Genomic DNA, 144,179 nt, shown 5'->3' on the forward strand with positions numbered 1-144,179 from the left:
AGCGCTGTTTTACTATGCATTCTGTATTCAGAATGCTATTATTTTCCCTTATAACCATGTTATAAGGGAAAATAATAATGATCGGGTCTCCATCCCGATCGTCTCCTAGCAACCGTGCGTGAAAATCGCACCGCATCCGCACTTGCTTGCGGATGCTTGCGATTTTCACGCAACCCCATTCACTTCTATGGGGCCTGCGTTGTGTGAAAAACGCAGAATATAGAGCATGCTGCGATTTTCATGCAACGCATAAGTGATGCATGAAAATCACCGCTCATGTGAACAGCCCCATAGAAATGAATGGGTCGGTATTCAGTGCGGGTGCAATGCGTTCACCTCACGCATCGCATCCGCGCGGAATACTCGCCCGTGTGAAAGGGGCCTATCTGTGTACCAGGAACAATTAAATACTTTAGTTAAGTCGGGTCTATTAGAGCACTAAAATTCTCATAAACCTCACCCGAAATATAATGCTTGATACAATGCCATAAACTCCTCTTAGATGTAGAAGAAGATAATTATCTAAACCTACATTTTGGTGCAATTTACTGATAAAGACGCCCTAAATTAGGGCATTTAAGATACACTCTGGTGTTCCAAATCAATGTACCCCCCCCCCAGGGGTTAATATCCACGCGTGGCTGAGAGACTAGACGCTGACACATAGATGGTCAATGCAATCTCTAACTTTTATTACATGGGGGAAGCGTATATACATCTTCAGAAGAGGGCAGTCCTCACTGAGGCTTAAACATTGTTTCATTGGTCAAAAAGGAAGAAGAGATAAGAGAGAGAAGATAATACACCTGCATCTGCGCACTGGGCCCTACTTTGGAATGTGAACTAATGTAAACATCTGGTTACCATCGCCATTTTGTAATGGCTTCTATTCTAACAATAATACTGCATACGTCATATGTGACACTTCAAAGAGGTGCTTCTCTATAGGCAGTGGATAATATATACATATCATCAAGCCATATGATTGGCTTATGCACTCCTTCACTCTCTATATAGCTCCCTTGTTTGGACGCCTGTACAAGGATGAGAAATCAGACACCTCTCACAGCACAGCTCTTTGCCCCCCCCCCCTTCTCCAGTCTTGAAACAAAGAGGGGGTGGGTGGGCACTTGGAGAAGAAAAAGTTAACTCATTACTGTCCTAGAGATACAAAATATAGAATAAAATTCACACATCTTTAACATTACTCTAGAATCTAGGTGCACTCACATTAGTAAAAGTGACCTTCTAGGTGCTCATTCCCCAACATCCACTTAGGTCATTTTATTTTTATTGCAAGCCTAATGACCTGTTTTTGGAAGAAACCAGAGGAATCACACACAGAACATGCAGAATCCATAGACATGCAAGGCAGAAATGCGAACCACTGAGACACCATTATGCCTTTGCCTTTTGTAATAAATCGTGTATTGTGCTAAAAAATAAGTCAATGAGAGATACAGTATGAAGCATAGCCACTTGTACAGACAAGTCCCTGTCTGGATAAACAAGGGGCACTTCATCAGGTTGTACTTTAGCACAAAATAATTCTACCAATCCCTCATTAAAGGATATAACAATCTCATAAAATGGTGGTAAATCGATAGGGTAGGTTGCTTATTTCAAGGGAAAAAGAAGGTTTCAGACATTAGATGGTCTACGGATCTGATGAAAATCTGCAGTATCCTCATTCCTCCAAGAAAAAAAAGAAATGCCTATAGGTACTTTCACACTTGCGGCAGGACGGATTCGACATGCTGTTCACCTCGTCGGATCCGTCCCTCCGCTATTTCGCCGTGCCGCCGGACCGCCGCTCCGTCCCCATTGACTATAATGGGGACGGGGGCGGAGCTCCGGCGGGGCACGGCGAAAGCCGCTGGACTAAAAAGTCCTGCATTTCCGACTTTTTAGTCCGGCGGCTTTCGCCGTGCACCGCCGTGCTGCGCCGGAGCTCCACCCCCGTCCCCATTATAGTCAATGTGTGTGATTCCTCTGGCCTAAAGTATACAAGTTTAATTTCTCTTCCCACAGCTTCTGTTTGGATGATTTATGTTGTTTTTTTGGACTCCAGGAAGACACGCCATTGCTCTATGTAAACACAGCACAGAGGAATAGTTGGCGATGCTTTGAAAACATGGTATTGTAGGAAGCCGACAAGTATGAGCAAGCTTTAAAAGGTTCAGGTGAATCTGCAAGGAAGCTCCAGACGTCATTCAGCTCCGAAATAGGAGGCAACTCCCAACCACACACACAGCCAGCACCCCCTCCTTGGCATGCCACTGTATATTACGAAAAACTATTTTTATGCTAAATTATATTACCCAAATGAGGAAACAAAAATACAACCTAACGATATACTGGTTGTGGACAGATCACCAGCGCCAAAAACAAAACAATCTGAAGGGTGAAAATGCGCAATAAAACAACAACAACAAAAAAATCAATAGATATACTCATAACAAAAAAAAAGAAAAAAGACAGAGATAAATCCGATTAGCCTCAAAACAGTCCTCCTCTTAAATACTAGAGGACCTCATAATTTTCACTGGTCACTACACTGCATTATATCATAGGGTGCATTCCAATCACCGTTCACCATTTAAACACCCTGTTTAGACTTTATTATAACGGATCATCAGGGGATAAGCTACAGCAGGCATCCTCAAACTGCGGCCCCCCAGCTGTTGCAAAACTACAACTCCCAGCATGCCCGAACAGCCTACAGGTATCAGCCTACAGCAGGGCATTGTGGGAGTTGTAGTTTTACAACAGCTGGAGGGCCGCAGTTTGAGGATGCCTGAGCTACAGTGTACCCTCAAGATAAATATCTGGCTGAAACAAAGCAGCTTCTCCCCACTAGGGCTAAACTGAGACAAAATCACCAGCATAGCGGCAAGCTAATGTTCAGTAATGCTACAGTGGCAGATAATGCTAACATAATTGCTCCATAAATACCGTGCTCATGTCTCCCAGGTCCCAGAGACGCTGATGTTATCACCCCTAGCAATTTAGCCCCTGTGTGGAGCAGCTGCTTTGTTTCAGCCAACTAATTTATCCTGACAACCCCATACACTCTAGCTTGTCCCCTAATGATCAGTTGAGTGAAACATGGCATGTTGGGACTTAGAATAGGGTTTAAACAGGGGGTTTGATGTTGGGGGCAGGTTCTGGATGGGTTTGCCCTTATCAGGGTGGTTACTCTGTGTACAGGTATCAGGGACAGAGTGGCCACCTGATAAATACTTCTAGGGAGTTTTTAGGACATGCCGATTTACAACACGTCTTGTCCATTCCCTAGGCACCTGAAGGATCCCAGAATCATCACGAGACACCCTACCATAACTTCAGAGGTGTTGAGATCACCATGGTTAATTTGTTTCTTGCTGTCTGGTTGGATGTCGCCATGTATCCTATTGTTGTCACTGGACTAAGATACAATGCAGTGTATACCTGGCAGCGCGACCACCTTTTGTATAAAAACAATGCAGTGTAGTGACCAGTGGGTGTTGTGTGGTCCTCTGGTATTTAAAGGGGTTGTCCAGGGTTTTACTATTGATGACCTATCCTCACGATAGGTCATCAATATCATATCAGCGTGGGTCCAACACCCAGCACCCCCACCGATCAGCTGTATGAGGAGCCGATGCGCGCAGTGCGCAATTGCCGTCTCACTTCTCTCTTCCTGTCTGCTGCTGCTGTTTATGGCAAAGACCATAGACACACTCATCTCCAGAATGGGGCCACGAAGTGAATGGAAAGTAAGCCATGCATGTGCGGCCAACCTCCATTCACTGCTATGGCACTTCTGAAAATAGCCAATCGGTGGCTCGGCTATTTAGGGAATCGCATTGTGGTGAACAGAGGTGTGGCTGCACTTGCATGGCTTTCTCTCCAATCACTGCTATGGCACCATGTTCACTTCGGGTCCAAGTTCTGGAGATAGTAGCGGGTCCCAGAGGTGGAGTCTGCATCTCTGACATTTATGGTATGTCCTAGCAATATGCCAGGAATGTCCCAGATGGGACAACCCATTTCAGTCTGAAAAGCTTGCTGAGGTGTATTCTTTTCTCAGACTTGGTGTTAATACCCAACTTCATGCCAGTGGTATACAGTATGTGGTCGATATTAATAGCAAAAGCAACAAAACATGTTCACCGTTGTAATTTACATAGCACACAACCTTACATTACATTTCAAAATGCCTGATGACACATTCCGAGAATGCTTGATGCCACAGTTGTCATTAACCCCTGCTACCTTGGGTTATCAATATCTGGGTCAAACACTAATTTGTGTAAACATGAATACAAAAACCACAAAGAGCATTACTGTATATATTAATAGAATATTTTTATTAGCAATATATTTTCTTAGGTTTGGCAACTACCGCCTTTTTGCGCTTCATAAGACGCACTTTTCCCCCTAAAAGTGGGGGTAAAACGTCAGTGTGTCTTATAAAGCAAATATTATGCCATTATGGAAGTGCTCACTAGTATGCATTTGGTGCAGGGAGCTGGTAAAGAACTGTGAGCGCTTCCTGTACTCACCGTCACTTGTCTTCTCTGGGGCTGCACTGCACTGCAGGTCCTGACCGTGTACAGCGTCAGGATGTAGTGTGCACACTATGACCCGATGCTGCACCAGTCAGGTGACAGTGCAATGCAGGCCAGAGAAGACAAAAGAGTGCGACTGGAGGAGTGATCGCTGGACCTGAAGAGGAGCGGCGGAGCAGAAGAGGTAAGTGCAGTTCTTTATTTTATCTTTGATGGGGGTCTGGCATGGAAGCCTGATCTGAGGTCTGATAGGGATCTGACATGGAGGTCTGATGTAAGTTCCTGATATGGGGGTCCAAACTGAGTTCCTGATTTGGGGGTCTGATGTCAGGATCTGATATGAGGCTCTTATTTTCCTCCTCTAAAACCTGGGGTGCGTCTTATCATCAGGTGCATCTTATAAAGTGAAGAATACAGTAATTCTATTCTTACACTTGCCACTGGAAAAGCAAACGCTATATGTAGCAGCACATGTGCAAAGACACATGCAAACACTGTAAACATGAATTATTCTAAATTGCATTACTTCTATATGTTAAAAGTTGAAGCTGGGGAGGGGCGTGGCTAGCCACAACTATGAGCAGACATGTGTGAGTGAGCTCCGCCAGAAAGACCCTCAACATCCTGAACTTACACAGCCGCCAAAATTCCCCCACCTGGAAGAAGGTCAGGTAACGGGGACGGAGCATGGCTTGCAATAAGGAGCTAACAGAGGCTGAGAGGCTCAGAGAGTTTGCTCAGTCGGAATCCCAAAATGGCAGCGGCTCCCTTACACAGCAGCGCCCAGAGAGGAGGATGACCAGGACTCTGAGACAGAACCCACGCTGAAGCAGGTCACGGCTCAGAAGAGAAGAAAGTAGAAATGATGAAAGGTGGAGAGACTGGTAGTAGACCCAGAGAGCCGCTATATCTTTGTAGCTGCTTACATCAATTGCGCCCCGTATGTTATCATTGGGATGTACAGTACAGACCAAAAGTTTGGACACACCTTCTTATTCAAAGAGTTTTCTTTATTTTTATGACTATGAAGGCATCAAAACTATAAATTAACACATGTGGAATTATATACATAACAAACAAGTGTGAAACAACTGAAAATATGTCATATTCTAGGTTCTTCAAAGTAGCCACCTTTTGCTTTGATTACTGCTTTGCACACTCTTGGCATTCTCTTGATGAGCTTTAAGAGGTAGTCCCCTGAAATGGTCTTCCAACAGTCTTGAAGGCGTTCCCAGAGATGCTTAGCACTTGTTGGCCCTTTTGCCTTCACTCTGCGGTCCAGCTCACCCCAAACCATCTCGATTGGGTTCAGGTCCGGTGACTGTGGAGGCCAGGTTATCTGGCGCAGCACCCCATCACTCTCCTTCATGGTCAAATAGCCCTTACTTTCAAAGTTTTCCCAATTTTTCGGCTGACTGACCTTTATTTCTTAAAGTAATGATGGCCACTCGTTTTTCTTTACTTAGCTGCTTTTTTCTTGCCATAATACCAATTCTAACAGTCTATTCAGTAGGACTATCAGCTGTGTATCCACCTGACTTCTCCTCAACGCAACTGATGGTCCCAACCCCATTTATAAGGCAAGAAATCCCACTTATTAAACCTGACAGGGCACACCTGTGAAGTGAAAACCATTTCAGGGGACTACCTCTTGAAGCTCATCAAGAGAATGCCAAGAGTGTGCAAAGCAGTAATCAAAGCAAAAGGTGGCTACTTTGAAGAACCTAGAATATGACATATTTTCAGTTGTTTCACACTTGTTTGTTATGTATATAATTCCACATGTGTTAATTCATAGTTTTGATGCCTTCAGTGTGAATCTACAATTTTCATAGTCATGAAAATAAAGAAAACTCTTTGAATGAGAAGGTGTGTCCAAACTTTTGGTCTGTACTGTATATACCTCCTCCACACGAAATGGTCTTATGCCTCGGAGACCGCAATACGCTACTAGATCCCTCAATGGATAAGTTCTATTCAGATGATGACCCCCAAGCACATCAACAAACATTGACTTCATTCGCTAGATTACTATTAGAACTTGGGTGGGTGGACCTGTGGAGACATAGAAACCCGAGCACTAAGTTATATTCCTGTCACTCTGCTGGTCACTACTCACTCTCGCGTGTAGACTATGCCATAGGCAACGCTGCTCTATGCTCCAATATTCAGTCAGTGACCTATGGCAACGGGGGATATTTGACCATTTTCCTGTACAGCAGAGTGTATGCACCATGAGAATACACCCCTTTTGGTTGTCCCTCTTAACTAACAATGACAGGATCCCAGATCAATTGTCGGTTTTCTTGTCTGAAAATGAGTCTACTGACAACCCGATCCTTATATGGGAAATGCTGAAAGCCTATTTGAGAGGGTGCCTAAAATCTTCCATCTCATTTATTAAGCGCACCTCTGCAAGGCAGGAATCTGAGCTGGCCTCTGAATGTGCCAGATTTGAGGCACAATATGTGGCAGACCCCATGGACTTGCATAAAGACGCCTGGTTGAATAAAGGATGTCAATATCTCACCTTCTTAAAGGAGAAAGCGCAGCGTAAGCTATTCTTCACTAAACAATCCTACTTTGAATTGGGCAACCAGTCTAGTAAGCTATTAGCGCATATCGTGCATCAAGACCAGGCGTCTCCCGTAGTCCTGAGAATACAGGCTAGTGATGGTAATATGCTCTTTGAGACCTCGGTCATCGCCTGGCGATTCCAGGAATTCTACCAGGGACTATATCAAGCGCAGTTAGAACAATCCCCTCAGGTAATGAGCAGTATCTGTCTTATTTGCAGATGCTCAGACTGTCACAAGATAATGTCCTTATACTAGACTCTCCAATCACCACGGGAGAAATATCTGAAGCTATTGCATCACTGGCCACTGGCAAGTCCCCAGGCCCAGATGGTATCTCTTTAGAGCTATATGGTAAATATTCGGAATCCCTCGTGGAGCCTTTGAAGAGAATGTATAATGCAGCCTTCACCTCAGCACACTTGCCCCCATCGTTATATGATGCCACTATAGTGCTAATCCTTAAACCAGATAAAAACCCTACAGAGTGCGGATCATATCGCCCAATCTCTCTACTGAATTTAGACTATAAAATACTAGCTAAGATACTAGCAACCAGGTTGAATAAGTGTATTCTTAGTATTATACACCCTGACCAATCAGGCTTCATATCCGGGCAAATCCACATCCAGAGGAAGAAAAAAAAACTGGGTAGTGGTGGAGCGCCAAAGTGCTGTAGAAGAGTGAGAGAAAAAGTGAACGCCTGCAGATAGTGGGGTTGGTATATAGAATATTCCACCCGGAAATAGCTATTTTATTGCTCCTGAGGAAGGGGGATTGATGTGACCCCGTAACGCGCCGAGCTTATACTCAAATAAAGTTCTTTATACCAACCTCCCTATCTGCAATCCCCATACTTCAATCTGGGCAGGAGTACAAGACAGGGGTGCCCCTTATCCCATTTGCTATTTGCTATAGCCATTGAACCACTTGCCATCCGTCTTCTTCAGGATCCAATGTACTGTGCATTAAAATCGGAGATAGAGAAGATAGAGAGGGGTTATATGCATATGACATGATGCTATTTATGTCTTGGGTGGAAGATACTCTCCCTCGAGCAATGGAGCTCATTAATGACTTTGGGAAGTATTCAGGATTATGTATCAACTGGGCTAAATCCTCACTTTTTCCTCTATATGAGGCCGATTGGCCAGACCAAATTCAAGACCTACCAATTGTTTCCCACTTTAAGTACTTAGGTATTCATATAACGACAGAGTCCAGGACTTTCCACTCTCTTAATGTCACTTCCATTCTAGACTTTTGCAGAGACAAATTCCGCACCTGGGGTACCCTTATATGTTGCGGGGCTTATAAACTTAATCAAAATGATCCTACTCCCCAAATGTCTATACATCTTGGAACATTCCCCGTATATTATACCGAAGAGATTTTCTCAACAACTAAACTCTCTACTATTTCCATTTATACGGGGATCCACTAGGCCCAAGCTATCGTTATCAATGCTGTGTCACCGTAACATGCGAGGAGGAATGTCTCTTCCTGATTTTTACTTCCATTATCTGGCTGGGCAGCTTAGATATCTGAAATCCTGGCTATCCCCACATGAGCAGCTCCCCAACTCAGAAGCTCATTTAGCATTCTATCTTGGTCTAAAGTCTCTATGGCCTGTGCTGGAAAAGCCTTCACTATTTCCCCGAGTCCTCTTGCCAATCCACAGGGTAGCTGTACAGGCCTGGTCTGCTACTAAGGAGATGCATGACTTCAGAGATGTTAGTGCTGAGACCCCTCTATGGGACAACCTCATGATCTCACCTTTGAGCTCCTCCCTAGATTCTCAATTCTGGAAATCGCATGGAGTCTGTTGTCTTGGTGATGTTTACCAGGATGGCACCATATGTACATTTGACCACCTCCAATCTAAACACTAGCTTCCTAGAACCGCATTCTACCGCTACCTACAGCTTAGGCATGCCCTAAATGCCCACTTTCATGGGACACAAGTAGCCATATACACCTACACCCTTATAGGAATATTTCGGTCCCAGGAACCCCGAGGCTTCATCTCAGCCCTACTCGACACTAAATTGAACCTTACTCACCTCAAGGTTATGGATAAATGGAGAGCCATGATCCTTGATCTATTAGATGAGGATATCTCAGACATCTTGGAATCGCCTCTTGGGGTCTCCCAAGCTATCAATAACAGATTTATTTAGCTCTGTATTGTACACAAGAGCTACCTATCTCCATCCCAATTGTATAGAATGGGATGTCTTACCCACATTAACTGGGGATCATGGTGCACCTCATCTTTGATGCAATACTCTGTACAAATTTTTATCAGTACATTGAATACCATCGCGCCCCCGCACCGCACCAGCAGGCAACGGGACCCAGCAGCCACACAGCGCCCTCACTGTGCAGCAAAATCAGTAGAAAATCTATATAAATATAATTATACTGACCCCTACAATGAACGTAACCGGTCAGTTTTACCGCATAGTGAACACTGTAAAAACAAAGAATGGAATAATGTTTGTTAGTTTACAATGTTTGTTTTCTAACTAAACATAACATTTTCAATTTGGAGGTCCATTTTGGTATTATTTCGCGAAAAAGTATTTTTTTCCTACTTGATAAGCCAAGATGCTACATGAGTATTTCCAAACACTAGCTTTTTCTTTGCTGTGCTCCTCTAAAACTATAACTGGTGGAGTTCTCATGCAGCAGTTGCTATATATGCAGTCCCCAGGGGTGGACTGGCCATAGACCCTACAGGGAATTATACCCAGTGGGCTGATGTCCAGGGGGCCCACCAAGCTCTCCTCATAGCCGCTGGCAGATACATAACGATCTGGTGCTCTCAGCCAGCAGCCACAGGAGCCTAACTGAACACAGTCGAACACTGCAGCAGTATTTTGTGCTGCACTGTGGTATTTGGTTCTGCTGGGGCGGTATTTTGTGTTGCACTACGGTGTTGGTGGCCTACCTTGTGTTGCCTCCGCATTCACCTACAACATGGGGCCACTTTTAGGTTGTTTTAATTTAAAGCCATTTAAAGTTTCCAGTCCGCTTCTGGCAGTCCCTACTATTTAGTCAATTCCTATACCACATAAGGCTACCTGCACACGTTGCGGATTACAGTTTTTCTGCTCAGATCTTTGTGCATAAAAAATGCAGAGTAATACAGTGCCAAAGTGCACACTTTTTTCTTCCATGCGAAAACTGACCTGCCGTGTGGACTTTGAAATCTGCACCGTGTCTATTGTGTGATTTTTTTTTCCCCTGCAGATTTCACCCTTTGCAATGCAAGGATGAGATCTAGTGCAAAACCGCATTAAAAGCACAACAAAAAACGCAACAGATGTGGTTTTAGAGTGTGGATTTGGTGCAGAATTGTGGAGAAATCCGTAAATCTGCACCAGTGTTCAGGTAGCCTAAGGATGTTTATGTGCACGAGAACTGATAGTCTCCTTATTGATTGCGTATTGCCGGCTGTAATGTCACCGCCAGTAAGATGAAATACACATCATGTCAGTAGTATGGGCAATGTACTATGGAGCTAATAACCTGCTAAATTGTGAACAGCTCCAATGTCCTAGTTTGGGATCAATAATTCCACCGCAAGCTCTATTTTAATGCACACACAACAAGGCTTGATCGTAATCCACGTGCTCCATATACAAGAAGCTTTGTAGATTATAGAGTATCTATTGGAAACTTCACAGTCCAGTCACAGTCCAGTCTCATGTGCATCGACATCCATAAAAATCATCTGCCATGAAGTGTCAGTGGTTCACCACATAGTGGAAAGCACATGCTGTATAACAGACAAATTTTCTACTGGTCTAGAATACGTTTAAAGGGGTCTCCGGGATTTACATACTGATGACCCCTTTAAAAAGGGTATTCCAGGAGTAGAATATGTAATCGATATTTGATTCTGGGGATCAGAACTCTCCCAAAAATGAATGGAGAGAAAGGACGCATGATCGGTCTGCCACTCCATAAAGATGGGAACTTGGGACCCCCATTGTTGGGATTGGTGAGGGGTCCCCACACTGATTAGTTAGTTATCGCCTATCCTCTGGATAGGGGATAACTTTCATACTTGGCACAATCCCTCGTGGCAGTTGCAGAGAGAGCAGAGCCTCTAGGTGTAACGGTAACGCCCCTAGTGCTCCTAGAGGCTCATTTGCATATGTTAAAACATAATTTTTCTCAGCAATGCGGGCACATATGAACATGGGACCAACACATTTGCCTTCAGCTGCCGAGCGCACATGTAACAGGTCGGCCAGTTTCATAGGTACAAACTTGCTGACAGATGCCCTTTAATATTTGTCCCTGTACATAACTAAATGATGATTGGTGAGGGTCTTTTCCCCAGGACCCTTCACTTTTTTCCCGAGGTCCTCGTGCTCTCAGAACCATATGGCCTCCTGTAATACTGTTAGTTATTTCTACATACTACAAAATGCGACACAGTTTCTGCATAAAATTGTATATATAAGGGCTCATGCCCAAGAGCATACTTGCTCAGTGCCCGTGCTGCAGACTGCAAATTGCGGTCCACAATGCATGAGCACTGGCGGTGTGTGCACTCCTCTTGCGGATGCGGACCCTTTGACTTGAATGGGTCCGCGATCCGCATCATATGGCCAAAGATAGAACATGTTCTACCTTTTTGTGGTGTGAAGGCATGGATCAGAAGCCCATGGAAGTGCTTTGTCACATTTTCCGTGGGCTTCCAATCCGTGCCTCGGCACCGCAAAAAGATAAGTGAAGCCCTGTCTTCATTCATATCCGGCAGATGTGGGCCCCTTCAAGTAAATTGTGAACCCGCCGTCTATGGTCTGCAATACGGACACCGTGAAAGTACACTCGTGGGCATGAGCCCTAACAGTGTGATAAGGTGGGATCTGACTGCTGGGATGCCCAAAGATCCTGATAAACCCAAGGTTGCAGCTAAAAGGTGCTAGGCCTCATAGTAAACTTTTTAAAGCCCCTTCTCCCACGAGCATGTACCAGATCCATACATCCAAGCATGCACTAAGGCTTTTATTAATGTGAAAGTTAATGGTCCACATTTACTAATATCAGTACACCTGGATTTGGGTGTAAACTGCACCCAAAAAGGTAGTGTAATGCCAAGTATTCGCTCCATTCACTTCTGAGACGATAGGCAGTATAATAAACAGGAAGCAGCGCTCACCTGGAGCACAGCCTCCTTGTCAAACAACTGATTGGCGGGGGTCCCGGGTGTCGCCCCCTGCCGATCAGATATTGATGACCTGATAGGTCATCAATATAAAATGCCGGACAACCCCTATAAGACTATAGGACCTCACCCCAATAAGCAGAAAATGAAGGATGGGGCTAAGGAGGCATGAAACCCTTGAATTAAATAAGAAAAAAGACCCCAGACCAGACCCCTACATTAATTCAGACCCCAGACCAGATACTAAAGATAGGGCGACTGATTTGCTGCAGAGTTGCTGTTGCCAGGAGTGGACTGGGAACGCCTGGAAAAAAAACTAAAAGTGGCCCTATTTTGTAGTATGGCCCAAATTGACAGAGGGTGGGGGTCAGCACAAGTAGGCGGGGCCAGCAATACGGTTACCATACTGCAGTACATTATACCACCCCAGCAGAGCCAAATACCACAATGCATCACAAAATACTGCCCCTGCAGGACAAATTATCTCCCCAAAAACTGCCCCTCTGTCCACCTTCAATATCACGCGGCCATTAACAATGAAGACCAGATATACAGTGAGGTCCTCATTAGTTAAATAAAAGGCACCTGCGGCCTAATTGGCTGCGATGTTTGTGACCGTGCCATGTTGCCTTATACTAAAACTATGTCAGGAGCGTGTGTCCAATTCCCCCTTGAAGGTATGGACCCTGGCCGGCAGCAGCCACTGTGGTTGCTATGGCAGCAGAAACAGTACCTACCCACTGCCTGTTCTAGGTATGGAGTTCCTTGGCTATTAAAGGGGTTGTCTCATCATGGACAATGGGGGTATACATTGTCTTATAGGTGCAGGTCCCACCACTGAGACCCGCGCCTATATCGAGAACGGAGCCCTGCAAGGTGGTGGCTGGAGGACTTCGGTTCGGCCACCACCAAGCCAGCTCCCCATGAGCCCCCGCTCCCATTCATTTCTATGTGGCTGAAGGAAATAGCCGAGCCAGCGCTCCGCTATTTTTGCCAGCCCCATAGAAAATGAATGGAGGGAGGCTGCCCATACGCAGTGCGCCCTCCTTCACTTGTGGGGCTCTGTTCCCGCACCTATAAAACAATTGGGGCATATCCTAGCGATATGCCCCCATTGTCCATGATGAGACAATTTTAATTTTAATGAAAAGTGTCAAGAACAACATGGGAAAGTATCTACTGTAGGTTCTCGCTTCCACCACATATTCACACAAGGAACTTAAGCTTCCCTCTAGGAATGTGGCACATACACATGGACCCTTCTCCAACAGGCACGAGAATCTTGGTCCTCTCTTTCTTGGGTCAGTAAGGATCCAACAGCCGCAAAATAGGGGAACCTACACTATAAAGGGGTTGCCTCCCTGACCGGTTGTCTGGTTCAAGGGATTGTTGAAGGAACATATGTATAAAGTCCTTTTACAGTCGAGCCCATATTGATAAAGAACCTTGAAAGTTGAAAATACCTATGATTGTTGGGTTTAGTTTCTGATCATGAGTAACTTTGATTGATCATGTTTTTGGTCTGGCTTTAGGAGTCACGGTATACGTTTTGTTTGTTTTTTACTGTGTTTGGAAAATTGCAGAACATTATAGAAAGGGAAATCTCAGTAACAGAGTACACTAGGTGATATAGTGAGGAAGCTCTGAGGAAACCGAGGGGCCATAGGCGTCTTAATTTTGTTACTTTCTATAGATGTTCTGGTACAGTTGAAGAGCAATGGGGAATAATTTTAGTATACCCGAAGGTTATAAGAAAGCCAAAACATTGGTGGAGGAAAGAGGTGGTAAGGAGGGTTTGAAGAATGTGGACAGAGTGTTGGAGAAGGCAGGGATGAATTATAGGAGTCTTAACCCTAGGAGTACTAGTACGGTGGCAGCGTGATTTAGGGAGGGAGCTAGGCTGGGAAAGATTCAGAAGAACACATTGTGGTTGGATAAAGGATCATGGAGGTGAAGAAGTGGTTGATACATGGATAAAAGTAGCTCGTGAGGTTGAAACTGAAGGATGGAGAGGAAAAGTTGTGCGAGGTAGATTGTTGTATACTCAGAAACAGAAAGGCAGTACCATTCCCGGTTGACACGGGGGCAGAACAGAGTTTCTTGCAGCCTCATCAGTTAAACCCTTGTTATGTACCAGCTGTGGGATTTACAGGAGAAACAGTTTTTGTCCGTGAATCTGAGCTAGTTAAAGTAAAGATAAAAGACATTACAGTTGTTACCCAATTGTTAGTTAAAGAAAACCTGCCAGAACCTCTTTTAGGGACTGATGTTTTGCAAGCTCTGGGAGCCCACATACACTTTTACCCCGATGGCACTACCCGTGTAAATTTTGGGGCCCCAGAGGAAGTATTATGTCCCTTAACAGCAAGATTGGCCCTGCCTGAGACTGAACCATCAGAATTAACCCTTGTAGACCAGGCTGTTCTTGAGGTTGTACCTAAGGATTTGTGGGCAACATCAAAAACAGACATAGGGAAACTTCCCGTGTCTCTGGTCACTGTGCATCTTAAGCCAGGATGTCAGCCCCCTCAAGTGAAGCAGTACCCCCTCAGTCATGCCCAGGAGTTAGCAGTGGCCAGTCAAATTGATGCTTTTCTCCAGGCCGGTGTATTGATAAAAACAGTATCTCCCGCTAATACCCCGCTGTTCCCAGTAAAGAAGAAACCAGTTCAGGGACAGCCTGTCAGTTACAGGATGGTTCATAATCTTAGAGAAGTTAACAAGGCAACAGTTTTACAAACTCCAATAGTGCCAAACCCACATACCTTAGGCTTCATGCACACGGCCATGCCGTTTTTTGGGGTCCGCAAACCGCGGATCCGCAAAAAACGGAAGCAGCCCGTGTTGCCTTCTGCAATTTGCGGAACGGAACGGGCGCCGGCAATATAAATGCATATTCTTGTCCATAAAGCGCGGACAAGAATAGGACATGTTATATTTTTTTTTGCGGGGCCGCCGAACAGAGCTACGGATGCGGACAGCACACGGCGGCTCGGATGCGGACCCAAACAACGGTCTTGTGCATGTAGCCTTACTGTCACAAGTTTCATCCACTGCTACGTGTTTCACAGTGATAGATCTGGCAAATGCTTTCTTTAGTGTCCCGTTGCACCAAGACTGTCAGTATCTGTTTGCCTTTACATTTAAGAGTAACCAGTATACTTGGACCGTCCTGCTTCAGGGAGCTCAGAACTCCCTGACCATGTATACACAGGCTCTGCAATCTGTGCTTACAAACTGGGCACTGCCCGGCTCAGTGGTCCTGTTACAATACGTGGATGATTTGCTCCTGTGTGCTGAAGACAACGAGACTTTCTGTGAGGCAAATATATCTTTTTTAATTTTCCTACATCAAAACGGGTGAAAAGCTACAAAACAGAAGTTGTATTGTATTTCTAGGACACTGCCTGTCCCATGGAGCTAGCCACCTAACCCCAGAAAGAAAGGAGGCTGTTGAAAGGATACAAGTGCCCAAAGGAGCACAAAGCCTAAGGGTGTTTTCGGGGCTGGTGTCGCCCCTGGATTAGACATGCCTCCATGTTAAAGGGAACCTGTCATCTACTTTATGCTGTCCATACTAACGGCAGAATAAAGTAGAGACAGGTGAGTTGATTTCAGCGGTTTGTCATTTATAAGTTAAAAGTAAGTGGTTGCCGAGAACCAACATCACAATCATTGCAGACTGGGCCTGGAAAAGAGTCCCGGCCACCTGAGAAGAGTCCTGGTTATTCATATATTCCTGCTCTCCCGCCCACCTGCTGATGACTGACAGTCTTCTACCTAGTTTTCTCCCTTTCTCTCTAGGAGAGAACTGCCAATCATCAGCAGATGGGTGAGAGAGCAGGAGATTAGGAATAACCAGGACTCTTCTCATGTAGATTTGACTCTTTCCCAGGCCTGTGCTGCAATGGTTATTACCACTTACTTTTAGCTCATGAGTAACACACCGCTGAAATCAGCATTTCTGTCACTAATTTATACTGCCTTCAGTGAGGTCAGCATAAAGTTGATGACAGGTTCCCTTTAATGCAGCCTCTGTATGATTGTCTGTCATCTCACCCATTTCACCTCACAGAAGAGGCAGTGAATAATTTCCATACATTGAAGCTGTGCATAATCTCAGCCCCAGCCTTGGTATCCCAAAATATGACAAGGAATTTCACCTGTTCTGTTCAAAAATGCAGGGTCACAGCACGGCTGTACTGACTCAGAAACATGGTAACCGCCAGAGGCCAGTGGCATACTTTTCAGCCGGATTAGATCCTGTCGCCAGAGGCGCCCCCTCCTGTGTCAGGGTGGTAGCGGCAGTGCAGTGCAGGGCTGGTTTTAGACAAAGTGTGGCCCTGGGCAAGATTTTAAATGGGGCCCCAAAAGAAATATTGCACAAACAACACATTCACACATAGCCTGCCTGCACTGATTGCGGATTACACATGGTTTTTCCATGCAGATTCTCGTGCAGAGAAACTGAAGTGTAATACAGTACCAGCAAGGTGTATAAGATTATCTTTAGGATAGGTCATCAATATCAGATCGGCCGGCGTCCTTCTCGAGGGACACCTGCCGATCAACTGTTGGGAGGCCAGTGATGTCACTGTATATCAGTCACATGGCCTAGTTGCAGTTCAGTCCCATTCAAGTGAAAGGAGATGAGCTGCAATACCAAGCATCGCTGCTGTCTAATGTACGGCGCTGTGCTTGGTAAACTATAAAGGGACCGCAGTGCTCACCGGAGCTCTGGTGAGCGCCGTGGCCTCTTCAAACAGCTGATAAGCAGGGGTGTCAGGAGTCAGATCCCCACTGATATGATACTGAGATGACCTATCCTGAGGACGATCCTTTTAACTGAAAAAAAAAGACAAGAAGCAGATTGGAAAGACAAACAAATATAGCCTTTAAAGTGTAACTCTCTAATAAAAAAAACTTTCTACATGTCATAGTGACCACATACCTCTTACATCCAGGGACATCTCCTGTCATGTAGACCTTCTCTTTCCTCTTCTTCTCCGTTTGACCCAGACCGCCATGACTAATTCTTTCAGCCGCATCTTGTCTCTACAGAGCTTGTAACACAGACACGTTAGATTTCTCAATTTTTCCATCAACCTTCCCATCCTAGTGTCCCCACAGTGTCATCCTGCTGCCACCCCCAATACTGTGCCTGTTGCGCCACCCAATACCCCAGGTACTATACTGCTGAAAAAATTGTGACACTAATAGACATAATTGGGGTCATTCATCAAACTGGTGTAAAGTAGAACTGGATTTCCAAAAGAGCTATCAAAAATGAAAGGTGAGGTCAGGGCAACTAAGCCAGTTCTACTTTACACCAGTTTGATAAATTACCCCAAATGTCCCTATAGTGTCCACAGCAGCTATAATGTCCCCTAGAGTGCCCCCAGTAATAATAACACTGTATATTGTGCTCCAGGTAATAAGCCCTGTATAGTGTCCCCAAAAATAATAGAATTGTCCCTACAGTGCCTCCCCAATAGCAACACCCCCACGCTGCCCTATATAGTAATTTCCCCCATAGTAATTTGCCCTCCCACACAGTAATTTCCCCCACACTGCCCCCATAGTAATCCTCCCATAGTAATTCCCCCCCACACACACAATAATTTCCCCCACACAGTAATTTCCACCACACTGCCCACACACAGTAGTTTACCCCACACAGTAGTTTACACCACACTGCCTCCACACAGTAGTTTATACCACACTGCCCCACACAGTAATTTACCCCACACTGCCCCCACAAAGTAGTTTACCCCACACTGCCCCACACAGTAGTTTGCCCCCACACAGTAGTTTACCCCACTGCCCCCACACAGTAATTTCCCCCACACTGTAGTTTCCCCCACACAGTAGTTTACCCCACACAGTAGTTTCCCCCCACACAGTAATTTACCCCACACTGCCCCCACACAGTAGTTTTCCCCCACACGGTAGTTTCCCCCACATTGCCCCATATAATAATTTGCCCCCACATAGCAATCCCTTCCATAATTTGCCCCCACACAGTAATACCACCATAATATTTTCCCCACATAGTAATTTGCCCCCATACTGCAATTTCCCCCCGATGTACTGTCTCTTCACATGTCCTCCTGTGTGGCCCCCAAAGTTGGCACTTAAAATAAAAAAAATATAAAACCTAAATACTCACCCTTGTCCAGGTCCACTTCACTGTGCTGCGTCCCGGGACAGGCGTGCGTGATGTCGTCATCACGCACGGCTGCGCTGGGATTTCATTACCGCATAGGCATCAGGCCTACTAGGCCTGAAGCCTATGGCGGTGATCGGCGGTGGGGCAGAGAACTATGTGGTCCCATGCCCCACCACAGTATGTGGTCATTTGGGTCGGCGTTGGGTCCCCCAGCGATGCTGGGCCCGGGGCTGCCGACCAAAACGTCATCCGCCACTGACTGGAAGGGGGGCCCCTTTGGTGACGGGGGCCCAGGGCAATTGCCCAGTTTCCCCCTTCCCCCCTAACGCCGGCTCTGAGTGCAGGCAATAATAGAAAAAGCCTCTGAAACTGTGTTAGACTACCCGGTGATTGTACAAACACCCCATGTACAGGGCATATTAACACAGGTTCAACCTAAGCATATTTCTATGGCCAGGCAACTCAGACTCCAATGTGCACTCCTCATGCCTGCTAACATTTCTTTCAAAAGATGTACTACTCTGAATCCTGCTAATTTGTTACCAATCACAAATTCAGAAATGGGGAAAGGGGGCATAGAAGGTACAGGTAGCCTCCTAAATGACATGATGGATCATGACCTCCATGACTGTGTACAATTAATGCAACAAGAAACGGCAGGATTTAATCATATACATGAAAACCCCCTTGATAACCATGATTTTGAGTATTTTGTAGATGGAAGCAGGTTTATGGGAGAGGACGGCCGGTTCCACACTGGATATGCAGTGGTCACACAGCATGAGGTAGGGATAGCTGAACCACTTTCACCTCACATGTCAGCACAAGAGGCGGAACTGAAGGCACTAACTGAGGAATGTAAATTGGCCAAGAAGAAAAAGGTGAACATCTACACGAAATCAAGGTATGCTTTTGGTATTGCACCTGACTATGGACGAATCAAATGATTAGTTTCTACCCCCTTGGTGATGTGCCAAATTTGTTTGTGATTATCTGTAGTGTTATAAAGATGTATGCTAGTATGAAATGAAGAAGAGAATTAGATTCAGCAGTGTGTCTGTGTCAGCTCTCTGAGCGCTCATAAGAACACCTCAATTGGGACCCCGTCCCCGTCAATTATAGAAAAGGGGTTTTTGCCCCAACATTATCATGTAGAGAAAGTTAATACAAGGCACTTACTAATGTATTGTGATTGTCCATATTGCCTCCTTTTTAATTCCATTATACTCTGCTCGTTTCCATAGTTACTACCACCGTGCAATCCAGCAGCGGTGGTGGTGCTGCACACTATAGAAAAAATGCCGGTCTCTCTGGTGGCCAGGACCGTGGGAATGCTCATAGGCTGGTGCTTTTTCATATAGTGTATAAGCACGACAACTGCTGATGGATTGCAGGGTGGTCGTAACCATGGAAACAAAGTGTATAATGTAATGGAAAAAACAAATGAAGCCAGCAAAGGAGGCAATATAAAGAATCATAATAAATTAGTAAGTGCCTTGTATTAACTTTATGTACATGATTAATGCCATTTGCTGAAGTGAGACAACCCTTTTAGTTTTGGGAGAGTAAGGGCTCTTTCACACTTGCGTTGTTGGGATCCGGCGTGCACTTCCGTTGCCGGAGGTGCCCGCCGGATCCGTAACACCGCAAGTGAACTGAAAGCATTTGAAGACTGATCAGTCTTCAAAATGCGTTCAGTGTTACTATGGCAGCCAGGACGCTATTAAAGTCCTGGTTGCCATGGTAGTGGTGGGGAGCAGTGTGCTTGCCGCCCGTGCGGCTCCCGGGGTGCCCCATGCGCATGGATTGCGTGATCCATGCGCGTGGGGCGCCCTGGCGTCGCTTTGGGGCGCCCCGGGGCCCCCACTACACTTTACCATGGCAGACAGGACTTTAGCGTCCTGGCAGCCATGGTAACCATTCAGAAAAAGCTGAACGTCGGATCCGGTAATGCGCCGAAACGACGTTTAGCTTAAGGCCGTATCCGGATTAATGCCTTTCAATGGGCATTAATTCCGGATCCGGCCTTGCAGCAAGTGTTCAGGATTTTTGGCCGGAGCAAAAAGCGCAGCATGCTGCAGTATTTTCTCCGGCCAAAAAACGTTCCGTTCCGGAACTGAAGACATCCTGATGCATCCTGAACGGATTTCTCTCCATTCAGAATGCATTGGGATAAAACTGATCAGGATTCTTCCGGCATAGATCCCCGATGGAAGAAAAGAACGCAAGTGTGAAAGTAGCCTAAGGGATATATTTAGTCCAGTGACAGGATTATCACCCTTGTCTGAAGCATGAACTCCAGAAGAGGCCAAGAATTGCCACTGGATGGAGTGACTGTGCACCCAGAGGCAGGGTGTCCTTGAAAGGGCATCACTCTTGCCCACCACGCACGGCAGCCCTTCCAGGTGCCCGCAGCCCCGCAGACATCACTTCTACACTGCGCTGTCAATGAGTTTATACAAGCAAGCCGTCAGGCAAAGACTGGCCGCGCCTGCGCACTGCCAAAGGAGGCGGGCGCTCAGGAGAGCCAGGAGCAGCTCTCAGACTGCGGAGACTGGGCGTGACGTCACCAGGGCGGGCGGGGCTAATTTCAAAACCAAGAGCCAAGATGGCGGAGAGAGGATCGCTGAGGAATCGGAATAGGCTGGGTTCGAACAGAAGCTGGAAAATGAATCACGTTGACGAGCCAGGTAATGGGCGTTCTTACTAGGGGGGTACGGGAGTGCTTGTCAGCGGCGGGCGCGGACACTGGCTGGAAGGCTGCGGGATAGATCACAGCTGCTGGGAACGGGGGGCACTGGACGCTTGGTGTACGGTGTGCGCGGCTGCCTGTGACGGCACTTGGCGTCCTTTGCGGCTGTGAGAGGGTTAATGGAGAGCGCGGAGGCGCTGTGCTGTCACGTGACGTGCGGCCGTCTCTACATGTAGGTATATGGGTTATCAGTAACGGTCCTCCCACGTGACCTGCGCCCCCCCCCCCCCCCCCCCCCCCCCCCCCTCTCCTCACACCTGTCACTTTCCCGTATACACCGCTGTGGCAGGGAGGAGGAGGAGGCGCGATAACCAGACGCAGTCCGCCGCCCGTCATTTCTATACAATGCCTCTCCATATGGCACTGTACACATTACACAGACCTGTACCTGTAGGTTGTGTTATGGAGAGGGGACCTGAAGTTACAGGGCTGGCGACCCCTGGGGGCCGCTGAATACCTCCAGTCATTTGGGGAGTCGCTGGAGTCGGATGAATATTCCTGTGAGGATTTAGTTATTCCACCTTTTTATTAAATAAAAATTTTGGGAACTTGAGATGGTAATGGGCTGTTTGTGCTATGTCTGTCAGGCTGGTTGCTAGGGAAATGCTGCCTAACAACCAGTTTGGTTTCAGTGGAGCAGCCGATCCTATAACCAGGCTTATTACCCTGATCAGGATGGAGCAGGGTTTGTATTTGGGGGGCGGCAAAGGGCCCACTTTTTGTAGCGTTCCCAACACCATGCTCGGGGCCCCTGTAGTAACCTGAGAGGAGGGCACGGAACTGATTGCGAAGAGCTTCACATCCATAAAGCATAATGGAGATTCAGGGGGCCCCAATTTTCATGTTCCCCAGGGCCCCAATTATCTCTAAAACCAGCTGTGCGGTGGAGCAGGTACAGCGACTTGGAAGCCCTTGTGAATGGGCCTGACCTGCAATACCAGAAGCTGCCATGGACAAGAGTGGTGCTGTTTGTAGGAAAACCTATTCTAATCTTATACAACCCCCTTTTAAAGGGGTTGTCCAGTTTTGGGCAGCCCCCCCTCTGCAGACGAAAGCATACTTGGGGTACTTTCACACTTGCGTTGTGAGGATCCGGCGGAACTACCTACCGGATCCGGAAATCTGTATGCAAACGGATATCATTTGTAGACGGATGCGGATCCGTCTGACAAATGCATTGAAATTCCGGATCCGTCTCTCTGGTGTCATCTGGGAAAAAAACGGATCCGGTATTTTATTTATTTTTCCGCATTTTTAAAGGTCTGCACATGCGCAGACCGGGAAACTGGATCCGGTTTTCTGGAACACTTGGTACCTGATCCGGCATTTAATTTATTTTAATGGGCAAGTGTTCTGGAATTTTGGCCGGAGAAAATACCGCAGCATGCTGCGGTATTTTCTCTGGCCAAATACCGTGAGAGGGACTGAACTGATGCATGCTGAACGGATTGCTCTCCATTCAGAATGCATTAGGATAAAACTGAAGCATGTTTTTCCGGTATTGAATCCCTAGGACGGAACTCAATACCGGAAAAGAATAACGCTAGTGTGAAAGTACTCTTACCTGCTCTGCGACGCTCGGGGTCGACTTCCAGAGTGGTCAGGAGCCATGTCTCTGCTTGGGGGACACGTCACCACTGAGGCCAGTCATTGGCTGCAGCAGCACTCGTGAGCCACGTCCACCCTGGAAATTGGACAAGTAAGAAACCGGAGCGCGGTGGACCGAAGGAGCCAGAACTGAGCGGTATGAGGCAGGTAAGTATGCCTCCCTCCACACTGCTGGCTGAGACTGCACAAAAGTGTTTCAAAGGTGGACAGCCCCTTTAAGCTGACTGAACACGAGGTCGCTGACAGAAGCTCGTTCGCCTGACCCGACTGCCATGAACGTTCTGACAATCCGAGAGTGCATGTGTATTTCAGTGTGGAGAGCAGGATAAGCAGTTGTCAGACACTGCTTATCCCTCGGGGTACAAGGATCAGGCATGTCGAAATCCAGTCCTTTTGATATTATTTTTCAAAATGAAAGGCAAATTTCTTCAAATAAATCCCAGCAGAAATCTGGAGTTTTCTTGCTGTTACATTTTATGCTATTATGTTGGCACAATGTAAATAATGGATTACCGCCATCCTGTGTGCGGCTCTTGTGGGCCTGTTCTGCGGAGTCCTAAATCTACTGACTTGTCAACCTGTGTGACAGCTGCAGCCAGCACCACTGCCCGGTCATCCTGGAGGAAGCAGTGAGTGCGGGGAAGGCGACCGGCAGTTTTTCCATCTGCAGTTCTTAAAGGTGTGGTTTTTTTTTCCCCCCTGCATAATTGGGATAATTGCAAGTAAAGTACAGGACGAGTTTAACGTAATACTACAAGGGCGGGTAACTTGACCGGTCTATGATGGGGTCATTACTTCAAAAGGAGAGAGCGTTTTTCTTAACAAGTAACTTTTTTTAATTTTATATTTTTATTTGATTTTCCTGTAATATCAATATAAAGGTGTGTCTACACACATGTGGGTGCACACTTGCTGTTGGACTTAAAGAGGACCTTTCACCAGAATAAAGTATCTAAACTGACTATACAGACATGTAGAGCGGCGCCCAGGGATCCCCCTGCACTTACTGTTATCCCCGGGCGCCGCTCCGTTCGCCCGTTATAGCCTTCGGTATCTTCATAGTTAGGCTCCACCCAGGGGAAGCTGCCGGCGTCTTTCTCCTATGCTGTAGCGCTGGCCAATCGCAGCGCTCAGCTCATAGCCAGGCTATGAGCTGAGCGCTGCGATTTGCCAGCGCTACAGCATAGGTGGTTAGACAGAGGAGACTCACTCTGCCACCCCATCGCTCACCATCACTGTGACACAATCACAGGGTTCTGGTGGGGCGGTCAGAAGTCTAATAAAGGGCTCCAGGCCTCCCAGCATGGCCTTAGACTGGGGCTACATGGCAATCTTAGGCCTCTTTCACACGGGCGTTGCGGGAAAATGTGCGGGTGCGTTACGGGAACACCCGCGATTTTTCCGCGCGAGTGCAAAACATTGTAATGCGTTTTGCACTCGCGGAAGAAAAATCGCGCATGTTTGGTACCCAAAGCCGAATTTCTTCACAGAAGTTCGGGCTTGGGATCGGTGTTCTGTATATTGTATTATTTCCCCTTATAACATAGTTATAAGGGAAAATAATAGCATTCTGAATACAGAATGCATAGTAAAACAGCGCTGGAAGGGATTAAAAAAATTAATTCACGTTAGTCCAGTTGATCGCGATGCCCGGCATCTCCTTCTGTCTCCTTTACTGAACAGGACCTGTGGTGAGCATTCATTACAGGTCAAGGACCTGTGGTGATGTCACTCCGGTCATCACATGATCCATTACATGATCTATTACCATGGTGATGGATCATGTGATGACCGGAGTGACGTCACCACAGGTCCTTGACCTGTAATGAATGCTCACCACAGGTCCTGTTCAGTAAAGGAGACAGAAGGAGATGCCGGGCATCGCGATCAACTGGACTAAGGTGAATTAATTTCGAATTTTTTTTTTTTAACCCCTCCAGCGCTATTTTACTATGCATTCTGTATTCAGAATGCTATTATTTTCCCTTATAACCATGTTATAAGGGTAAATAATAATAATCGGATCTCCATCCCGATCGTCTCCTAGCAACCGTGCGTGAAAATCGCAGCGCATCCGCACTTGCTTGCAGATGCTTGCGATTTTCACGCAACCCCATTCACTTCTATGGGGCCTGCGTTGCGTGAAAACCGCAGAATATAGAGCATGCTGCGATTTTCACGCAACGCACAAGTGATGCGTGAAAATCACCGCTCATGTGAACAGCCCCATAGAAATGAATGGGTCGGTATTCAGTGCGGGTGCAATGCATTCAACTCGCGCATCGCATCCGCGCGGAATACTCGCCCGTGTGAAAGGGGCCTTAAAGGGGTTCTTTGGGAATTAAGAAAATCCAAATACTTAGTTTTGCCCTAATGCATACTGAATGGAAAAGGATCCGCTCAGAATGCATCAGTTTGCCTCCGATCATTCACCATTCCGCTCTGGAGGTGGACACCAAAACGCTGCCTGCAACGTTTTGGTGTCCGCTTGACGAAACTGAGCCAAACGGCGCAATAGAAAACGGATCCGTCTCCCATTGACTTTCAGTGGAGTTCATGACTGATCTGCCTTGGCTATGTTACAGATAATACAAACGGATCCGTTCATAACGGATGCATGCGGTTGTATTATTGTAACTGATCCGTTTTTGCAGATCCATGACGGATCCGCCCAAAACGTGAGTGTGAAAGTAGCCTTACTTTACAATACTGAGGTAAAGAGCTGCCTCCTTATCCTCCTCTTCCTCTCTACTGGTCAGGGATTATGATACTGAATACAGATGATAAGAACTTTAGCTAAATCTCTGGGGAATTTAGTTCATGAGGAGACATGAAGTACAGAGGACGGACATGACAGACTGTAGTAATGGAGACTGTAAACAAGTGCTGCTGCTCATCAGCCACACCTCACCCTCCTCTCTCTACTTCATGTCTCCTCATCCTCTCCATTCCCACAGAGATTCCCCTGTATTCAGCATCATGATTCCTGACAAGCAGAGCAGAGAGGAGGATGAGGCAGCACTATGGCTCATTGTGGTGAAGTAACTTGTCCTCTTGTGTGATTGGGACAGGTTTTGTGTGTACCGATAGGACAGCGGCCATTTTATTTCTCCTAATGATTGCTCTCTAGACAAAACAAGCCATTCTAAGTAATGAAAGGTATTTGTGAATATATTTATTATACATTTTTTTTAAATTCCTAAACATGACCAGAGATCGCTGTGCAGCTCTTGAACTGTCTGGGGTCACATGGCGACTCGCAAGTTGCCACAACCCCAGAATTGCTGACAGGCAGTATTGGTTGGGCAGGACTAAATAATAAGTCAAAGTTCATGGAAAAAAAGTATTTTACAATTTAAAAAATAAAATAAAATAATTTGCCAAAGAGTAACACCTGCCTGTGAAGGCATAAAAAAAGCAGAAAATGGTGTTCCATTCCCAAAAAATAAGTTGATCAGTTATATGAAATCCCCAAAAATCCAAGCCTTTATTTTGCTTTATAGATGGAAAAATAAAGTCACTGCTCTTGAAATGTGCGGCATAAAAACTTTTTTTTTTTTTTTGCACATGAAATGTTTTTTTTTTTTCTGTGCCAAAGTAGTAAAACAAAGTCCTTTACAAATTTGATATTGCTGTAATTATATGGAACCTTAGAAGAGTACCGTAACTGGCAATTTATGCCACGTGGTTAACGGCACAGCTTTTAGAATACAAAACACAATTTTATTTGTGGTATCTGTTTAGTGGATCTGTTCTAGTATACATTTGGTACATCTAGTACTGTGAGCGTTCAGGTAAGGAGGTGCTGTATGTGTGGATCCGGCACGCACCTTGTATGAACTGTCTAGTATAATGTAGGAAGGGCGGCTCTACAACTACATTAGGATTGCTTGTGGCCCAGGAGGTATTTTCAAAGGGGTTTTCTGGGATTTTTTAACTGACCTGTCCTTAGGATAGGTCATCAGTATCTGATTGGTGGGAGTCTGATACCTGGGACCCCCACTGGTCAGCCGTTTCAGAAGGCAGAGCCTCAGCCTTCACTGTGCTAACCAAGCACAGCGCCGTACATTGTATAGTGGCTGTGCTTGGTATTGCATTCAGCCCATTCACTTCTATGGAGCTGAGCACGATACCAAGCACAGCCACTATACAATGTACGGCGCTGTGCTGAGTAAGCTGCGAAAAGGCCTCTGCGCTCACAGGGGCACTAGCGCCTTCTCAAACAGCTGATCATGGGGGTTCTGGGTGTTGGACCCGCGGATCAGATACTGATGACCTATCACAGGGGGAGGTGATGTCTGAAAGAAGCCGTCCATAAATACACACAGAGCAGATACCGGCCTCCGTGCCAAGTCAGGCCACTTGCAAGTTGAGTGTGCTTTCTCTGCTTGCTGGGCAAGCCGTCCCATAGTCCAGGGAATATACTGAGCTGACCTCACATAGGACTCTTGTAGATGAAGTAGCAGAATTACAAGCCTCACACTATCCTTTTACCACAGAATATGTCCCTGCCATATGCCTATTTGTATTTGAGTGTCTGTAACAAGAACCCTTTAGGCCTCATGCCCACGGCCATTGTTGGCATGGACGCCCATGCTGAACATGTGGCCCACCGAATGCGCCCCTGGACCAATTCACTTGAATGGGGTCCACAATCTGCATCCGACGGTCCACCCTGCAAAAAAAGTAGTGCATGTGGTGTGGAGGCACAGACAGAAAACCTACGGAAGCGCTACAGGTGAATGTATCCGTGATGTGGTGCACAAACAGCCGGTCCCCGTATATTGACCCGCTGTTTGTGGGCCGTAATACAGGCATTGGCCAACAACAGCCGTGTGCATGAGGCCATGTTTTGGAAATGTGTACTGGTCCACAACCATGGATAGTGTGATCTTCCCATGTATTAGAAGCCTGTTCTGGCTGAATTTCCCCTATAGTTGGGGTTCGGCTGCATGGAGATCTTGATCGCGTGACAGCTGTTGTGCCCAAGGATCACAGTCTAGCAGTGCTAACATAAAAATGAATGGGGTCACACCGTGACGTCCTTGTCACACTGACCCTATTAATTTCTCTGCTAGCACCGTTACACTGCGATCCTTCCCTCTGTAGTTGGCGATCGGCTGCACCGCGATCCTTCCCTCTGTAGTTGGCGATCGGCTGCACCGCGATCATTCCCTCTGTAGTTGGGGATCGGCTGCACCGCGATCCTTCCCTCTGTAGTATTAGGAATGAATAACAGAATGCCTCTAAAGGCATTCCTTCATGGAATTGCGTTATGGTCCGTGGTAACGGAATTAGAATTGTTTCGGTACCAAAATTTTAGTTTTTGATACCATAAAAAAGTATTGCGATACTCGATACCGCGTGAATTCCGCATTTTATGGAACGTCCGGCTATATCGAACAGTCCGATCCTATTTTTGGGAGGACAAGGTCACCAAAAAAATTGCGAATCGCGCAGTTTTTTTTTTTTTTTTTTTTATAGCATTCACTGCATAGGATTTTTTTACATTTTATATATTTTAATAGTTTGGAATTTTCGGACGTGGTGATATGTAATATGTTTATTTATTGTTTATATATTTTATATGTAAAATTGGGAAAGCGGGGTGATTTATACTTTGGTGTTTTTTTTAACTGTTTTTATTTATTAACTATTTCCCCCCTTAGGGGTAGAACCTGGGATCTTTTGATCCCTTGCTCTCTATTAGGGTCCATTCACATGTCCGTATGTGTTTTGCGAATCTGTGCAGCACCTGAGGGGTTAACTGCCGCTGATCGTAGCGCCCTGAATCCGGACCCATTAATTTCTATGGGGCTGTGCACATGAGCGGTGATTTTCACGCATCACTTGTTATAAGGGAAAATAATACAATCTGCACAACACCTAACCCAAACCCGAACTTCTGTGAATAAGTTTGGGTGTCGGCTATGTGATTCTCCCGCCTCCTGTATTTGTATTAGGCCTCTTTCACACGGGCGTCATGTTTTTGGCCCGGATAAGATGCGGGTGCGTCGCGGGAAAATTACATTGTAATGCGTTTTGCATGCGCGTGATAAAAATCGTCATGTTTGGTACCCAAACTTATTCACAGAAGTTCGGGTTTGGGTTAGGTGTTGTGCAGATTGTATTATTTTCCCTTATAACAAGTGATGCGTGAAAATCACCGCTCATGTGCACAGCCCCATAGAAATTAATGGGTCCGGATTCAGTGCGGGTGCTATGCGTTCACGTCACGCTTTGCACCCGTGCGGAAAACTCGCTTGTGTGCAAGGGGTCTAAGGGTGAATAGGACAAGGGTTCCAGCCCCTAAGGGGGCTAATAGTAAGTAAAAAAAAAACGCAAACACTAAGGCCTCTTTCAGACGGGCGTTGCGGGAAGAGGTGCGGGTGCGTTGCGGGAACATGCGCGATTTTTCCGTGCGAGTGCAAAACATTGTAATGCGTTTTGCACTCGCGCGAGAAAAATTGTGCATGTTTGGTACCAAAACCCGAACTTATTCACAGAAGTACGGGCTTGGGATCGGTGTTGTGTAGATTTGTATTATTTTCCCTTATAACATGGTTATAAGGGAAAATAATAGCATCCTGAATACAGAATGCTTAGTACAATAGGGCTGGAGGGGTTAAAAAAAAATAATTTAACTCTCCTTAATCCACTTGATCGCACAGCCGGCATCTCTTCTGTCTCCTTTTTTGCTGTGTGCAGCAACAGGACCTGTGGTGACGTCACTCCGGTCATCACATGGTCCATCACATGATCAATCACCATGGTAAAAGATCATGTGATGACCGGATGCCGATCTGGATGTGACTGAAAGCATTTGTGAGACGCATCCGGATGCAGATCCATCTCACAAATGCATTGCAAGAACGAATCTGTCTTGCGGACAGACGGATCCGTCTTGTATCTTTTTACACATTTATTTTGAATGCCGGATCCGGCACTAATGCATTCCTATATAGAAAAATGCCGGCATTTCGGCAAGTCTTCAGTTTTTTTCGCCGGAGATAAAACCGTAGCATGCTGCGGTTTCCTCTTTTGCCTAATCAGTCAAAACGACTGAACTGAAGACATCCTGATGCATCCTGAGCGGATTGCTCTCCATTCAGAATGCATGGGGATATAACTAATCAGTTATTATCCGGTATAGAGCCCCTAGGACAGAACTCTATGCCGGAAAAGAAAAACGCTAGTGTGAAAGTACCCTAAAATATTAAGTTTAAATCCCCCCCCCTTTCCCAATTTTACATATAAAATATATAAAATAATAAACATATTACATAGCGCAATGTCCGAAAAGTCCAAACTATTAAATTATTAAAAAATATCTCTAATGCGGTGAGCGCTGTAACAGAAATAAATAAAAACCATGTGATTCGCCATTTTTTTGTCACCCCAAAAAATAGGATAGGACTGTTCTATTATGGGCCGAACGTTTCATAAAATGCAAAATGCACTCCTTTTTTTTTTTGGTGTGTTTTTTTTTTTTTGGTATTGAGTATCGCAATACTTTTTTATGGTGACGAAAGAGAATCAAAATTTGGGTATCGAAACAACCCTACGCTTTTAATACTGGGGGGGGGGGGGGGGGCGAGAAGGTCGCACTGCACCACCAATGTTTTTTATACTGACGGGGAGGGGGCACTGCGCCACCAATGATACTGCGGCAGTTAACCCCTGTCATAGAGGAAGGGTGCCGGCTATGTGATTCTACCGCCTCCTGTATTTGTATTACAAGTTAACTTCCATTGGTGGCGCAGTGCGCCTGCCCCTCCTCCTCATTGGCGGCACAGGGGGAGGCAGAGACTGCTTCCTTCTCCCCTGTGCTGCTGAGGGAACTTGGAGCACGCTGACAGCAGTGCGCTCATGTTCTATACTAGACCGCGCAGCCCAGTATCGCAAAAATAGAAATCCCGGTATCGTATTTAAACCGGTACAAAAGTATCGATTTTGGTATTGAAATTTCGATACCCGAAACAACCCTAAACGGAATCCATAATGCAATTCAGATTATACCACAACCCGAACTCTAATTTCAAAATATAAAATTCGCTCACCCCTACTGCGTTCCTTCCTTCAGCTGCCAGCTTGATGTAAATCTAGCAATTGGCGCAATGAATGGGGGAGACCTCTGGATCCATGTGAGGTACAGGGCTGGTTCTAGCTTTGTTATGAAGAGATTGTCATGTCATATATGATGTCTGATTGTCAGTTTTTTACACTAATTATGGCATAACCCCTTTAACGGTATTTAATATGCTGTTTGTTTCAGTAGCGGAGCTGCAGTTTTGTCGGCACTGCTGTAGGGCACAGGAAAATAATATTTCCTGTGTTTTCTGCTTCCAAGGCATGCGAGGTGAGCGACTTCACATGCATCTGAGGTCCTCTGGTTTCAGCACCTCTTCTGACCTTTGGCATACTTATACTTATTTTGGGGAATCTGCTGTTCTGCTTAGTTTTTGGTTCTAAACCTTGGTTGGCACCAGGCCATATGTTCACTTGATGTTTGCTGCAGTTTTTATTTCTAGTAAAATAATTATACCTGAATAATGCGCTAAACAGCACAACAGACGTGCATTTTACCATGTTTATTATGAAGAGCCAGTCATCAGGTTGTCCTCTTACAAACCATCCCCACCAGGATCCCTTGAAGATGCCTTCCTAGTTTTTCACCATTAGCACCCAGTAACTGCGTACTTCAGAAAACAAAGCTTGGGAAAAAATCCAGCATATATGCAGATTGGGGCTTAAAGGGGTTTTTATGGGATTTTCGTATTGATGGCCTGCACCCTTGCTGATCAGCTGTTTGAGTAGGCCACAGTGCTCACCGGCGCTCCATTGAAGGCAGCAGCCTCCTCGTAGCTTACTAAGCACAGCGCCGTCCGTTTGATAGTGGCTTTGCCTGGTATTGCAGCTGAGCCCCATAAACTTGAATGGAGCCGAGCTGCTTTTAGGCCATGTGAGTGACAAACGTCACGTAACATAGACTAGAAAGAAGCCTAATGGAGCGCCGTGGCCGCTTCATACAGCAGAGTTGCTGGGAGCTTGACCCCCATCGATCCTGAGTATAGTAGGCTATCAATATGGAAAAAAAAAAAAAAAAAAAAAAATTAATTGGCGCTAAGATCTGATAGGCCTAGTTGACCCCACACGTCATCCACAGTTCACTCTGGATATTGGGTAGTTTTCATGGCATACGATTTTGCTCAGCTTATGCGCCCGTCTCAATATAAACACTGCTCATGTGCCAGTTCTCTGCTGTACTTCTTGAGGTTTAGAGTGGCCTGTGGATGATGTATGTGGTGTCGTCCACGTTAATCAAAGAGGGGCTGTCTTGGCACTGAGGCCGCAGGACACTTATAAAATCAGGATATGCCCAGCAGACACTTGAACTCTAATTTGCATTCAGTGTAGGAATTTTTCGGCCCTTTTAGGTGGGTTTTCTCCATACTTAGATATTGTTGGCCATTCCTCAGGATAGGTCTTCAATAATGGATCGCAGCAGTGTGAGAAACTATACAGGGGATGGAGCCAGAAGTATGAGGTGCCATCCACTGTGTAGTAGCTCTGCCAGGGCACTGCTTATCAGATGAATGCGAGCTGAGCTGCAGTAAGGCTGGTATTAGACCACCGGATGAGGCTGATGATCGCCTGCTGGTCGGGGGAGGAGACCTCTGCATTTACATGCAGCAGTCCCCTCCACAGTATGGGAAGAAATGATAGTGAATGCCATTGCTCGTCCCTATACAGAATCATTATTTGCCGGCAGCAGAGACAGTGATTAGGCAGCAAGATCTGCTGCCGGAAAATGGTTATTTTTTTTTGTTTTGTTTTGTTTGCTCGTTCATTGGGCAATTGCACTTTTTATGCAGGCTAACAAAAATATACCGTAGATGTTTGCCGGCATCAGATCGTAATCGACAGAACTCTTAGGGCTCTTTCACACGAGCGGATCCCGTGCGGGTAATCTGCTGCATGAAAGACAGCCAAGCCCTGCTCCGGACAGCAGAGACACGGAGCAGTAACATGATTGATAACGCTCCGTGCCTCTCTGTGATCTTTTTACTACAAAATCACAGTGAGATAAAGTTGTCACAGATCAGAGGGGCACGGCGCGTTATCAATCATGTTAATGCTCCGTGTCTCTGCTGTGCGGAACGGGGCTTGGCTGTCATTCACGCAGCGGATACCACTCACGGGATCCGCTCGTGTGAAAGAGCCCTTACACTGGCAGATCATCTCTGACCAGCAGTCCTATGAACGCTTGTTAGTGATGATCTGCCCGACTATCAGCAGGTGTAATACAGGCCAGTGCTGGAAACTGCACACTGGATGGAGCCTTCTGTCCACGGTATGGTTTCTCGCAGCTACCTGAAACGCTGTTTGGTGAGGGTGTCGGACGCCCAGTGATCTGACCTTGATGACTTGTCCTGAGGGTAGGTCATCAATATGTAAGAACCGGAAACCCCTTTTTAAGGTATGCATGGCGACTGGGGTATTTTTAAGGTATACAGCCTGGTGGGAACTATTTATAAGGGCAGGTTCCATTTAAGGGTCCATTCACATGTCCGCAAAACACGGACACCAGCCATGTGTGTGTTTTGCAGACTGTACATGGCTGGCACTATAATAGAAATGCCTTTTCTTGTCCGTGTCTGCGGACACTAATAGGACATGTTCTATTTTATTTTGCGGGGCCATGGAACGGAAGTGCGGATGCGGACAGCACCCGGTGTGCTGTCCGCATTTTTTTTGCAGCCCCATTGAAAATGAATGGGTCCGCACCCGTTCCGCAAAATTGTGGAACAGATGCAGACCCATTTTGAGCACGTGTGAGTGGTTCCTAACACCAGGTTATTGCCTCCAAATAATGGCATAAATGTCAGTCAGCAGGAACAGTAACCTGGCATGAAGTAGAAGGTTTATTAAGACAGTATGGAGATGGTATGTGCACAGCAGTGCTGAGAATTAGTCACTCATTTACTTAATTTTTTACAGTAGGTTTTTAACACAACATTTTGAGAATTGTAAAAAGTTACTGTTTTAAGGGATCACAATAGTAAAATTCTCCTCCTACCTGATGAAATTGTGTTCATTTTGGCCGGTAATATCCTGGAAGCTGCACAGACAAGCCCTGCGAGTGCCTTCCTTTTGCCGTAATATGATTCATTCTGGCTCACGTCCATTAGGTGGGGAGGATTCACACAGGATGTCTTGTGATGTTCTTGCCCCTGCCTTTATGTTGCAGCATACCTCTTCCTTGGAGGTTTGGCATCAGTATGGAGAAAACATGCCTGATGTATGCAGTATTCACTGGATATAGACATTGGTAAATGATAAAATTCTGTCCATCTGCAGCTGCCACTAGAGGGAGCTTTCTGCACATGTGAATGTAAATGCTGCTACAAGCCACTCCAAAAACGTACTGGTCGGTAGATTTGGAATCAAGTTTGTGAGACTCATTGGAGACGGGCTCAGATGCGACCGATCAGTGTCTGTAGAGCGCCGTGGCATATGTTGGCGCTATAGAAATGAATGAAATAGTATTTTACTGAGCATCACTCTGATTTACCGCAGAACAGTAGATTCTAATTTTATTGCTCATCGCTGGTTTTCCGACGTGGGCAAATGATAACTATGATTGGCCAGTGCAAATGGGCCTTCAAAGGTTGTCCCATTTTTATTTTTTATTTTTTTTGGGGGGGAATGGCATCGGTTAAAATATTTTAATGCAACCCTCCTGACCAAGACAAAAAATACCACATTAACTGGGAAATGGACAGAACACAACCAGATGCACAGTTAATTTCTTGAACCAGAGGCTTGCTTTGAGCAATTAGGGGTTGTCCAGGTTAAACTTTTTACTATTGATGGCCTATACTCGGGATAGGTCATCAAGATCAGATCGGCGGGGGTCCGACTCCTGGCCCCCCTGCCAGGCAGCTGTTTGAAGAGGAGGCGGCAGCGCTCGTACAAGCATTGCGTCCTCGCAGCGGTGGCGCAGTGTAATTACAAGTGCTTGTCCCATTAGAATGAATGGAATAAGCACTTCTAATTACACTTTGCCTCCGAGACAAAACGCAGTGTAATCTTAAAGAGGAAATTAGCGCCTGCACGGACGCCACCTCCCTTTTCATACAGCTGATCGGTGGGGATGCCAGGCGTTGGACCACTTAGTCTGATATTGATGACCTATCCTGAGCACAGGTCATCAATAGTATGGATGTTTTCAAGTTCGGCGTACAAAGTTCGGATTATCTAAGAATTCCCTTATGGATTCCGCCACCACGGACCATAACTGAGTTCTTAGATAACCCGAACCAAGACCTTGTACGCTGAACTTGAAAACACAAGTTCGCTCATCCCTAATCAATAGTATGCTCCTCCGTTATTGTAATTAAATCTAATGATTACAATGCGGATGGCACAACTGTAGTGAGAAGCGGAGATTAAAGGGGTCATCTGCCTGTTGTTCAGCCCCTTTAATGCCAACGACACAGAAGATCTTTACTGTGATGACTTCACAGGACTGATGGTTTTCCATGAAGCGTATTCTCGATCCATCCCTTCATTTACAGTAATGCTGTAATACTCCAGCAGTGTCCAGCGCTGGATGGGTCTCGTCTCTAGACGCGGAGCAGGATTCGTAAGGTGTAATGTGAGAGCACCCGCTTTGTAAGTCGCTGCCCTCTTCCTCCCTAATGTTCTACATCCAGGTTTGCGGTCACAAGGAGCGTCCTGTCCAAATGTAGTAATCCCTAAAAATGGAAAGCCGCGTGGTGAAATGAGGGAAGATGTTGCAGGCGGCGTTCACACTTGTCAGTGGAGAAATGTTCTCCTGACCTACTTCTGCAATGTACCGTCCCAGGAGACGTCACAGCTGATCTAATATTAACCAGTCTATCGCCCGGCCTTCTTGGCACATGCCTGTAACCTATTGGAAGATTTTTTTTTTTTCATCTGCTGTATGATATTGCAGTAACCCTGCTTAGAGTTGAATAAAACATTTTTTTTTTTTTTTTATACGCCTCTTGAAATAAATGAACCTTCTCCCACATCTTTTAAAATCAATTCAGTTGGTTGGTGTCCAGGCTCCTGTGGCGTAAGTGATGCCGATGCAGTCAGTGGTGTGGATGAGACCCATTCACCTGGTACATAAGAAATCCTCCGCTGAAATTGACCTGTGGTGCGGGTGATTTAAAGGGGTTGTTCCAGCTGAACATTTCATGGCCATGATGGGAATAACCACAGTAAGTGCCTGCCGAAATGGCTTAGCTTCCACTTGCTGCTATGGGAGTTGCGGAGCGCCGGCTGCTCTGCCATTTTTCGGAACGCTGCCTCCCCTTGCTGGTGCTTTCTGGTTATTCCCATCTCTGCCATAAAAGTTGGGACAACCACTTTAAATCCGCCTCAGTCATTATAGCCGCTGGGACTAATAGCCGACTGAGGTGAATATAGAACCGTGCACTTCTGCCCCCTGTATTGTACTGCCAGGGGATATGCAGCGCCCTTTGACACATTCAGACGCCCCCTTCCCCCATGCGGCTGACACATAGGCCATGTTTCCCGGAATGCATAAGCAATAAGGGGGTCATTTACTAACAGAAATACGCCACTTTTCGGCCTATATCTGTCGCCGGTTGCGGCACAAAGGTTATTTTATAGTCCTCATAAGCAGTGCTGTATTAAAGGGGTTCTCCAACTAACTGTTGACCTTTTTAGTTAGTTGGAACCCCACTGATCAGTTTTGCAGCATCGGTACTTCAGAAACGCCGTCTGATCAGTGCATTCTGCTCCCATTCTCATGAACGGGTGCTGTGCTTTAGTAAGCAGGCTCGGCCATTACACAATGGATGGAGCTAATGTTGATGACTAATGGTTAAAGGGGTATTCCCATCTTGGACATTGGGGGGCATATCACTAGGATATTCCCCCAATGTCTGATAGGTGCGGGTCCCACCTCTAGGACCTGCACCTATACTTAGAATGGAGCCTGCAAGTGCCGAAGGGCACAGCGTCTGCATGGCTACCTTCCGTTCATTCCTATGGGAGTGTCCCGAAAATAGCGGAGTGCTGGCTTGGCTACTTCCGTAAGCCCCATAGAAGTGAATGGAGTTGTGGCTGCGCTTCCATAGAAATGGATGGAGGGCGGTCACGCATGCAAAGTGCGCCCTTCGGCACTTTGCGGCCTCCATTCTAAGTATAGGTGTGGGTCCCTGAGGTGAGACGTGCCCCAGACATTGGGGGCATATCCTAGCGATCATGGATCCATATGGGGTCCGTGTGATTCTATAAGGTAACTTAGGAGTACAGTATTTAACTTCTAAACTACTGCTCAACATTCAGGAAAATGTAGTCTCGGTGTTGACCTGGGAAAAGTAGTGGAGAGCAGCGGGGAAGAGTAATGCTTATCGTCTATGTTTAAAGGGGTTGGCCTATCTTGGTTTCTCATGGCTGAAATGGGATTAACCACAATAAGCGGTGGGGTGGAATTACGGAAACATCTGAGCGGCCGGCGGTCTGCTATTTAGCTACAGAAACAGCGATTCAGTTTCTGTAGACTTGCCTGCCGTGGCCGGTGCTTACTGCGGTTTTTCCGATCTCTGCCATGAAAGATGGAGCAACTCCTTTTTGTCCTTATTTTTATTATTAAAGTGTTTTTATTTTATTTTATTTTTTTATTCTCAGTCATGGGAAAAGCCCTGCCGAGGGATGACGGGCGATAGCTGTCAGCCAAACAAACATTCTCCCGACAGGTATCTCCCCTATGACAAGCCTTAGGACAACTGCTCAGGTTCTTCATTTTAACAAAACGGCTATATTTTATGCCCATTTTTATTATGCAAGTTTGTAAATTGGATGAAAATAAATGGCTATTTGTCGTCTAGTGTGGAGGTTGGCATTGTTTCCAGTCATTAGTGTGGCAGACTGTTACGATGTCACAGATGCCACATGTACGCCCGAGCGAAGGTTGTATTATGCAACCCGTGCAGACTTATGGACTTTGAAAGCTGCTGAACATACAAGACCTTGTGCAAGTTCTTGTGACTGCTTCAGTGTGGCCGTTCTTCATTGTCCTGTGGGATTCCTATGGAAACGGTGGAGCACGTGATCTCCGACTGGAGGTTTAAATGCCTCCGCTATTGTGACATGCATTACTGATGGGTGTGCAGGTGCTCATGTTAAAGGGAACCTGTCACTGGGATTTTGTGTATAGAGCTGAGGACATGGGTTGCTAGATGGCCACTAGCACATCCGCAATACCCAGTCCCCATAGCTCTCTGTGCTTTTATGGTGTATAAAAACGGATTTGACACTTATGCAAATTACCCTGAGATGAGTCCGAGCTTGAAAATATGACTCTTCTCTGGTCACACAAGTAAGATATGACTCTTTTATGTTCATTTGCATATGTATCAAATCGTTTTTATACACAATAAAAGCACACAGAGCTATGGGGACTGGGTATTGTGGATGTGCTAGCAGCCATCTATCAACCCATGTCCTCAGCTCTATACCCAAAATCCCGATGACAGGTTCCCTTTAATACACCAGCTATTTGACAGTTCTGAAGCTCTGGCATAGATGTGAGATTGTATTCCATTCTTACAGTGACTCGTGGATCTGTAATGTGTGCTTCAATTTCTATTTGATTTACACTGCATGATTTATTTTACTAGGATTAATCTTTCTAGTGCATAGTATGGCCCCATGTACAGCCCCTGGCCGTTACTGTGGGCGTGAAGGACCTGAAGGAGCAGTGCCAAGGTCAGAGCTTCGCTGCTTTTGTCAAGGTAGATCCGTTTGGATAAGTCTCTATTGTTTGGGAGCTCTCGCTTTTAAATATGGAGCATAAAACCTGATTTATTTTTTTTGTTTCTAATCTTATCGTTTGCTATTGTTTTAGCCCTTTCCAGACCAGTGGAGCTAGGAGATGACAGCAGCTTATTCTAATGAGGGTTGGCAGGTGGAAGGGTGAACCCAAAATTCAAACTAGCAATTCAGTGCGTTAATTATTATATATATTTTTTAATTATTTTTACAATCTAAAGTATTTTAAGATTTAGTTTGGATTGGTTTAAAGGGGTTGTGCACCTTTTCTTAAGCAATGGCCCATTGTGGAAGCGCTCATCTCCATATTCGTCCTCAGGACAGCGATACAGATGAATGGTGCAGGGGAGAGGCGTCTCCCTTGCCTGTTCCTCTGATAGGCTACAGGCCTAGTGCCTGCCCTATCCTCACTGATCTCGTCCCGTTGACTTCAGTGGGAGCCGTGCTGCAGTGAGAAGCTCGGTCCACCACAATGTAGACAGAGATGTCTGGTTTCGGAGTGATTGCCGATCAGCTAGTTGTGGTCTATCCGAAGGACAGGCCATCACTTTAGTAAAAGGTGGACAGCCTCCTTCCACCTCCCGACCGCCTAACGATGCAGTCAGTGCGCGCGTTCACAGGAAATCTCGCGTCTCGCGAGATGACGCACGGATGCGCCCAGGAGGAATGAATCAACCACCTTCCGGACGCATCCGTGCGTTAGGCGGTCGGGAGGTGGAAGGAGGCTGTCCACCTTTTACTAAAGTGATGGCCTGTCCTTCACAGGATCGGACGGTAAGCGAGTGGATCTCCAGCCTGCCAGCGGCGATCGTTCGCTGGCAGGCTGGAGATGTGATTTTTTTTAACCCCTAACAGGTATATTAGACGCTGTTTTGATAACAGCGTCTAATATACCTGCTACCTGGTCCTCTGGTGGTCCCTTTTGTTTGGATCGACCACCAGAGGACACAGGCAGCTCAGTAAAGTAGCACCAAACACCACTACACTACACCCCCCCCCCCCTGTCACTTATTAACCCCTTATGAACCATTGATCACCCCCGTATGTTTTTTACGGATACATGGATCGGATCCGCAAAACACATACGGACATCTGAATGGAGCCTTATAGGGGGGTGATCACCCCATATAGACTCATTGATCACCCCCCTGTCAGGCTCCATTCAGACATTTTTTTTTTTGGCCCAAGTTAGCGGAAACTTATTTATTTTTTTCTTACAAAGTCTCATATTCCACTAACTTGTGTCAAAAAATAAAATCTCACATGAACTCACCATACCCCTCACGGAGTCCAAATGCGTAAAAATTTTTTGACATTTATATTTCAGACTTCTTCTCACGCTTTAGGGCCCCTAGAATGCCAGGGCAGTATAAATACCCCACATGTGACCCCATTTCGGAAAGAAGACACCCCAAGGTATTCCGTGAGGGGCATATTGAGTCCGTGAAAGATTGAAATTTTTGTCCCAAGTTAGCGGAAAGGGAGACTTTGTGAGGAAAAAAAAATAAAAAAAATCAATTTCCGCTAACTATTGCCAAAAAAAAAAAATTTCTATGAACTCTCCATGCCCCTCATTGAATACCTTGGGGTGTCTTCTTTCCAAAATGGGGTCATATGTGGGGTATTTATACTGCCCTGGCATTTTAGGGGCCCTAAAGCGTGAGAAGAAGTCTGGGATCCAAATGTCTAAAAATGCCCTCATAAAAGGAATGTGGGCCCCTTTGCGCATCTAGGCTGCAAAAAAGTGTCACACATCTGGTATCGCCGTACTCAGGAGAAGTTGGGCAATGTGTTTTGGGGTGTAATTTTACATATGCCCATGCTGGGTGAGAGAAATATCTTGGCAAAAGACAACTTTTCCCTTTGTTTTAAAAAAAAAAAAAAAAAAAAAAAAAGTTGGCATTTGACCGAGATATTTATCTCACCCAGCATGGGTATATGTAAAATTACACCCCAAAACACATTGCCCAACTTCTCCTGAATACGGCGATACCACATGTGTGACACTTTTTTGCAGCCTAGGTGGGCAAAGGGGCCCACATTCCAAAGAGCACCTTTAAGATTTCACAGGTCATTTACCTACTTGCCACATATTAGGGCCCCTAGAATGCCAGGGCAGTATAACTACCCCACAAGTGACCCCATTTTGGAAAGACACCCCCAGGTATTTTGTGATGGGCATAGTGAGTTCATGGAAGTTTTTATTTTTTGTCACAAGTTAGTGGAATATGGGACTTTGTAAGAAAAAATCATCATTTTCCGCTAACTTGTGACAAAAAATAAAAAGTTCTATGAACTCACTATGCCCATCAGCGAATACCTTAGGGCAGTGATTCTCAACCTTTCTAAAGCCGTGACCCCTTAATACAGTTCCTCATGTTGTGGTGACCCCCAACCATTACATTTTTTTCCTTGCTACGTCATAACTAATTTTGCTACTGTTATGATGACCCACCAAAAACACGCACAGACACCAATACACCAAATGTTAATTCAAATACACAAGTATTCATTCATAACCACAGAACTTTAGCATAAATACAAAATATTTGTAAACCAAATAAATAACTTTAAAATAAATAATAAACAACAAATACCCCCTAAAAAATAAATCAGTGGTGCGCACAGTACCCCTCAAATAAATAACTCAGTGGTGCTCACAGTACCCCCCCCCCCCCCCCTCCCAAAAAAAATAAAAAAAATTAGTGGTGCTCAGGGTACCCCTCAAATAAATAAATCAGTGGTGCTTCAAGTCCCCCCCCAAATAAATAAATCAGAAGTGCTCAGGGTCCCCCAAATAAATAAATCAGCGGGGCTTCAGGTCTCCCCCAAATAAATAAATCAGCGGTGCTCAGGGTACCCCCAAATAAATAAATCAGTGGTGCATCAGGTTTCCCCCAAATAAATAAATCAATGGTGCTCAGGGTCCCCCAAATAAATAAATCAGCGGTGCTTCATGTCCCCCCAAATAAATTAAGCCTTGCTCAGCCAAATAATTAAAATAAAATTAGCCAGGCTCAGCCAGGCTCAATTAAATCATTGGTGGCAGTGGTGCTCAGCGGCGGTTTCATTAACGAAAAAAACTCGGACCTCAGCAGACAGGCGGCCCGACTTACCCGTCCAGACGTCAGGCTCCTTCAAGCACAGGCAGTGATAGGACATCACTTCCTGTGCGCGAGGATAAGGGGCCGCTGCCGTTGTGCGGGCGACCCACAATAGGAAGCCTCAGGTGGCCCCCCCCCCCCCCCCCGGAAAGGGCCGATCGACCCCCAAAGGGGTCGCGACCCCTAGGTTGAGAACCGCTGCCTTAGGGTGTCTACTTTCCGAAATGGGGTCATTTGTGGGGTGTTTGTACTGTCTGGCCATTGTAGACCCTCAGGAAACATGACAGGTGCTCAGAAAGTCAGAGCTGCTTCAAAAAGCGGAAATTCACATTTTTGTACCATAATCTGTAAACGCTATAACTTTTACCCAAACCATTTTTTTTTTTTACCCAAACATTTTTTTTTTTATCAAAGACATGTAGAACAATAAATTTAGAGAAAAATTTATATATGGATGTCGTTTTTTTTGCAAAATTTTACAACAAAGTGAAAAATGTCATTTTTTTGCAAAAAAAATCGTTAAATTTCGATTAATAACAAAAAAAGTAAAAATGTCAGCAGCAATGAAATACCACCAAATGAAAGCTCTATTAGTGAGAAGAAAAGGAGGTAAAATTCATTTGGCTGGTAAGTTGCATGACCGAGCAATAAATGGTGAAAGTAGTGTAGGTCAGAAGTGTAAAAAGTGGCCTGGTCTTTCAGGGTGTTTAAGCCATGGGGGCTGAGGTGGTTAATATTAAAAAAAAAAAACTTTGAAATGGAAAAATGGCTGTGACCCCCTATAAAGTTTCAAATCCCCAGCTCCCCTTTTCAAATAGCTTGATTTAAATACTAAAATTCAGCTACCGATAAGAGGAGGTTCAGAACCTACAATGGTACCTGTATAAATGTGTTAAAGGGAGTCTGTCACCAGCATTTCACTTTTTTAACCCTTCCCACAGCTCCCTAGCATGCTTACAGTTAATAAAAACATTGCCTCTGGCATCAATCCTGGACTTATAGAACCCTCAAAAACGATCTTTAAAAAATATGCAAATGAGGGCTCGCAAGTGCCCAGGGCGGCGTTACTCTCTTAGGTGCCCTGCTTGCTCAGCCTTCTCATTGCGTCCCCCCGCCCCTTCCTACCCTCTGCCCGCCCATCCTTTCCCTCTGACCGCCTTTGTACTAACTTGTTATGCTGCCGATATCCCGCGCCTGCGCACTCATTCCTTTGGCCGGCGCATGCGCACTGCGATGCCCATTCCTTGTACGGCATCACAGTAACTATTGCGCATGCGCCGGCTAACGACGCAAAACCACAGCAAAGGAGGCGGTCCATTGGCGTCGTTAGCCGGCGCATGCGCAATAGTTACTGTGATGCCGTACAAGGAATGGGCATCGCAGTGCGCATGCGCCGGCCAAAGGAATGAGTGCGCCGGCGCGGGATATCGCCAGCATAACAAGTTAGTGCAAACAAAGGCGGTCAGAGGGAAAGGATGGGCGGGGGGGACGCAATGAGAAGGCTGAGCAAGCAGGGCACCTAAGAGAGTAACGCCGCCCTGGGCACTTGCGAGCCCTCATTTGCATATCTTATAAAGATCGCTTTTGAGGGTTCTATAAGTCCAGGATTGATGCCAGAGGCAATGTTTTTATTAACTGTAAGCATGCTAGGGAGCTGTGGGAAGGGTTAAAAAAGTGAAATGCTGGTGACAGACTCCCTTTAAGTAAACGCCCCTAGTGGTGACAGCAGGCATCTTGAATTTTACTGCTGGAGCTCTGACCACCGTGAAATAAATCAGCGCTGAACATTCAACCTATTACAATTAGGCCCCATTCACACGACCTTATTTTTGGACCGCATCTGATACACTTTTTTTTTTTTTTTTTTTTTGCGGATAGTATGCGGATCTATTCATTTCAGCACACCATGTGCTGTCCACATTTGTATGTCCGTAGCCCTGAAAAAAAGATAGAACATGTCCTATTCTAGTTTTGCGGACAAGGATAGGGATTGTTACAGTGGACACACAGAAAATAAAAAAAATGCAACACGGATGTCATCCCTATTTTATGCTGATCCATGTTTTGCGGACCGCAAAATACATACGGTTGTGTGAATGCACCCTTAATCAAATGAAAACTTGGTAAACACAAATGAAACTATATTCACATGACCACAATTTATATAGGGGGTCTCCAAGGCTTTAATAGTATTCTATAGGCCTACACATTACCCAACATCCCACTAGTCAGCTGAGGGACAGGGGCAGGAAGTGGTTTTTTTTTGGTCCCCCTTTAGGCACAACCTTATCACTGTACTTACCATGTATCTACCCATTGGCCAGTTTCACACAAATATGTTCAGTCCAGGAAACGCGTTGCATGTGATGGCCACATTTCCCAGGTAGAGCACTGCTCCTCGAACTCGCAGCAGCATCGTGCCAGGAGTACAGTAGACACTCAGTCAGGTGGGAACTCGCAGCCCATGAATCATTATGATGCTGTGAGCTCAGGTCAGAGGAGCAGTGTTCAACCTGGAAAATGGACCGAACATGCTTGTGTGAAACTGGCCTTCATGACTGAATGCTTGATGGACTATTTGAGGTCAGACCATGCAGCTTCAGGTTGATATGTAGGATTGCAAAGGCCGCACAGCCCAAGATGCCATATTTGACCCATAAATGTGACTGTAATATGCCTGTTAGTATTGTTATCCACTGAAACTGTGCTTCCCAGCTAGCAGTGATTAGTTTGGGCTTGTATCCAATCTAAGCACTTACTGTTCCCAATAAACGTGTAATTCTAATCTATAGCGTTACGCAAGTTTTAAAGTGAAGAAATATGGACATTACCCATTTTAATAAATAGGACCCTCTCCTGACATGTTAGTTTTAGTAAGGCCTTCCATTCCCTGTGTAAGAGTGAGTCTGGAGCATCTATTCTAAAGATTCATTTACATAAGAAGACACGCCCACTTTCAGAGAACTGGCGAGCATAGTGCAGAGCCAATAAGTCACAAATTTGTGCGCAGTTTTAGTGATTGCACAAAAATTTGCAACTTTTTCACTCCATTATTTTGACTTGAGCCAATGATAAATCTGGGCTCTAGAGTGTGTATATAATATATATATTTACATACAGTTCTTTACGGTCAGCTAGCATAGCCTACTACTCTGTAACAAGGTTATCGTGGTTGATTAGGGCAGCATGTAACCTGCTTGTTTAGTAGTTGGTCTGCTGATAATATAATCTATAGAGATTACATAACTGGATTCTTAGAGGTTGTTTAGTTTCAGGATAATGATGACCTATCCTCAGGTTTCCCACCAGATCAGCTGTTTGAAGGGGCCAGGGCACTGGTGTAAGGACTGTATTACACCAACAGATTATCTGGTCAGAAAATCTGTCAATCATTGGTCAGATGGCCAGTTATACACACCAACTATTGATCTGATTGGACAGATATTGGTCAGATAATCTGTTGGTGTAATGCAAGGCTAAGGCCTCTTTCACACGAGCGTGACGGATTAGGTCCAGATGCGTTCAGGATGCGTTCAGTGAAACTCGCACCATTTTGCAAGGAGGTTCAGTCAGTTTTGTCTGCGATTGCGTTCAGTTTTTTCCGCGCGAGTGTAATGCGTTTTGACAACATCCCCTAGTAACCATCAGTGAAAAACGCATTGCATCCGCACTTTCTTCCGGATGCAATGCGTTTTTCAATGAAGCCCCATTCACTTCTCTGGCCCCTTGCAGACGAGCGTTCCTCCCGCAGCGAGTGCGCAACGCAGCTCCCGGCCTGACTTCCCAGCGCTGCCGGGGGTCACATAGCATCATATTGATATATGATGCTATATAACCCTTACAGTTCTGGAATGTATTGGATAACACTGGCAGCATTATGCCAGTCTTATCCAATACATTCCAGAACTGTAAAGGTTACATAGCATCATATTGATTTATGATGCTATGTGAATCCCATCAGTGCTGGGAGGTCAGGCCGGGTGCTGCGATGCGGGCTTGCTGCGGGAGGAACACTATTCTGCAAGGGGCTATGGGAACACGGCAGAATATGGCCCCTTTCACATGAGCGAGTTTTTTGCGCGGGTGCAATGCGTGACATGAACTCATTGCACCCACACTGAATCCTGACCCATTTATTTCAATGGGTCTGTGTACATGAGCGTTGCTTTTAACGCATCGCTTCTGTGTTGCGTGAAAATCGCAGCATGTTCTATATTCTGTGTTTTTCACGCAGCCCTGGTCCCAGAAAAGTGAATGGGGCTGCGTGAAAAACACATTGCATCCGCAAACAAGTGCGGGTGCGATGCGTTTTTCATTGATGGTTGCTAAGAGTTTTTAATCACGCGCGTGAAAAACACATCAAAGCGCATTGCACCTGCACGGAAAAAACTGAACGCAATCGCAGACAAAACTGACTGAACCTCCTTGCAAAATGGTGCGAGTTTCACTGAACGCATCCGGACCTAATCCGTCACGCTCGTATGAAAGAGGCCTATAGAACATGCTGCGTTTTTCATGCAACGCAGAACTGATGCGTGGAAAAAAAAACCGCTCATCTACACAGACCCATTGAAATGAATGGGTCAGGATTCAGTGCGGGTGCTAAGTGTTGCACCCACTTCAATGTTCACCTGCACAACGTCTACATTGTAGCAGCTTCCTTTAGCATCCAAGTGCAGTATAGACATTGTGTTGTCCCTCATAGACGTTTAATAGGTAAAGTAAGGTCTATTGACTTGGAAAGTATAGTTTTGTATTTGGATTAAAAACTGTCTGAAGGACCGTGTCCAGAGAGTTGTGGTCAATGAGTCCTATTCAGAATGGGTGTACCCCAAGGTTCAGTGTTGGGTCCTCTATTATTTAATTTATTTATTAATGATATTGAGGACAGGATTAATAGCACCATTTCTATTTTGCAGATGACAATAAGCTGTGTAGAACTGTACGGTCTATAGAAGATGTCCACAGGCTACAAGCTGACTTGGACACTGAGTGATTGGGCATCAACTTGGCAAATGAGGTTCAATGTGGTAGTAAGAATCTCTGTGCTTCATATGTCCTAGGCAGAGGTCACACTACGTTTTTTCCAGAAGAGAAAAAAAATACTCCTCTGACCATTTTTAAGGAATATTTTTACCCGAGGAGTAGTATGAAAGTTACGGTAATTCAAATACATAATACATAGGCCCTCACTTGCTCACATCTGCGTTGGAGGCTGCGTTTGGAGCCTCTGTTTCAGATTCTGTTGGAAGACCAGACAAAAAAGCCTCATATGCAGCACGTTTTGTCTGGTAAAAAGACAGGATCCTGAACAGATCCCATCATAGTCGGCAGAGTCTGTTCAGAGGGGGAGCAGGGTCACTAGTGGGGTGACAGGAGGAGGGGGCACCAGGGTCACTACTGGGGTGACAGGAGTAGGGGGCACCAGGGTCACTACTGGGGTGACAGGAGTAGGGGGCACCAGGGTCACTACTGGGGTGACAGGAGGAGGGGGCACCAGGGTCACTACTGGGGTGACAGGAGGAGGGGGCAGCAGGGTCACTACTGGGGTGACAGGAGGAGGGGGCAGCAGGGTCACTACTGGGGTGACAGGAGGAGGGGGCAGCAGGGTCACTACTGGGGTGACAGGAGGAGGGGGCAGCAGGGTCACTACTGGGGTGACAGGAGGAGGGGGCAGCAGGGTCACTACTGGGGTGACAGGACGAGGGGGCAGCAGGGTCACTACTGGGGTGACAGGACGAGGGGGCAGCAGGGTCACTACTGGGGTGACAGGAGGAGGGGGGAGCAGGGTCACTACTGGGGTGACAGGAGGAGGGGGCAGCAGGGTCACTACTGGGGTGACAGGAGGAGGGGGCAGCAGGGTCACTAGTGGGGTGACAGGCGGAAGGGGGCAGCAGGGTCACTAGTGGGGTGACAGGCGGAAGGGGGCAGCAGGGTCACTAGTGGGGTGACAGGCGGAAGGGGGCAGCAGGGTCACTAGTGGGGTGACAGGAGGAGGGGGCAGCAGGGTCACTACTGGGGTGACAGGAGGAGGGGGCAGCAGGGTCACTACTGGGGTGACAGGAGTAGGGGGCAGCAGGGTCACTACTGGGGTGACAGGAGTAGGGGGCAGCAGGGTCACTACTGGGGTGACAGGAGGAGGGGGCAGCAGGGTCACTACTGGGGTGACAGGAGTAGGGGGCAGCAGGGTCACTACTGGGGTGACAGGAGTAGGGGGCAGCAGGGTCACTACTGGGGTGACAGGAGTAGGGGGCAGCAGGGTCACTACTGGGGTGACAGGAGTAGGGGGCAGCAGGGTCACTACTGGGGTGACAGGAGTAGGGGGCAGCAGGGTCACTACTGGGGTGACAGGAGTAGGGGGCAGCAGGGTCACTACTGGGGTGACAGGAGTAGGGGGCAGCAGGGTCACTACTGGGGTGACAGGAGGAGGGGGGGAGCAGGGTCACTAGTGGGGAGGAGCAGGGTTATTAGTTGGGTGACAGGAGGAGGGGGGGGAGAAGGGTTACTAGTGGGGTGACAGGAGAAGGGTGGTAACAGGTAGGGTTTTACCGATATCGGCCGATTATTCAGGATTTTGAACGTTATCGGTATCAGAAAACCGTCAGTATCTGGTGTGGCCACCATTTGCCTCACGCAGTGCAGCACATCTGTCGCATAGAGTTGATCAGGTTGTTGATTGTGTGCGAAGTTGCAGAATATTGGCAGGAACTGGAACACAGTCGTATACGCTGATCCAGAGCATCCCAAACATGCTCAATGGGTGACATGTCCGGGATGTTTTCAGCTTTCAGGAATTGTGTACTGATCCTTGCAATATGGGGCCGTGCATTATCATGCTGCAACATGAGGTGATGGTCGTGGATGAATGGCACAACAATGGGCCTCAGGATCTCGTCACGGTATCTCTGTGCATTCAAAATGCCATCAATAAAATGCACCTGTGTTCGTTGTCCATAAAATACGCCTGTCCATACCATGGGCCACTCGATCCACAACGTTGACGTCAGCAAACCGCTCACCCACACGACGCCACACACGTTGTATGCCATCTGCCCTGAACAGTGAAAACCAGGACTCATCTGTGAACAGAACGCCTCTCCATTTGCCCACTCAAGTCTGTTATAATGACAAACTGCAGTCAGGTCCAGACCCCGATGAGGACGACGAGCATGCAGATGAGCTTCCCTGAGACGGTTTCTGACAGTTTGTGCAGAAATTCTTTGGTTATGCAAACCGATTGTTGCTGCAGCTGTCCGGGTGGCTGATCTCAGACGATCATGGAGGTGAACATGCTGGATGTAGAGATCCTGGGCTGGTGTGGTTACACGTGGTCTGCGGTTGTGAGGCCGGTTGGATGTACTGCCAAATTCTCTGAAACGCCTTTGGAGGCAGCTTATGGTAGAGAAATGAACATTCATTGCACGGACAACTGCTCTGGTAGACATTCCTGCAGTCAGCATGCCAATTACACGCTCCCTCAAACTGCACATTTCAGAGTGGACTTTTATTGTGGGCAGTCTAAGGCACACCTGTGCAATATTCATGCTGTCTAATCAGCACCTTGATATGCCACACCTGTGTGATGGGATGGATTATCTCTACAAAGGATAAGTGCTCGCTAAGGGCTCTTTCACACCTGCGTTGTTTTCTTCCGGCATAGAGTTCCGTCGTCGGGGCTCTATGCCGGAAGAATCCTGATCAGTTTTATCCTAATGCATTCTGAATGGAGAGAAATCCGTTCAGGATGCATCAGGATGTCTTCAGTTCCGGAACGTTACGTTTTTTGGCCGGAGAAAATACCGCAGCATGCTGCACTTTTTGCTCCGGTCAAAAATCCTGAACACTTGCCGCAAGGCCGGATCCGGAATTAATGCCCATTGAAAGGCATTGATCCGGATCCGGCCTTAAGCTAAACGTTGTTTCGGCGCATTGCCGGATCCGACGTTTAGCTTTTTCAGAGTGGTTACCATGGCTGCCGGGACGCTAAAGTCCTGGCAGCCATGGTAAAGTGTAGCAGGGGAGCAGCATACTTACCGTCCGGGCGGCTCCCGGGGCGCTCCAGAGTGACGTCAGGGCGCCCCATGCGCATGGATGACGTGATCACGTGATCCATGCGCATGGGGCGCGCTGACGTCATTCTGGAGCGCCCGGGGAGCCGCACGGACTGTAAGTATACTGCTCCCCCGCTCCCCACTACTACTATGGCAGCCAGGACTTTAACAGCGTCCTGGGTGCCATAGTAACACTGAACGCATTTTGAAGACGTATCCGTCTTCAAATGCTTTCAGTTCACTTGCGTTTTTCCATATCCGGCGGGCACCTCCGGCAAATGGAGTGCACGCCGGATCCGGACAACGCAAGTGTGAAAGAGCCCTAACACAGATTTAGACAGATTGGTGAACAATATTTGAGAGTAATGGGTCTTTTGTGTATGTAGAAAATGTTTCAGATGAGTTCAGCGCATGCAAAATTGCAGCAAAACCAAAAGTGTTGCGTTTATATTTTTGATCAGTGTATAATGGGCCATAAGAAAATACTGTGAAAAACTGTTCTATGTCAAATGCCCTCAAAAGACAAGGGGGCACTGCATCCGACTGGAGAAGAAAAAGCTCAGTCTCCAGAAGCGTCAAAACTTCTTTACTGTGAGAACTGTGAATCTGTGGAATAGACTTCCTCAGGATGTGGTCACAGCAGGAACAGTGGACAGTTTTATAAAGGGTTCAGATGAATTCTTAAAAGTAAATGACATTAATGCTTAAAAAAATGTGTAGAAATCGGAGTTTCACTTCCTTCTGGTATTTGCGTCCCCACCTATCGCTTGATTGAACTTGATGGACTTATGTTTTTTTTTAGTTTTTTTTTTTTTAACCGTATTAACTATGTACTCTGATATTAATAACCTATCCTAAGGGTAGGTCATCATTATCCTGAAACTGGACATACCCTTCAAAGTGGACCTGTCATTTCAGGCGACTTTTCAGAATAAGCTTTTCGTGTGTGCGTGCACATGAGGCATAAGACTCCACCTGGCCATTATGTGCATTATCACTAGTTTTCTTCTGCAAAATTTGTCTATAATTGTTTTTTATGAGCCTACTCTTTGGAAATGAAAAGCTGTTCTGGCTCCCATATGCTGCATACATGGAGAAGATCCTGCTCCCATTGATATCACTAGTGCACCCTCAGAAGTAACAGCAGCATCATTATACAATGGTACTGAGCGGTGTAGATGTAAATTCAGCACTGGGTTGAGATAGAAAACGAACCAAATGCTGCATCAGCGTCTGTTTGTCCCTCAAGCAACTTCTCCTCCCCTCTATAGACTTCTATGGGCTGTAGGAGTAACTTTATTTTTGCAGTGAGCTGCTAACCTGTGCTCAGTGAATTAAGACAGAGATCAGTGCAGGAGGCTGGGGGTGGGCAGGAGCAGAATCTGTTAAGTGGAGAATGAGGCACTTTTCTGTAATAAGATAAACTAATACTGTATATCTTTTGGTTCTATCGATTTTATGAAAATAAAAATTGAACTGACCAATCTTTCATTTACTTGTGCCTGTTAGCAAGAAGTATGGCTTTGGGTTTATTACTTTAATAGAAGTTTTGCATAGTTATACTGTGTCGGCTATTGACACAAATAGGACACGGTTGAAGGAAAACTCTGCATTGTTCCTTTGTGTTCAAGAAGCCAGTTAATAGTGATTGATGCCCCTATAAAATTAACTGGGGCATTTATACAATATAGAAACATAATGTGTGTGTGTCTTGCTGTATTTGCGAGAACACTTTTTGCTATCAGAGGAGTATCTTCCGCCAGCTTTAGATGAATCACCATCTCTCTATTCCGTTGACTCTATAGGGAGATGAAATGCTTCCATCTAGTGCGGGACTCCTTGTACTGGAACAGCAAAATGCGCCTGCATACTTATAGCAATTAGTGATAAAATTGTAAGATTATTATAAGGTTCCGTGCACAAGTCAAGGACAGGATCAGATCTTGTCCTTATGGATGAGTAAAGACATAGGACTGGGTCCTCAAGTCTATAACTCTAATACTGAGCTGTAATGTGGCCATGTATATGAGCAGTTATTTGCAATGCAAACCGTGAAATATGTATTGGGGAGCCATCAGCCTGCAGGAGGAAAGAGGGGGAAAAAATAGAAAAATAAATATAAAATATAATCGGTGACCTCCAGAATATAGTCAACTCATCATGTTATTTATTACCCACAGTGACTGCCATAAAAAAAAAAAAAAAGTGACACTTTAGGGATTGTTTTCCTAATTTTAATGTGACTGTTAAGGGGTTATTGGTGCAATTCACACGGCCGGACCATTGGTCCATGCAGACAAATGTACAGATTGGCGCTGCTCTTGTTTGGTTTTTCCCGAGACCCATTCTTAAGTGAATGGGTCCAGAGAAAAATGGACAGCCAATAGGTGACCAGAAACTGGAACGGATTTGTGAGTCTGGCCTGTTTGGTGGGGACCTCTGCCAATCAACTGTTTGAGCAGGCAGCAGCAGCACCCGCAGTAGCGCCGTGGCCTCCTCAACACTTTCCCTAGGCCAGGGCCGACACGTTCATGTGTCACTTGGCCTAGGCGCAGCTCAGCCCCATGGAGCGCAATACCAAGCACAGCCACTATACAATGTACGGCGCTGTGCTTAGTAAGCTTGGAGAAGGCCGCAGCTGATCGGCAGGGGTCCCGGGTGACCCTGAGGAGAGGTCATCAATATTAAAATCTTGGCAAACCCTTTTAACCCTCCACGTACCTGTAGTGTAGAGACAAGCACTAGTCTCTTTTTTTCCATTATTACAGTGGGTGGTGACCTAGTGGTAGATGGGCAGAACTCCATGAAAAGTGTATTAGGATTGCCTTCATTCCAGATACTCAGAATCCGCTGCTTGATACTGGCGCTTTTGTTGTCCCGAGTCCTAATTAAATGCCGCTGCTCACTTAATTATCAATCCACTTAAATTGTGCATAGCATCCAGTGAATTACATTACGCCGGGAGATTTTTTTCTTTAATCCTTCTATCCGCATTAATCCTTGTGATTGTAATGCCTTGTGCGCCTTTTGTTCTTGCTCTTAACATCCAATTTCACATACATCCCTGTGTAAACCATCCCCACGCTTTTTTTATTTTTTTATTTTTTTCTTCTATATATAAATGGTGAAATGTTACATGCCAAGAGGTTGGTATAATGAGTGCAAGTTACTTATTTTATATACACTGAGAGCATTGTGTTGTCTGTGCCTCTCCTGCCCACTTTCGATGTTTGATAAGGGTCATGGCTTTTTTTGTTAGGGGTCTGCTTTGCTTTCAGTGTCCAGCTTTTGCACAGATTTTACAGGTAATGCCTGGTCTGGCTGATGACCTATAGGCATCACCATGTAGTAGTAACACGGATTTGAAATCTTACTATGGCCAGCCTTACACAAACTGCAAAACACATGCAGCCGCCGGCTATAGCACTCGATCCCGTCGTACATATGCCTACTTAGCCGTGCCAGGATCTGTTCTTAATAGGAAGAGGGGGGGGAAGCCTCTGCCAGACTCCCCTGGTGGTTTACCTTCCCAAGAACAAAAGGATTAGGTAACTGAAACGCAGCTTGCACCCCATCCTCATCTCCCTCAACATCTGCTGTTGGGTAGCTGGGATATTGCCCACATACTAACATTAGGCTAGTTGCACAGTGGTGATAAAATCTTCTGGCAGGCTGTTCCGGCATAGACAGGGCCAGATCCTGCCAGGCCCTATTGATTATAATGGGACCCTGCGGGGATCCAGCTGGTTTCTGGCAGGACGTTTCCCTGTCGGGTCACATTATAGTCAATGGGCTCCGGGAAGGAAAATGTAGTATTCGCTGTATCCTCTGCTGAAACAGATTCTAACACTAGTGTGAACCTAGCCTTAGAAGGTCCTCTTGTACTGCTGAAATCTGGGGTGGGGGTTCAGAGTGCTGATCTGATATTGACGACTTAGGGCTCATGCACGTGAATGTATTCTTTCCGTGTCCATTCGTTTTTTTTAAATATTCGAAAGCATTCAATTCCATGGGTCTGCAAAAAAAAGTGAAAGTTACTCTATGTGCATTCCGTTTCCGTATGTCCGTTCTGCAAAAAAAAAATAAAGTCCTATTATTGTCCGCATTACGGACAAGGATAGGACTGTTTTTATAAGGCTACATTCACACGACGTGTGTTTTACGGTCCACAAAACGGTGATCCACAAAAAATTCAGATGACTTATTTTTGGCATCCGAATTGCATCTGTGTTTTGTTTTGTCTTTTGCGGATCCTTTGTAACAATGCCTATCCTTTTCCGTAAAACGGCCAGGAATAGGATGTGCTCTATATTTTTTGCGGGGGTACTGAACTGACATACTGATGCGGACAGCACACAGTGTGCTGTACGCTATTTTTGCAGACCCATTTAATTAAATCGGTCCTCATCCAACCTGCAAAAAAAAATAAAAAATGGACACGGAAACAAAATACGCTCGTGTGAATGTAGCCTTTAGGGGCCAGCTGTCCAGTTCCGCAAAATACGGAATGCACATGGACGTCGCCCCTTTTTTTTTTTTCTTTTTTATTTTTTTTTGTGGACCACAAAACACTCGTTTGTATGAGCCCTTATCCTGAAGGCTGTATTACACTGGCCATTCTCATAAACGCTTGTTAGTGATCATCTTGCAGTGTAATACTGCCGTCGATCGCCCGATGAATGAGCACCATTGGGCAAATCCGATTTTTAACCATGCTTAAAAAAAATCAGCGCTTGCCGGCAGCAGATCGTGCAGCCACTACACATCATGGGGATGAGGAAATCTCTGCATATAATAGCGCCGGTCTCCTCCTCTAGCTAGCTTTCCACCCCACAATCTCTTGCTGATCTGCCTGTCTAAAACGGAGCAGGGAATCCTTCGGGATATATATATATATATATATATATATATATATATATATATATATATATATATATATATATATATATATATATATATATATATATATATATATATATATATATATATATATATATAATTTGCATTTTACTAATTTTGGGATTATTTTTAATTTTTTTTAATTTAATTTCACGTTTAGATATAGTTCGGAGTAGAGTTGGGGTAAGAGGTTTGAAAATGGCTAGTTAAATAGGGTTGATCCTGCTAACCGATGCCCTTTAATATCTAAATGCTAATTATTGCTGCCTCTGGACATCTTCTCATGCGTGTACTTAGTACGATTTGTATGAAATGTGTGATGCGTCCCCTCAAAGGGGTTATCTGACTCTGATGTATGGTCATCAGCATCTGATTAATGGGGGTCCGACACCCAGGACTCCCGCCTGTCAGCCCCGGTGATCCAGTAAACGCCTCTGCTTACCCTAGGCCAGTGATGTCACGTAGCCCTAGCCGATCTGCACCTAAGTCAGGCTGTGGCCGATGGTCGTGACGTTACTAGCCTAGGGTAAGCTGCAAGAAGGCCATAGCACTTACAGGAGCATTGGGCCCTTCTCAAACAGCTCATTGGCGTGTCGGACTCCCACCAATCAGATGCTGATGACCTATCCGGAGGAATAGGTCGTCGGTTTCAAAGACTCAGATAACCCCCTTTAATAGAAGTGTTCCTTTCCTTTAAAGTTGTGAAATGAAGGCTTTTATGAGTTATTACGGGGGGTTATCAGGGCACCTTATCATGCACCTCGTGTGGACTTTTACCTACTTTATTTGCCGTGCATTATTCCAGTTTAAGGCTGTTTATTAGTTTTACAAGTCAAAGCATGTGGGTCGGTGCTGCCTCCCGGACATATGGGACGGTGTCTATTTTGTGTGAATGACTCCTGGATATGATCCCTCTTCCATGGGAAATGTCTGCTCCGAGTTCCTGTATCTTGGATGTAAATACGGAGTGAGGAAAGGTAGGGGTAAGTTATCATCTGCACGCGATCTATGGGGGAACGCCTGGGATCTTCTTACTTAATGAAGTTATCAGAGTATACGCTCCATACGATCTGTCATCAGGGGTAGGGAGACGTGAATCGAGCCGGTAATAGGAGCGTAGGCCTGGACGCCCCCCTTCACACACACACGTGCACCAATGGCTACAATATTTATTACAGCCTTACAATTTCAAGATTGAGATGTGACCTCTACAGCAGTCTTCTTGTTGTCTTGAGATTTTAATGCATTTTTTTTAAGTAGTGGATGAAGTATTTAGTCCTAGTTTCCTAAATGTTCATTTATATATATATATTTTTTTAAGATGTTAGTTATTAGGCTTTAGGCAAGGAAGTACTGTGTGACGGAGGTCCCCAACCTTTTGTATCTTGTCGGCCACATTCAACTTTCAGTGATGGTCGGGAGCAACAGGCAAAATAGAGAAGAGAAATTCTGAATGTGGAGAAACAAAAAAAAAAAAGGAAATTGAAAATATTTTGGTGTGATCTTTTTAGACTAGTATTACACCATCCGAATTGGCAGTGTTTGGTGGTAAATCTAGGACAGGTCTGCAACAATGTCAACTGCCAGGATGTACAGTTATAACTCAGGGTTCCCGTGGCGAGCCACTGGTTGGGGACCACTGCTGTAAAGTATCATACCATCAGTGAGATTGTCCCTAGTCAGTCTCTGTGTGGAGAGAAAATGGACTGATCCCTACTGGTAATTGGAACTGATGTGGGTGAATGTGTTAGGAATATACTGTTATGAAATATCTATATCCACTGGGGTCCATAAACCTAAAGGGACGCCATCAGGTCACTTTACCACCCTAACCGCCGCCATACTGTTGTAGATGACTCGGTCTTTCCAAACATTCTGTTTTCGTTTTTTTTTTTCTTTCGTTTTTTTCCAGACGCAGCAAAAGCGATCAAATCCGTTTTTAATATACCTGCTCTGTATGCTGATGACCTACGAAGAGTCAAGTCGGCATGCACACTATGCAGAATGCTGTTCAGAGTCCAGCCTTGCCAGTACAGTTTTGATGGACATCCTCCCCGGTCACTATAGGCTCCTCCAAATGTGGCGCATGCGCTGTTGCCTTGGACTCCTCAGGCAAGCGTGGCGCAGGTGCTCTGCGCATGCCTGAGTACAAGGGCAGTAGGGCATTGGCAAGATATTGAGGAGCCAGAACTATTAGGGGGTAATCAAGCAAGAGAGGCAGGGTTGGGCACCAGGCAGCAGGGCTCTTCAGTACAATGTGAACGCCCATTTGACTCTTTATAAGTCATTAGCATACAGCACAGGTGTGTAAAAAAATAAAAGTATCTTTTTTTTCTGCCCGGAAAAAATAGGCATGTTTGGAAAGATTGTCCGGTCATCCGTTATCGCATGGGAGCAGGTTAGGGCAACAGAATAAACTGACGAGTGTAAAGGGCCCTTCATAGGAACGCTCGTTAGCAATTGTCTGGCTGTTTAAAGGTGCTGCCGATTACCTGATGAACGAGCAAAACGCTTTTTCGTCGGGTAATTGGATCATTTGTGTAGGCACCTAAATTGTTTGCCGGCAGATGATCGTGCTGTGTAATCCCTCTCTGCTGCTGGCAAACAACGAGTCGGTATGGGGAGGAGCGATGGCATTAGCGATCACTGATCCCCATACTGTGGAGGAGATTGCTGCTTGTAAACGCAACGGTCTCCTTCAGGCAATTCCTTCCTGACAATCGACTGCAAATTTGGCCTGTGTCAGTTTGGTCTGCGATTGCGTTCAGGTTTTTTTTTCCCCGTGCGGGTGCTGTTTTGATGCATTTTTTTTTTTTCATGCGTGTGGAAAAAAAAACCTGAAGGTTTACAAACAATATCTCCCGACAACCTTCAGTGAAAAAAACATTACATCCGGATGCAATGCGTTTTTCACTGAAGCCCCATTCACTTCTATGGGGCCAGGGCTGCGTGAAAAACACAGAATATAGAGCATGCTGCGATTCTCGCGCAACGCGGAACTGATGCTTGAAAAAGAACGCTCATATAGACAGACCCATTGAAATAAATGGGTCAGGATTCAGTGCGGGTGCAATGCGTTCACGTCACACATTTCACCTGCGTGGAAAACTCATGTGAAAGAGGCCTTAGATGCTAGCCATTGTGGAGCCTCCAATGGTATAATACAGGCATGGCTAACCTGCGGCTCTCCATCTGTTGTAAAACTACAACTCCCACCATGCCCTGCTGTAGGATGATAGCTGTAGACTGTCTGGGCATGATGGGAGTTGTAGTCATGCAACAGCTGGAGAGCCTCAGGTTGGCCATCCCTGGTATAATACCTCTTATTTTATACCCTTACCTTTATGTATGATGCTGCCCGGGTGGAGCTGCTGCTGGTAAGTGATGGCACAATGGGGTTAATACTGCTCGCACACATGAGCAGGGAAATCTGCTCTATTTTTTACTCTGTTCCTTGGTTCTTTGTCCTAATCAAATAGACAGTTTGCATATTGTCGGAGCTGCTTATCCCAGTGGATTCCGGAGTCTTCAGTGTAGCTCGCTGCTATTTCTGGCTGCTCTCTGAAGGATAGAAATAGTGCTGTGAAAGCGCTGCCGCCACTGCGCAGGAGGAGCCTGGTGCACCCATCTTCCATTTTCAGAGGCTTACATGTGGAATTCCTGAGACACTAAAACCCAGGAGAACACGTCCTCTGAAAGGGTACATCTCTATGGGCACTTCCCCGAGTCTTTACTCCAGGTACCAGCGGCACACTGCCCTAAAGTAACAGAGGTTTATGTCCCCAAATGTCCTGTATAGATTACTGGTTTATGATCTTGTATAGGGAGAGCAGGGATGTAGCTAGACTCTTAAAGGGGTTCTCTGGGGATTGATTTAAAATGGCTGCCAGCAACCTGTCCTAGAATGTAAGGAGGACTGGTTACCATCGCGTGACTTGCAGAGTTGCCTGGGTGGGGCAGGGCCTCACTACACATTGCTCTACAAGAGATGGTAATGATATGCCATCATGGCTGAGCAGCCTGACAGGAACAATATGTAGTATATGCAAGTGCTAGGCTGATGTTCCCCCAACCTGTGGCCCTCCAGCTGGGCAAAACTACAGCTCCCATTATGCCTTAACAGACTGTGGTTGTCAAGACACATTGGGAGTGAGCTACAGGTTGGAGATCACTCCAATAGGCGATGCATTTTGATGTAGCCCTATAGTGGCATATGTCTGACATAAACGTCATTAAATCCTGTACACTGAAATCACAATGTGAATGCCCCCTTAAGTTAGCTATCAGCCGAAACTACCGTTCTCGACAAGTTCGGCAGACAGTGTGTGGGATCAGAAGAAGTGAATATTTTCGCCTGATCCTTTTGTTTTCCGGGTAGATAAGCCACCGCCAGAAGTGTCTGGAAACTGCTTCCTCCATAGAATACACATACATGTTCGGCTGAGCCCGGAGGGGGGATTGGGAGTGAGCTGTTCGGCCAACAGCTCTTATATCTGTAGGGGGGCCTTAAGAGAGCATCCCTGACTTGGAGATGCAAAAATATCTGCGTGTAAATTGTCGTGCAGATTTAAATCTGCAGCCCGTCAATTCTTCCTGCAGATTTAAGCCATTACAATGCATAGGGTCCAATCTGTGGCAAAATCCACATATAAAAAGATGCAGATTTTGACAAGGAGTCACCACTGGTCTTTCTCCGACTTGTGGACATGCGCTTGAAGGATCTCCCCAGGAATGTAATGCTGTTCTGCCTAGTGCAGGGCCTGAGGGGCAGGTGCATGGACACCAAAGAGAGAGGCCAGGTTCTGCACTGGTGGTCCCCTGAGATCACTGTTTGGGGACTGAATTGTAATAGTATAATGTGTGATGCTTGGCGCTCTGTATAGAAGTCCTCAACTTGTTGTGAGCCACATTACTTAATCCTGGCTCCTCTTTCTAGCTAGCCTTTCCAGTCTATTTCTGAAGCCTGACGCTTGGATCTAGTGTTTCCAGGGTCACAGGAGTCAGTTTACTCTACATGCCTTGCTCTGCTTACTTTCCTGTCCGGGCGCTGTTCTATTTATACACCTATATACACATCTGGCTTCTTTCTCCACCGCACTGCCTGTGATGCCTGAAGTGTATGATGTTACATTGCTGAGCTCTGTTGTCCTCCCATACAAACTTGCTGTATTCTTCTTCCTACCAACAATGTTACCCGCCATTATTTTTGGAGTGTCTTACCTGAGGTCACTGGATAGTAGGTTCTTACTTTTCCCCTTGTTCCTTTTCTTGCAGAGGAAGATCATGTGGAAGACCTCCAGCTTAATTCTGAGAGTGATGCTGAGGTGGTGGACAAACCTCGCCCGATCCAGGTTGTCCTGGCCCATGAAGACGACCATAACTTTGAGCTAGATGAAAAGGCCCTGGAGAGCATTTTGATGCAGGATCACATACGGGATCTGAATGTTGTCGTTGTGTCTGTAGCTGGTGCTTTTCGGAAAGGGAAATCTTTCTTGCTTGATTTTATGCTCCGGTTTATGTACAGTCAGGTAGCGATTTCATTTTTATTACTACTAGTCATAGCTTTAATTATCAGGATTTATTGTTTTAGGACTTCAAGTTTTTTTCCGAGATATTTTCATACTGATGACATGTGATCAGTATCTGATCGGTGGGGTACAGCTGTTTGAGAAGACCATGACGCTCTCAGTAGCACCGTGGCCTTCTCTAAGCTCACAAAGTATAGCACCGTCCAGCAGCCCTTAACTTCAAAGGGGTTGAGCTGCATTTAGATCATGTGACCAATGAATGTGATGTCACATGGCCAAGGCAAAGCTGCAAGAAGGTCATGGCGTTACTGCAAGCACTGGTGTCTCCTCAAACAACTGATCGGACCCCCACGATCAAATAGTGATGAGGATAGGTCATCAGTTAAAATATCTCGGGAAAACCCTTTTTAAAAGACTGGTCTGGTAACAAGACCTTACCTCCTAGTCACTGAATAGGGGAGAACTGTTAATATTGGTGGGGATCCAACAGATTATGAGAACCGGGGTCCCATGTCTCCTGTTTGAATGGAGCATCACCACTCTGCTCGAACTCTGTGGGACTGTGGAGATAGGAGCAGTGGTGTATTCGCTCTACTATTTTCAGTTCTGACGAGGACCATAGGCGCCCCCCCCCCCCCCCCCCCCCCCATGTTTGTGATTGGTGGTGGTCAGACCTCTAACATTTATCCCCTATCTAGTGGAAAGGTGGCATCATCTTGTCACCGAAATACCCGGTCATTTACAGTGAGCAAACACTGAAAAATTGATCACACTTTTTATGTTGGTCTAAAAGGGATGGTTTATTAGCAATACATCATTTGTAATGGAAACGGCATGAGAATAGGAAAGATGAGCGATCACACATGATACCATGGTAGCCAAAAACCACACGATTGTAGCATATAAATGCAAGTATTGTGAACGTTAACTATTTGCATATATATCTCTTATCGACGCTTGTTTTAGCATCACGTGTGAAGTGACCCTTGGACCTAGTTGTTGAGAGAGAAATTTGAGAATAAGTATTGTTTGTATGCACCATTGTAATGGCATTCTAGAGGACCGCACTCTGTTTCCTGTAGATTGCTATGTAGGCCGTGTGCCTTTGCCCGACCTCTGCTCCTTTCCTCTGCTGTGAATTTTGTGTCAACCTGGCTCATGGTCCTTTGTGTCAGTTAACCAGTAATCGGACCTCCTCTGATCTGACTGCCTGCCACTACTTGATAGTGTTTTTATTTTTATTATTTCTATTTTATTTTTTTTTTGCCAGCCATTAAAACCCCTAAGTCCTTTGCAACATCTAATTCCTGTGTTTTACCATTTACTGTATTTTTCGCCCCATAAGTCGCACCTAGGATTTGGAGGAGGAAAATAAGAAAAAAAATATTTTTCATCAGACCCCTAATTAGACTTCAGATCCTACTACTTATTTTAATCAGACCCCCAATGTTAGGACCCCTATTCAGACCTCAGATCTGACTCCCATGTTAATAAGACACTCAGATCAGACTAGCCTGTTAATAAGAACCCTATTCAGACACTAGGATCAGACCCCCCCCAATGTTAATACCCCCATTCAGACAAAACAATCAATCAACTTGCCTCCCCTGCTCAGGACGCCCCTATCAGCCCATGGATCCAGCGGCCTTCGGTCACTAACACAAACCCTCAGGCCTCGACTAATTTCTAACTTAGAAAGTACTTTGTGGTATCTTCTCGAGGTCCTTCATGGACATACTCCTATTTACTGGCTGTTTCATTACACTTTGTTGTAGCTGCTCAGTGGTATGGATGTACACCGGAGGGGTGGCATTGGGTTATCTTTTTGTTCTTTTTTTCTTCATATATGCTTAAAAATCAAATGGATATATAAAAAAAAAAAATATGTCCTATCTTTGGCCGCATCTTGTGGATCAGACTCCTTCTAGTCAGTGGGTCTGCACCCCAATGCATGGTGCCCATGGTTTGCGGTCTTCGCAACTGAGGTCATGGTCATGTGATTGAGGACTTGCAGATGGTTCTTTTTATTTTTCTCTTCTTTCCAGAACTGCACAAAATGGATTGGTGGAAGTCAGGAGCCATTGACTGGTTTCACTTGGCGGGGAGGATGTGAACGGGAGACCACCGGCATTCAGATTTGGAGCGAAGTTTTTGTTATTGAAAAACCCGATGAAACAAAGGTATTAACTGTACAAGCAATGTATGCATTTCTGTATTTTCCCCATGACCACCTCGCTTCTGTTACCAGATTCCAGGAAGAGGAGGGCGGCACCGAATATACGCACTCTGTCCACTAGGAATTGTTCACAGGTCATAGAGACATGAAATGCCAATATATTCCTGACTCAAATGCTTTCTATCCTGCTGCCTGTTACAGTGACCAACACTAATGTCAAATTTAGGTTGAGCAAGGAGACCCCAGCTTGTGACCTGTAAACCTGTACAGCACAGATTATTATGAAGAGCGAGTAATTAATCTATTTTTAATGTACACCTTATCATCCTTTTGCCAATTCTGTTTCCATCAGGTCACACTGGTGCTGAATTAAAGTGATTTTGAGGTCCATTCCCAAAACTGGCTTAGTCTTTGTTCATATCATGTCAGAGCCTGTGTTGGCGATATACATGAGGCGGTGTATGCCTCTGACAGAAGGCTCTGACATATCCCACTATATAGGCAGACAGTAGTATACAGTGGCGGAAATAATTATTTGACCCCTCACTGATTTTGTAAGTTTGTCCAATGACAAAGAAATGAAAAGTCTCAGAACAGTATCATTTCAATGGTAGGTTTATTGTAACAGTGGCAGATAGCACATCAAAAGGAAAATCGAAAAAAATAACTTTAAATAAAAGATAGCAACTGATTTGCATTTCATTGAGTGAAATAAGTATTTGAACCCTCTAACAAAAAAAGACTTAATACTTGGTGGAAAAACCCTTGTTTGCAAGCACAGAGGTCAAACGTTTCTTGTAATTGATGACCAAGTTTGCGCACATTTTAGGAGGAATGTTGGTCCACTCCTCTTTGCAGATCATCTCTAAATCCCTAAGGTTTCGAGGCTGTCTCTGTGCAACTCTGAGCTTGAGCTCCCTCCATAGGTTTTCGATTGGATTAAGGTCCGGAGACTGACTAGGCCACTCCATGACCTTAATGTGCTTCTTCTTGAGCCACTCCTTTGTTGCCTTTGCTGTATGTTTTGGGTCATTGTCGTGCTGGAACACCCATCCACGACCCATTTTCAGTTTCCTGGCAGAGGGAAGGAGGTTGTCGCTCAGGATTTCACGATACATGGCTCCGTCCATTTTCCCGTTTATGCGAATAAGTTGTCCTGTGCCCTTAGCAGAAAAACACCCCCAAAGCAAAATGTTTCCACCCCCATGCTTGACGGTGGGGACGGTGTTTTGGGGGTCATAGGCAGCATTTTTCTTCCTCCAAACACAGCGAGTTGAGTTAATGCCAAAGAGCTCTATTTTGGTCTCATCAGACCACAGCACCTTCTCCCAGTCACTCTCTGAATCATTCAGGTGTTCATTGGCAAACTTCAGACGGGCCTGCACATGTGCCTTCCTGAGCAGGGGGACCTTGCGAGCCCTGCAGGATTTTAATCCATTGCGGTGTAATGTGTTTCCAATGGTTTTCTTGGTGACTGTGGTCCCTGCTAATTTGAGGTCATTAACTAACTCCTCCCGTGTAGTTCTAGGATGCTTTTTCACCTTTCTCAGAACCATTGACACCCCACGAGGTGAGATCTTGCGTGGAGCCCCAGAGCGAGGTCGATTGATGGTCATTTTGTGCTCCTTCCATTTTCGAACAATCGCACCAACAGTTGTCACCTTCTCTCCCAGCTTCTTGCTAATGGTTTTGTAGCCCATTCCAGCCTTGTGCAGGTCTACAATTTGGTCTCTGACATCCTTGGACAGCTCTTTGGTCTTTCCCATGTTGGAGAGTTTGGAGTCTGCTTGATTGATTGATTCTGTGGACAGGTGTCTTTTATACAGGTGACTAGTTAAGACAGGTGTCCTTAATGAGGGTGACTAATTGAGTAGAAGTGTCTAACCACTCTGTGGGAGCCAGAACTCTTAATGGTTGGTAGGGGTTCAAATACTTATTTCACTCAATGAAATGCAAATCAGTTGCTATCTTTTATTTAAAGTTATTTTTTCGATTTTCCTTTTGATGTGCTATCTGCCACTGTTACAATAAACCTACCATTGAAATGATACTGTTCTGAGACTTTTCATTTCTTTGTCATTGGACAAACTTACAAAATCAGTGAGGGGTCAAATAATTATTTCCGCCACTGTATGTTGCCACATAGGCTCCTATTAAAAAAAAAATACCACCCAGCAACCAAGGTTTTTTATTTCATGCTGCATAAAAAGCTATACTGACCTGCTTTTGCCCAGTGGAGGCCACATGGACACTCTGTAGCCTCCATCTGGTGAATGGAGCCCTATGCATAAGTTTTTTTCCCCAGGTGTCAGGCTAAGGCTACTTTCACACTTTTGTTTAACTTTTCCGCTATTGAGATCCGGCAGAGGATCTCAATACCAGAGAGAAACAGAATTCTCCAAAATGCATTTTGTTATCATAGCAAGCTGCGGTTTTCTGTGCGGCATGGGTTGCGACGCAAAATGGATCTAGCATGAAAAGCAATGCAAGTCAATGGTGCCGGATCGGTTTTCTCGGACACAATAGAAAACGGATCCCTCCCCCATTGACTTTCAATGGTGTTCATGCTGGATCCATCATTGCGATTTTTACAACCAGATCCGTTCATAACATATGCAGCCTGTTGTATTTTCAGAAACGGAAGCGTTTTTTGCTGATCCCTGCTGGATCAGGCAAAAACGCAAGTGTAAAAGAAGCCTAAGGCTCTTTCACACGGGCGTCACGTGTGAGGGCCGGATAGGATGCGGTGCGTCACGGGAAAATCGTGCCAGTAGGTACGCAATTGCAGTCAGTTTTGACTGCGATTGCGTTCCGATGTTCAGTTTTTATCGAGCGGGTTTCAATGCGTTTTGCACTCGCGTGATAAAAAAACTGGCAGTGGTACCCAGACCCGAACCCAAACTTCTTCACTGAAGTTCGGGTTTGGCTTAGGTGTTCTGTAGATTTTAATATTTTCCCTTTTATAACATGGTTATAAGGGAAAATAATAGCATTTTTAATACAGAATGCTTAGTAAACTGTAGATTGAGGTGTTAAAAAAATTAACTAACTTACCTGTTCCAATTGATCGCGCAGCCGGCATCCTCTTTTTGCTTCTTCTTTCAGGACCTGCAAAAGGACCTTTTGGTGACGTAATTGCGCTCACCACGTGGGGAGCGCGGTGACGTCAGCGCAGGTCCTGCTGAATGAAGATATCTTCATTCAGCAGGACCTGCGCTGACGTCACCGCGCTCACCACATTGATTACGCCATCAAAGGCCCCTTTGCAGGTCCTGAAAGAAGAAGCAAGAAGAGGATGCCGGCTGCGCGATCAATTGGAACAGGTACGTTTATTTATTTATTTTAACACCTCAATCTACAGTTTACTAAGCATTCTGTATTAAAGGGGTTCTGCACTTTGTTTAAACTGATAATCTGTCCTCTGGATAGATCATCAGCATCTGATCGGCGTGGGTCCGACACCCGGGACCCCCGCCGATCAGCTGTTTGAGAAGGCAGCGTCGCTCCAGCAGCGCCGCGGCCTTCTCACGGTTTACCGCTGGCCGAGTGAGGTCACGAGCTCCATTCAAGGGAACTGAGCTTAGCCGCGCCCAGGCCAGTGATACTAGTTGTGACGTCAGTGGCCAGGCGGCCCGGCGGTAAACAGTGAGAAGGCCGCGGCGCTGCTGGAGCGCAGCTGCCTTCTCAAACAGTTTGATCGGCGGGGGTCCCGGGTGTCGGACCCCCGCCGATCAGATGCTGATGATCTATCCAGAGGATAGATCATCAGTTTAAACAATGTGCAGAACCCCTTTAAGAATGCTATTTTCCCTTATAACATGTTATAAGGGAAAATAATACAGCGAATACACTTTAATGGGGTCCGGGGTTGCTTTCATCCCTATCATCTCCTAGCAACCATGCGTGAAAATTGCACCGCATCTGCACTCGCTTGCGGATGCTTGCGATTTTTCACTCATCCCAATTCATTTCTATGGGGCCTGTGTTGCGTGAAAAACACAGAATATAGAACATGTTGCGATTTTTATACGCAACGTACAAGATGCGTGAAAATCACTGCTCATGTGTGTTACCCTCACGCATTGCACCCGTGCAGAATTCTTGCCCGTGTGAAAGGGGCCTAAATGTGGTGTGAACAGAGCCCAGGTTTGGTACTACACATTGTACATCAGCATACATCCTTCTAGAAATCCAGTTGACTTGTTTTGATTACCTTGTGTACTGCTTTACTGCAGACCAATAATAGGAACTCTAGTTGGCTGCTGCATAGTCACTTTAAAGCAGGGATGCTCGCCCTCCAGCTGTCACAAAACTATAACTTCCAGCATGCCCTAATAGCTGTAGCGTGTCCAAGCATGCTGGGAGTTGTAGTTTTGCATCAGCTGGAGGGCCGCAAGTTGGGCATCCCTGCTTTAAACCGGGACGTAAATGCTTGTCCTAAAAGGCCGGTACTTTGCGCCCCAGGACGAGCATTCTTGTCCTGCGGTCCTTCCTCCGCCGCCCCCTTCCCATCATGTGCGGTGCCGCGATCTGCAGCAACAGCTGCATCACTGCTGCATCCACCAGCATCGGTGATGACGCCGGTGGATTAACCACTCGTATGCCGCGGTCAGCGCTGACTGCGGCATATGGAAGGTTTGCGCTCCCTCTCCTTAGCCATCGGGTCCCCGCAATGTGCTGGCGGGGACCTAATGGTTGCCATGGCAGCCCCAAGCCATTCCAAGGCCTTGGGGCCCGGCATGTACGGAGGCTAGGTCTCCCCCTGTACCCCCAGGCTGGGTCTCGTAGGCAAACTATCAGTGTATTACACTGATTGTCAATGCAGTACAATACAGATATATTGTTCTGCATTGAAATAGGGATCAGACCCTGTAATGTTGAAGTCCTATAGTGGGGCAAAGATAAAGAATAATAAAAGTGAAAAAAAGTGTTTTAACAATAAAAAAAATAAGTTTCAATAAAAAAAAAATAAAAAAAACTTTTCCTATAAAGAGACAGATATAGATATAGATATAGATATAGATATATATATATATATATATATATATATATATATATATATATATATATATATATATAAAAATAACAGACCTATTAGGTATCACCATGTGCATAACAACCTGCTCTATAAAAATATCACATGATCTGCCCCATCTGGTCAACACTAAAAAGAAATTAATAAAAACTGCTAAAAGAAGACATTATTTTTTATTTATTTTTTTTGTCACCTTTTAATAATTTCTTGATTAAAAAATTCTTTTTTTGTTTAAAACCAAATTATATTTAAAAAACCAGACATTAGGTATTGCCGCGTCTGTAAGAACCTGCTGTATAAAAAAATATCATATTAACTAACCCCTTAATAAACGGTGTAAAAAAAGCCTTTTTTTTTTTTCACCTTACACCACAAAAAGTGTAATACCAAGCGTTCAAAAAGTCATACGCACCCCAAAATCATAACAATCAAACCGTCATCTTATCCCCGAAAAAATAAGAACCTACCTAAAACAATCGCCCAAAAAATAGATCGCCCAAAAAGATGGCTTTCTGAATATGGAGACACTAAAACATGATTTTGTAATTTTTTTTTTTGTTTTAAAAAGGGTGTTATTGTGTATTAAATAAATAAATAAAAAGTATACATATTAGGCATCGCCATGTCCGCAAGTACCTGCTGTATAAAAATATCGCATGAACTAACCCCTCAGGTGAACACCGTAAAAAAGTGTCAACAAAGCCATTTTTTGTCACCTTCACAAAAAGTGTAATAGCAAGCAATCAAAAAGTCATATGCACCCTAAAATAGTACCAATCAAACCGTCATCTCATAGCGGGAAAAAATGAGCCCCTACATAAGACAGTCGCCCAAAAAATATAAAAAAAAATATATGGCTCTCAGAATATGGAGACACTAAAAATATTTGGTATTGTTGCGTCCGTAACAACCTGCTCTTTAAATATACCACATGATCTAACCTGTCAGATGAACATTGTAAATAACAAAAAATAAAAACTGTACCAAAACAGCTATTTTGTGTTACCTTGCCTAGCAAAAAGTGTAATATAGAACAACCAAAAATCATATTCCCCTAAAATAGTACCACAAAACTGCCACCTTATCCCGTAGTTTCCAAAATGGGGTCATTTTTTGGAGTTTCTACTCTAGGGGAGCATCAGGGGGTCTTCAAATGGGACATGGCAGCTTAAAATTATCCCAGTGAAATCTGCTTTCCAAAAACCATATGGCGTTCCTTTCCTTCTGCACAATGCTGTGTGCCCGTACAGCAGTTTACGACCACATATGGGGTGTTTCTGTAAACTACAGAATCAGGGCCATAAATGAGTTTTGCTTGGCTGTTAACCCTTGCTTTGTTACTGGAAAAAGTGGATTAAAATGGAAAATCTGCCAAAAAAGTGAATCTCCATTTTTCCACTAATTCCTGTGGAACACCTAAAGGGTTAACAAAGTTTGTAAAATCAGTTTTGAATACCTTGAGGGGTATAGTTTCTAAAATGGGGCCATTTTTGGGTGGTTTCTATTACATAAGCCTCACAAAGTGACTTCAGACCTGAACTGGTCCTTAAGGCTTCGTGCACACGACCGTTCCGTTTTTTTGCAGTCCGCAAACCGCAGATCCGCAAAAAAAAAACGAAAGCCGCCCATGTGCCTTCCGCAATTTACGGAACGGTCGGCCCATTGTGGAAATGCCTATTCTTGTCCGCAAAACGGACAAGAATAGGACATGTTCTATTTTTTATTTTTATTTTTTTGCGGGGCCACGGGACGGAACAACGGATGCGGACAGCACACTGAGGGCTGTCCGCATCTTTTGCGGCCCCATTGAAGTGAAACGGCGGCTCGGATGTAGACCCAAACAACGGCCGTGTGCATGAGGCCTAAAAAGTGGGTTTTGGAAGTTTTCAGAAAAATTTCAAGATTTGCTTCTAAGCCTTCTAACGTCCCCAAACAATAAAATGGCATTCACAAAATGATCCAAACATGAAGTAGACATATGGGGAATGTAAAGTAATAACTATTTTTGGAGGTATTACTATCTATTATAAAAGTAGAAAAATTGAAATTTGCTAATTTTTCCACTTTTTTTTTTTTTTTTTTTTTTATAAATAAAAATTGCATTTTTGGACTCAATTTTGCCACTGTCATAAAGTACAATATGTGACGAGAAAACTGTCTCAGAATGGCTTGGATAAGTAAAAGCGTTTTCAAGTAATTACCACATAAAGTGGGACATTTCAGATTTGCAAAAAATGGCCTGGGCAGGAAAGTGAAAAATGGCCCGTCTTTTTAAAGGGGTTAAAGTGACTAAGAGCAAATAGCTTAAATATTTGAGCAGGATTTCTGCAGCCAAAGGATTATGTTGTGCTGCCCCTCAGTAGATGGACAGCAGACCAAGCGCAGAATGTCTGATGGTTTAGGGGGAAGCGGTTTAAATGGGTTCTGCAGTTTGTTTAAACTGATGATCTATTCTCTGGATAGACCATCAGCATCTGACTGGCGGGGGTCCGACACCCGGGACCCCCGCCGATCAGCTGTTTGAGAAGGCAGCGTCGCTCCAGCAGCGCTGCGGCCTCTCACGGTTTACCGCTGGCCCAGTGACGTCATGACTAGTATCAACTGGCCTGGGTGGAGCTAAGCTCCATTCAAGTGAACAGAGCTTAGCCGTGCCCAGGCCAGATGATACTAGTCGTGACGTTACTGGGCCAGCGGTAAACAGTGAGAAGGCCGCGGCGCTGCTGGAGCGATGCTGCCTTCTCAAAACAGCTGATCGGCTGGGGTCCCGCGTATCGGACCCCCGCCGGTCAGATGCTGATCTATCCAGAGGATAGATCATCAGTTTAAACAAACTGCAGAACCCCTTAAGTGTTTAGGTTTTAGTTTCTCTTACCATAGTCTTCCGCAATGCTAACAGTCACTGATTTCCAGCCTGGACTGATTGCCATAAGAATTGACTAATGTATTGAAAAGCATGCACCCTTGTGACATGGACGTTCTTTCTCTCTTGTCTCTTCTTCCAACCAGGTCGCCGTTATTCTCGTGGACACTCAGGGAGCCTTTGACAGTCAGTCAACGATTAAAGATTGTGCAACGGTTTTTGCTTTAAGCACAATGACCAGTTCTGTCCAGGTACTAACGCGCTTCTGATATGACTCTATGGTGGAGATTTATCATTTTTGCTATCATTTCAAGCTTATCAAATGTCTCATAGTGTCTAAGACTTCTCTCTTAAGATGTTATTTCTGTGACAATTTCTTAAGTCGCAATTGTTAAATCTAGCTGAAATCCGTTCGACAGGCAAACTACACTCAGTTTCACATCTACTTTCCAAAACTGGAGTGGTATCAAAAATGCAAAGTGTTACAACATTTTTAATGGATGAGGTGGGTCACCCACTATCTGACATGGAATGGGTGCTCTAACTGACTCACCCAGTCTAAACGGAAATATACATGTATTCAAATATAGTTGGGCACACCTACATCTGGACACAACATGGATTCAATATTATTGATAAAACAATAGTATATTTATTAGGGATCGACCAATTATCGGTTTTACCGATATCGGCCGATATTCAGGATTTTGGGAGTTATCGGCATCTATTTTGCCGGTATACCGATAACGTATTGAACACAGAACGCGCTGCTCTCAGCGCTCTCCGTGTTCCCTCCGCAGCACAGGGGAGAAGGAAGCAGTGTCTCCCTCCCCCTGTGCTGCTGCCGCCAATGAGAGGAGAGAAGACAATAGAAGGGGAGGGGCTGTGGCCGCTGCGCCACCAATGAAGATGAGTCTTTCATTAATTCATATACAGGAGGCGGGAGCTGGCTGCAGAATCACATAGCCGGCTCCCGGCCTCTATGAACGGTAGCTGCGGTCCGCGGTAGTTAACCCCTTAGGTGCCGCGGATCTCGGCTACTGCTCATAGAGGTCGGGAGCCGGCTATGTGATTCTGCAGCCAGCTCCCGCCTCCTGTATATGAATGAGAGACTTATCTTCATTGGTGGCGCAGTGCGCCCCCCAAGCCCCCCAGTATTAATCATTGGTGGCGCAGTGCGCCCCCCACCCCCATCCCAATAGTAAAAACATTGGTGGCGCAGTGCGCCCCCCCCCACCCAGTATTAATCATTGGTGGCAGTGGCCACAGGATCCCTCTCCCCTGCTCCTCCGATCGGAGCCCCAGCTGTGTAATCCTGGGGCTCCGATCGGTTACCATGGCAGCCAGGACGCTACTGAAGCCCTGGCTGCCATGTTCAGCTCCATGCTGCTGTGTGCACAGAGCAGCAGGGACAGTGTGAGATCCTATTCTCCCTGATAGAGACAAGTGTTCTAGTCCCTAAGGGGGCTAAAAGTTAGTAAAACAAAACAAAAAAAACACAAAAATATTAAGTATAAATGAAAAAGATTTACAAAAAAATAAATAATAAATACACGTTAACAATAAACATATTAATTTTCAGCAGATTTGTGTAGGAAATTTTTTTTTTTCTCAAAAATGAAAATTCCCAGAATATCAGTATAAATTATCGGCTATCGGCCTGAAAATTCACAAATTATCGGTATCTGCCCTAAAAAAATCAATATCGGTCGATCCCTAATATTTATTAAAAATGTCCCCAAAAAATATATATTACACAAATCCCATATCCAAATGTCCTCCTGTAATTCCTATTAGATACAAGCAACCAACCTGAAATGGTATTGGGCTACTATAGATAAGATAATGCTACCAATGGCGATATGGTCCTTTATAATAAATGCCGAGGTGGATCCGTGATCAGTATAGATCCAATGATACTAACAGCAATAAGCACAAAGCTACTGATAGCTGTGGCTTACACTATGGTAGTTGTATTCAACGATGGATTTACAATAATACGAATGGTAGAAAGGCCATTGGTAGCGCGTGCAAAAATGTGACCCCGCAAGCAGTGATATAGATACACAAGCAACGTATAGGCTGTGCACCACAATTGTATACTTTGTCTACATTCTAAACTGACCATCAACGGTCGCTCAGCAGAGCAGGACTAGAAACAGCGCAGGTAATCGTCACCATGCCGCAAGGTAAGTGCACAAATCTTTGGTGTGTTTTAGTTGTATCACATATATGCCTTGTGATGGTTAATACCGATGAAGACAGTCCATATATTAATTGAGGTCGAAGTAATCCGTGCTGTGGTAGATGTTCTAATATTACAATGGTCCTGCTGGTTAATGTTGATTACACGGATTGTTGTACACTGCGCAGTGAATAAATGATCTCTATATTTGGTAATAGAAAAGAGGCAGTCAAAACGATAATGCATATTAGAGTAATAATGTTAATTGTTAGAGGGGCTGGCCACTTTCTGGTTATTGTTGACCAATGTGTTTGTGAGATGATTAGATGTCGCTTACTAATATGGCCTTTGTTAAAATTCTGCATAATTTTCTATATTTTATAAGATATGCCCCCTTGTTTATAAAGTCTTATGTGCTGTCCACAGAGAGGTTCTGTCCTGTCCATAAGATGGCCGCTGATGGAGGGTCATGTGACCAGACAAATCACCTCCACGTGATGTCTCCTCCATTCAAACACACTGCACCTGCCATCTGCACTTGTTCTGTAGGGAGTTCAGTGCAGGTGCAGTGTGTCTGAATGGAGGTGACATCACATGGAGGTGATTTGTCTGGTCACATGACCCTCCATCAGCGGCCATCTTATGGGCAGGACCTCTGTGTGGACAGCACAAAATACCCTGTAAACAAGGGGGCATATCTTATGAAAGAGCACAATTTCAACAAAGGCCATATTAGTAAATGACGTATAATCATCTCTCAAACACATTGGCCAACAGTAACCAGAAAGTGGCCAACCCCTTTAAGCATTATGATGTTGCTTGCACGTATACGTTCAGTCTTTGGAATTGCCAGTTACTCGCTGTTTGTTTGAATTGGAGCGGAGTCCCGTACCTGCCGTGGCGTCCCACGTGTGTTGCGGTCTGGGAAACCCTTACCTCCAACTCCTTCCTCTCGCAAGTCTTATTGCATTGTGCTTACTGTATGTATAGTTGTGGAGTCAAGCTGGCATCTCCTGATTCGGAGTGTTGGTAAAGTCGGCGTCCCACGTGTCCTGCTCAGTCTGTTAGCAGAGATCTAAAAATCTCTCAGGAGCGCTCCAAACTTTGCAGGTATAAGATGCAAACCTCGGTTATATTTTCAAGGGGACTGTTCATCCCAAACACATTTTGGTGTTAATAACATACTCCTTCAGTGGTTTAGGCTACTTTCACACCTGCGTTAGGTGCGGATCCGCTTGGTATCTGCACAGACGGATCCGCACCTATAATGCAAACGCTTGTATCCGTTCAGAACGGATCCGTTAGCATTGCCATCGTTTTTTGTACCAATAATGAAATAAAACAAAAATCTTTAATTAAATGACATCCCAACTACAGTTATATCATATATTATATTATTAATATATAATGTGTATGTATATATGTGTGAAAAATGTATAGAAATTGCATTTGAACTGCTGTTAAATAAAACCGCATAGGAATTGTAGTGGAAACGCTGTGAAACCACATCGGAATTGCAATTGAACTATTAATATATAGATTGTTATCTGTACAAAGTATTTACAGCTGAATAGATGTTCTCTAGCTAGACATATTTGATTTATTTGCCAACACCGGACAAGGATGTGAGAATTTATAAAGGCAGATCCATTCCAGAGTTTGGATATATCTTGTATCCAGAAATCCCGGATAAGGTATTTAAGCACAATAAAACCATAGGGGACTTAACCACTGAAGGAGGAGGATGTTATTAACTCCGAAACACGTTTGGTATGAACAGTCTCATGAGAGGAAGGAGTTGGAGGTCAGGGTTTCCCAGACCGCAACACACGTGGGATGCCACGGCAGGTACGGGACTCCGCTCCAATTCAACAAACAGCGAGTAACTGGCAATTCAAAAGATTAAACGTATACGTGCAAGCAACATCATAATGCTTAAACAATTAACAGTATTACTCTAATATGCATTATTGTTTGGACTGCCTCTTTTATATTGCCAAATATAGAGAACAATCATTCATTCACTGCGCAGTGTACAACAGTCCATGTAAGGCTACTTTCACACTAGCGTTCAGAGCGGATCCGTCTGGTGTCTGCACAGACGGATCCGCTCCTATAATGCAGACGTTTGGATCCGTTCAGAACGGATCCGTCTGCATTATAGTTTAGAAAAAATTCTAAGTCTGAAAGTTGTTCAGACGGATCCGTCCAGACTTTACATTGAAAGTCAATGGGGGACGGATCCGTTTGAAAATTGAGCCATATTGTGTCAACTTCAAACGGATCCGTCCCCTTTGACTTACATTGTAAGTCTGGATGGATCCGTTTGCCTCCGCACGGCCAGGCGGACACCCGAACGCTGCAAGCTGCGTTCGGGTGTCCGCCTGCTGAGCGGAGGCTGAACGCTGGCAGACTAATGCATTCTGAGCGGATCCGCCTCCACTGAGAATGCATTGGTAGCTGGACGGATGCATTCGGGGCCGCTTGTGAGACCCTTCAAACGGAGCTCACAAGAGGAGCCCCGGCGCTAGTGTGAAAGTAGCCTTATCAACATTAACCAGCACAGATTACTTCGACCCCAATTAATATATGGACTGTCTTCATCGGTATGAACCATCACAAGGCATATACAGGTGAAACTCGAAAAATTTGAATATTGTGCAAAGTTCATTTATTTCAGTAATGTAAGTTAAAAGGTAAACTAACATATGAGATACATATTTCAAGCCTTTATTTGTTATAATTTGGATGATTATGGCTTACAGCTTATGAAACCCCAAAGTCACAATCTCAGGTCCCCTTTGCTCAGGGGATATGGATTTATTAGCTGACTAGAGTGTGACACGCTGAGCCTAGAATATTGAACCTTTTCACAAAATTCTAATTTTAAGCTGCATTAATACAATTCCTTTTAATTTGCATTACTGAAATAAATGGACTTTTGCACGATATTCAAATTTTTTGAGTTTCACAGGTATGTGATACATAATGGTAGTATTTGGGTTTAAGAGGCACTCAGTATATCTCAGGTTGTATGTAAAAACCACAAGGATCGTGGTGCTATTAATACTTTATTATGTCTACAAATCAAGCAAGAAAAAATAAATGGTATGGAAACCGTAATGATAGTTGATCAACTTGAGAAAAATACAGTCCTGATCAAAAGTTTAAGACCACTTGAAAAATTGCCAAAAATCATATTTTGCATTGTTGGATCTTAACAAGGTTCCAAGTAGAGCTTCAACATGCAACAAGAAGAAATGAGAGTGAGACAAAACATTTTTTGAGCATTCAATTAATTGAAAATAACGATTAAACTGAAACAGGCTGTTTTTCAGCTGATGGAAATTTTAGGACCACATGCCTTTTAAAGTCCAAATCTGTGTAAAGATGTGGATTCATTGTCCTTTTCTGTCAGGTAGTCACACGTTGTGATGGCAAAGGGAAAAAAACTCTCCCTTTTTGAACGTGGTCGGGTTGTTGAACTGCATAAGCAGGGTCTCTCACAGAGCGCCATCACTGCTGAGGTGGGACGCAGTAAGACAGTCATTTGGAATTTCTTAAATTATCCTGAGGGTTATGGAACAAAAAAAAGTGAAGTGGAAGTCCAATTGGCTGTCCGTCAAGACACTGGACGATCCTCAACCCAAATTAAGGCTCTTACTGGTGCTGACTGCAGCCCCATAACCATCAGACAGCATCTGAGACTGAAGGGCTTCAAAAACAAAAAACGTCTTCAAAGACCTCGTCTCCTTGAACGCCACAGAACTGCTCGTTTGGACTTTGCAAGAGAGCACCAAACATGGGACATTCAAAGGTGGAAGAAAGTTTTATTCTCTGATGAGAAAAAATTTAACCTTGATGGTCCTGATGGATTCCAACGTTACTGGCATGATAAGCAGATCCCACCTGAGATGTTTTCTACGCGCCACAGTGGAGGGGGCGCCATAATGGTCTGGGGTGCTTTTTAGGGATCGACCGATTATCGGTTTTACCGATATCGGCCAATATTGAGGATTTTGGTCGTTATCGGTATCAGCATTTATTTTGCCGGTATACCGATAACGTATTGGGAACACAGAACGCGCTGCTCTCAGCGCTCTGTGTTCCCTCCGCAGCACAGGGGAGAAGGAAGCAGTGTCTCCTCCCCCTGTGATGCTGCTGCCGCCAATGAGAGGAGAGAAGATAAGAGAAGGGGCGGGGCTGTGGCCACCTCTCGACCAATGAAGATAAGTCATTCATTCATTCATATACAGGAGGCGGGAGCTGGCTACAGAATCACATAGCCGGCTCCCGACCTCTATGACAAGTAGCTGTGATCTGCGATAGTTAACCCCTTAGGTGCCGCAGATCGCAGCTACCGCTCATAGAGGTCCGGAGCCGGCTATGTGATTCTGCAACCAGCTCCCGCCTCCTGTATATGAATGATTGAGAGACTTATCTTCATTGGTGGCGCAGTGCGCCCCCCCAAGCCCCTCAGCATTAATCATTGGTGGCGCAGTGCGCCCCCCACCCCCATCCCAATAGTAAAAACATTGGTGGCGCAGTGCACCCCCCACCCCACCCCATCCCAATCCCAATAGTAAAAACATTGGTGGCGCAGTGCGCCCCCCCATCCCACCCAGTATTAATCATTGGTGGCAGTGGCCACAGGATCCCCTCTCCCCTGCTCCTCCGATCAGAGCCCCAGCAGTGTAATCCTGGGGCTCCGATCGGTTACCATGGCAGCCAGGATGCTATTGAAGTCCTGGCTGCCATGTTCAGCTCTATGCTGCTGTGTGCACAAAGCACAGAGCAGCAGGGAGAGTGTGAGCTCCTATTCACCCTGATAGAGATCTATCAGGGGGAATAGGACAAGGATTCTAGTCCCTAAGGGGGCTAAAAGTTAGTAAAAAAAACAAAACACCCAAATATTAAGTATAAATGAAAAAGATTTACAAAAAAATAAAAAATACACGTTAACAATAAACATTAATTTTCAGCAGATTTGTGTAGGAATTTTTTTTTTCCCTCAAAAATAAAAATACCCAGACTATCGGTATAAATTTATCGGCCTGAAAGTTCACAAATTATCGATATCTGCCCTAAAAAAATCAATATCGGTCGATCCCTAGTGCTTTTTCCTTCAGTGGAACAATGGAGCTTCGGGAAGTGCAGGGGTGTCAAACGACCGCAGAGAGCATTCCTCATGACTGAGGGCCCTCGTCTGTGTGGTAACGACTGGGTTTTTCAACAGGACAACGCTACAGTACACAATGCCCGCAGGACAAGGGACTTCTTCCAGGAGAATAACATCACTCTTTTGGCCCATCTTGCATGTTCCCCTGATCTAAATCCAATTGAGAACCTTTGGGGATGGATGGCAAGGGACGTTTACAAAAATGGACAACAGTTCCAGACAGTAGATGGCCTTCGTGCGGCCGTCTTCACCACTTGGAGAAATGTTCCCACTCACCTCATGGAAACGCTTGCATAAAGCATGCCGAAACGAATTTTTGAAGTGATAAACAATAACGGCGGAGCTACTCATTACTGAGTTCATGTTTGGAAGTTGGATTTCTGTTAGTTTTTTTTTGGAGGTGTGGTCCTAAACTTTTGATCAGCTGAAAAACAGCCCGTTTCAGTTTATTCATTGTTTTCATTAAATTGAATGCCCAAAAAATGTTTGGTCTCACTCCCATTTCTTCTTGTTGCATGTTGAAGCTCTACTTGGAACCTTGTTAAGATCCAGCCATGCTAAATATGAGTTTTGCCATATTTCAAGTGGTCTTAAACTTTTGATCAGGACTGTATGAACAAGAATATAAAAATGTAATCAATCAAGAATGGGAAAATGTTAGAGTCCATTAAAATTTTTAAATAAAAATATTACAACAAAAAAAGCAGCAATGATAATATTATAAAAATGCAAATAAAACGGCAATTATATTATCAGGCAATTGTTGTTGGTGTCCAGTAGAGGGAGCAATTGTATGAGTTACTAATACTGTAAGGTCGTACTAGCTGCTTAATAGATACGTGTTTCTGTGTACAGCGATATGAAATCGCTTCGGCTCTCCCTTACAGCTGATGTGCAATTGTTTGTGTTGAAAGGAACTTTCCGTTAATTGCAGCGATCCAGCAGGAACAGTCTGTTTTCATATAACAGATAAACTGTTTTCTAGTAAGTTAAAATGTTCTGTTTAGTGATAGTCTGCAGTATATTGATGCTTGTAGTGAGACTGTTCTGAATGCACTGTGCGCAATAGTCGATGACCACTGATCTGGCAACATGCCGACCTCTCGGGAGGTTCTAATAATAAATCCACTCAATATTTAATATGAATAAAAACACAAAAATGGTTTTTTTAATAACCTAAAAAATTTAAAAACACTAAAATATGCAAAATGGACAAAGTACCACTTTTGCACTTGACAGCCTGTCTCATCTCCCTTTAGTTTTACTGCACACACAACGCACCAATGTGATCACAGATTTTACATCGTACTGACACATCTTTATTTGCCAATATAGCCAAGACCTCACTAACTCATATGTATTGTATTTGACAGCTAGCAATGCCCCTTCGTATATATACCATAAATATATACATGCATACATATATACATACATATTTCCATATATTAAGTTTGTTTTCTGGAAAGATTTCAACCTAAATTTTTATGTATGCTTTATGTAGGACCTATCCCTGACGGGGATGATCCACTCCATGTTTTTAGAGATACGCCTGTTTTTTGGGGATACCCCTCCCTTAGAAATGTATACTATACAAGTTCTATAGAAGCCATATATTGCAGACCACTGAGGAAGAAGGATTGAGCCTCAAAATCAGTATTAGTAACTCTTAAGCAGCTAGTACGACCTTACAGTATTAGTAACTCTAATACAATTGCTCCCTCTACTGGACACCAACAACAATTGCCTCATATCAGTCGTTTTATTTGCATTTTTATAACATAACATTTTTATATCATTGCTGCTTTATTTTTGTAATATTTTTATTTTTAATATTTTTAAATTTAAATGTACTCTTTTATGAACATTTTCCCATTCTTGATTGATTCAGTTTTTTTGTTTATATTTTTCTCAAGTTGCTCAACTACCATTACGGTTTCCATACCTTCCATCCCAAATACTAGTGCTACCATTATGTATTGTTTATTGTGACATAGGGGTGAGCCGCTGGGTAGAGCACCTTGCCATTTGTTTACAGTTTGGTGTAGCCACTGACCCGGTCTCATATGTGATAAAACTAAAACACACCAAAGAGATTTGTGCACTTACCTTGCGGCATGGTGAGGATTACCTGCGCTGTTTCTAGTCATGCTCTGCTGAGCGACCGTTGATGGTTAGTTTTGAATGTAGACAAAGTATGCAATTGTGGTGCACAGCCTATACCGTTGCTTGTGTATCTATATCACTGCTTGCGGGGTCACATTTTTGTACGCGCTACCAATGGCCTTTCTACCATTTGTAGTATTGTAAATCCATTGTTGAATACAACTATGATAGTGTAAGGCTACTTTCACACTAGCGTTTCACGGATCCGTTTGAAGAGCATTTCAAACGGATCTGTCAATAAACTGACTAAACGGAGCCAAACGGAAGCCATTCAGACGGATCCATTTGTACGGATCCGTCTGTTTTACGGATCCATTTGTCACGTTTGTTTCCGTTTTGTCATCCGTTTAGCGGATCCGTTTTGGAAGGAAAAGCATCTCTAGGTTCCATCTTCATGTATTCAGATCTATAGGGTTGACATGCTCCTATATTTCTCCAGGGCTATCTTGTTGAAGTTCCAAAGCTGGTCCGGCTTTGATAATGGACCACACCTTTCGGACTCTTGTACATGACTACATGCACTTAAAGATGTATAGTGTTCGTTAGAGGGCCATATGTCCCTGATCGTCATTGATCGTGCGTACAGGAGTACAGAGCATCATGATGTGCCGCAAACTGGGCTATTGTCCCGCACTCATATGATCTATTAGTGCAAGACTATATCCCCGCCGGCAGCTCAACTTGCACAGGATGATTGTACACTATGAGCCTGTGTACTCTCGTGCGCACGATCAATGCCACTACGGGACATATGGCCCGCTCACGGACCGTATGTCTCTTGGGGCATACAGTCGTGTGCAAGAGGCCTTAAAGGTGTTTTCTCATCTCATACAATGGGGGCATACCACTTTAAGATATACCTACATTGTCTTATAGGTGCGGGTCCCACGGCTGGTACCCTCACAAATATTGAGAACGAAGCCAAGAAAGTAGATGAGGTCGCACTGTGCTGTCGGGTGGTAATAATTCAATTAAGAATTATTAATTATGGTCATAAAAATAATTAACCATAAAAAAATAAAATTTATAAAAATTGTCATAAATTCTTAAAATCATGACCTGGTGAATTGTAGACACCCTAATTGATACAATTCACATCTGAGTCCGACTATTTCCTCAGATAAATAAGCTCTTTTTGACGTGAGATGACGTTAATGATAAAATGTAGTTCTGCATTATACAATAATACATAGGTATTATAAAAATATGCAGATTTATTGGTTACAAGATTATAAACATATATAAGTAAATAAACACAATGATACATGCTAATGAATATATATAGCGTAATTATAAAGCATTACAAGCTTAACAATACATGTGAGTGGAAATAACTTGTCACATTATAATCAAGCTACTATTAGGTTAGGATATCAAAGTAGGAACATAAGTTACATACATTACTTCTGTTCAGAGAAAACCTCATGATATCAGGATGGGCATGTCTAATCCTAGACATCATTATAGAATGCTAAATACATTCTGCCCCCCCTAACCAACTACACGTCACATGACTTCAAGATGGGCAAATCCATCCAAGGATATAACTTTGGTAAGACTATTAAGACAAATAACAGGGATCTAGGATCTTAAAATGGGAAGGACTTGACGTCTTTCCGGTGGGAATCCATCACTTAGCTTGGCGAAGAATGTTCTATCAATATCAATATACATATATATAAGCAATCATTTAATGCTTTGCTAGATTATGAGTCTAGATTCTTCTGCAGGTAGAATGAAGCCTCACAATATCCTAAGACTACATCTCAATATGGAGATGATCAATTAATTTAATTATTTATTTATTCGCCAATCTAGATGGTATAATTTCACCCACACTATCAAATTAGTCTTAATAAAATGAAATATCATTTTCTGTGTCTCTTACCAAGTCCTAGCAGGAATCTCACTTCTGCTCCTAGGAAAGCTGGGTGGTCCATCATAGCGCATCTTATTTTGGCTTCCATCTTGATAGACCTCAACTTCTCCTCCACTCGCTAGCTTTCTTTTCTCTTGATAGCTCTCTTCTCTTGATCGCCCCGCACACAAATAATTATTCCCCCCCTTATCTAAGAATCATCCCCTTTTAGATTAGGGATTCCCAATCAGGTAAGGTGGGTGTATTCGTATGCTAATAACCTCATGACGTTATCTCAACTCCTAATATGGAATCGAACAAATTATGAAATGATATAATATTGGTTATCTGCCTCCAGATGGCACTGCGGTACTGTAGGTGAATATAACAACTTTTTAAGCATTAAAATTAAATATCTAATAATACTTTCACATGAACTTTTTGACCTATCTACCATAAATCACTGAGGAAGGTCTTTTCCTTACACTTTTAATTACCTATATCCTGGACTAGTTGGAGTTGACTGTCTTCTCTTATCTTTTGAAATATGGGTTGACGATGAAAATTTTATGTAGCGGCTTTGATGCTGGGCATCGGAACTTGTAGATTTCATTTATGTACTCCCATGAATAACTATTGTTTTGAAATCCAATTAACTTAAACTTACTGAGTTGTTTCCGTAGTTGTTTCTTCTAAATGATAAATACATGGTATAACATATATATAAATCGATACATTGTTACACATAGATAACACATTATATGAATTATTGATTAACATATATTGTAAACTAAATATACCATGCAGAGATATATATATATATATATATATATATATATATATATATATATATATATATATATATATATATATATTTATGAATATATAAATTGAAGCTCATACACCAGGTGTGTGATACAGACATGAGTCCCTATCAAGTAACCTTGTCCCCTCTAGACAGATATGTTTTTAGGGAGTTGGCATACTCCTTAACATATGGTCTCATATCTTTAGCACTAACTTTTTAAATACAATGTTCATCTATGTTCCCAATTATTATTTTTATTTTTTTATAAACTGAACTTGCCATGAACTCATCTTGGCTTTTTCAGCCACATAACAAAACTTTGGTTCAGGCTGAATCTTATTCTTAAAGGCAATGAGATGAGCATTCATTTTGATTATAATGTCATTAGATAATATTGTATACGTATGAAAATGCCCAACAGTGCTGCCGCCCTCCATTCACTTCTATGTGAGAGGCGGGGATTAGCGCTTGGTGGTGGACATACCATAGGAAATGTGTCCTACAGCAACAGTGCTCCCCGCTCCGTTCTCGATATAGGTGCGGGTCCTATCAGACAATGGGGACATGTTCAAGTGAAATCCCCCCCATTGTCTATGTGAATACCCCTTTAAAAACTGTATGTCCCTTGCGTGTCCCTTGTGGTAATCACACTAGTTATATTAGCGTCATCGGGAAATCATTAAACGTTAAAATCACAATTTATTAATGAATTCCTGATGATGCTGATGGACCATGACTCCCACAAGGGCTCATATGAAAGGGCACAAGATTGAACAAGCATTTGCTTGTTCATGTGCCAATCATAGGGTCTACGATCAATAAAGAGCCAAAAGATAGCTCATTATTGATGGTCATGTTCTAATGGATCTTACGACATTGGCACTAATGCTGTTTTGATATAAAAACTACCAAGGGTGTTGTAATAAACGCACAGTAGTGAGACTAGGGTAGTTTTCATTTCAACACAGCTATAGTGGCAAGGTTCCCTGTACAGGACAATAAAAACACAGACACAGTGCAGTAAAGTATAAACATTTTTATATTTTTTTTATACAGAAAATAAATATAAACAAAAATTATATTTATAATTGTTCAAAATGTTGTGGGGAGGTGGACTGTCGTGGGGTTGATGGTCTGGGGCTGGCAATGGTAGCCCCCCTGTCCTGGCGATCCACTGAGGTAAAACTACGGGCCACAGGGAAGGATGCAGGGTGTAATTGCGGGGTGTGGAGAAAGGAAGGGTCTGAGGAGGAGGGGGCCCGAGCATGTGTAGAGGTGGAGGGAGTTTGAAAAGAAGTAGGAGAAAAATACGGGGCAGGAGAAGAAAAAGAAGAAGGAAACATGCTCGGGGGGTGGGAAGGGAAAGGTTGGCGGTACTGGCCACTCGTGTGGCATGGGGGGTAGGTGTGGGATGGGGGGTAGGTGTGGGATGGGGTTGGGGGCGGTGCATGATTTCCCATGACCCGTTCTCTAGCATGATCTTATACTCATGCAACTGCTCGGGCGTCATTGAGTCCATCAAACTGATCATGCTTAGCCCATAATGGTAGTTTGGGCTGCGTTGAAACGCTGACTCCGCCCCCTCCCAGCGGCGAATCAAGTCAGCACCAAACTCCATCTGATGTTGGGCAAAACCTTCTAGAGCGTCGGAAACTACCTCTACAAGGTTCGCATAATCAGCTCGATTTGGCCTACCGGATCTCTGCCTGCTCACCAGGGCTCTCAAATTTTGACGAAAACCTAAGAGCCTCTGTTGAGCGGAGGGACCCGGTAGGGGACTCGGATTATCCTGAGCCGATGCATGAGGGACAGGAGGGCTGGCGCTGGCGATCTGTTCCGGTTCCGCCTCAGGAGGTTGGTCAGGCTCCCGAGTGACGGTGGCAGTTCTGTAGAAAAAATAAAATAGGAAAGTTAGGAATTGTTCTTTAAATAAAACATCCATGTTCTATGCTATGTCTACCGTATACCATAGGGGGCTGGCCAAAACAGGGGAGCCAAACGCTCCCCTGTTTTGGCCAGCCCCTTACAGTCAGACGAGAACAGTTGTCCATCTGACTGTGGGGGGCTGGCCAAAACAGGGGAGCCAAACGCTCCGCTGTCTCAGACAGCCCCTTAAACTCAGACGGAGAGAACAGTTGTCCATCTGACTGTGGGGGCTGGCCAAAACAGGGGAGCCAAACGCTACCCTGTCTCAGACAGCCCCTTTACAATTTATTTTTTGAACAGTTATAAATATTTACCTTTTTGTTGCCATTGCCTTTCGTAGGAACCCCAGGGCCGCCGTATGGATGTAGGTGGCCCCTGAGGTTCCTCCGGAGCCACTCGGGGCCTGAACCTCCTTGTTGTAATCCCTCCTGAAGCGGTCCCGGATAGATCGCCAACGTGTTGTAACCAGTTTGACTATCGAAAAAAACAATAAAAACTAAAATCAGCATGATGAAAGGAAAAGAACAATATTTTAAAGTATTAAAATACATATTGTTTTACTTACCATATTTCTCCTGAGCCGCCGCATCGAGATCCCCCCAGGTCTCAAAAACTTCAGCACAGATGTCCCTCCAGAGCCGCTGGGTACGACGATGATCGGCGTGGTGGCGGTCGGAGTGGTCCCATAATGCTGGACGCGCCTCCACCAGTTGGATGAGGAGCAGGTTATCTATGCTCGGAACCCCGAACTCCTCATCTTCCCTGGTGGAGCCTACGGAACCCTGAAAAAAAGAAATACAAAATTTAATGTAAATCCTAATACAATACAAAATGCTAATTAAAACTACTTAATTCAATACTTACACGTCTACGACCGCCACGCTCATTCCCGCGGACTCTGGAGGCGACTGGGGGATCCTCGCTGGCGGCTCTAGGTGCAGATTGCTAAAAACAAATATTTTTTTTTTTTAGAAGACTGTACTTAAATAAAATATAAAATTACGAGATATATATATATATATATATATTCTTGACAGCCCCGGTCCCAGCTTGGTCCACCTCCCCTGGACGCTGGCGATTGGGCAGGTGAGCTGGGCATAGCTGGAGAGCCCTCCGCAGATGATGATGACGAAATCTATAATAAGAGCACATACTGATTAATGCAACAAATCAAACAGTAAAAACTCCAAGTGTTGATTTTATACTTACCGGCCACTGAATACGGCGGAGCCTTCTGGGTGGGTCACTCCAGTCAATGGTTGTCTTCTTTGAGGACATCTGTACGCAACAGAATACCAGACAAAATGCAGATAACGTTAAAGGAACTTGTAGAGCACTATTTCCTCATATATCATCAAATTTTTTTTTTTTTTTTTTTTTTTTTTTTCAATACTTACTTTTTAAAATATAGATCTGGGCTTGCCCACCGCAGATATTTTCTATTTTCTTTTTTTTGGGAACGACCCTAATAATGAAATGATTAAAAAAATGAATCCGACAGGAGCCATAATCCCCCCCCCCCCCCCCCCCCAACTGCCATAAACACCCCCAGAGACAGCAGCCCCGCATAGTGCCAGCAGCCCCCCACAATGACATCAGGCCCCCAGTTCCAAACAACCTTCCCACATTGCCCTCAGCCCCCCCAATGCCAGCAGCCCCCACAGTTCCAGCCACAAACACCCCCGCAATGTCAGAAGCACCACACGGTTCCAGCCACAAAATAACCTGCAGTTCCAGAAGCACCGCGCAGTTCCAGCCACAAACACCCCCGCAGTGCCAGAAGCACCGCACAGTTCCAGCCACAAACACCCCCGCAAAGTCAGAAGCACCGCACAGTTCCAGCCACAAACACCCCCGCAATGTCAGAAGCACCACACGGTTCCAGCCACAAAATAACCTGCAGTTCCAGAAGCACCGCGCAGTTCCAGCCACAAACACCCCCGCAGTGCCAGAAGCACCGCACAGTTCCAGCCACAAACACCCCCGCAAAGTCAGAAGCACCGCACAGTTCCAGCCACAAACACCCCCGCAATGTCAGAAGCACCGCACAGTTCCAGCCACAAACACCCCCGCAATGTCAGAAGCACCGCACAGTTCCAGCCACAAACACCCCCGCAATGTCAGAAGCACCCCACAGTTCCAGCCACAAAATAACCTGCAGTTCCAGAAGCACCGCGCAGTTCCAGCCACAAACACCCCCGCAGTGCCCGCAGCTACCACAGCTTCAGCCACAAACATCATACCATTGCCAGCAGACCCCCCCCCCAGTTCCAGCCACACACGCCCCCCCCCAGTGCCAGAAGCCCCCCATAAAGGCAGCCCACACCACCAGTGCCAGCGGCTCCCATTGTTCCAGACACACACCCCTTCCCAAGTGCCAGCAGCCCCCCCACCCTAGAAATAGAGAGATAGATAGATAGATAGATAGTAAAAAAAGAAAGATAGACAAACGGACAAAACTTCATACTTACCAGTCTCACCAAGTCGATAATCCAAAATGGCCGACTATGAGGGGGAGGGACAGGAAGTTACTGGGCATGCGCAGAGACGTGAACGGATTCTAACGGATCCGTGTCAAAGCGGAGCCAGGACAGACGGATCCGTTTCCATTGTAAGTCTGAACGGATCCGTACGCCTCCGCACGGCCAGGCGGACATCAAAACGCTGCAAGCTGCGTTGGAGTGTCCGCCTGCTGAGCGGAACGGAGGCTGAACGCTGCCAGACTGATGCGTTGTGAGCGGATCCTTATCCACTCAGAATGCTTTGGGGGCAGTACGGATCCGTTCGGGGCCGCTTGTGAGAGCCTTTGAACGGAAGTTCATCAATAATATTTAATCAATGTTGTCTCCAGATGTAGGTGTGCCTAACTATATTTAAATACATGTTACTAAATTTTTACCCAAAAACTCTCAAAACCCGCTAAGCTTCCTAATAAAGCTGATTGGCGAGGGTGCCATCAACATGAAAATCCCAGAAAAACCTAAGGGCTCATGCGCACGGACGTGGCCGAATTGCGCCCCCCATACGACTGGTCCGCAGTACTCAGGCACCGGCCGTGTGCACCCCCGCATCACGGATGCGGGCTCATTTACTTGAATGGGTACGCAATCCGAGAGATGCGGTGTGGAACGGAAGCACGGATCAGAACCCCTTGGAAGCACCACGGAGTGCTTCCATGGTGTTTGTCCGTGCCTCTGCACCGCAAAATAGAACATGTTCTATTTTTGACGGCGCGGACGGTTCACGGACCCATTCAAGTTGAATGGGTCTCGATCCGTCCTGGCCGCTGCACGGATGTTTCCCGTGTATTGGGGACCGCAAATTGCTATCCCCAATACACGGAACGGCCGCACAACTGTTGTGTGCATGAGCCCTAAAAGGAACCTGTCCCAAAAACTCTATTCAAGCATATACCGTATTTTTTGCTTTATAAGACGCACCTGATAACACACCCCAGATTTTAGAGGAGGAAAATAAGAAAAACATATTTTTCATCAGACCTCAGATCAGGACTCCATGTCAAATTCCCAACAGACCTCAGAACAGCCCTTTTCTTTTAGACCCCTATTAAACTAGGGTTCGGCGATATCAAAGATATTCCCACGATAACTATATTAAGACATTTATTGCGATAAAGAAATATATTGCGATAAATGCCCATTTAGAAAAAAAACACTCAAAACTTACTCAGGTTTCCTTGTTGCCCCCATGCAGTAATATCTCTTAGTTGCCCACCAAGAATGGGGTGACCGTTCGCCCCCAAATCTGATGGAGTGGCCATGCCCCCTGCTGCTCTATTCATTCTCTATGGGAGTGCTGGAGATGGCAGCGATCAGACATCTTCACCACTCCCACAGAAAATGGGACATCTTATTGGAAAACCCTGATAAGTGGGTTGTTCAGAGTGTGCCCATCATAGTTGCACATTGCCAGGAAGAGGAAGGTCACCTTGGCATCATAAAGATGCCTTTCAGTCAAATAAAACATTGGGGGTCATTTACTAAAGACGGGCGCTTCCTATATGGGTCTTAGTCCCTACACACTACAGCTATATTACCGCAGCCCCCAGAGTGCAGCGACTTAATTTCGGTCCCATAAAAAGTGTGCATTCCGCAATTTATGAAACGTGCGACCCATAATAGAATAGTCCTATCCTATTTTTATTTTTTTAGGGGAGGAGACTAAAAAAATAGAGAATCGTGTTTTATTTTTATTTTTTGTATCTTATCATTTTTTTCTGTTACGGCGTTCACCACATAAGAGAGATTTTTCAATACTTTAATAGTTTTGACTTTTTCGGACGTGGCAATACCTAATTAATTTTTATTTTATTTTTTTATTTATCATTTTTTTTTTTTTTTTTGTCAATTGGGAAAGGCGGTGATTTAAAAAATATATATATTCTTTATTTAAAAACTATTAGCCCCCTTATGGGGCAAGAACCTGGGATCCTTTAATTCCTTGTCCTATGCACCCTAATAGAGATCTATTAGGGTGCACAAGATCTCATTGTCTCTGCTGCCCTGGGCTTTGTGCACATGGCAGTCATGGATGGCTTCAGTAGCGTCCTGGCTGCCATTGTCGCTGCTTCCTGTCATTTAGACCGGGTGCCAGGTATGTGATATGGCCGGTACCCGTTGAGGGTAATTCTCATTGGTGGCACGGCAGCCACAGCCCCTCCCCTCCTCCTCACTATTACCTTCTCATTGGTGGTGCAGCGGCAGCCGGATCACAGTCGGGGGGGACTCTCTCCTCCTCCACTGTGCCGTCTGTATTGTGCGCCAGACGTTTTAGAGGCATTCAGCACTGTGACGTGTTTCTGCCCCTATGACGTCACTAAAATAATGCGGTAATTAAGAAATGGCGATATCGCAGTTTCTTAATTCCGCGGTATATTGTTAATACCAGTTTATTGCCCATCCCTACATCAAACCCCCATCAGCCCTTTTCTTTTAGACCCCCATCAGCCCTTTTCTTTCAGACCTCAGACCAGCCCTGTTCTTTCAGAACCCGCATCGGACAAGAAAATGTATAAAAATTTCTTACCTCTCCTGCGCTGCGTCTCCGCTCCGGGTCAGGCAGTCTCTTTAGAAGTCGCGCTCCCCTGTTTTCTCCGGCCTGTGCTGCACTGTCACCTGACTGCGTGCAGCGTCAGGTCATAGTGCGCGCACTACGTCCTGATGCTGTACGCGGTCAGTGCAGTGCAGCACTGGCCCCAGCAAGAAGACCCCGCTCCCGGCACCTAATGCATACTAGTGAGCGCTTCCATAATGGAAGAGCTCACTAGTACTAGTATTCGCTTTATAAGACGCATGGCTATTTCCCCCCTTTTGGGGGTGGGGGGTGGAGGAGGTCTTATAAAGCGAAAAATACGGTATTGTGACAGATCCTTTCACATAATGTGGCAGGCTTTACACTTTGGTCTTCATTTGACCAGGTTTTCTTTAATTTCTGTCCCTGAGCCACAGGTCAATCATATTCAGCCTTTCTCAGATGAATTATACAACATTAATTGTTGGATTAATTATAACCCTCAATGCCATTTGCTATTAGATGAGCGTCCAGCCCTTTTTTTAAATGTGACATATCAGCGATTTAAAGGGATTCTGTCAGCTAGGTTAAGCGTATGGAGCTGAGGACATGCTCTGCTAGATCGCTACACAATATACATTTCCCATAGCTCTCAGTGCTTTTATTAAGCCCCCAAGGGGCTGTTACCAACGTTTCAGGAGCCCAGCACCGCCCGACTCCTCCGAATCCCCTCCTTGCGGCCCCGACGTCGCACAGAGCGCCGTAATCTTGCGCATGCACAGTTCGTTCCCGGAGTCTGATGCCAGCACAGGGAAGGAACACTATGCCGGCACTGACATGCAGCATATTCGCGCATGCGCGAGATTACGGCGCTCTAACTGTGACGTCGGGGGCACAAGGAGGGGATTAGGAGGATGTGGGCGGTGCTGGGCTCCTGAAACGTTGGTAACAGCCCCTTGGGCTCCTTACTAGCCTCATTTGCATATATAAAATCTTTTATTTGACTGAATAAAAGCACTGAGAGCTATGGGAAATGTGTATTGCGGACGTGCTAGTGGCGGTCTAGCAGCGCATGTCCTCAGCTCTATAGGCTAAACCTACCTGACAGAATCCCTTTAATACCTCTTGAGGTGGAAATTTCCGCAGTTTGACTACTCTAACTGTAAAGAGTCTTTTCCTGTATTGATGTCTAAATCTCCTGGTTCTATATAAAGTCCTTGTCATAAATCCTGTGCCAGTTCTTTGTACTGACCGCACGTATATTTATACATGTGAATAAGATCACATCTAAGGCTTTTGTCAATCCCGCCAACAGCAGCATTTATCGTGTGTTCTGGGCATAGTAGTAAATTGGGTGATCCTGCTCAATGACCGTATTCTCGCTCATACAGGGAAAGCTGCCAATCACGGAGCAAGTCTTCCCTGTGGACTCCGAAGCCCAAAATGAGCAGATTTTAAATAATAAAGTGCAAGTTATATTGAATATTTTTTCCCCCCTTTATTTTAACGCTGGAGCAGGGTTCACACTATTATTAATGGGTGAGGCGGACCGCTTACTTCTCCCATAGAAGTCAATGAGTCCTCTCCAGACTTGCGGGTTCCTGTGTTACACATGACTACTGTAAAGCAAATATCCAAAGTGCTATTCACATGATAATCATGATGATCATGTAACTGAAATGGAATAAAAAGTATATATCTACAGTGCCAAAATTATAATGTATTAGGGAATTCAAGAATGTTTGTAGAAAGCGCTAATAAAATAAAGTAAAAAAAAATAAGGGTGGTATGTTCTGTGTTGGAGGCACAGATTCCGATAAAACAGCGGAGAGAAGTTCTGCTTGCCAGACTTTTTTTTTTTCTTCTTTTTTTAAAGAAGTTAATTTTTATTTCAATAAAAATTATCACATGAACACCAAAAAGGAGTACTTAGTTTTTTGTACAGTTGAAAATAAGTACCCAAAGATAGTGGTGTTGCCAGACTTTTTTCACCGCTAAGAGTGGACTCCTGGATGGGAAACCAAACGGACCCCACTACAGTCAGTGGGATGTTTGGCTCCATTGGTGTCAGGTGTGTCATCTGGCATGCCCCTATAACAGATCAGCGCTGATATGAAAGAGGCCTAAATATATTGTTCTCTTCCCTATTAAAATGAATACGGCAGTTTACATCATGTCCTTCATGGGGTTGCTCTAATGGAGGTGGTCTGCTTGGTTTTTAGGTTTATAATTTGTCACAGAACATCCAAGAAGATGATCTTCAGCATTTACAGGTAAATATTCAGCATTACTGCTCAGAAGATGATTGCATTTTGCACCCTTTGAATGCTGGGTTCTCTAAGGCAGGGTTCCTCAACTCCGGTCCTCAGGGCCCACCTACTGGTCATGTTTTCAGGATTTTCTTAGTATTGAGCAGGTGATATAATTTAGCGTCAGTGCATCAGGTCTTACCCCAGGTATTCATTCTGTGGGATATTCTCAAATCCTGACCGGTAAGTGGGTCCTGAGGACTGGAGTTGAGGAACACTGATCTAAGGTCCCAGGGTACTTTCTGGGAGAGTTTTTGCATGCAGCAGTGAGCAGAGCAGACGGAATAAAATTCCAGGAACCCCTTTAAATATGGCTTCTAGTTCTTCTTGGTAGTGCTGGGTATTATGCAATTAAGCAGTAAAATCTCAGTGGCAACCGAACAATCGGTAATACATGTGCAGTCCCGTGTCAGATGGATCCTGGATGTGCCACCCATGGCCTGCTTTGGACCTGTTCTGTACACTTGTGTTCCTCTCATTTTTACAGAGGCACAGAGAGGGTTTTTTCCCTTCGTGGCTTTGTGACAGTCATGGTATACATGTAGTGTATATATTCCTGGAGCGTTTGAAGGGGTCTTCCGAGACTTGAATACTAATGACCTGTCCTCAGGAGAGGTCATCAGTATCTGATCGGTGGAGGTCTTCTGACACCCAGGACCCCCGCTGACTAGCTGTTTGAGAAGTGACACTGCAGCCTTCTCTAAGCTTTTCCTAGGCCAGTGACGACACGGCCTAGGTGCAGCTTAGCCCCATAGAAGTGAATGGGGCTGAGCGCGATACCAAGCACAGTGCAGCACATTATACAGTGAGGAACAGAAGTATTTGAACACCCTGCGATTTTGCAACTTCTTCCGCTTAGAAATCATGGAGGGGTCTGAAATTCACATTGTAGGTGCATTCCCACTCAGACAGACTAAAAAAAAAAAAAAAAAACAGGAAATCACATTGATTTTTAAAGGGAACCTGTCATCAACTTTGTGCTGCCCATACTAACGGCAGCATAAAGTAAAGACAGGGGAGTTGATTTCAGCCGTCTGTCATTTAAAGTTCAAAAGTAAGTGGTTTCCGAGAACCAACATCACAATCATTGCAGACTGGGCCTGGAAAAGAGTCCCGGCCACCTGAGAAGAGTCCTGGTTATTCATGGATTCCTGCTCTCCCTGCCCACCGGCTGATTGGCAGTTCTCTCCTAGAGAGAAAGGGAGAAAAACTAGGTAGAAGACTGTCAGACATCAGCAGATGGGCAGGGAGAGCAGGAGATTATGAATAACCATGACTCTTCTCAGGTAGATCTGACTCTTTTCCAGGCCTGGGCTGCAATGATTATGATGCTGGTTCTCAGAAACCACTTACTTTTAGCTCATGAGTAACACACCGCTGACATCAGCATTTCTGTCACTACTTTATGCTGCCCTCAGTGACATCAGCATAAAGTTGATGACAGGTTCCCTTTAACCTGTTAGGGACATAGGGCGTACAGGTACGCCCTGATGTCCTGGTACTTAAGGACACAGGGCGTACCTGTACGTCCTGTGTAGTTCCGATCACCGCCGCGCGGCGGGCAGTGATCGGAACTGGGTGCCTGCTCAAATCATTGAGCAGGCACCCTGGGACAATGCGCTGGGTGGTCCCCATGTCGGCGATCGCAGCAAACCTCAGGTCAATTCAGACCTGCGGTTTGCTGCATTTCCGGGTTATTTGCGTCTCTGGGGACCCGATAACCCGGAACAGGATGGTGATCGGTGGTGTGATAATACACCACCAATCACCATCCTGCAATCCTGAGAGGTGATGGTGACATCACTACTCAGGATCGGCTCTGATTGGTCGGCTGGGGCGGGCCATTCAAATTAGTGCAGCGCCTCCACTCTTCCTCCTTTTGTGTCCGGGAGAGAGGAGAAATTGCACGATCTCAAGAGCCAGCACCCCCATCTGTGCCCCAGCACCCCCTTCTGACCCTGCACAGCGAAAAATATTTAGGGAAAGGCAAGGGACAGGTTAGGTTAGGCAGGGATATTCAGGGAAAGTTGGGGGGGGGGGGGGGGGAATGTTTTTTTTGATTGCATCAGCCTAAATCGGGTGTCTGGGGTCTACAGCTGTGTGACCCTAGACCCCCCCCAGGGGCGCAAGCATTTTTATTTATATTTTTTTTCTGCGTACGCTGACTGTGGCCGGCACTCTTAGCGTCCAGCCACTGTTAGCGCATCGCATACCCCATGGCTGATCAGCGAGTTTGAATTTTATTTTTTATTTTTTCTGTTAGGTTTAGGGTAAGTTCTGATCACCCGTGCCCCCACGCACACCAAATAAAGTTTAACACACACACACACACAAACACACACTCCCTTATGTCCCGCCAGATGTTCTCGGCCGAGGAGGCATACGCCCAGCTTGCCTCCGAGTCAGAGAGCCCCAGTGAGGACGAGGATGACCCTACTTTCCCTTTGTCATCAGCGTCCTCATCATCTAGCGATGATGATGAGCCCCCAAGGCGGCGGAGACGCCGCCAGCGGAGCAAGGGACCGCCATGCTAGGGACCCTGTGGCCCACACTAGTAAGAGCAGCTCTGGGGCTCATACTAGTTTTCCGGCCCACCAGATAAGTCCACCTGAGCCCCCTGCCGGTGAACTTGTCTGGTGTACCCTAGAGCTTTTTGAGCCTGCGATTCCTGATTTTGTTGGTAAGCCAGTAATCCAGATTCCCACAGTGGGCTTCACTGAATGACTGACTATTTTAGTCTTTTTTTCAGTGACCACTTTGTAAATCTGATGGTGGAGCAAACGAACCTGTACGCCCAACAGTTCATTGCTCAACACCCGGGCTCCTTTTTGGCTAGGGCCGGTGGCTGGACTCCGGTCAGTGCTGCCGAGATGAGGACATTTTGGGGCCTCGTGCCGCACATGGGCCTAGTTTAAAAAAAAAACTAGTGTCAGTCATTACTGCAGTGGGGACGTCCTCTACCAGACCCCACTTTACAGTACGGCCATGACACGTACCCGGTTTGAGGCCATCCGGAAATGCCTGCAAAAAGTGCAGAGTGTGTCACAGGAGGGGGATACGGAAGGACACCACCACTCGTGTGACACGTGCCCCGATCCTATGGGCCTCTGCATTGACCCTGCTTCAGTGAGTACCACACTTCCATGGAGTACTAAATTTATATTCCCCTTCCCCAATTTAGCCAATGACAATCGGATAAAAAACTATGGTTCTCAGACTTGACACTAAAACAAAAAAAATTTAAAAAATTAAAATATTTAGTAAAAAAAAAAGTTGACATATTTAGGTATCGCTGCATCCGTAAGAATCTGCTCTATAAAAAATACCCCATGACCTAACCCCTCAGATGAACACGGTCAAAATTTTTAAATAAAAACTGCCAAAACAGCAATTTTTGGGGGCAAATTTTCCATTTTAATCCGTTTTTTTTCCAGTAACAAAGCAAGGGTTAATAGCCAAACAAATTTCAAGATTTGCTTCTAAGCCTTGTAACGTCCCCAAAAACTAAAATGTCATTCCCAAAATGATCCAAACATGAAGTAGACATATGGGGAATGTAAAGTAATATTACTATGTATTATAGAAGTAGAGAAATTGATGCTTGGAAATTTGCTAATTTTTCCAAAATTTTGGTAAATTTGGTATTTTTTTTTATAAATAAAAATTATTTTTTTTACTTCATTTTACCAGTGTCATGAAGTACAATATGTGACGAAAAAACAATCTCAGAATGGCCTGGATAAGTCGAAGCGTTTTAAAGTTATCACCACATAAAGTGACACTGGTTAGATTTGCAAAAAACATCCTGGTCCTTAAGGTGAAAATGAGCCCGGTCCCTAAGGGGTTAAAGAATTAATTTGTCTTGCAATGCTGAACATAAAGTATTTGAACACCTGAGAAAATCTGTGTTAATATTTGGTACAGAAGCCTTTGTTTGCAATTACAGAGGTCAAACGTTTCCTGTAGTTCTTGACCAGGTTTGCACACACTGCAACAGGGATTTTGACCCACTCCTCCACACAGATCTCCTCTAGATCTGTCATGTTTCGGGGCTGTCGCTGAGCAACACGTAGTTTCAGCTCCCTCCTAAGATGGTCTATTGGATTTAGGTCTGGAAACTGGCTAGGCCACTCCAGAACCTTGATATCCTTCTTACGGAGCCACTCCTTGGTTATCCTGGCTGTGTGCTTCGGGTCGTTGTCATGTTGGAAGACCCAGCCACGACCCATCTTCAATGCTCTGACTGAGAGAAGGAGGTTGTTGCTGAAAATCTCACAATAAATGGCCCCATTCATCCTCTCCTTAATACAGTGCAGTCGCCCTGCCCCCTTCGCAGAAAAGCATGATCTTACCACCCCCATACTTCACAGTAGGGATGTGTTCTTGGGATGCAACTCATCCTTCCTTCTTTTTCCTCCAAACACGATGAGTGAAGTTTAGACCAAAAAGTTCTACTTTGGTCTCATCTGACCACATGACTTTCTCCCATGCCTCCTCTGGATAATGCAGATGGTCATTGGCAAACTTCAGACGGGCCTGGACATGTGATGACTTGAGCAGGGGAACCTTCCATGCAATGCATGATTTGAAACCATGACTGCGTAGTGTTCTACCGACAGTGACCTTAGAAACTGTGGTCCCAACTCTCCATGTCATTGACCTGCTCCTCCCTTGTAGTTCTGGGCTGATTTCTCACCTTTCTTAACATCCGTAATACCCCACGAGGTGAGATCTTGCATGGAGCCCCAGTCCGAGGGAGACTGACAGTCGTCTTTAGCCTCTTCCATTTTCTAACAATTGCTCCAACAGTTGATCTATTTTCACCAAGCTGCTTGGCAATTGCCCCATAGCCCTTTCCAGCCTTGTGGAGGTCCACAATTTTGTCTCTGGTGTCTTTTGATAGCTCTTTGGTCTTGCCCATGGTAGTAGTTGGCGTCTGACTGTGGAGTGGACAGGTGTCTTTAAAGAGCTCAGACAGGTGCTGCCAAGTTAGATTAATGAGTGGAGTAGAGGTGGACTTTTTAAAGGCACAGTAACAGGTCTTTGAGAGCCAGAATTCTTGCTGTTTCTCAGGTGTTCAAATACTTATGTTCAGCAGTGCAAGACAAATTCTTTAAAAATCATACAATGTGATTTCACAATTTTTTTTTTTTTTTATTTTTTTTTTTTTTTTTTTTTTAAATCTGTCTGGGAGTGGGAATGCACCTACAATGTCAATATTAGACCCCTCCATGATTTATGTGGGAGAACTTGCAAAATCGCAGGGTGTTCAAATACTTCTGTTCCTCAATGTATAATGTACTGCACTGTGCTTGGTGAGCACGGAGAAGACCACAACGTTTACAGGACCGCCAGTGCCTTCTCAAACTGCTGATCAGTGGGGTCCCTGGTGTCGGACCCCCCCACCGATCAGATACTGACCACCTATCCTGAAGATTAGGTAATCAGTTGTAAAGTCTTAGAAAAACCTTTTTAAAAGGGACTGATGAGTAGCACGTTGATTTTTCACACTTTCCATTAGCGCACCATAAATATTAAATGAGGCCTATGCTCTTGAAACGCAACCTTATGATAAGTATGCTCTCAACTCTACACACACTTTATTTTCCAGCTTTTTACAGAATATGGACGTCTTGCAATGGAAGAAATCTACGAAAAGCCCTTTCAGGTAAGTTACGTCTTATTTCTTGGTCCCGTAGTTTATATAATATAACAAGTATATAGAAGAGGACTGATGGAATCCTAGCATTAATGCGTTCCTATCTTCATTAATTTTATTTTTAAAAGATGTTTTATTGATGCAGCGAAAATCACAGCACCTTATGCCTTGTCATTACACAGTACTGAGAAGCATACAATGTGGTTGGGGGATACGTTCATTAGAATTTTATTACGTATATTACCATACCTCTGTTTTACTCGAACAGCTTTACGTTTGTATTTGTGTGTTTTCATTACAGACCCTTATGTTTTTAATCCGAGACTGGAGCTATCCGTATGAACACTCATATGGTTTAGAGGGTGGTAAACTGTTTTTGGAAAAACGGTTGCAGGTAATGATGGTGTTCTGTGTTTTAAGCCCACAAATGGGGACGTTCTGGGTGTGTCTTTGGCTTTTATGCTCTTTGCTTTCTTGTACAGCAGAGCTCTCATGATCACTGTTGATTCAGTATCCCATTACTTTTCTAGAGCTCAGTATTATCGTTTTTGTTTTATAGTATAATGTACTTATGGATGCAGAACATTGATAATAAGGGCCGTAATGCTCTCCCTTATCACTTGTTATATGTGCCAGAAGCATATGTTCTCGAGACAGGTTGAAGCATTACGTTTCTCCCATTTGTTCCGCAGGTAAAACAGAACCAGCACGAGGAGCTGCAGAATGTCAGGAAGCATATACACTCTTGTTTTACCAACATTGGCTGCTTTCTTTTGCCTCATCCTGGTCTTAAAGTGGCAACCAATCCTTATTTTGATGGTAGACTAGTAGGTAAGTCTTCTGCTGGCTGTGGTTAATGTGCTGCCAGTTCTATGTTTGCTATTCTAACACTCCTTCCGGTATCATGAGTTTTATAAATTCCATCTTTATCCACATTAGACATAGATGACGAGTTCAAGAAGGAACTTCAAAATCTGGTCCCTTTGCTGCTTGCTCCTGGGAACTTGGTGGAAAAGGAAATTGGGGGTTCTAAGGTGACTTGTCGGGATCTCCTTGAATATTTCAAAGTAAGTTACCCATATGGCACTTACTGTGCAGACAACTTGTCTAGACGGGATGTTCAATCTACTTAAGTCCATTGAAGGGGCTAACTCCTTTAATGTTCTTGACAAAGAGTTCACCATACAATCAACACACTTATTTGACAAGAATGTTAACACCCAGTTGTCAATTTATTCATAAATATTCAGGAGGAATGGCACAATGCAGTGAAAATGAGTTCTCCGGTATTTACTACAACAGGCAAGTCAGGAGAGTCAATTGGTCATTAAAGGGGTATTCAAGTCGTAATAAGTTTTCCCTATCGTCACAATAGGACATAACTATTAGATCGATGGGGTCCTACACATTCGAGTCACATTATTATGACCGCCAGCTAATATCCACAATATGATCAATATCATTTATAGCGCCTAGATGGGCTGGGAGTGACTCAGTAAGGTCCTGGTAGGTTGTCACAGGTATCTGGAGTCATGCTAACTGCAGTGCATCCCACAGCTGCTGGAGGTGGGGGGGAGGGTCCATTGAGGGAACATGACTATCGAGGTGGTCTCACAGATCCTCAATTGGGAATTAGGGGGTCATACTCTTCTAACCTGTGTCAGACATTTCTAGCAGTGTGACATGTCACATTGTCTTGCTGGAAGATCCCATCAACGACTGGAAAGACAATCAGCAAGTATGGGTGTATGTGATCTGCAAGGATGAATTAATGTCTCAAATGGTTGAGAGTGCCTTCCACATGGATGAGTGGGCCCAGAATATGCCACGAAAACTTCCCCAGACCTTAACCCTTCCATCACTACCTTGTGTTCTTCCAGCAGTGGTTGCAGGGTGTTTGTCTCTGTTTTTTGCATGACTCATCAACTTCCATCCATTCGATGAAGCAGAAAATATGACTCATTGAAGAAGGCCCCCCTTTGCCAATCAGTGGAGATCCAAATTTGATATCTGCTCGAAAATTTAAGCCTTTTCTGTGATGCAACTTCATTAGCAGAGGAGCAGTGACCATCCTTCTGCTTCAGAGCCCCATACACAGAGTTCACTGAACCTTTTTTTTTATTTAGGCACACATCTAATAGCCCCTGGTTCATTTTGGCAGTGATCTGCTCCACTGAGAGTGTTGGTCCACCCTCATGCACCTTCATAGCGGATGTTCACCCTAACATTAATGGCATGTGGTGCTCTGCAGTTTCCCAGTCCATTATTCACAAAGGTGCCAATTATTCACTCACAATACACTTTCACCACAGCAGCACAAGAACAGTTCACAAACGCGCAGTGTCAGAAATACTGTCGCCCTTTGCCAAAAAGGCAAAAAGCATCCCCTTTTGCAACTCTGATAAATCGTCCATTTTACTTTATGAGCTACGTGCTGGCAACATTGAAAGAAGGAAGTAGTCATAATAATGTGACTGGTTTGTATATAACCGGATTACCCCTTTTAAAGGGGTTCTCTGGGAATTAAGAAAATGAAAATACTTAAATATTACTTTATTATAAATATATTCTCAAATACTTTTCATTATTTATAATGGCTAGTTTTCCCTGGGGAGCAATTATCAGGGGAAACAAAATGGCCACTGTCCCATTAGTTCGCACAAAACCTGTCCTGATCACACATGAGAACAAGCTACTTTACAACACTGAGGTAAAGAGCTGCCTCCTTATCCTCCTCTTCCTCTCTGCTTGTCAGGGATTATGATCCTGAATACAGATAAGAACTTTAGCTGAATATCTGGGGAATTTAGTTCATGAGGACAGGCTGTGGTAATGGAGACTGTAAACAAGTGCTGCTGCTCATTATCCACACCTCACCCTCCTCTCATGTCTCCTCATCATCTCCATTCCCACAGAGATTCACCTGTATTTAGGATCATGATTCCTGACAAGCAGAGCAGAAAGGAGGATTAGGCAGCACTATAGCTCATTATGGTGAAGTAACTTGTCCTCTTGTGTGATTGGGACAGGTTTTGTGTGAACTGATAGAACGGAGGCCATTTTATTTCTCCTAATGAACCATTATAACTAATGAAATGTATTTGGGAATATATTTATAATAAAGCAATATGTAAGTATTTTAATTTTCTGAAATTCCTGGAGAACCCCTTTTAACCTCTTGGGGACATATGACGTACCGGTACGTCATGATGTCCTGGTACTTAAGAACACATGGCGTGTGGTCATGTTCATCACTGTCATCTTATTGGAAAGCAATACTACATCTGGTGAACAAAGTATATAGTGCTAGTTTTAAGTTGGATCCCAAACTGTGTGTATTAGGCCTGGTACCAGATAATAATTTACAGTCTGTTATAACTACTGGAATAGGTAGAATGTTATATCAAGCTAGGAAAACATTGGCAGCAAAGTGGATCCAGCCCATACCTCCTGATATATCAGAATATGTTGCTAGATTAAATATTGTGATTCGTCTAGAAAGAGGAGTATATCAAAAAAGGAAGTGTCTGTCCAAATTCGAAGCAATCTGGGGCAGCTGGATTGATAATTCTGGGTGCTGTAGCTCCTGGCTGGCACTTACAAGGACTTTTTCTATGACAAGGTGAATGCAGTGAGAATGGATGATATATATAGAATATTGGATGGTGGTAGGTGTGTGGGGCATTTATAGAAGCCTGATAGTGAGGGGGTTACCTGGAACTAGAATGTGGCTGTATGGGAAGATTGATGATGGACTAGGATGTTATATGGAACATCGCTGATTGGAATTAGATGATGGTAGATGGCTTATTTAAGAGTAATGTGGTGCCGACACCCCGAGAGTGATGACTAAGGAAGATGTTTTAGGAGTGTGTCCTGCCTTAAAGGGATTAGGGAGGGGGGGGGGGGGGGGGAGGGGTTTTTTTGTTTAGGATGGATAATTGTACTCACATTGAAGATACTTTTGATACCAGAGGCTATATGTGGATTTATGCCATGTCCTATGTAGATATGTGTAATAGAATGTATATATTATATACTATATATGACAGATAATGTATACATCTGTGGTCTACAAAATATCATGTTAATGTGATAAAATAAGACTGGAAAATGTTAATAAAGAAATATCTGATTTAAAAAAGAACACATGGCGTACCGGTACGTCATGTGTAGTTCCGATCACCGCCGCGTGGCGGGCTGTGATCGGAACTGGGTGCCTGCTGAAATCAATCAGCAGGCACCCTGGGACAATGCGCACCCCCCGTATCGGCGGTTTGCGGCGTTTACAGGTCGTTGCAGCGGGGATCGGCTGTGCCATCGGGTCCCCGTGCTGCTGTAATGGGGACCCGATGGCATGGAAGGCAGGGCAATGCCTTCCTTGGGCATCGGCCCTGCCTTCCGGTGTAGAGCCTGTGAGATCCAGCCCCCTGGATCTCACAGGCAGGAAGCTGTATGAGTACAGAAGTATTGGAATGCATTGTAAAGGGGATTAGACGCCCAAAAGTTGAAGTCCCAAAGTGGGACAAAAAATAAAGTGAAAAAATAAAGTTTTCCCCCAAAAAAATTAAGTTTCAAGTAAAAAAACAAAAAAAAAAAGAGGTATTGCCGCGTCCGTATCGACCGGCTCTATAAACATATCACATGACCTAACCCCTCAGATGAACACCGTAAAAAAATAAAAACTGTGCTAAATAAACCATATTTTTTTTTGTCACCTTACACCACTAAAAGTACAACAGCAAGCGATCAAAAAGGCGTATGCCCACCAAAATAGTACCAATCTAACTGTCGCCTCATCCCGCAAAAAATGAGCCCCTACCTAAGACAATCGCCCAAAAAATAAACTATGGCTCAGAATATGGAGACACTAAAACATAATTTTTTTTATTTTTTAAAGCGGTTATTGTGTAAAACTAAAGTAAATTTTAAAAAAAGTATACATATTAGGTATCGCCGTGTCCATAATAACCTGCTCTTTAAAAATATGACATGACCTAACCCCTCAGGTGAACACCCGTACATCACAAAAAGTGTAATAGCAAGCGATCAAAAAGTCATACGCACCCCAAAATAGTGCCAATCAAACAGTCATCTCATCCCGCAAAAATCATACCCTACCCAAGACAATCGCCCAAAAACTGAAAAAACTATGTCTCTCAGACTATGGAGACACTAAAACATGATTTTATTTTTTTTTTGTTAAAAAATGAAATCTTTGTGTAAAACTTACATAAATTAAATAAAGTATACATATTAGGTATCGCCACGTCCGTGACAACCTTCTCTAGAAAAATACCACATGATCTAACCTGTCAGACTATTGTTGTAAATAACAAAAAATAAAAACTGTGCCAAAACAGCTATTTATTGTTACCTTGCCTCACAAAAAGTGTAATATAGAGCAACCAAAAATCATATGTAACAAAGTAACAGAAATATAGTGGCAAATATGGGGGAACTGCTCAAACCCCAAACACTGTAGCGTGTTTTTCATTGGACATGTGGACTGCAGCAAACGACCATCCCCAGCAAAAAAATGCGTACAATGGAGGATGCCGGTGCGGTCCACATGCACCACAAAGGCATCCTACACAAAATGGAGCATTGTGCGGATGAAAATATAATTATATAAATCACAGAAAAAAAAATGCACCAAACGGATATGCCACTGACTATACTAGCTAGTCATACAAGCAGATATTAAAAGCTGAGACTTTTGCCAATATATTCCTGTCAGGAACATATAGGAGCCCATCATGCACCACGTCACGGTCTCTCAGCATGGCAAGGGTCCTACCACTACGCTAACTATGGTGTGAACACGGTCTGAAGGTGATGAAATCCAGCTCATAGCCAAGCTTCCACACAACCGCATAGCAGGACAACTAATGCAATGTGAACAAAGCAAGACTGTAAGCCACACCCATATCAGACCATGTGATGGAGGTTACCAGGTGCAAAAGAGTGTTTAAATGCCAGGTAAAGGCACATTCAATACATATAAAACAAAATCACAGAAATATAGTGGCAAATATAGGGTCTGATATGGGTGTGGCTTACAGTCTGGCTTTGTTCACATTGCATTAGTTGTCCTGCTAGGCGGTTGTGTGGAAGCTTGGCCTTCAGACCGTGTTCACACCATAGTTAGCGTAGTGGTAGGACCCTTGCCATGCTGAGACCGTGACGTGGTGCATGATGGGCTCCTATATGTTCCTGACAGGAATACATTGGCAAAAGTCTCAGCTTTTAATATCTGCTTGTATGACTAGCTAGTATAGTCAGTGGCATATCTGTTTGGTGCATTTTTTTCTGTGATTCAAAAATCATATGTACCCTAAAATAGTACCAACAAAACTGCCACCCTATCCCGTAGTTTCTAAAATGGGGTCACTTTTTTGGAGTTTCTACTCTAGGGGTGCATCAGGGGGGCTTGAAATGGGACATGGTGTCAAAAAAAACTGTCCAGCAAAATCTGCCTTCAAAAACCGTATGGCATTCCTTTCCTTCTGTGCCCTGCCGTGTGCCCGTACAGCAATTTACGACCACATATGGGGTGTTTCTGTAAACTACAGAATCGGGGCCATAAATATTGAGTTTTGTTTGGCTGTTAAGCTTTGCTTTGTAACTGGAAAAAAAAATATTAAAATGGAAAATCTTCCGAAAAAGTGAATACCTTGAGGGGTGTAGTTTCTGGAATGGGGTCATTTTTGGGTGGTTTCTATTATGTAAGCCTCATAAAGTGACTTCAGACCTGAACTGGTCCTTTTAAAAAGTGGGTTTTTGAACATTTCTGAAAAATTTCAAGATTTGCTTCTAAACTTCTAAGCCTTGTAACGTCCCCAAAAAATAAAATGTCATTCCCAAAATGATAACGTGAAGTAGACATATGGGGAAGTAATAACTATTTTTGGAGGTATTACGATGTATTATAGAAGTAGAGAAATTGAAACTTGGAAATTTTGCAAATTTTTCCAAATTTTGGGTAAATTTGGTATTTTTTTTTATAAATAAAAAAGATTTTTTTTTTTACTCCATTTTACCAGTGTCATGAAGTACAATATGTGACGAAAAAACAATCTCAGAATGGCCTGGATAAGTCGAAGCGTTTTAAAGTTATCACCACATAAAGTGACTCTGGTCAGATTTGCAAAAAATGGCCTGGTCTTTAAGGTGAAAATTAGCCCGGTCCTTATGGGGTTAAAAATAGTATATACAGCTTCAGCCCATATAACTGTCCCCAGTCTGTGCCATCTGTTGTCCTTCAAACACAGTAGGTAATACTCCACCAGTTGAGTGGAAGTGTCACAAAGTCTATTGATGAGGTATCTATGAGAGCAGGAAGAATGACGTCTGCCATTTTGATCATTTTATGTCAACCTATTTTTCATTGAGCTTCCTTTTTATACTTTCCTAGGCATACATCAAAATCTACCAAGGAGAGGAGCTTCCCCACCCCAAGTCTATGCTGCAGGTATGAATCTAAAAGTGTTTTTCTCTTCGTGGGGGGGTTGTGTTAGGGGGAAGGGAGACAGTGTGGGGAGATATACTAATGCGAGTCTTTGCGTAAAGTCTGTTGGTGCAGAATGTGCCAAATTTATTAAAAGGCACAGGCCACTTAATAAATTTGGCGCATTTCCAGGCAGACCATGCACCAGGCTTTCAAATCTACACTAGCTATGAGCTGGTGTAGGTTTGAACTATTTACGTCAGTTTCTGGCGTAAATTATATTAAATCTGGCGGGCTGTGGCAGGATATGCCCTCTGCTAAGCCCCACCCACTTTTCTTCACTTTTTAGAAAGTGACAAGACAAGTGAGAAGTTGCAAATTATTGCACAATTATATTGTGCGCCATAATTTGCAACTTTTTCACACCACAATAGTGTAAACATGTAGGTTAATGTCCCTCACATCACTTGAAAATTGACTTTTTTTTTTTTTTTCCTGTAGGCAACGGCAGAAGCCAATAACCTTGCAGCTGTTGCTGGAGCTAAAGACACATACAGCAAACACATGGAGCAGGTAAGAGACAGTGTAGCAAGCGACTGTATACAGCTTCTCTGCATCTGTCCAGAATGTCATCTATGACTTAGAAATGGAGATGAAGTGTTCATAATGGTTCGGTCCAGTAATTCATCTGACTTTGTATAGAAGAATTATTCTGATTTGATCATTCATCTTTATGGAAAGACCCCTATTAAGTGAAATAACAAGGCTGCCTAGCAAGCATTTCTGCTTATAAATGTGCACATGTTCCTAGACTTCTGGTTGAATAGAGCACAGGTCGTTCACAGTAAATCTTGGCTAGGCTCGAAGCTTCAGACTGCCAGTGTTAATCACATCTGTGACAAGGTCCAGGACTCCATTCATTTAAAGGGTTATTCCCACCTTGGACATATCTACAGGCTATGCCATAAATGTCTTATAGATGCAGGCACCACCTCTTTGATGGAGAAGAATCCTGACATTTTTATGTGTCTAGCTGTGGTAATGACTGCATAGTGTTTTAAAGGGGTTGTCTGAGTTATGAAAAAAAAAAAAATTAGATATATTCACTGTAAATCTGATGAATAACTAAGCTAAGCAAGTTTTAGGCAAAAAAATATTTTCCCTGGTTCTCTTCTGGCCCTTTGTTTACCTGCAATAACAACATTCTCTGCCGCTCCCCTGCTCTGCAAAGGGAGTGAATACAAGTGCTGCCCTGAATGACATGTCTGCCTGCTGGGAGACTTGGCAGCATGTTGTATGTGTAGGACTACAAGTCCCAGCTGTACAATGACACTGCTGATACACACATGATCTTCTCCCTACCTGTTCTTGTCCAATGCTCTGCAGAACTCCTCTGTCAGCTCCTGTGCCCAGCATTTGTCTCCTCACTGCCTGCAGCTACTCAGTAAAGCCTTCAGCTCTGAGTCTGTGCTACTGAAGGGGTTAAAGTTTTTCATGAAATAATCCAGGGAGAGAGCCGACAGCAGTGCAGCGGGAGTGGCCAGCACGGTGAGGTCTCGTGTACAGACACAGACCTGCTCTCTCGGGCTTGTGCATGAAACCTCATCAGAGCAGAGAGAGAAGCTGACATCACAGGTCATGTGACCCTCAGTGAAATCAGCAACTGAAGATGCAATAAGTGCATGGTAAAGCTGTTACATTTGATTAGTTAGAAACCTACAAAGAACAAAATAAATAACTAACTGACAACCCCTTTAATGTAATATTCTCTCCAACAGATATGTGGAGGAGACAAGCCATACATTGCCCCGGCGGACCTTGAAAGAAAGCACTTGGATGTGAAGGAAAGCTGTATCAAGCAGTTCCGCTCAGTGAAGAAGATGGGCGGAGAGGAGTTCTGCCACCGATACCAGGAACAGCTGGAGGCAGAGATAGATGAAACCTATGCAAACTTCATGAAACACAATGATGGCAAAAATATCTTCTTTGCTGCTCGCACTCCTGCCACCTTGTTTGCCGTTATGTTTGCCATGTACATTATCTCAGGGCTGACTGGTTTCATTGGCCTGAACTCTATAGCAAACATTTGTAACCTGATCATGGGATTAGCACTACTGTCCTTCTGCACCTGGGCTTATGTGAAGTACTCTGGAGAGTTTCGGGATTTAGGAACCTTAATAGATCAATTTGCTGAAATAATTTGGGAACAGGTTGGTATCTCCAGTCATGTTTCTTTGTGTAGTTAGTTCTGTTCCTAGAACATGAGGTAGGTCATTTGCCTCTTGTAGTTGGGAATCTGCTTAAATATCTTTAGTTAAAGGGGTATTTTGGTTCTATTACGTTATTCCCTATCCACAGGATAGGGGATAACTATTAGATCGGTGGAGTGTCCTACCCTTGGGACCCCCAGTGATCACAAGAATTTGGGCACCGTACCCATCTGCAGCCCCCTAAAATGAACAGAGTGGCCGGTCGTGCATGTGCATGGCTGCTCTATTCCCAGCAGTAGGACCTCCACCAATCTAATAGTTATCCCCCATCCAGTGGATATGGGATAACTTAATGTAACCGCAATGCTCCTTTAAAGGGGTTGTGCAAAGCTTTCAAACTACCCCTAGGAGAGGGGATTACTAACTGGTCGGTGGTGGTCTGACCGCTGAGATCCCCACCAATCCCGAGAACGGGGCTTCTATTTCCCTATCCTGACTGAGCGGCAGGCTGCTCCATGCATTCTCTACTGGACTGCCAGAGAGTGAGTACAGTGCTCTATCTCCGGTGGTCCCATAGGGAATAAATGGAGCAGGGGACGCGTGCTTGGTCGGCTGCTCCATCAAGATGAGGGGCAACAGTGGGAGTCCCAGCAGTTGTTGTCCACCAATCAGTTATCACCTTTCCTGTGGATAGGGGAAAACTAAAAACTTGGCACAACTTTTTTAAGATGGTGTTTGGAAGGCAGCCAACTCCTGTTACCACCATAATAAGCATGGACATTATATGGGAGAAGACCTGTCGCCACAAAATGCATGTTATAGAGCAGGAGGAGCTGAGCTAATTGATTATATGGTTTTTATGCGAAAAGATTCTGTATAAATTGTAATTTATACACTTACAGCTTTTTTTTTTCTGAACATAAAACAACCCCAGTGAATAGCTATGAGTGACTTGACAGCAATCTCTGTATGCACACTTATTAGTGATTGATAACTTTCACTATAGAACACCTCCCCTGTGTACAAATGAAGTCAGAGCAGAGAAATAAATGTATAAATTACATAAAACTATATATCAATCTGCTCTGCTCCTCCTGTGCTATACCATGATGCCTGCAGATTGCACTGCATTATGTGGTGACAGGTCCTCTTTAAGTAACACCTGGCATTTTGTTCTTCAGAATATCCATGCAGTTGATATTGCACTTTATTCTACCCTCTGCTAGTCACTAATAAAACAGTGTCTTGAGATCCAGAGAAGCTGACTAGCTGTTTAAAGTAACATTATTGCCATCTAGTGATGAATCCTGCTCCTATTAGTTGTGACGTTACAATACACCTCACTTCTTGATCATTTTGTTCCGTGTTGTAATTTCACATCTGAATATATTTCAATATACAGGGTAGCCCACGAAAAGTAGCCAGTCTCCAACGATAGTATGACAAGATGAACGAGCAATGGACTGATTTTTATTTTTTTATTTAATTTTTTTCAATTTAAAGAGGACCTTTCACTACAATAAAAAATCTAAACTAAGCATACAGACATGGAGAGCGGCGCCCAGGGATCTCCCTGCACTTACTATTATCCCTGGGCGCCGCTCTCCATGTCTGTATGCTTAGTTTAGATTTTTTATTGTAGTGAAAGGTCCTCTTTAAATACCCACAAGTCACAAAAGGTCCTGAAAGTGGTCCCCGTTTACATCTGTGCATTGTTGGGCACGTCGGATTATGTTGGCTGATATTGCCTGCAGCTCTTAAGCAGTGATGTGGCAGAAGAAGAAAAAATTTCCTGTTTTCTCCAACAAGATGGGGCAACATGCCGGAACTTACTGGAACGAGTTCATGAACAGTTTACAGAGCAGTGAACTGTGAGCAAGGGGTTACGGTCACCACGTTCCTCCAACCTCACAAGCCAACATAAACCGATGTGCCCGAAGATGCATAGACCTGAAAGGGGACTACTTTCAGCACTGGAGGCTGGCTAATTTTTCGTGTATTTACATTGAACTTTTTTTTTACTATAAATTATTGTTTTTTTTTTTTTTTACTGAGGACTTATCCTCTGGATAGGTCATCAGTATCTGATCGTGGAGGTTCATACCTGGGACTCCATTTACTTGAATGGGGCGGAGCTGCTTCTAGGCCACGACGTGAGCAATGAACATGACATCAGTGGCTTAGGAAGAGCAGAGAGAAGACTGCAGTGCTCACAGGAGCGTCAGTGCCTTCTCAAACAGCTGATCGGCGGGGGTTCCGGGTGTCGGACCCCCACTGATCAGATACTGATGACCTATCCTGAGGATAAGTCATCAGTAAAAAAACAAAAAAAACAGAAAACCCCTTTAATTTTAAGTACAGAATAATACAAGTATTCAGAGAATCTGTGTAGTCCTACATTATGTCACTCTGTATAAAGAAAAAAATTGTATACAGTCATGTCTAAGGCTAGACACCTGAGCGAGTTCAGTGTGATAAACTTGCTGCAGTGTGAGATCCCGTTCTGACCTCTGCTCCTCGGACAGGATCGCACTGCAATGATTTATAATGCTGTGTGTCCCTGTGAAAGCTAGAATCTATTGAAATACAGTGACAGCATTATGTCTCTCTTGTCGAATCTTAAACACTCTTGAAATTTGCTTAAAGGGGTTGTCTGGAACAGTTATAGCATGTTGGTAGGATATTCGATAAAGGTCAGCTAGGTGCAGGTCCCACCATGAAATTTCTTCAGAACTGGCCCCTAAAGTGGAGAGCAAGCGCGAACCCCCTTTTCTTCACCGCTATGGTACTTCTGAAAAGCCAAGCCATTTTCATAAGACCCATAGCGGCAGAGAGGATGCTATACTTGCACAGTGTGCTGTCTGTTGACTTTGGGTGGGGCCCTGTTCTGATTATAGGTGCAGGTCCCAGAGATGGAACCCACATCCTTCTGGAATTTAAGGCATATCCTAGCAATGTACAATAAATGTTGGTACAATCCCTTTGAACAAATTCTTGTCTGTTCGAAACCTGGCTTAATGGTTAGACTGCAAAAAATCTGTGTAATGGTCAATTTGCAACCGCTGTGTATGACTCGCTTTAAGGCCTCAAGCACCTGACCGTATATATTTTGCAGTTTGCAGATCCTCAAATTTCAGATACTGGCCATGTGCATCCCAAACGTTCCTCAGTCCTTATTATAGAAATGTATATTCTTGTTCACAAAACAGACAAGAATTGGACCTGTTCTATAATTTGCGGAATGGCCGCAAGAATTCAGACAGCACACGTATGACATCCGTGTGCTGTACGCATCTTTTGCAGCCCCATAGAAATGAATGGGTTTTCTTCTGAACTGCAAAAAACAGAGACCAAAAATATGGTCGCGTGCATGAGGCTTTAAAAGGGTTGTTTCACTTCAGCAAATGGCATTTATCATGTAGAGAAAGTTAATACAAGGCACTTACTAATGTATAGTGATTGTCCATATTCATTGACCCTGCAATTCATCGGCGGTGGTTGTGCTTGCAGACTATATATAAAAAAGCGCCAGTCTATACATGCTCCCATGGTCCTGACCACCGAGAGGCCAGCACTTTTTCCTATAGTGTGCAAGCACTGTCACCGCTGATGGACTCTAGGGTGGTGGTAACCATGGTTACGAGCAGTGTATAATCTGATGGAAAAGGAAGCAATATGGACAATCACAATACATTAGTAAATGCCTTGTAATAACTTTATCTACATGATAAATGCTACTTGCTGCAATGACACAACCCCTTTAATACTATTTTTCACCCTTTTCATGAATAAAGTTTACTTAGATTGCACTTAAAATTCCAGTATTAACTGGGCTCTAGAACAGTGCCTCGTTAAAACCAAAGAGGACTGATCTGGGAATGGCATGGTGCCCTGCACTGCTGCTCTCCATATACTACCGAACAACCACTGCCTTTAGGAGGGTATTCAGAACCCCTCTTGCAGGCAGTCTCTAATAACCACTTGGTTCTTCAAATTAGAGGGATTGTGCAAGAATGGGGGTGTTTTTGCAACACCCACAAACACACAATTGGCCGTACCTGTAAAGGGATGCTTACTTACCTGCTTCCCAGTGCTGGCTCCCCACTCATTCTCCTCCCGGCCTGCGATGCTCTGCTGGGCTTCCTCGATGAAAACATCTAGTTTGACGCCGCCTTCAGCCAATCACTGGCTGCGGCAGTGACTGCCTCCCACTACGAAATGACAAATGGTCACATGACGCAAGGAGATCCGGTCTCAGCCGCCGCCAGTGATTTTCTGCAGGCAGCATTAAACTAATGTTTTCATCGATGGAGCCCAGCAGAGCATCGCAGGCCGGGAGGAGAATGAGTCGGGAGCCAGTGCTGGGAAGCAGATAAGTAAGCTTCCTTTACAGGACCAGTAAAGTGGTGGGGGGTTGCCAAAGCCCCTTTAAGGACATGACGGCTCCTTCTCTCATTCTGCCATGTTAATCAGATTTTTATAAAAACTCTGTGGCCTCTGACCAACCAGATATGCCCACTCTCTCTCAGGGAGACGCTGAAGATGTGTAACAATGGGGCACAGAATATGAGTGTGATATGTATAGGGCCAAGTTTAGAGGTGGTGTAATTGCAAAGGGAACTCAGTGAACATTTCCATCACAGAATGGTTCAGTGGAGCCCACAGGAGGATGTCCACGAAATGGAATAGTGTGAGGATTAAAGGCGATTCGCTCATCCCTAGTTCTAACGTTTCACCTCACCCATTTAACTTTCTTCTTAACTACAACTCTTAACATCCTGTGACTGACTTCTATCTCTCTGTTTCTCTGCTGCACAGAGGAGTCCTCGGAAGGTGAGGTGCAGTCATATATATCTCCTCGCATGAGCCACAATTCAGGAATGAAATGCATAACTGTATCGGCCATGTTACAAAATGGCTTCTCTTGAATCAAGGTGGGGGACATGTAGCCAAATTTATGTCTTCACATCTTGTATGGCCCCTGAGTAAAGGGTAACTCCACAAGAATGCTGCAGTACCATAATAGCTTTTGGTCTGTGACCCTTCGTAATTTTAGGTCACTAAAGGCCAAATTGTAATTCTGCCTGTGGCGATGATAACGTCTACTGAAAAGTTACCTGTACAGAACAGGAAATCATGACCTATTATTAGGCCTAGTGGCCAGTGTGAAAATAACAGTATTAAATGACATGGGGGGGCACCAAAACTTTTTTTTTTAAAAAAAAAAAAAAAAAAAAAAAAGGATTAACCTAAAAAACACAATTTAAACAATAGGTAATCTTCTAATGACCTATTCCCTTTAACTGTCCACTACAGTTTTTCTGAACTTACAATGTCATAGATCCTAGAACATCATGGTTCAGCTCAACCGGACTGGAGATTTTGATTGATAAATCTGGCCACAAATTAACCCCAAAAAATCAGCATACATGAAATTTCCTTTCTGTATGTAACATGGCTGATTATGAGGTAGACCTCATGATTTTCGGTGACCTATGACCAATGTAAAAAAAATAAAAATAAAAACTTGGACAGCCACGTATGGGCTACACAACGATTGGAACCTCCTTACTAGACTGAATTGTGCCTCATGCTTTATTCCTAACCATCTCTCCCCCTCCCAATGATCTGATACCTAACTAACCACTTCATGTTCTAGGTCTTTTCCAAACTCTATGAAGTGTGTAAACGTCGGCTGCCCCGCCGGGCGTTACCCTCTACACAAAGACACCGAAGGTCTTCGAACAATAACAAGAAGAAAAACTAAAGCGTACTCTTTCCTTTGCTTCTCTCAAGTATTTGGTTTCTATCACTGGAGCGGTTGGCAGAGCGGATGTAACGGGCATGTGATACCACGGTCTGGTTTCTACATGGCAGGTTCGGGATGCCAGTGGCCCTCCAGCTATTGACGTACATAAATCCGCAGCATGCACCACCACCAGCTGGAGAGCCACCAGCTACCTACCTCTACCATATGGGAACCTCTTCTTAGATATATATACTACTGCTTTTGAGTCATTTTAATTCAGCTACTGAATCCACATGAAGTGTCACATTGTAGGAGCAGTGTTTTTGTTTTGTTTTTCCATGACTTAATTTTTTTTACTTTTTACTTTTTTTTGCATTTGTCTTTTGTATTCAGTTATTTTTTTTACCATTATTTTATTGTTTTCTTTTGTTTGCATCTTTTAATTCTTCAGGTGTTGAAGCCATTGAGTGATACCTTCATGGAGGATAATATAAGACAAACTGTGACAAACTCGATCAAGGCAGGTCTTACAGAGCAAGTGACTCAAGCTTCGCGGCTCAAGACACACTGACAATCCATCACTTGACTGCATCCTTCCCTGTCCTGTGCTTGTTTTGTACAATGAGAACTGTGTAAGATGAATACAAAATAAACCAAAGTTTACAATTACCAGTAAAGGTGTAGTCGGAAGTGGCACATCATATTACAGCCGTCAATCTCTTTCCCTAGCGGACAAACTATACAGTTGTTAGTACAGTCTAGAAGCTGCTTTGCCCCCTCAGTGACAAATACCGGTTGTGGAATGGTCGCCCACTAGCACAGGGGTGCACAACCTTTCGCGTTTTCATCCCAGGTGGTGGTCCTGTCATTTGTTTGGTCCTCTTGCCCAGGACCTTGGCCCACTAATCCTTGGGGCGTTCCGGCTTATAAGGTTGAGCACCACTGGCCTATTTCAGAGGATGAATTTGACATTCTTGGAAATGATGTGTTTCGTAGAATTAAATTATATTTTAAATAATGAATGTAGTGTTCGTTCACAATTTTAATATTTATATTCCGTTATATTAAGAATGTCATCTATGATGGACAGTTACGCTCGAAATAAATGTCGATTCACTGCCTTTTTTCTTTTAAATGTTCCCTTGAGTTCAATGTGTCCATAGAAATGGCTTGTTGTATGGAAGGATTTTTTTTAAACTAAAAATAAATGCCTTTTTTTTTTCTTTTTTTTTATCCGCAAACCTGCCATAACATAGATGCATATCAGGTGTGGGGGGCCCAGTGAGTTGTTGTGTTTTTTTTCTTTTTTTTTTGGCCTTCATGTAAATATTGTATGCTGTTAATTTTATTGGGGGAGGGGGGCACAAGTCCATCCATTAGCATAGGCTACAGCTTTAGAAAGTTGAGATCATCTGTACAGCATTAGTTATTTTCTATAAAAGATCAGATAGGGCATGTATATGATATATAAATAATATAAATACCGATTTTGTATCACGTTTTTTGTAGTCCATGCCAAATCCTGGTTCTGTGGTAGGCTAAGTGGAGTCCCTGCACAGGGACCATTTGTGGCTCTTGTGTGTGAATGCATCAACCAATCTGAAGTTTTGATATATTTGTGATAATTACCTGCCTTGAACACTGCTGTCTCAACCCAATGGGCTGAGGAGAAAATTGAGCATTTTGTTGTGAATCTTTGTCTGTTTAAAATTTAAACAGTTTCCTGTAATTTATTTTCAGTATAATTAAAATCTGTTGTATATATGGCATCAAGCTGTGTGTGGTCCTCTTTATATTATAGGGTGTGTAGGTGGCATTCTGCCACTTAGCAAAAGATATGAGTTGTGTCCATATGTCGAATCAGCAAAGTGTACAGGCGTGTACAATTCAATAGAGAATGGTGTAATTAGCAAATTTGTAACGAAATCCATAACGCAAATCTGCTTTTACCAGTAAACGAAGCGTGAACGAATTTAAAAATGGGAAATTTGCTCATCTCTACTTAGGAGGAACATTGAGGATTTGATAATATCGGATCACGCCCCGGTTTTATTACTTTTGTGTGACCTTATACCAAGAGGTCAGGACTATATCTGGAGATTTCCATCAGAACTCTAAAAATTAGTTCTGCAAGCGGCTTGATGGGTGGTGGGGTAAATATTTACAAGATAATGCGGTTGCAGACAAACCTCAGATGACTTGCAGCAAGGCAGATTGATCTCTTATTTGTAGGGGTTAAAAAGAAGACTCCATGACCAAATTCCAAAACATAGAACAGCCCTTAGGGAGGCATATACAACCTTTAAATCTATCCCCTCTATCATCTGAAGCATCCTGGAAACAAAGGAAACCGGAATATGAAACCTGGTTCCAAAGGGAGAACTTGTGTACCGGTCATATAATGATGCCCAGTTCTAGTAGCAGCGGTCTCCTCCTCCTAGCAAGCAGGCTATTGACAGGTGTGAATGCTTCCCTCCCGACAATCGTATGCTTTATCTGCCCATGTATTGGGGTCTTTGGGAAAAGCCTCTGGCCCTGATGGTTTCACTGGGGAATTTTTTAAAATCCTAAAAACAGATTTACTCCCTGCTGACTACCTCTTATAACACATCTGCAGTGATACCCTATCCCAGTGGTGGGCAAACTTTTTAGTCAACTGAGCCAAATATCAACAAAACCGCGATTGAAATTTCTTTTAAGAGCCAAATTTTTTCCCTGCCCGGGAACTTTCACTACCCTCGTCACTTCCTGTTGTGACGCAGCACGTTCCGACGTTTGGAAGGAGGAGGTTCCTAATAGTGGGAGGAAATGTGGGTGATATGAGATGTACACGCCCTATCCAGCTTTGCTAGGTGAAATGGGGCCCTGGGGCAAAAAACAATAAGGGCCCCCCAATGCACATTTCTCCAGTCCAAACAAAACCAGGGCTGCCGCGGCCCCATGGCACATTTCTCCAGCAGTGCCAGCACATGCACAGACATCTCTCTCATGAATTTGAGATGTCTGTGCATGTACTGGCACTGCTGGAGAAATGTGCCATGGGGCCACCGTGGTTCTGTTTGGACTGGAGAAATGTGCATGGGGGGGGGGGGGGGGTTTGAATGACTCAGAGTCATGAGAAAGATGTCTGTGCATATGCTGGCACTGCTGGAGAAATGTGCCATGGGGCTGCGGCTGCCCTGGTTCTGTTTGGACTGGACTGGAGAAATGTGCATTGCGGGGGGGAGGGGGAGTCATGAGAGAGATGTCTGTGCATGTGGTTCTGTCACAGGGGCCGCCCTGGTCCTGTCACATCTCTCTCATGACTGAGTCATTCCCCCCCCCCCCCCATGCACATTTCTCCAGTTCAAACAGAACCAGGGCGGCCCCATGGCACATTTCTCCAGCAGTGCCAGCACATGCACAGACATCTCTCTCATGACTCCCCCCCCCCCCCCCCCTTCACCCCCAATCCAATGCACATTTCTCCAGTCCAAAAAACAGAACCAGGGCGGGCTAGTTACAGTACAGTGGCTGGCACTACTGGGACAGGTGAGATGGTGGGAATGGGATCCAGTAACTAAGTTGTTGTAACTAACCAGTAACTGTTGGAACTTGGCTGCCTCCTGTCAGTCCTTAAGTCTTCTGTGTGTGGGTGGCGGGCCTTCCCTGGCAGAGTCTGTGGGCTGTGGCTGGCTGCCGCTGGTTCTTCTTCTCTGCTCTGGGGGCGGAGCTGTGGCAACAGATAGACGCGGCACGCTCACTCACAGCCAGTGTCGGACTGGGGTACCTAGGGCCCACCAGTAAAATTTATTTTGGGGGCCCACCATATGGATACATTTAAATATAATAAATAATCTAACAAGTTTTTTATATGAACATAGGCTGGTGGAGGTGCTGTACACTGAAAATATGTATGTAGTGCAGTAAGTCTTGTGCAGGGGGTGGGAGACTAGGGGCCCACCTTGCTCAGGGGCCCACCAGGGGATTCCCCTGTACCCCTGTGGGCCAGTCCGAGACTGCTCACAGCCACTGCTCGTCGAGTCTCTTAAAGAGGCAGGCAGAGCGGGGCTCAGAGCGTCCACCGGCAGGGGCCCCCTCCTTTCCATATTATTCCGGATCGCGCGCCGCCGAGGACTCCATTGTGGCTCGCCGACCACTGCCCTATCCCTTAGCTGACAAAAACATGGCGCATATCAAACTATTGCCGAAACCGGCTAAAGACCTCTTCCTGGCCTCACCATACAATCCATTTCGACTAGGCTACATGCACACGAATGTTGTTTGTTTCAGTGTCCGTTCCATTTTTTTTGCGGATAGGATGCGGACCCATTCTTTTTAATGGGTCCGCAAAAAATGCAGACAGCACACCGTGTGCTGTCCGCATCAGTATGTCCGTTCCGTAGCCTTGCAAAACAAAATAGAACATGTCCTATTCTTGTCCGTTTTAGGCATTGTTACAATGGATCTGCAAAAAAAAAACGGATGTCATCAGTTGTTTTTTTTTGTTTTTCGGATCCGCAATTTGCAGACCGCAAAACACATACGGTCGTGTGCATGTAGCCTTAGCGCGCTAATATCAGCTCAAGTCTGTCCGCCATTACTTTGGACAATAACTTTAGATCTATATTGATTAGGGCAGAGTTTCCCAACCAGTGTGCCTCCAGCTGTTGCAAAACTACACCTCCCAGCATGCCCGTACAGCCAAATGCAGTCTGGGCATGCTGGGAGTTGTAGTTTTGCAACAGCTGGAGGCACACTGGTTGGGAAACACTGAATTAGGTTTTCACCCGGGGATGAGTGGTGGTGACCAATATTCAGCGGGTAGATGAAGTATCCTGATAACTGACGCTAAGAAAGCGCTTGACAAGGTGTGCTGGGGATGGACTGGAACTGTCCTGGATATGATAGGTATAAAGGGCCTATTTGACCGCATTATATACCAACCCCCAGGCCAGGATAAATACCCCAGGTTTGCTCTCTCCTAATATTACATTAGAGAGAGGTTCTATTGCTAGGTTAAATAGAGTCCTATGTTGGGCACCTGATTTTAAGGGAATCAAGGTGGGATCGGAGATGAAACAGGCACTTTTTACAGATAATCTCCTAGTATTTTTAGAACACCCTCAGAGGGACTGACAAATTTCTTGACACCTACAGACATTTGGGCAACTCTTGGGGTTTAAGATTAATGCAACGAAGAGTGAGCTTCTCTTATCAGATTTTTGGTGGAGGAACTGCACGGCCTTTTGTGCTTTTCCATAAGTGTATAAAACATTTATCTAAATATCCTAGTTATAGTGGATTTGCTATATACAGTCCTGATCAAAAGTTTAAGACCACTTGAAAAATGGCAAAAAATCATATTTAGCATGGCTGGATCTTAACAAGGTTCCAAGTAGAGCTTTAACATGCAACAAGAAGAAATGGGAGTGAGACAAAACATTTTTTGAGCATTCAATTTAATGAAAACAACGAATAAAGGGAAACGGGCTGTTTTTCAGCTGATCCAAAGTTTAGGACCACACCTCCAAAAAAAAGAAATCCAACTTCCAAACATGAACTCAGTAATGAGTAGCTCCGCCGTTATTGTTTATCACTTCAAAAATTTGTTTCGGCATGCTTGATGCAAGCGTTTCCATGAGGTGAGTGGGAACATTTCTCCAAGTGGTGAAGACTGCCGCACGAAGGCCATCTACTGTCTGGAACTGTTGTCCATTTTTGTAAACTTCCCTTGCCATCCATCCCCAAAGGTTCTCAATTGGATTTAGATCAGGGGAACAGGATGGGCCAAAAGAGTGATGTTATTCTCCTGGAAGAAGTCCCTTGTCCTGCGGGCATTGTGTACTGTAGCGTTGTCCTGTTGAAAAACCCAGTAGTTACCACACAGACAAGGGCCCTCAGTCATGAGGAATGCTCTCTGCAACATCTGGACATAGCCAGCGGCCGTTTGACGCCCCTGCACTGCCTTAAGCTCCATTGTTCCACTGAAGGAAAAAGCACCCCAGACGATTATGGCGCCCCCTCCACTGTGGCGCGTAGAAAGCATCTCAGGTGGGATCTGCTTGTCATGCCAGTACCGTTGGAAACCATCAGGACCATCAAGGTTACATTTTTTCTCATCAGAGAATAAAACTTTCTTCCACCTTTTGAATGTCCCATGTTTGGTGCTCTCTTGCAAAGTCCAAACGAGCAGTTCTGTGGCGTTCAAGGAGACGAGGTCTTTGAAGACTTTTTTTGTTTTTGAAGCCCTTCAGTCTCAGATGCCATCTGATGGTTATGGGTCTGCAGTCAGCACCAGTAAGTGCCTTAATTTGGGTTGAGGATCGTCCAGTGTCTTGACGGACAGCCAATTGGATCCACCGGCTCAGTGCTGATGAAATTTTTTTTGGGGTCTTCCACTTGACTTTTTTTTGTTCCATAACCCTCAGGATCATTTAAGAAATTCCAAATGACTGTCTTACTGCGTCCCACCTCAGCAGTGATGGCGCTCTGTGAGAGACCCTGCTTATGCAGTTCAACAACCCGACCACGTTCAAAAAGGGAGAGTTTTTTTGCCTTTGCCATCACAACGTGTGACTACCTGACAGAAAATGACAATGAATCCACATCTTTGCACAGATTTGGCCTTTTAAAAGCATGTGGTTCTAAAATTTGGATCAGCTGAAAAACAGCCTGTTTCAGTTTAATTGTTATTTTCAATTAATTGAATGCTCAAAAAATGTTTGGTCTCACTCTCATTTCTTCTTGTTGCATGTTGAAGCTCTACTTGGAACCTTGTTAATATCCTACAATGTAAAATATGATTTTTTGCCATTTTTTAAGTGGTCTTAAACTTTTGATCAGGACTGTATATCTATAAGAGGCCGTATTCTTATATTTACCATTTTGTATGTATTAAGATGGCCTAGAGCAGGGGTACTCAACTGGCGGACCGCGGTCCAAATACGGACCGCGGCCGCCAGTTGTCCGGACCCCGGCCATCCTTCAGAGCGCTCCTCCAATCGATTCAGTTCAGAGTGATCCGATCCGTTTGAACCGGCTCAGCTCAGTCACAGCACACAGCAATGCTGACAGAGACGCTCACCTCACGCTGGCAGCAGGAGCCTGAGGGCGGGACTCGGGAGGAGCGTAATATGATCTTAGAGTGGAAGCTGGCTTCTGCCAGCCCCACCCCTCCCTGCCCACCAACCAATCACCGACCAGAGCTGAGGGGGCGAGGCCAGCACAGCACACTAGCAGCTCTGACTCGAGTCCTCGGAGTAGTACAGGGTCAGGGAGTCTAAAGGAATGGAATGAGTCACAAGAACCTAAAGATCCGACTCAGTTAGTGACTCATTCGATTCATTGAGTTAGAAGAGCCGTGAGTCAGACTGTAGAACAGGTTACACTGAGGCTGTCGGCTCTTGTTGCAGCAGTGATAAGATTAAGGGACAGGAGCAGAGATATGAGAGAAGGGACAGATGACAGTTCAGCACATAGTTTTCCCTGTGCATTCACATTTCACTTCACTTGGTTGGTTGTACTACTGTCAGTGTCAGACTGTTGTCACTGTGGGTAACAATGCACAACAGACAACAATTCACATTGCACACCACAGTGACAGCTTCCTCCTGTCCGCCTGTCCAACGTCAGCCTCAACTTCCCTTTACTATAAAAAAATCACTCTTCCTGACTCACTCAATACTAATCAGAGACGAGTTCAACTTCAGAGAGCTGAAGAGCCGACTCACTGCAGTGTCACTGACTGAGTCAGCAGCTGCGCATGCGCACCGGCACCTAGAGTCTTCAGTTCACTTGCGAGTCAGCTCAGCAGTCTGACTCGCCAAGTGAACCGAAGATCCGATTCTGATCCGAATGAGCTGATTCAAATGAACCGATTCACCTAAAAGATCCGAACTTCCCATCACTATCTCCTGCACACTGTGCCGTGCAGGAGGAGGAGCTTACCGGCGCACTTCCTCCTGTCCCAGAGCGCAGTGAGACAGGCCGGCTCCCTCCACATATAGCGCTCCTCCTCCTGCACACTCTGGTACGTGCAAGAGGCGGAGCTTACCGGCAAACTTCCTCCTTCCCAGTGGCGCAGTGAGAGACGGCTCCCTCCACATGCAGGCACCAGCGCTTTCTCCCTCAGTGCGCTCACAGGTCCCTCCTCCCCTGCAGCAGCGGCAGCACATAAGGGAGCTCCAAGCTCCAAAGGACACTTACCTGCTGCTGGAGAGGGGAGGGACATCACCACTGCCACCAATAAGTCACATTTGGGGAGGAAGAGGGGCATGGAGAGGGCTACAGAGGCAGGAACACGTCACTGACTGCAGGAAAGGGCTCCAATCAGTGTCGTGTTCCCATCTCTCCTGGGCCATCTTCTTTAGGTAACCATATTAAATAAAGTGATTAAGCCCCATCAAACCATGATAGTTTTGTTCCGCATCCAATTCCCATTATTGGGGCATTGGATGCGGACCCCTTAGTTTCAATGGAGCGGAAAAAGATGCAGACAGCACACAGTGTGCTGTCTGCATCTCTTGTGGCCCCATTGTAATTAAGGGGTCGCATCCAATCCCCCAATAATGGGAATTGGATGCGGAACAAAACTATCATATGTCTGTTCTGTGGCTTGGGTTGCCACCCGGCCAGTAGTTCACCAGCAAGGCTGGTATTTTAGTTCCCTTGCCGGTGCCAGAATTTTCCTGTAAGGACTGTTAAGGTACTTTCACACTTGCGGCAGGACGGATCCGACAGGCTGTTCACCCTGTCAGATCCGTCCTGCCGCTATTTCGCCGGACTGCCACTCCCCATTGACTATAGCGGGAGTGGAGCTACGGTGCAGCATGGCAGTGCACGGCGTGAGGCCGCCAGACGAAAAAGTCGGACATGTAGTACTTTTAGTCTGGCGGCCTCTCACCGTGCTGCGCCGTAGCTCTGCCCCCATCCCCATTATAGTCGATGGGCACAGAGCAGCGGCACGGCGAAGTAGTGGCAAAATGGATATGACAGGGTGAGCAGCCTGTCGGATCCGTCCTTCTGCAAGTGTGAAAGTACCCTTACTAATGAGCGCTTCCATCATGGAACGCCCATTAGTACAGCCGTTACCTCCACCGCTACTTGTGCTAGTAAAAAAATTAATAAAATTACGGTACCTCCACCTCCATTTGCTCACGCTGTGGAGAGCACTCCCTGCTGACTAGAAGCTCAGGACAGGACCTACAAGACGTCATCACGTTGGAGCACCGGTCCTGAGCTTGCAGTCAGCAGCGAATGTTCACCGCAGCCAGGTGAATGCAAATTTTATTTTATTTTTTTGCAAAAGCAGAGAAGGGGGGCACTAATGGGGGCATTACTCTTACTGGGGGCACTAATGGGGACATTATTCTTACTGGGGGCATTATTCTTACTGGGGCACTAATGTGGCCATTACTAATTCTGGGACTTACCCGGGGCGCTCCACTATAACGTCAGAGCGCCCCACGCGCATGGATCACATGATCGCATGGCATCTTTACTGTTGGCATTCAGCTCGGACCTTCACCTGACTGCAGACCCAGGTATGTGGACCTTTAATAAAACTAGTTGAGTACCCCTGGCCTAGAGAGTGTTCATGGGAAGGACGGTTCAGATGATTTGTTCTCATGAATGTACCAGTCTGAAAAGAGGCCTTCCTGTCTACATATAAATTTATAGCTGAGATACGGATTCTCTGGACACAGCTGGTCATAATTACATCTACAGTTTGGTATCTGCTAATGAAGCAGAAAGTCTGTAATATCTATGTACACTTATAATCAACCTTCGTTTTGTATAAGAAAATCTTTGAAACCTATATATTGTTATATTGTTACGTCTTTTTAAGGACATTTATATATATATATCGTATATATTTTGGGAACGCATATATTCCTAGAACATGATCAAAACAGTTTGAGTATAGACTTTGTTAATGAGTATCTGTAAAGATGTGGTATTTTACTAACAATCAATTAACCGTTGGTGTAGCAGAGGAGGCACGGATATCTCTGTGAGAAAACAAGACTCATTCATATTATCGGTCCCATAATTTAACAATGTGAGAAATATTCAAATGGCGTCTAAAAGTCTGTCCCTAATTGGTAAGAAGTGTCAAAATTAATCCATTAGCTTTGATTTAAACTTCCAGATCAGTCAGGTGTGTGTAGTAAAGATGAAGTCAGACTTGAATAGGTAACTCTTTAGGGCATGCTGCTTATGACTTATACAACAGTGCCACCTAGGTATGAGTAGGTAACACTACACCAATAGCAAAAGTGCATTCTGGGTACATGACGTCACATTCCTTATCAATGTACACGCCTATCCGACAATGATTGGAAAGTTCCAAACTAGGAAGGTGTGTTCATCTGATAAGTTTTTGGTTAAGAAACCACATATGAGTGGTGAAAAGGGAAGAGGGAAAAAAAGGGAAAAACAAAGAAAGAAAGGGAGATCCCTGGAGAAGATCCTAATTATCAAAAGATTCGGAGAGCTGACTTCCCCGAGACTCTGCACATCACTTGACCCTTGGGTAATGTATATTTTAGTTTTATGTAGTATTGCTATAAATGAATTGGCTTGATACTTAGCCAACCCCCGCTTATTGCGGACGTATAGTTTTAGTACTACATCAATGTTGGCGGCATTCAGTGAAAATGCATGTCACTGAATACAAGATCTGATATTGATCACAAGAGAGCTTCTCTGTTGGGAATCTTTATATTCCCTAGTTTGAGATCAAGCTGATAATTTATACGTTTTATTGCAATACTACCATTATCCAAGATTGGACATAGTTAGCAGAGCCGGGGCTCGTATCTGTCATTTTCTTAATTGAATTTCTGTGCATAATCAATTGATATATCTCTCATAATTTAAAGCAATATTGCATAAAATTCTTGTGTTGGTTAAATAGAATAGAGTGCTGATAAATGTGTTCTTTTGGCACCATCTAGTGGTGAATTTTGGGTACTGCATATCATTGTGTATTATTAGCTTTACATTGATTAATCTTTGTGTTTTAAATTATTGTACAATAAATCATTTATATTTTTGCATAGATGCTTGTACCCTGTTCTTACTGATTGCACAAAATATTTGGGTTCTCGATCAAACTCTTTTTGGACGTGTTTATATGTCCACCTCGCGGATCAATATCATTTGAATAATTTTTCTTTTGATCCATTATATATATATATATATATATATATATACACTCACCTAAAGAATTATTAGGAACACCTGTTCTATTTCTCATTAATGCAATTATCTAGTCAACCAATCACATGGCAGTTGCTTCAATGCATTTAGGGGGGTGGTCCTGGTCAAGACAATCTCCTGAACTCCAAACTGAATGTCAGAATGGGAAAGAAAGGTGATTTAAGCAATTTTGAGCGTGGCATGGTTGTTGGTGCCAGACGGGCCGGTCTGAGTATTTCACAATCTGCTCAGTTACTGGGATTTTCACGCACAACCATTTCTAGGGTTTACAAAGAATGGTGTGAAAAGGGAAAAACATCCAGTATGCGGCAGTCCTGTGGGCAAAAATGCCTTGTGGATGCTAGCGGTCAGAGGAGAATGGGCCGACTGATTCAAGCTGATAGAAGAGCAACGTTGACTGAAATAACCACTCGTTACAACCGAGGTATGCAGCAAAGCATTTGTAAAGCCACAACACGCACAACCTTGAGGCGGGTGGACTACAACAGCAGAAGACCCCCACCTGGTATCACTCATCTCCACTACAAATGGGATAAAAGAGGCTACAATTTGCACGAGCTCACCAAAATTGGACTGTTGAAGACTGGAAAAATGTTGCCTGGTCTGATGAGTCTCGATTTCTGTTGAGACATTCAAATAGTAGAGTCCGAATTTGGCGTAAACAGAATGAGAACATGTATCCATCCTCTGATGGCTACTTCCAGCAGGATAATGCACCATGTCACAAAGCTCGAATCATTTCAAATTGGTTTCTTGAACATGACAATGAGTTCACTGTACTAAAATGGCCCCCACAGTCACCAGATCTCAACCCAATAGAGCATCTTTGGGATGTGGTGGAACAGGAGCTTTGTGCCCTGGATGTGCATCCCTCAAATCTCCATCAACTGCAAGATGCTATCCTATCAATATGGGCCAACATTTCTAAAGAATGCTATCAGCACCTTGTTGAATCAATGCCACGTAGAATTAAGGCAGTTCTGAAGGCAAAAGGGGGTCCAACACCGTATTAGTATGGTGTTCCTAATAATTCTTTAGGTGAGTGTGTGTGTGTATATATATATACAGTACAGACCAAGTTTGGACACACCTTCTCATTCAAAGAGTTTTCTTTATTTCATGACTATGAAAATTGTAGATTCACACTGAAGGCATCAAAACTATGAATTAACACGTGGAATTATATACATAACAAACAAGTGTGAAACAACTGAAAATATGTCATATTCTAGGTTCTTCAAAGTAGCCACCTTTTGCTTTGATTACTGCTTTGCACACTCTTGGCATTCTTGATGAGCTTCAAGAAGTAGTCCCCTGAAATGGTTTTCACTTCACAGGTGTGCCCTGTCAGGTTTAATAAGTGGGATTTCTTGCCTTATAAATGGGGTTGGGTCCATCAGTTGCGTTGAGGAGAAGTCAGGTGGATACACAGCTGATAGTCCTACTGAATAGACTGTTAGAATTTGTATTATGGCAAGAAAAAAGCAGCTAAGTAAAGAAAAACGAGTGGCCATCATTACTTTAAGAAGAGGTGGTCAGTCAGTCAGCCGAAAACTTTGAAAGTAAGGGCTATTTGACCATGAAGGAGAGTGATGGGGTGCTGCGCCAGATGACCTGGCCTCCACAGTCACCGGACCTGAACCCAATCGAGATGGTTTGGGGTGAGCTAGACCGCAGAGTGAAGGCAAAAGGGCCAACAAGTGCTAAGCATCTCTGGGAACTCCTTCAAGACTGTTGGAAGACCATTTCAGGGGACTACCTCTTGAAGCTCATCAAGAGAATGCCAAGAGTGTGCAAAGCAGTAATCAAAGCAAAAGGTGGCTACTTTGAAGAACCTAGAATATGACATATTTTCAGTTGTTTCACACTTGTTTGTTATATATATAATTCCACATGTGTTAATTCATAGTTTTGATGCCTTCATAGTCATGAAAATAAAGAAAACTCTTTGAATGAGAAGGTGTGTCCAAACTTTTGGTCTGTACTGTATATATCCAACAAAGAAAAACAGCAGCACTAATGGTGGATCCTGGTGCAAATTCCTCCGACCACGGGCAAAGTGGTCATCAATGGTATTAGTTCTCCAAAAAAGAGGCAGCACTCCAATATAAAAAGTGAAAAGACCCGCTTTATTCCCCTCTGCAACATTTCAACTGCTCATTGCTGTTGCTTGATAAAGACTGCAATGAGCAGTTGAAACGTTGCAGAGGGGAATAAAGCGGGTCTTTTCACTTTTTATATTGGAGTGCTGCCTTTTTTTTGGAGAACTAATATATATATATAGCATTTGCTTTATACAGGCCTCAAGTCACAGTGGCCTTGACCAGTATACACTATTTAGACGTAAATATAGGAAAAACCCCTGACTTAATCTATAAACTCAATTATACTCCATTGATATAACAGATACTGACTGAGTTAGGGCTCATGAACATGAACGTATTTTCTTTCCGTGTCCCTTCTATTTTTTTATTTTTTATTTTTGCAGACCGTATACGGAACCATCAATTTCAATGGGTCCAGAAAAAAAAAAAAGGAAGGTACTCAGTGTGTATTCCGTTTCTGTATTTCCGTTCCGCAAAAAAAAAGAACATGTCTTATTATTGTCCGCATTATGGACAAGGATAGTACTGTTCTATTAGGGGCCAGCTGTTCCGTTCCGCAAAATACGGAATGCAAACGGATGTCATCCGTATTTTTTGCGGATCGCAAAATACATACGGTTGTGTGAACAAGCCCTTAGAAAGATTGACGCACCTTTCGATTTCCCTGTAGAGACGCTGCCATCTAATTAAGACAGTCAGTTTCACAAGACTTCTTTATCCCATGCAAACCATCTTTCTATTGATTAAACACTCTGATATTACTACTCTGGAGACAACAAATGGTTCCTTCAGTAACAACCGAAAGGGACATTAGGGCGTCTGGAACAGGTTGATAGATGTAGTAATTCTTACCGACCGGGGATTGGAGTATCGGACAAACTCGTTGCTCAGTTGTCCACTCCCAGAACGAGGACTGCAGGGATAAGAGATGTAGCAGCTGCTATCAAATGAGTGACCAGATTATTTTTTGACGGCAGATAGAACTCACTTGGTCTTGCTATGGTAATGTTTTCTATTTTGAGAGTAAAGGAAGGTGAACATATTTTCTTGATGGTCTGCTCGATCTGGCTCCAGAAAGTGGCAACGCACTGGCAGTTAAACCAAATGTGGGAGAGGGAGCAAACCTGTACCTCGCATCGCCAGCAGTTCCTGTATTGGGATAGGTTATGTGCAAATAGAAACTCTGGGGTTCTATACCATCGGGTCAGCAACTTATAATGGTTCTCCTGAAGTCTTACACACTTGGAGAAACCATGTGACACTTTCAGAATTGCCTTTACTACTTCGTCTTTGAGGGTTATATTTATAGTCAGGTCCATAAATATTGGGACATCGACACAATTCTAACATTTTAGGCTCTATACACCACCACATTGGATTTGAAATTAAACGAACAAGATGTGCTTTATCTGCAGACAGCTTTAATTTGAGGGTATTTACATCCAAATCAGGTGAACGGTGTAGGAATTACAAAAGTTTGCATATGTGCCTCCCACTTGTTAAGGAACCAAAAGTAATGGGACAATTGGCTACTCAGCTGTTCCATGGCCAGGTGTGTGTTATTCCCTCATTATCCCAATTACAATGAGCAAATAAAAGGTCCAGAGTTCATTTCAAGTGTGCTATTTGCATTTGAAATCTGTTGCTGTCAACTCTCAAGATGAGATCCAAAGAGCTGTCACTATCAGTGAAGCAAGCCATCATTAGGCTAAAAAAAACAAAACAAACCCATCAGAGAGATAGCAAAAACATAAGGCGTGGCCAAAACAACTGTTTGGAACATTCTTAAAAAGAAGGAATGCATCGGTGAGCTCAGAAACACCAATAGACCCGGAAGACCACAGAAAACAACTGTGGTGGATGACTGAAGAATTCTTTCCCTGGTTTAAAAAACACCCTTCATAACAGTTGGCCATTTCAAGAACACTCTCCAGGAGGTAGGTGTATGTGTGTCAAAGTCAACAATCAAGAGAAGACTTCACCATAGTGAATACAGAGGGTTTGCCACAAGATGTAAACCATTGTTGAGCCTCAAAAACAGGAAGGACAGATTAGAGTTTGCCAAACGACATCTAAAAAAGCCTTCACAGTTCTGGAACAACATCCTATGGACAGATGAGACCAAGATCAACTTGTACCAGAGTGATGGAAGAGAAGAGTATGGAGAAGGAAAGGAACTGCTCATGATCCTAAGCATACCACCTAATCAGTAAAGCATGGTGGTGGTAGTGTCATGGCGTGGGCATGAATGGCTGCCAATGGAACTGGTTCTCTTGTATTTATTGATGTTGCGACTGCTGACAAAAGCAGCAGGATGAATTCTGAAGTGTTTCGGGCAATATTATCTGCTCATATTCACCCAAATGCTTCAGAACTCATTGGACGGCGCTTCACAGTGCAGATGGGCAATGACCCAAAGCATACTGCAAAAGCAACCAAAGAGTTTTTTACGGGAAAGAAGTGGAATGTTATGCAATGGACAAGTCAATCACCTGACCTGAATCCGATTGAGCATGTATTTCACTTGCTGAAGACAAAACTGAAGGGAAAATGCCCCAAGAACAAACAGGAACTGAAGACCGTTGCAGTAGAGGCCTGGCAGAGCATCACCAGGGATGAAACCCAGCGTCTGGTGATGTCTATGCGTTCCAGACTTCAGGCTGTAATTGGTTGCAAATCCTTTGCAGTCAAGTATTAAAAGGGAAAGTTTGATGTATGATTATTATTCTGTCCCAATACTTTTGGTCCCTTAACAAGTGGGAGGCACATATGCAAACTGTTGTAATTCCTACACCGTTCACCTGATTTGGATGTAAATATTCTCAAATTAAGGCTGACAGTCTGCAGTTAAAGCACATCTTGTTCGTTTCATTTCAAATCTATTGTGGTGGTGTATAGAGCCAAAAATGTTAGAATTGTGTCGATGTCCCAATATTTATGGACCTGACTGTAGCTCCCTCTCCCAGGAGGTAATGAAAGTGGGTCTGGAAAGTGTCGGAGAAGATAGAAGTAAGGAGTATAGTTTCCCTATTTTTCTTTGGGTTGGATGACCTGTAGATAATATCGTTTCGAAAGCAGTAAGTGGTCTATTGAAGGAGAATGTCTGAATGAATCTCTCTGCTACTCTCTGGAAATGCGCTAAGTGAAGAGTGTTTATAGATGTGGTTGGCAGTATATCTTGCAACTCCTGTGATGATATCTGGTTTGAGGGAAAAAGCTCAGCGATAGTGGTGTTTTTGAGCTTCTCCCAAAACTCTGAATATGGCGAGTCGATATTAGTGATGGCTCTGGGTAGCAGGTTTGGGGGAAGGAGTGAGGAAGGAAACGGTGCTAAAGTGTTTTTTAGGGATAGCCAGACCTTACATGTGCCTTTCAGCAGTGGGTCAAAACCAGTGCATCTTAGATCTTCCTCCACTGGCCACCAGAGGTTTTATTTTTTTTGTGAGGAGCCTAAGGAGTATTGTGCTATGGTGTCTAAAGCCAGTTGCTTACTGGGTTTTTAATAGTTCCAGGTGTATGGCTTAATAGTATAATGCCATATCTGGTAGGCGTATGCCTCCGCCCTCTAGTTTTTCATGAGCAGAGTGTATGGCAGCCTGGGTCTGCGCCCTTTCCATAAGAATTTTGAGAAGAGGGACCTGATGGAGCTAAAGAAGCTTACTGGTAAGTGAGTTGGTATCATTGAGAGTGTATATATTTTTGGTACGGTGTATGTTTTAAGTAGGTTTTTACGCCCCATTCATGAGACAAATGGGAAATCATAATCATGTAGGAGCTTTTTGATCTCTAACAAAAGTGGGGAGAAATTTAGGTTGTATAGTTCTGATAGCTTGCTCGGTAGTTGGATGCCTAGGCATTTCAAAGAGGGTGGGACCCATGGAAAGCGGGACAGTGTTTTTTGTGAGAGAAATCCCTTTTGGGGAGAAGGTGATGTTGAGGATCTCTGATTTTAACACGTTTACTTTAAAGTTTGACAAAAGGCCATATTCGTCCAGTATTTTTGTGAGGAGTAGGAGATCGGAGGTTGGGTCTGAGAGCAAAAATAATAAGTCATCCGCAATGGCTACACATTTGATTTGTAGGTGACCTATAGTGAAACCATTGATGGAAGGGTTTTGTCTGCTGATCTGAAGGAGGGTTTCGACCACCAAAATGAAGAGGGAGGGGGATAGGGGGCAACCCTGCCTCATCCCATTTGTAATTTTGAATGGAGGGGATAGTGTACCGTTTATTTTTATCCGGGCTGACGGTTGCATATAAAGTGTTAGTATAGCTGTGATAAATTCAGGGGGAGAAATTAAACTTACAAAGTGTGGCTTCTATGAAAGCCCAATTCACTCGGTCAAATGCTTTCTCCGCATCTATTCCCAACAATGCCAGTGGTAATTTACATTATACGCTATATGTATGGCGTGTAGCAATTTGCATGAGTTATCCCTACCTTCTCTACCTTTGACAAATCCTGCTTGCTCACTACCGATGAGTCATATGAGAAGGGGACTAATACGAATGGCTATCAGTTTGGCACATACTTTCAAATCTAGATTTAGTAGTGAGATGGGGTGATAATTTCCACATGACTGTGGGTCTCAGTGTGATGTGTGCCTCTTGCGTTTGAGGATACAACCTGCCCCCCTGGAGTAGAAAGTTGAATAGTGAGACTAAGTGCTGTGTCAATACATCTTCAAACTTTCTGTAGTAGAGAAGCGGAAGGTCATCTGGGCTTTTCCCATAGGGAAAGCTGCTTAGGATAGCTTTCAGTTCAGTTGTGACTGGAGCCAAGAGGCCAACCGCCTCAGTTTCAGAGATAGTGGGAAGGTTCAAAGCATCCAAGAAGTTCTGGACATTTGTTTGCGAGAGATGGGGTTGGTCTAGAGATTGTAGAGCCCCAAGTAGTATGAATGAAAATCTTTGGCTATGTCAGCTGTCTGGGTATGGGTTTGTCCCTGACTCTCTTCTATCTTATATATGTAGGTTTTTTCTCTTGATTTCTTGATCAAGGAGGACATTAGCTTCCCTCCTTTATCGCCGTGGGCATATAGTTTGTGTTTAAAGTAGAGATGTTGCTTGGCATGGTGCAGTTCTAATAAGTGTTTAAGTTGCTAAGTGTCACCAATTCATCTTGTTTTTCTTGCGAAAAAGACAGTTTGATGGTTTGCTTTGCTGTAGCTATGTGATCTAGCAAGTCATCTATCTCCCTCTGCTTCTCCCTCTTGGCCCGGGAACCCATTTCAATTAGCACACCTCTAATATAGGCTTTGTGCGACTCCCACAACAATGTGAGGGAAGTCTGTGGGGATGCATTATTCACAAAGAACGTTTTGAGGTGTTGCCTGATATGCGTCTGATTGGCTTCTGAGCTCAGCAGTGTTTCATTCAGTTGCCAGATCCATTCGCCCTGTGGAACCTGCGATAAGTGGCATGTAGCCGAGCATGCTGCATGATCTGAGACCGTGATTGTGCCCATTTGTGTTGAGGAGATGAGAGAAAAGGCAGCTATGAAAATAAAGATGTACTCTAGACGTCGAAAGGAGTTATGTGGGATGGAATGAAAAGTATAGTCTCTCACGGAAGGGTTGCAGGAGCTCCATATATCAGCTAATCGTAACTCATGTAGTTTGTTTAGTAGTCTCCCAAGTTCTCTGGTGGGCATGTGAGATTTGGATGTGGAGGAGTCAACAGTTGGGTCAAGTGAGACATTTAGGTCTGTACCTAGAATGACCGTGCCTTCTGCAAAAAGTTGGTGTCTAGGGCCTTAATTAGCCAGGCTACTTGCCCTGAATTGGGGGCATAGAAGTTGGCTAATGTGTACCTTTTTTCAGGGAGACCTTTATGGTAGCTTTGTAGGGGCAGAAAAATGGGGACCCCACATCTCCAAGCGAAATCCGAGGACCCATGCGACTCCGCTGACCTCCCTCCACCGGCAACAGCCTATGTATTGGGTTGTCAATGCTCGTGATTATGTTCACTCCTAGGTCTTCTATAAAGGGGGGGGGAGGAAATTTGGGAGAGACTGGGGTGAGGGGTGGTAGAGAGCAGTGGGGGTAAGGGTAAGGGGGAGGGAAGAAGGTGGAAGTTTGGCCCTCGAACAATGCAATTAATCTGGTGAATAGATATAAGCCCAAAGATCAAGGCTGATCAGACCCATTTCCTGGGTTACTATTAAACAAACAGATACATAACATTATGGCTAAGAAAGTTGCTATAGATCATCAGGTATATAATGAGGTCTATAAGCATGAATTCTGACAAACTGAAGGGAACGAAAACATAACATCACTGGACCTCAACTTGGTTTAGGTGAGATGTGATACCTCGTGCATGGGTAATGTCCTCTTTCAGGCTGGATCGTAAGTGTTCTGAGGTGCGCTCATATCTGGGTGCTGTCGCTTGCTCTTTGGTATTTGCTGCCAAGGAATGTGGCCTGGCAGTGGGGGCATGGAATACCGGCAGCCAAGATGGAATCTTAATTGGCTCCAAGTTCAGCAGTGACCATGACTTGGCTAAGTCCTCAGAAGTGTGGATGCGGATTCTTCGGCCATTAAGTAGGATGGAAAGGCCAAAAGGGTAAAGCCAGGAGTAGATGATATTCTTCTGAGTGAGTCGCTCCAGAAGGGGCCTGAGTATTCTCCGTTTGGCTAATATGGAGGGTGCCACATCTTGGTAGAAGTGCTTTGTCTCTCGCCGCCTTTAAGATGTTAACTGTGTCGACGTATGAGAGGAGCCCGCATATAACATCTCTAGGTAGCTCGGTTGGAGACTGTGGATCCTCTCTATAACCTTTTTGGCCTCTGTTTCACCTATCAGGTCACTGAAGATTTTAATGTCTTCTGACCAGGATTCTGGGAGACCTTTGATGAGTACATTACGTCTCCTATTTCTGTTCTGATCCTCTATCAGGGTGAAAGCTTTATTTATATGCCCTAGTTGCTCTGTCGAATGTGTTTCAAGAGCTGTGGAGTGTGTGATGATGGCTGCATATGTGTTTTCCTCGCTCCCAAATGTGGTTTTATTAATCAAATCTTTATTTGTTGTTATGATGAGAAAAACATCATGATATTGGGCATGTTGCCCACATTATTGTTTGAAGACAATAAGGCGAATAGTGCAACAGACAACAGTGAAATCTGTTAAAAAGTAAGTTGAGTAAAGCAACCAGAACATATTTACTCCTGTCCTTCAGGCCATTACATAACACTACAATGCTAAGTCAGATGGAGTGAATGAATGTTACTAGGATACACACAGATCGTGGGATGTTGATAGACAAGGGGTAGCACAAGAGTTGTTATACCATTTGAACCAAGGCTCCCACAAGGTGAGAAATGCGTCATGTGAAATATTCTCCCAACTAGAGAGTTCCTCGAATCTACATAACTCATGGACTTTCAATGTCCATTCTTTTATGGTAGGGGCATATTCGGACAACTAATGTATAGGAACCAAGAGCTTCGCTGCCGCTATGAGGTGGGCCCGTAAAGAGTGTTTGTGAAGTGGAAAGTGTTGGTTGGGTACATTTAGGAGTACTAATAGTGGGGAAAGAGGGGCTGAGGAGGGGCAAATTTGTTGTATAGTATTAGACAGGGAGAACCAGAAAGTGGAAATTTTCCTGCAATACCACCAAACATGCAGTGCTGCACATCTCTCTTCGTGGCATCTCCAACAGACTGGGGGAAGCAGTGGGTCCATCTTGTGAAGTAAATCTGGGGTGTGGTACCACCTGATTGTCAATTTAAATGAATTTTCCTGTACACTTATGCATCTCAAAAAACCATGGGAGTTCCTAAGAATCAAGGAGATCTTGTCTGATAGCGAAAGACCCAGCTCCTTCACCTAGTGCTGAATGAATGGCGGCCTAGCAGGACAATTACAGGGAACCTGTCACCAGTTTTATGGTGTCCTAACTAAGGGCAACATAAATTAGTGACTGATTCTCTTAGCAAAATGCTGGGTCACTTTCTTTAATTAACCCAGTCAATCTGCCAACATCTTGTATTGAAAAACACAGCTCATAATGATGAGTCCTGAATATTCATGAGCTCCTGACTCTCCCTGCTGCTGATTGACAGTTATTTTCCATATGCATCAGCAGCAGGTGGGCAGGGGAGTGGCTATAGCTCTGAATTTAAAAACGCTGGACTCACTGACATCACGCTGGACTCAAATCAGCTCATTAGCATGCGGCATCTTTGTGTGTATATTATGAGGTAACCATCTGTCACACCAGTAAGTGAATACATCTAAGGTACTTTTTAGTAGTTAATGATTGTATATAATTTGTTAGATTATAATTAAATATCCACATGACAGGTTCCCTTTAAGTTTATTATAAAAAAAAAAGTGAGATGGGTTTTTTCACAAGACTGGGGGAGTCAACAAGAACCTCCTATTGGCAATGAGTAGATATTTTTGACATATCAGATGAAAACCATATTATTTACTGGTAATTTCCTTTTCATGAATCCTCCATGACGGCATACCATGAGATGACCCGCCTCCAACCAGGTAGGGACAGGAAGTATAAAATAGACCCTCCTCCAGCATATCCTCAGTGTCTTCTGGACCGACAGCCTAGAAATTCTATTCTTCCAATATAACGTATATACACTCACCTAAAGAATTATTAGGAACACCATACTAATACGGTGTTGGACCACCTTTTGCCTTCAGAACTGCCTTAATTCTACGTGGCATTGATTCAACAAGGTGCTGATAGCATTCTTTAGAAATGTTGGCCCATATTGATAGGATAGCATCTTGCAGTTGATGGAGATTCGAGGGATGCACATCCAGGGCATGAAGCTCCCATTCCACCACATCCCAAAGATGCTCTATTGGGTTGAGATCTGGTGACTCTGGGGGCCATTTTAGTACAGTGAACTCATTGTCATGTTCAAGAAACCAATTTGAAATGATTCGAGCTTTGTGACATGGTGCATTATCCTGCTGGAAGTAGCCATCAGAGGATGGGTACATGTTCTCGTTCTGTTTACGCCAAATTCGGACTCTACCATTTGAATGTCTCAACAGAAATCGAGACTCATTAGACCAGGCAACATTTTTCCAGTTTTCAACAGTCCAATTTTGGTGAGCTCGTGCAAATTGTAGCCTCTTTTTCCTATTTGTAGTGGAGATGAGTGGTACCCGGTGGGGTCTTCTGCTGTTGTAGCCCATCCGCCTCAAGGTTGTGCGTGTTGTGGCTTCACAAATGCTTTGCTGCATACCTCGGTTGTAACGAGTGTTTTTTTCAGTCAACGTTACTCTTCTATCAGCTTGAATCAGTCGGCCCATTGTCCTCTGACCTCTAGCATCTACAAGGCATTTTTGCCCACAGGACTGCCGCATACTGGATGTTTTTCCCTTTTCACACCATTCTTTGTAAACCCTAGAAATGGTTGTGCGTGAAAATCCCAGTAACTGAGCAGATTGTGAAATACTCAGACCGGCCCGTCTGGCACCAACAACCATGCCACGCTCAAAATTGCTTAAATCACCTTTCTTTCCCATTCTGACATTCAGTTTGGAGTTCAGGAGATTGTCTTGACCAGGACCACACCCCTAAATGCATTGAAGCAACTGCCATGTGATTAGTTGACTAGATAATTGCATTAATGAGAAATAGAACAGGTGTTCCTAATAATTCTTTAGGTGAGTGTATATACACTGCTCAAAAAAATAAAGGGAACACAAAAATAACACATCCTAGATCTGAGCTAATTAAATATTCTTCTGAAATACTTTGTTCTTTACATAGTTGAATGTGCTGACAACAAAATCACACAAAAAAAAAAAAAATGGAAATCAAATTTTTTAACCCATGGAGGTCTGGATTTGAAGTCACACTCAAAATTAAAGTGGAAAAACACACTACAGGCTGATCCAACTTTGATGTAATGTCCTTAAAACAAGTCAAAATGAGGCTCAGTAGTGTGTGTGGCCTCCACGTGCCTGTATGACCTCCCTACAATGCCTGTGCATGCTCCTGATGAGGTGGCGGACGGTCTCCTGAGGGATCTCCTCCCAGACCTGGACTAAAGCATCTGACAACTCCTGGACAGTCTGTGGTGCAACGTGACGTTGGTGGATAGAGCGAGACATGATGTCCCAGATGTGCTCAATTGGATTCAGGTCTGGGGAACGGGCAGGCCAGTCCATAGCATCAATGCCTTCGTCTTGCAGGAACTGCTGACACACTCCAGCCACATGAGGTCTAGCATTGTCTTGCATTAGGAGGAACCCAGGGCCAACCGCACCAGCATATGGTCTCACAAGGGGTCTGAGGATCTCATCTCGGTACCTAATGGCAGTCAGGCTACCTCTGGCGAGCACATAGAGGGCTGTGCGGCCCTCCAAAGAAATGCCACCCCACACCATTACTGACCCAATGCCAAACCGGTCATGCTGGAGGAAGTTGCAGGCAGCAGAACGTTCTCCGCGGCGTCTCCTGACTCTGTCACGTCTGTCACATGTGCTCAGTGTGAACCTGCTTTCATCTGTGAAGAGCACAGGGCGCCAGTGGCGAATTTGCCAATCTTGGTGTTCTCTGGCAAATGCCAAACGTCCTGCACGGTGTTGGGCTGTAAGCACAGCCCCCACCTGTGGACGTCGGGCCCTCATATCACCCTCATGGAGTCTGTTTCTGACCGTTTGAGCAAACACATGCACATTTGTGGCCTGCTGGAGGTCATTTTGCAGGGCTCTGGCAGTGCTCCTCCTGTTCCTCCTTGCACAAAGGTGGAGGTAGCGGTCCTGCTGCTGGGTTGTTGGCCTCCTCCAGGTCTCCTGATGTACTGGCCTGTCTCCTGGTAGCGCCTCCATGCTCTGGACACTACGCTGACAGACACAGCAAACCTTCTTGCCACAGCTCGCATTGATGTGCCATCCTGGATAAGCTGCACTACCTGAGCCACTTGTGTGGGTTGTAGACTCCGTCTCATGCTACCACTAGAGTGAAAGCACCGCCAGCATTCAAAAATGACCAAAACATCAGCCAGGAAGCATAGGAACTGAGAAGTGGTCTGTGGTCACCACCTGCAGAACCACTCCTTTATTGGGGGTGTCTTGCTAATTGCCTATAATTTCCACCTGTGGTCTATCCCATTTGCACAACAGCATGTAAAATTGATTGTCACTAGTGTTGCTTCCTAAGTGGACAGTTTGATTTCACAGAAGTGTGATTGACTTGGAGTTACATTGTGTTGTTTAAGTGTTCCCTTTATTTTTTTGCACACACATACCTAAGACTACTTTTTATAACAGTTTTTCCCCTTTTTTTTTTTTGGGGGGGGGGGGGGGGGGGGGGGAATCCCTGCCGTCATGGAGGATTCATGAAAAGGAAATTACCGGTAAGTAATATGTTTTTTCCCTTTCATCCTCCATGACGGCATACCATGATATATATCAGATCAATATTATCCTAGGGAGGGACGATGGCTTCTAAAACTCTCCTACCGAAGGAAAGTTCCTGCTTTGACCGAGTGTCCACCCTATAATGTTTTATAAAAGTGTGAGGGTTGGACCATGTTGCTGCCCTACAGATCTGTTCTATTGAGACATTAGCCTTTTCTGCCCATGAAGTGGAAATCGATCTTGTGGAGTGAGCTTTGAAATTTTTTGGTGGAGAAGCCCCCGTAGAATTGTACGTTTCTAGTATTGCAGACTTAATCCATCTGGATAAGGAGTCTTTTGTGGCTCTATGGCCTTTAAATTTTCCCTGGAACTGTACAAACAAGTAATCTGATTTTCTGAAAACCTTTGTGGCCTCCAAGTAGACTGAGATGGCTCTGCACACATCCAGTTTGTGAAATTTTTCTTTACCTTCAGTTTTTGGATTGGGACAAAAGGAAGGAATCACAATCTCTTCCTGTCTATGAAAATTTGTAACCACTTTAGGAAGGAAGGAAGCATCCAACCTAAACACCATTCTGTCTGGAAATGTCATGAGAAACGGCTCTACTATCTTCAGTGCCTGGATCTCACATATCCTGCAAGCTGATGTGATGCTGATAGGATAGCTGCCAGAACTTCTAGTCTAACTGACTCCACTGTTGCATCAGATAAAAGTCTACTGCTTTTAATAAAAGGGGAAAGGAATCCTCTAGGGCACGGGTGTCAAACACAAGGCCCGCGGGCCGAATCCGGCCCGCCAGACCTCGTCATGTGGCCCGCGCAGCGAGCGAGCTGGCGGCGGCGGCTGGGCACAGGGAGATGAGCGCTTCCATTGTGGAAGCGCTCATCTCCAGTCATCTGTATGACGCCGTCCTCAGGACAGCGATACAGATGCCTGCCTGTGCTGCGGTAGGGGAGGGAGAGGCGTGTCCCTTTCCCTTCCTCTGATAGGCTGCCGGCCTAGTGCCTGCAGCCTATCAGAGGCCGGCGCAGGCGGAGCGATGACGTCATCGCGCTGCCTGAGCCATACAGCGTGGGACACAGGCCAGAAGAGGCCTGCATCGCATCACTGACATGGAGGTAAGCATGTGGTTTTTTTTTGTTTTTTTTACTATGTACAATACCTTTACTGGCGGGGGCTGTTATTACCGGCAAAGGGGGGGCTGTTTGTTATTACTGGCAAAGGGGGGGCTGTTATTACTGGCAAAGGGGGGCTGTTATTACTGGCGGGGGCGGCTGTTATTACTGGCAAAGGGGGGGCTGTTATTACTGGCAAAGGGGGGGCTGTTATTACTGGCAAAGGGGGGGCAGTTATTACTGGCAAAGGGGGGGCAGTTATTACTGGCAAAGGGGGGGCAGTTATTACTGACAAAGGGGGGGCTGTTATTACTGGCACAGAGGGGCTGTTATTACTGGCACAGAGGGGCTGTTATTACTGGCACAGAGGGGCTGTTATTACTGGCACAGAGGGGCTGTTATTACTGGCACAGAGGGGCTGTTATTACTGGCACAGAGGGGCTGTTATTACTGGCACAGAGGGGCTGTTATTACTGGCACAGAGGGGCTGTTATTACTGGCACAGAGGGGCTCTTATTACTGGGGGCTGTTATTACTGGCACAGAGGGGCTCTTATTACTGGGGGCTGTTATTACTGACACAGAGGGGCTCTTATTACTGGGGGCTGTTATTACTGGCACAGAGGGGCTCTTATTACTGGGGGCTGTTATTACTGGCACAGGGGGGGCTGTTATTACTGGCAAGGGGGGGGCTGTTATTACTGGCAAAGGGGGCTGTTATTACTGGCACAGAGGGGCTGTTATTACTGACACAGAGGGGCTCTTATTACTGGGGACTGTTATTACTGGCACAGAGGGGCTGCTATTACTGGCATAGGGGGCTATTATTACTGGTACAGGGGGGGCTGTTAATACTGGCAAATGATTGGGGGCACTATAGGGGCATCTACTGAGGCCACAAAGAAGGCTCTCCTTGCTCTGCTATCCCTCTGCACCTTCTCCAAATCCTTATTATGAAATCTTTCTCATTAGGATAAAACACCTCATCAGCTCCACCGAGCCCCCGGCCAAAGTGTGGAAGTGGCGTCCGAGATCCCCAAGGGCCAAGCCAAGTAACTAAGTTTTCCGGCCCTTTGAGGGTGACTAAACTGCTGATGCGGCCCCCGATGAATTTGAATTTGACACCCCTGCTCTAGGGTATCATAAGGTCTCCCTTCCTTAAGAAGGACTTCCAACTGCTGTAACCACTTTTTTTTAGAGACCTTGACACTGAAGTTGCAGCTAAATAAGGAGGGTCTGTGATAAGAAGGGTCTTGCTGAGACCAGAGGAGCTAAGTGTCCAGTCAGCACATGGCCCCTCCGAAGCCGGCGCAAGCAAGGAGGTAAGGAGCAGGCTATTTGCTTACACTTTCCAGCACCAATACAACTCCAATATAGGAGGTTGGTGCTACCTGCCCCCTCATGTGCAATAAGGCATTCCTCGACTTTTCCCCCACCTCTGCCTGCCTACACAGAAGTGGATCCACAGCAAATGCCATGAGTGTTGACCTATCTCCCACCTGGAGGGACAGGAAGACACTGAGGATATGCTGGAGGAGGGTCTATTTTATACTTCCTGTCCCTATCTGGTTGAAGGCGGGTCATCTCATGGTATGCCATCATGGAGGATGAAAGGGAGAAGTGAGAGTAATGGATTAGTGTCCAATTAGTAGCCTGATGTGATGCCTGGAGGTCCAGCAGGGAAGGAATCTTAAGGTTTTTCAGTATGTCACCCACAGAGGAGGTACCAAAGGAAGACTAAATACCAATTTCATCTAAATAGCATGGGTTTAGGTAGTTGGGCAGGAGGCGAAGAGGCATGAAAGGAGAGGGGCTAGAAGGGAAGTTAAAGGCATTCAAGATTTTAAACCAAGTGTTGAGGACTCCCCTAAGGGTTGGCGGGAACTCTGCATCAGTATCCGGGTTAGACTTAACTTTCCAAAGGCGAGAGTATCCAGAGGGGGACAGAGAGCGAGCTATCTGACAACCTAATTTGGCTAACTTGACATGTAGTCTAAGTTGAATAGACTGATAGTATACCCTGATGTCTGGTAGTCCAAATCCTCCTTTGTGCTTGGGAAGGACAAGTAAGCAATAGGCCAGTCTTGGCCGCGCCTGCTTCCAAATGAAAGCAGAAAAAGTTCTGCGTATAGCCAGAAAGAAAGATTCTGGTACAAATATGGGCAGAGTCTGTAGTAGGTAAAGAATTTTAGGGAGGATACATTTTTTAGAATGTTTTTCCTGCCCATCCAGGACACAAATGGGATGTTGAGATCTTTTAGTTGCTGTTTTATATTGGCGAGTAATGGGGTGTAGTTCAATTGAAAGGGATATTTACGCCTAGATAATTAATGTGGAATGACCCATTGGAAGGGATAAGTCTGCGATAAAAACGTGATAGTCGTGGAAGGGGCAACACCACCAAGGGCCATGCATTTGGAAAGATTATTCTTAAAATTAGGCTAACTTTTACACTTGCGGCAGTGTGATCCGGCCGGCAGTTCCGTCGTCGGAACTGCCCGCCGGATCCGCCAATTTGGATGTGACCGATAGCATTTGAGAGACGGATCCGGATCCGTCTCTCAAATGCATTGCAAGAACGGATCCGTCTCTCTGCTTGTCATGCATTCCAGTATTTTGAATGCCGCATCTGGCACCAATACATTCCTATGGGGAAAAATGCCGGATCCGGCATTCAGGCAATTATTCAGTTTTTTTCCCCGGAGATAAAACCGTAGCATGCTACGGATTTATCTTTTGCCTGATCAGTCAAAACGACTGAACTGAAGACATCTGTCCTACGGATTACTCTACATTCAGAATGCATTGGGATATGCCTGATCAGTTCCTTTCCGGTATAGAGCCCCTGTGACGGAACTCTATGCTGGAAAAGAAAAACGCTAGTGTGAAAGTACCCTTAGACATTTGTCCAAACAGATCAAACAAACCGAGGATGGCCGGAAACGCCGAGACAGGGTCAGACAAAAATAGCAGATAGTTAGCGAAAGCTGCAACTTTATGCGACACTGGTCCTACTTTTAGGCCGCATATATTGTCATTTTGTCTGATTGCCTGGAGGCGCTGCTACAGGCTAAGAATAAAGAGGGAGAGTGAAAGAGGACATCCTTGACAGGTGCCATTAGAGATGGGAAAGGAAGGAGAAAGAACCCCATTTACTTAAATTTTTGCATGGGGCGAGGAGTACAGAGACAACACCGCCAGAACAAATTGAGTAGGGAAGCCAAATCTATGTAGAGTAGCCTCCATAAACTTCCAGTCAACTTGATCAAACGCTCTCTTAGCGTCTGTGCCGAGAAGGGTCAGTTGGGAGTTTTTCTTTAGTGCATAAGAAATGGCTTGTTGTACTCTGAAAGTGCTGTCCCTGCACTCTCTCCCTCCCACAAATCAGGCCTGCTCCGGGGAAATCAATTTGTGTAGGAGAGGGGTCCAATAACGGATTAAAGGACAAGATTAAGGTCCCCACCTATTAGTAACAAGCCTGAAGAAATAGCAGAGATATCTGAGAAAACTTTTGTCAGCCATCTGACTGTATTCTTATTGGGAGCGTATGTTACAAAAAGTGACATCCGTGCCCCCCCAGTTTTTGTATTATCTGAACTGATCCGTCCATGACGGATCCGCACAAAACGCGAGTGTGAAAGTAGCCTAAGTCTGCATACAGGACTGGTCTCTAAGGAGACTCAGCACAGTGCCTGAACAGTTCGGTAAAAAGTATAGAAACTCTATATGCATCAATTTGCGCCACTGTAGACAGATTTCTGGCGCATACATAAGTAAATCCTTGTTCTACAGTAGCAGTAGTGCTGGAATAGACAGTGACTTGGATAACATGCAGGGAAGGAAAAATGGAGAAGTTTCTTGCATTTTCACTTTTTAGGGGAGAGAGGTGCGCTTCTGAGACTTGTATCTACTAGAGCAGGGATGTTCAACCTGCAGCCTTCCAGCTGTTGCAAAACTACAACTCCCAGCATGTTCTGATAGCTGTAGGCTGTCCAGGCATGCTGGGAGTTCTAGTTTTGCAACAGTTGGAGGGCCACAGGTTGAGCATTTCTGCAGTAGGACTGGACTGTAGATAGGTTTACTGTATCAACACTGCACAAAGGGCTGAGAAACAACTTTCTGAATATGAACCGTAAAAACATTTAAACATCAGGAACATGAAACTCATATGGTTGGAGAGGGGGGGGGGATGTTTTTTTAACCCTTGTTAATTATACATTTTAAAGTTGATATATCAAAACACCAGTTTTCTTACACAGTGTTGGTTATCGATCGGACGCTAAATGTCCGCGGTGCGGTACGGATCCTGCTGACCTCATACACATGTTGTAGACTTGTGAAGCTCTGAATATTTACTGGAGGGGGGGGGTGACTGCTCTCATACAAAAAGCATATTTAGTTAACATTCCGCATGACCCGAAGGTGTGTATCTTAGGTTATGTGTCGGAATTAAGCACTGAACAGGTGTCCAAGATAGCTATAGGTAGGCTATTGTATACGGCTAGGAAATTGGTAGCTCTACACTGGATACAAGCTGAACCTCCCACAATTGGGGAATTTAAGCGCAAAGTGAATACCATGATTACATACGAAAAAGCCATCCTTCAGAAAAGAGGCTAAGTAAATTTGAGAAATTGTGGGACCCCTGGCTGTCGCAAATATATGCAGCTTTTCATAGGAGTGGTGGTGCCACTAGAAACCGGATTGAGGGTGGGGGGGGGGGGAGAATGGGGGATGGGATATAACATAGCTTATTATACTTACCTGTTCAAAAAAAGTCTGTGCGTATGTATGTCAGTCAATCTTTGTGAAACTTATGACTTCAGCGGTAATTTTGATGCTGGTGGATATTATTGTATGGTATGATATATATTGTATACTGCAAAAGTTTGCTGTAATTCTTATTGGATTCAATAAAAACTATCTGATTTAAAAAAAATATATTGATATATTCTCTTCTATACGCATTTATCATACCAGCCTCCTCAACGTTTCCAATAAGATAATAGCCTGCCCCAAATGCCAAACCCCACTTGCTAGCTTTGGTACTTAGGATTGTACCTTTACCAAAAAGCATTGGCAAGACAATTATAGTTAACAATCACACCATAGGAGAGGTTTGTATTTTTTTTTTATTGAAAATTCACCAAATGTATTTACAGTGGTTTACAATGGGATGCTTGACTCATTGTACAGAAGCGTTAAATAAAAGGTAAAAAGATCAAAAACAGTAAAATCTGCTCTACAAATGAAATACGGCCAACATAAAATGTGTTGTCAATCGTTCCATATAATCCTTCTATACAGATAATCCAGTCTTCAAATCAGATCAGCAACTGCAGAGGAAAGAACATTAAAAAAATTAAAGTAAAAAAACATTCTTGCCCTCATACAAATAATGACTAGTTAATATACTAACCTTTGGCCGGTAAACCTACACATTTTAAACATACAGTGAAATCTCTCCAAAAGACCAAATCTTATCTAGACCAGATTTCCATTTCCACCATATACTATGCAAACTGGTCATCTTCTCTAAAGGAGCTGT

General features: G+C 44.5%; 2 protein-coding genes and 1 long non-coding RNA gene across 4 annotated transcripts in view; 1 reads left to right on the forward strand and 2 right to left on the reverse strand.

The window, feature by feature from the left end:
• The first annotated feature begins 21,054 nt into the window (after window positions 1-21,054).
• On the forward strand, window positions 21,055-114,105 carry ATL2 (atlastin GTPase 2). Of its 2 annotated transcripts, XM_040429639.1 has the most exons (14): window positions 21,055-21,173; window positions 60,006-60,259; window positions 62,305-62,439; window positions 70,477-70,581; window positions 91,703-91,753; window positions 97,401-97,457; window positions 97,750-97,842; window positions 98,141-98,279; window positions 98,388-98,515; window positions 104,866-104,922; window positions 105,400-105,471; window positions 106,677-107,108; window positions 111,927-111,941; window positions 112,768-113,268. In XM_040429639.1, exons 1-14 carry the CDS (start codon window positions 21,092-21,094, stop codon window positions 112,873-112,875), a joined length of 1,728 nt encoding a protein of 575 aa, XP_040285573.1. In that variant the 5' UTR covers window positions 21,055-21,091; the 3' UTR covers window positions 112,876-113,268. The 2 variants fall into 2 exon arrangements, with proteins under 2 accessions (XP_040285573.1, XP_040285572.1); XM_040429638.1 differs by lacking the exons at window positions 111,927-111,941; window positions 112,768-113,268 and adding an exon at window positions 113,309-114,105.
• LOC120998801 lies at window positions 84,779-85,352 on the reverse strand. Its single transcript, XR_005778485.1, has 3 exons — window positions 85,314-85,352; window positions 85,015-85,231; window positions 84,779-84,923 (listed from the first exon to the last, which is right to left on the reverse strand). It is a non-coding gene; the product is annotated as an uncharacterized LOC120998801 (long non-coding RNA).
• A 29,640-nt stretch (window positions 114,106-143,745) lies between the features above and the next one.
• Window positions 143,746-144,179, reverse strand: part of EIF4A3 (eukaryotic translation initiation factor 4A3) — a 15,915-nt gene continuing 15,481 nt past the window's right edge. Inside the window, exon 12 of the mRNA XM_040429640.1 lies at window positions 143,746-143,967. Within this exon, the coding sequence (XP_040285574.1) occupies window positions 143,951-143,967 (17 nt within the window). The 3' untranslated portion in view covers window positions 143,746-143,950. The remainder of the gene's footprint in view (window positions 143,968-144,179) is intronic.

Source organism: Bufo bufo, chromosome 4 (genome assembly GCF_905171765.1).
Source record: "Bufo bufo chromosome 4, aBufBuf1.1, whole genome shotgun sequence".
Classification (NCBI taxonomy): Eukaryota; Metazoa; Chordata; class Amphibia; order Anura; family Bufonidae; genus Bufo; species Bufo bufo.

What these genes read in the sequence shown, in the direction of transcription:
- ATL2 (XM_040429639.1), top strand. Translation starts at nt 21,092, where the DNA reads ATGGCGGAGAGAGGATCGCTGAGGAATCGGAATAGGCTGGGTTCGAAC. An exon ending in CAATGACCAGTTCTGTCCAG is followed by an intron (nt 70,582 to 91,702) that starts GTACTAACGCGC and finishes CTTGGTTTTTAG; the next exon opens with GTTTATAATTTGTCACAGAA. An exon ending in ATGATCTTCAGCATTTACAG is followed by an intron (nt 91,754 to 97,400) that starts GTAAATATTCAG and finishes TTTATTTTCCAG; the next exon opens with CTTTTTACAGAATATGGACG.